The sequence below is a fragment of the Salmo salar genome, chromosome 06 (genome assembly GCF_965601325.2).
Source record: "Salmo salar chromosome 06, fSalSal1, whole genome shotgun sequence".
NCBI lineage: Eukaryota > Metazoa > Chordata > Actinopteri > Salmoniformes > Salmonidae > Salmo > Salmo salar.
In genome coordinates, this window is record NC_138296.1 from 38,547,337 (window position 1) to 38,689,908 (window position 142,572).

The 142,572-nt window shown below is 42.8% G+C and overlaps 7 protein-coding genes across 23 annotated transcripts in view; 2 read left to right on the forward strand and 5 right to left on the reverse strand.

Moving 5' to 3' along the window:
* Nucleotides 1–8,534: 8,534 nt before the first annotated feature.
* LOC106607146 (transmembrane protein 184B) lies at nucleotides 8,535–24,188 on the reverse strand. Of its 2 annotated transcripts, XM_014203774.3 has the most exons (10): nucleotides 23,734–24,188; nucleotides 21,187–21,423; nucleotides 19,926–20,091; nucleotides 14,692–14,782; nucleotides 14,407–14,482; nucleotides 14,224–14,315; nucleotides 13,678–13,847; nucleotides 13,322–13,516; nucleotides 12,830–12,856; nucleotides 8,535–12,404 (listed from the first exon to the last, which is right to left on the reverse strand). In XM_014203774.3, the coding sequence occupies exons 2-10, from the start codon at nucleotides 21,421–21,423 to the stop codon at nucleotides 12,178–12,180; spliced, it is 1,281 nt and encodes a 426-aa protein (XP_014059249.1). In that variant the 5' UTR covers nucleotides 23,734–24,188; the 3' UTR covers nucleotides 8,535–12,177. The 2 variants fall into 2 exon arrangements, with proteins under 2 accessions (XP_014059249.1, XP_014059250.1); XM_014203775.3 differs by lacking the exon at nucleotides 12,830–12,856 and having other exon boundaries at nucleotides 23,734–24,186.
* A 153-nt stretch (nucleotides 24,189–24,341) lies between these two features.
* On the reverse strand, nucleotides 24,342–34,429 carry kc1e (Casein kinase I). 3 transcript variants are annotated; one of them, NM_001140384.1, is made up of 12 exons: nucleotides 34,167–34,326; nucleotides 31,618–31,708; nucleotides 30,864–30,974; nucleotides 30,422–30,570; nucleotides 29,787–30,015; nucleotides 29,405–29,575; nucleotides 29,093–29,241; nucleotides 28,262–28,451; nucleotides 27,702–27,841; nucleotides 27,315–27,381; nucleotides 26,329–27,187; nucleotides 24,342–26,004 (listed from the first exon to the last, which is right to left on the reverse strand). In NM_001140384.1, the coding sequence occupies exons 2-10, from the start codon at nucleotides 31,691–31,693 to the stop codon at nucleotides 27,349–27,351; spliced, it is 1,248 nt and encodes a 415-aa protein (NP_001133856.1). In that variant the 5' UTR covers nucleotides 31,694–31,708; nucleotides 34,167–34,326; the 3' UTR covers nucleotides 24,342–26,004; nucleotides 26,329–27,187; nucleotides 27,315–27,348. The 3 variants fall into 3 exon arrangements, with proteins under 3 accessions (NP_001133856.1, XP_045575407.1, XP_014059196.1); XM_045719451.2 differs by having other exon boundaries at nucleotides 24,982–27,187; nucleotides 34,169–34,429; XM_014203721.3 differs by having other exon boundaries at nucleotides 24,982–27,187; nucleotides 34,034–34,429.
* Nucleotides 34,430–35,677: 1,248 nt separating this feature from the next.
* LOC106607147 (trinucleotide repeat-containing gene 6B protein) lies at nucleotides 35,678–60,589 on the reverse strand. 4 transcript variants are annotated; one of them, XM_014203778.3, is made up of 21 exons: nucleotides 60,475–60,589; nucleotides 58,147–58,234; nucleotides 57,849–57,870; nucleotides 55,843–56,202; nucleotides 51,569–54,268; nucleotides 51,327–51,482; nucleotides 51,046–51,230; nucleotides 50,856–50,918; nucleotides 45,414–45,572; nucleotides 45,030–45,164; nucleotides 44,633–44,776; nucleotides 44,322–44,420; nucleotides 43,932–44,127; nucleotides 43,474–43,626; nucleotides 43,178–43,345; nucleotides 42,917–43,060; nucleotides 38,957–39,049; nucleotides 38,597–38,812; nucleotides 38,334–38,404; nucleotides 37,757–37,896; nucleotides 35,678–37,420 (listed from the first exon to the last, which is right to left on the reverse strand). In XM_014203778.3, the coding sequence occupies exons 2-21, from the start codon at nucleotides 58,201–58,203 to the stop codon at nucleotides 36,898–36,900; spliced, it is 5,784 nt and encodes a 1,927-aa protein (XP_014059253.1). In that variant the 5' UTR covers nucleotides 58,204–58,234; nucleotides 60,475–60,589; the 3' UTR covers nucleotides 35,678–36,897. The 4 variants fall into 4 exon arrangements, 3 of the variants coding, with proteins under 3 accessions (XP_014059253.1, XP_014059252.1, XP_082832662.1); XM_014203777.3 differs by lacking the exon at nucleotides 60,475–60,589 and adding an exon at nucleotides 59,815–60,125; XR_014392664.1 differs by lacking the exons at nucleotides 35,678–37,420; nucleotides 37,757–37,896; nucleotides 38,334–38,404; ... (1 more) ...; nucleotides 38,957–39,049; nucleotides 60,475–60,589 and adding exons at nucleotides 40,148–41,953; nucleotides 42,269–42,377; nucleotides 59,815–60,127.
* Nucleotides 60,590–61,785: 1,196 nt separating this feature from the next.
* On the reverse strand, nucleotides 61,786–74,218 carry LOC106607148 (caspase recruitment domain-containing protein 10). 2 transcript variants are annotated; one of them, XM_014203779.3, is made up of 24 exons: nucleotides 74,021–74,218; nucleotides 71,050–71,292; nucleotides 70,401–70,538; nucleotides 70,122–70,308; nucleotides 69,664–69,802; nucleotides 69,268–69,456; nucleotides 69,041–69,160; nucleotides 68,727–68,852; nucleotides 68,218–68,388; nucleotides 67,920–68,018; nucleotides 67,312–67,348; nucleotides 66,632–66,669; nucleotides 66,269–66,357; nucleotides 66,019–66,065; nucleotides 65,780–65,900; nucleotides 65,454–65,631; nucleotides 65,231–65,354; nucleotides 64,810–65,050; nucleotides 64,519–64,585; nucleotides 63,690–63,792; nucleotides 63,426–63,584; nucleotides 63,109–63,221; nucleotides 62,368–62,483; nucleotides 61,786–62,222 (listed from the first exon to the last, which is right to left on the reverse strand). In XM_014203779.3, the coding sequence occupies exons 1-24, from the start codon at nucleotides 74,025–74,027 to the stop codon at nucleotides 62,015–62,017; spliced, it is 3,060 nt and encodes a 1,019-aa protein (XP_014059254.1). In that variant the 5' UTR covers nucleotides 74,028–74,218; the 3' UTR covers nucleotides 61,786–62,014. The 2 variants fall into 2 exon arrangements, 1 of the variants encoding a protein (XP_014059254.1); XR_006770223.2 differs by having other exon boundaries at nucleotides 62,145–62,222; nucleotides 63,109–63,265.
* Nucleotides 74,219–94,701: 20,483 nt separating this feature from the next.
* LOC106607149 (cdc42 effector protein 1) lies at nucleotides 94,702–109,514 on the forward strand. 4 transcript variants are annotated; one of them, XM_082976544.1, is made up of 4 exons: nucleotides 97,009–98,002; nucleotides 102,110–103,486; nucleotides 104,409–104,881; nucleotides 105,990–109,514. In XM_082976544.1, the coding sequence occupies exons 3-4, from the start codon at nucleotides 104,428–104,430 to the stop codon at nucleotides 106,634–106,636; spliced, it is 1,101 nt and encodes a 366-aa protein (XP_082832670.1). In that variant the 5' UTR covers nucleotides 97,009–98,002; nucleotides 102,110–103,486; nucleotides 104,409–104,427; the 3' UTR covers nucleotides 106,637–109,514. The 4 variants fall into 4 exon arrangements, with proteins under 4 accessions (XP_014059258.1, XP_082832670.1, XP_082832669.1 ...); XM_082976543.1 differs by having other exon boundaries at nucleotides 97,011–98,002; nucleotides 102,110–102,669; nucleotides 103,321–104,881; XM_014203785.3 differs by having other exon boundaries at nucleotides 97,011–98,002; nucleotides 102,110–102,616; nucleotides 103,321–104,881.
* A 1,034-nt stretch (nucleotides 109,515–110,548) lies between these two features.
* LOC106607151 (interferon-induced very large GTPase 1) overlaps nucleotides 110,549–142,572 on the forward strand; it is a 32,930-nt gene continuing 906 nt past the window's right edge. Inside the window, exons 1-8 of one of the 6 annotated variants that reach the window (XR_014392665.1) lie at nucleotides 110,549–110,671; nucleotides 111,847–111,955; nucleotides 122,079–122,232; nucleotides 124,649–124,821; nucleotides 125,013–125,139; nucleotides 125,314–125,985; nucleotides 140,930–140,999; nucleotides 142,566–142,572. The exon at nucleotides 142,566–142,572 is cut by the window's right edge and continues 83 nt beyond it. Coding sequence is in view for 5 of the 6 variants with exons in the window: in XM_045720437.2 (XP_045576393.2) it covers nucleotides 133,228–138,027 (4,800 nt within the window). In the remaining variant the exon portion in view is untranslated. Of the gene's footprint in view, nucleotides 110,672–111,364; nucleotides 111,455–111,846; nucleotides 111,956–122,078; nucleotides 122,233–124,648; nucleotides 124,822–125,012; nucleotides 125,140–125,313; nucleotides 125,986–133,137; nucleotides 138,410–140,929; nucleotides 141,000–142,565 lie in introns of those variants that run through there. The other 5 variants (XM_082976537.1, XM_082976539.1, XM_045720437.2 and 2 more) reach the window with 5 other exon arrangements.
* The window catches only part of LOC106607152 (galectin-9-like), a 4,622-nt gene continuing 710 nt past the window's right edge, over nucleotides 138,661–142,572 (reverse strand). For both annotated transcript variants that reach the window (XR_014392666.1, XM_082976546.1), the window contains 3 exons: nucleotides 139,769–139,931; nucleotides 139,204–139,375; nucleotides 138,661–138,926 (listed from right to left, as the gene is read on the reverse strand). Coding sequence is in view for 1 of the 2 variants with exons in the window: in XM_082976546.1 (XP_082832672.1) it covers nucleotides 138,864–138,926; nucleotides 139,204–139,375; nucleotides 139,769–139,931 (398 nt within the window). In the remaining variant the exon portion in view is untranslated. The remainder of the gene's footprint in view (nucleotides 138,927–139,203; nucleotides 139,376–139,768; nucleotides 139,932–142,572) is intronic.

The following is a 142,572-nucleotide window of genomic DNA, read 5'->3' on the forward strand; positions in this document are numbered from 1 at the left end:
TGAGCGGAAGACACACAATCATCACGAGTCCACTTTGAGTTACTTTCACCGATTTCAAGTCCCCAACCTCTTCTCCACCCAACTAGACACCACATATGGATCAGCCAGAAGGCAAGGATCCATTCTCTCAAGATCTCACTTCCACTAGGCCAGAATACCCTTTACCATCATCGGACGAGGCTAGAACTTGCCGGTCTTCACTGCACCTGCTACCGCAGGTAATTCATCCTCATTTTAGTCAGGTTCAATGTCTTAGCTACCGGAGTATGTTTTTAGTTTTTATACTTGACGCCAATCTTCCTCACCACACCGCTTCCCTCTTCTCAGCTCTTTTCCATCTTCCTCGCTGTCCACTTCCACATCTCCATGCTCTTTCCTTTCCTTCATCCGCTGTAGTAGCAAACTGTTCAAATGATTCTTAAACTCCATCCTGGGGTTTTTCTGAAGAGGACTATAGACTACAACATTTGGGGTTTCATACTGGGGTTTTTTCAACAACCTTCCTTGCTGGTGATCATACTAGACCAGCTCCATCTCTGCTTGATCTGCTGGGCACCTCCTTGGCCAGGGAGGTGACCAAGAACCCAATGACCATTCTGACATAACTAGTTCCTTGGCTGAGATAGGAGAACCTGTCAAGACAACTGTCTCTACAGCACTTCACCAATCTGGACTTTATTGGAGAGTGGCCAGATGGAAGCCACTCCTGAGAAAAAGGCAAATTACAGCACACCTGGAGTTTGCAAAAAGGTACGTGAAAGACTGACAACATAAGGAAAAAGATTCTGTGGTCTGACGAGACAAAACATTTACTTTTTGGTCTGAATGCAAAGCGGGGAGCCCAGCCAACAGAGAATTGCAGTAGTCTAGATGGGAGATTACAAGATTCCTGGATTAGGACCTGCGCTGCTTCCTGTGTAAGGATAGGTTGTACTCTACGGATGTTGTAGAGCATGAACCTGCAGGAGCGAGTCAATGTTTTCAGAGAATGACAGGGTGTTGTCCAGGGTCACGCCAATGTTCTTTGCACTCTGGGAGAGGGACACTGTGGAGTTGTCAACGTGATGGAGAGGTCTTGGAGTGGGCAGGCCTTCCCTGGGAGAAAGAGAAGCTCAGTTTTGTCGAGGTTGAAATCAACTGTAAAATTGATTTAAATTAATTTAGCTATTTTAAAAGATTGGCTTGCATGTTCTTGTTTGCTTGTACAAATAGTCAAATACAGTGTTACAAGATGGCCTATTCTCAACCACAAGGGCCTTGGACTGTACAAAATGCAATAGCCCTCTGCTATCTCTGCCATTCCTCATGCCCTGCCTTATTCCCCTCTTCATACTTTTCCCTTAAACCCTCATGACTCCAATCACAGCAGATTTTGCAAAATATGTACGCTCTTTTGCATCACTACCCAACTCAACTGCTGTCTTTTCCATTAGTTTGGATATTGCATCTTTTTTCCTTCATCATATCCCTCCTGTTCCCCTTCCCATAGCCTACCTTATCATCCCTCTTAAATCCCTCTAGTTTCCCATCCTTCTCTCCTTTCTGATACTCTTCTTATATCCCAACATTTTACCCTCCTCCTCTCCCTTCATAAACCCTTCCTTCTCCCCCATCTTAATTCCATGCCCTGCCTCATCCTATCCTTTCCTCCCTTCTTATACACCTCTCCATCTCTAGCTTTTGCAATCTCTTTCTCCAGTGGGGCACAATTATTTTTTTTTGCTTTCTTTCTTGCTTCTCTCTCACTCTCCATATTCAGGTCTTTTATCTAATTTTTCATGCATTTATTTTACAGGCAAAACTTTGCTCTTTCTCCTCTTTCTTTGTTTTCCTCATCAAACATCTGTTCTTTGAGCTCCTCTTCAAACTTTATTTTCTTCTCATTCTGTCTCTTAGCTTCAGTATCTCCTGTTCTGTCTTTTTGAATTCCGCCCCCTTTTCTCTCTCTCTCTCTGATTTCTCTCACTTTACCTCCTTCTGAATGGTTTCTTTCAACTTAGCAATTTCTGCCTCTTGTTTTTGTATCAACTCCTTCTCTTTTTATATTTTCCTTCCTCTCCTTCAGTATTTTAGGGCTGCCTGTACTTTATGGAACATCTTATTGGTGTAGCAACTCCCTCCATTCACTTTCACCATGATGTTTATCTTACCCAGGAGCTCTGTGACCTGAGCGTGGTGTCTATCATTGTTGTTAAGTAAATGGTACACTACATGACCAAAGGTATGTAGACACCTGCTCGTCGAAAATCTCATTCCAAAATCATGGTCATTAATATGGAGTTGGTCCCCCCTTTGCTGCTATAATATCCTCCACTCTTCTTGGAAAGCTTTCCACTAGATGTTGGAACATTGCTGTGGGGACTTGCGTCCATTCAGCCACAAGAGCATTGGTGAGGTCGGGCACTGATGTTGGGCGATTAGGCCTGGCTCGCAGTCGGCATTCTAATTCATCCCAAAAGTGTTCGATGGGGTTGAGGTGAGGGCTCTGTGCAGGCCAGTCAAGTTCTTCCACACCGATTTCGACAAACCATTTCTGTATGGACCTCGTTTTGTGTACGGGGCCATTGTCATACTGAAACAGGAAAGGGTCCATACTAGCTGAAGATTATGAGATAGCTGTGGCAGAAATATTGGTAATGTTATGTCTCTTTATGTAGCAATTTGTCAACTGAATTATAATAGGATGAGCCATTATTAGGGGAGTCATGCAAGCTTATGACAAGTCTTACAGTCCATTTTAACCTCATCATAATGATACAATATGGTTAATTAAATGTTTGCCTCTTATACAGTATATACACAGCAATGTATTTTTGACAAACTAAGTTGATAATGATGCTGATGAATATTATCAATCACTGTATTGCCATGTATTGATAGCCTTCCTTCATAGACCCCAGATGCGCGCGACTTTTGTCTGCAGTAAGAAATCCATCGCTATCTGTGCCCATTCAACAAAGCCTAGATAAAAAAATGTATTACTTCTAAACAAAATATATTTTGGGGGGTCTCATACGCTTACAATTTGGTTGTGATCTTTGAGAAATAACTATTTTGGATGCAGCATTTTTTTATCTAGAATAGTAATGCTCATTTACATAATAGGCTGTAGCAAATGCTAGCAAAAAATACATTTTACTGTTTGAAGTTGAAGTGTTTTTGAAGTATAATGCAGTTGATTTGCGATGATGACACACACAATATATTAAGCAGGACATTCATACGAGCCTTAAAATCCAATTATAATCTAAAAGTAGTGTGAAATGCACTCATAAACAACATGTAAATAGAGGCGTTTTTTTCTGGCGTTTTATAAGAACTTCCCCGTCTTTTGACACCAACTTGCATCGCCCTCGTGCGGCAATGTTTGCTAACACATAAAGGGGTCTATTGTATCAGAATGATCAAAATGTATCAGTGCTTGTAGCCCCGTACTTTGTGCTTGCCATTCCATATAGACATTAAAATACTTACGAAAATATATAATAGGTCCAAATTAATGTATTTTTGACATCTATTTACCTGTTGTTTTGAACTTCTCCAGAGATCTGATAGTCACCCTCATGTTCTCAATCTCTGTGTTACAGTAATGGGATAGATGTACAGATGTAAGATCTTAATTTTAAAAGGTTTAAAAAGGCTTCTGAAGTTTGTAATTTCCACTTTGCAATGTCAGATTTGATTTTCCTCTTATGAAAAATGTATTGACTCTTAGAAAAATCATTCACATTTCCTGTTGCTGAAGGATTCTTTTCCTGCTGTAGCAAACTGGCTAAAATGTAAGATCCTACATCTGTACATGCAAGTACGTACTAGTCCTATAGCATCTATCTGTGTTCCCTATCGTTTTCTCTACAGCCTGAAGCAGAACTGGCACCTCTGAGCTATGGTTTAACTCATGATATCGCCCTCTGCATTTTTGGATTGTCTCCTGACTGCTCTCTTCTTCATATTTTCTCTTGGCTCTGTGTTTGGTTTTGTGCTTCAACACAACCATAAAGTCATTGACCTTTGAACTCAGTATATTCTGGATAGTCTCTTAATTTATTTCGTCTTCATCAGTGAGTTGAGCCTGTTGAGGTGCTCCATACAGAGCAGGCAGCTCCACCAGAGTGACTACACGTCTATCTACCTTTCCCTGTCTCTTCATACACACTGAGCAGGAGGTTCACTCTGGGCTGGACTTTGTCTGACCCAGTTGGCTGTGTAGAAGTCTTCCAAGCTCCTCTTTTCCCATACAGCACCAAGTTCACTATTGCAGACATTGGGAAGAGAAGATAATCAGATCATATTTCTAATTTACACGCTTCATTTGGATTACTTTATAAGCTACTGAAACATAACTAAGGGTATCAAATAAATATTGCTCAGACAGTCTTAGAGATTGTAGGCCCTTTTTAATAAATTGTTGGTAACCACTATTGAAGTAAATTTCCACTGAGCGAATCTGCTGGGTTTGAATGGTAAACTTCTTAAGTTAGCTGCTCTCTAGAATGCAGATGTCACAGGAGTTGTTGAATGGAGACCAAGGCGCAGCGTGGATAGTGCTCATTCTTTGTATTTAATGAAATCACTTTAACAACAAAAACGACCAACAACAGTCCCGTCAGGTACTCTAGACTAAACGGAAACAACTACCCACAAAAACAAAGGAAAAACAAGCTGCCTAAGTATGGCTTCCAATCAGAGACAACGATAGACACCTGCCTCTGATTGGAAACCATACCCGGCCAAATCATAGAAAACAAAACATAGAATGCCCACCCACCAATCACACCCTGGCCTAGCTAAACAGAGAAAACACAGCTCCCCTAGGTCAGAGCGTGACAGTACCCCCGCCCCAAAGGTGCGGACTCCCGGCCGCAAACCTGAACCTATTGGGGAGGGTCCGGGTGGGCATCTATAAATGGCGGCAGCTCTGGTTTGGGGCGTAGCCCCCACACCGCCCGCTGATCCCCCCGCTTCTGTGTCGCCGGAGGAACCAGACTGTGGATCAGCGCCGGAGGCTCTGAACTGCCGACCGCCGCTGAAGTCTCCGGGCTGCGGGCCGTCGCTGGAGACTCCGGGCTGCGGGCCGTCGCTGGAGACTCCGGGCTGCGGACCGTCGCTGGAGACTCCGGGCTGCGGGCCGTCGCTGGAGACTCCGGGCTGCGGGCCGTCGCTGGAGACTCCGGGCTGCGGGCCGTCGCTGGAGGCCCCGGGCTGAGGAGCGCCGCTGGAGGCCCCGGGCTGAGGAGCGCCGCTGGAGGCCCCGGGCTGAGGAGCGTCGCTGGAGGCTCCGGGATGCCCGGGATAGTGGGGCGCATTGGAGGAAGAGTGCGCGGAGCAGGCACCGGACGTACTGGGCCATGGAGGCTTACTGGAGGTCTGGCGCTTAGGGCTAGCACAACCCGTCCTGGCTCGATGCTGGCTCTAGCCCGGCAAGGGCAGAGCGCTGGCACAGGACGAACTGGGCTGTGCTGGGGCATGAGGGGTACCGTGCGTGGAGCAGGCGTAGGATATACTGGGCCATGGAGGCTCACTGGAGGTCTGGCGCTTACGGCTAGCACAACCCGTCCTGGCTCGATGCTGACTCTAGCCCGGCAAGGGCGGAGCGCTGGCACAGGACGAACTGGGCTGTGCTGGGGAATGCGGGGTACCGTGCGTGGAACAGGCGTAGGATAACCTGGGCCGAAGAGACGCACTGGAGACCAGATACGTTGAGCCGGTGCACTTCTCCCTGGCTGTCGGCCAACTCGAGCACGACAACGGTGAGGAGCTTGCACCGAGCGCACCGGGCTGTGAGTACGCACTGGCGACACAGTGCGTATCACCGCATAACACGGTGCTTGCTAATGTCACTCGCTCCCCACGGTAAGCATGGGGAGTTGGCTCAGGTCTTAACCTCGCCTTCGCCAATCCACCTGTGTGCCCCACTCCCAATTTTTTTTTGCCACTGCCTCTCGGCCTCCTGTTGCTTGCCTTGTCGTTCCTCCCAGTATCGTCGTTCCGCCTTCGCTGCCTCTATCTCCCATTGCGGACGGCGATACTCCCCAGGCCTTGTCCAGGGTCCTGCCCCATCTAGGATCTCCTCCCAGGTCCACTCCTCTGAGCCATACTGCTTGGTCCCGCTCCTCCTCCTGGAGAGTGCACGCTGCTTGGTCTTCTTGTGGTGGGTAGTTCTGTCACAGGCGTCGTTGAATGGAGACCAAGGCGCAGCGTGGATAGTGCTCATTCTTTGTATTTAATGAAATCACTTTAACAACAAAACAACAAAAACGACCAACAACAGTCCCGTCAGGTACTCTAGACTAAACGGAAACAACTACCCACAAAAACAAACGAAAAACAGGCTGCCTAAGTATGGCTTCCAATCAGAGACAACGATAGACACCTGCCTCTGATTGGAAACCATACCCGGCCAAATCATAGAAAACAAAACATAGAATGCCCACCCACCTATCACACCCTGGCCTAGCTAAACAGAGAAAACACAGCTCTCCGAGGTGAGAGCATGACAGCAGATCTAGTTATGATAATACCAAAGACTTGTGCTGCAGTAAATTAGGTAATCTACATTGTCCTGAATGTACTGTATAAATACTTTAAAATGTATCTGTATAGCCTACTTACTGCTGGGGGGGATCCAATTCCATGCTCTTGGATTGTTTGTGTATTTTCAAAGTTCCCTCTGTTAACAAAAGGCATGAGTTAAATAAATCATTATGTGTAAAAACATTATTTTTTTTTTAAATACAATATGAACAATCAAGACACCATAGCAATCACAGGAGGTTGGTGGCACCTTCATTCGGGAGGACAGCTCATAATAATGGCTAGAATGGAGTGAATGAAATGTCATCAAACACATGAAAACCACGTATTTGATACTATTCCGCTCCAGCCATTACCACGAGCCTGTCCTCCCCAATTAAGGTGCCACCAACCTTCTGTGATTGCTATGGCTGACTCATGCCTGATGTCCACTGCATATGAATGCATAATGATTGTACAACTTCATCTATAAATAGTGCTGCTCAGTCCTTTGGCCCAAAAGTCAGTAAATATTCCACTATCAAATTTTCTAAGTATTTTTCCAAGATTTGAATCAACACAGCGGACATGCTTATCTTAGATCAGTGGCATTCTTTCCTGTCATTACATTCTTTGTCTTCCCCTTTTGATTCTCAGTAACAACTTTCTTAGTATCATCTTCTCTGCCTGGTGTATTGGTACAGTATCTTATGTGTTTTCGTTGTAGGTATGATATCCTCATTTGTTGTCAGTCACCATCTTTGCTGTTCTACACTCCTTGGTGAGACAGTGCTTCACAAAGTAGGTGCGGCCATAGTATCCTTTTATCTCTCTATTGGTATGTTTTATAAAATGTCACTTGCTGCTTTTTGGAGACTTACTGACGATGTCCCCTCTTGTGGGGTGTATATGACACATTTAAAAGGTTTGGTTAGTGTTTTTCCAACAAGGATATAATAGTCATAGCTATGAAGAATAGTTTAATAGCAGCCCTACTCTAGTCCAGGGGTTATGCGGATGAGGTACTGCAGGCCAGATCAAAAAGATAAAAAAAATATATGGGCCTGAGCACGCCCCATCCTCAAAATCAGAAAATTTTGCAGTGGAGCAGGTCGATGGCTTTTAAGTTCTTCGGGATTCAAATTGCTAAGGACTTAAAATGGTCCACACACACGTGCACAGTCGTGAAGAAGGATCGACAGCACATCTTCCCCCTTAGGAGGTTGAAAAAGTTTAGCATGGGCCCTGAAATCCTCAAAACGTTCTACAGCTGCTCTATTGAGAGCATCTTGACTGGCTGCATCACTGCTTGGTATGGCAAGCAGTGAACAGCTTCTATCCCCCAAGCCATAAGACAGCTAAATAGCTAACAAAATGGCTGGTCAGACACAGATCTGAATTGACCATTGTATTTATTAAACATTTTGCACTGTCTCTATGCACACTCACGCACCAAAACACAGAACATGCACACACTTTTATACTGACTCTACACACACTTACATACAATCTTCATTTACGCTTGCTACTCTGTTTATCATAGATACTGATGCCTGGTCACGGTATCCCTGTGTATACAATATCTACCTCTATCACTACAGTATCCCTGTACATTGTAAATATGGTATTGGCACTGACCTTGTATATAATTTCTTACTTTCTCGTGTTCTTATTTCTATTTCTCGTGTTTTTGTTCTACCCTGTTACTTTTAGTACTACATTGATACTGATTACTGCATTATTGGGTTTAGAGCTTGCAAGAAAGGCATTTCACTGTACTTGTGCACGTGACAAAACTTGAAACTTGGCGTCTAAACAGAACAACTATATTTCCTGGTAGCATCATACATCTCTGAACCAGAAGACTTTAGCTTTTCTGCATAGGGAAGTGACCAGCTCCTAAAAGTGGCACTTTAAGCTTTTTATGCAGCCAACCTAAAATGAACAAATGCAATATCAATCAATCCCACTGACTCTCCTCTCACTCTGTAGTCACTCAACACAAGGACCAAATGAAAACATTCCATTTTATCTGTCTTTTTATTTTGCGGTTGTTTAAACACCACAAATTGCATCAGAATCTATAAAGCAGAATAATACCAATATACAAATGAACACAAAAGTATGAAACAAAATAATATAAGGAATATGGAGCAAAGATGATACAGAAGTAAGCATTCTGTGCTTTATCATTATTATACCCACCAATAAACATATTCCATTATCTAGTTCATCTTTATATACAATATCCTGTCTTTTCAGAAATAATATACTAATTTCAATCAAACGACACAGCATAGGGCACATCATTAAAACAATCACTTAAGTGTATGTAGCCTATACTTAACATTCAAACCAATGAAATATACAGTACCAGTCAAAAGTTTGGACACACCTACTCATTCCAGGGTTTTTCATTATTTTTACTATTTTCTACATTGTATAATAATAGAGAAGACATCAAAACAAATGAAATAACACATACGGAATCATGTAGTACCCAAAAAAGTGTTAAACAAATCAAAATATAGCCACCCTTTGTCTTGACAGCTTTGCACACTCTTGGCATTCTCTCAACCAGCTTCATGAGGTAGTCACCTGGAATGCATTTCAATTAACAGGTGTGCCTTGTTAAGTTAATTTGTGGAATGTATTTCCTTCTTTAATGTGTTTGAGCCAATCAGTTGTGTTGTGACAAGGTAGGGGTGGTATACAGAAGATATTTGGTAAAAGACCCAAGTCCATATTATGGCAAGAACAGCTCGAATAAGCAAAGAGAAATTACAGTCCATCATTACTTTAAGACATGGTCAGCCTATCCAGAAAATGTCAAGAACTTTGAAAGTTTCTTCAAGTGCAGTCGCAAAAACCATCAAGCGCTATGATGAAACTGGCTCTCATGAGGACCGCCACAGGAAAGGAAAACCAAGAGTTACCTCTGCTGCAGAAGATAAATTCATTGGAGTTACCAGCCTCAGAAATTGCAGCCCAAATAAATGTAACAGACACATCAACATCAACTGTTCAGAGGAGACTGCGTGAATCAGGCCTTCATGGTCGATTTACTGCAAAGAAACCACTAAAGGACACCAATAAGAAGAAGAGACTTGCTTGGGCCAAGAAACACGAGCAATGGACCTTAGACTGGTGGAAATCTGTCCTTTGGTCGATGACTCAATTTGAGATTTTTTGGTTCCAACCGCCGTGTCTTTGTGAGACGCAGAGCAGGTGAATGGATTGATCTCCGTATGTGTGGTTCCAACCGCGAAGCATGGAGGAGGTGTGGGGGTGCTTTGCTGGTGACACGGTCAGTGATTTATTTAGAATTCAAGGCACACTTAACCAGCATGGCTACCACAGCATTCTGCATCGATACGCCATCCCATCTGGTTTGGGCTTAGTGGGACTATCATTTGTTTTTAAACAGGACAATGACCCAACACACCTCCAGGCTGTGTAAGGGCTAATTGACCAAGAAGGAGAGTGATGGTGTGCTGCATCAGACGACCTGGTCTCCACAATCACCCGACCTCAACCCAATTGAGATGGTTTGGGATGATTTGGACCGCAAAGTGAAGGAAAAGCAGCCAACAAGTGCTCAGCATATGTGGGAAATCCTTCAAGCATTCCAGGTGAAGCTGGTTGAGAGAATGCCAAGAGTGTGCAAAGCTGTCATCAAGGCAAAAGGTGGCTACTTTGAGAAATCTAAAATATATATTATATTTAGATTTGTATAACTTTTTTTTGGTTACTACATGATTCCATATGTGTTATTTCAGAGTTTTGATGTCTTCACTATTATTCTACAATGTAGAAAATGATAAAAATAAAGAAAAACCCTGGAATGAGTAGGTGTGTCCAAACTTTTCACTAGTACTGTATTTAGTGGACCCTGTAGACCAGGATTTTTTAACCCGAAGTGGACCCTGGGCATGTGAGAGATGGGTCGTGAGTTATGAGAATACATCTATAATAACACACTATTTCTTCTGAATTTGGGTCGTTAGAGGAAGATTTGAGTCACTGGAGGACGGTAAAATGTCTAATTTGGGTTTCAAGATAAATGTTTAAGAACCCCTGCTGTAGAAAAGCACTTCACTCAGGTATTCAAATATGGGTAGTGTTCCTATTTACATTTTCTGTAAAACTGCAGCTTTGGAAATGACAGTTCAGTGAGAGGGTTTTTTTATGAGTAAAACGTTTCAAAATTATCTGTTTGTATGTTGTATTCAGCAAAAAGACCTCTCAAAGGAAAAAAATCTATGAGGCTAGTGACACTGAGCAGCAACATAGCAACCCTAACAAGACAAGAAAACAGCAATGATAAAGAAAGCAGGTATATTCAGGCATAACTGACCTATATTAATGCTGAAGATATACATAGGCAAGGCTTGGCTATGTATTCAAATAAACTATTTCTGCTCAACAAGCTCCTCCCAGAGGCTGGGCTGGAAATCTCTCTGCCTCTTGCCACCAGGGGGAAGAATTGCTTGGTCCCCATACCCTTGACAACTTTACCGAGTTTCTAAACCCAGATGTGCAACATTGAAGTCTTCCAGGAACACTTGCGAAACAGACCAGGCTGAGGTTTGAGATGAGAACAGTGAAATTATTTTATTTTTTTCTCAATCTAAAGACACAACATAGATTCGAGCCAATGTCTTAAGTAGTTGAACATGTTATTACTCCAACCTCGTCAAAGTGACAAACTGATACGTTTTCATTTTCGTCCAAAAAACATTATCAATAGACATCCTTTGATGAGACAGTTCGGCGCGATATGACCTTCAGACCAACGTGATGGTAAAACATGCCTGATCTGTGCCGCACATAATGCCCCAAGTACGGGATTCTAATCCTGTCTGCTGCGGCCGGGTCCAGCTCTGCTAAGAAGCCCATTCCTCTTTAATCTGAAATCCGCACCAAACCTCTGTCAACAGCTGTTCCCTCAATACGTCACCAACAACAACCATAACATTCCTGGGAGACACCCCAAATGACCCCCAAAACCCCCCAATTATATTATCCTCACTGTACCTTCCTGTTCCTGCCAACACACACTAACACACATCATATAATAATAACCTCCCTTCATAATAGATTAGTTTAAAATGAGAAGAATACCATCAGGTCAATAAACATCAAAATATTCAGTGATTTCAGGGTCCCTTAGTGTCTTATCCAAGTCACTCTGAAATCTTAAGTTAGAGAGGGTCCTGCTGACTAAGCGGGATCTCCCTCTATTTGGCAACATTTCAGCAAGAAGCAGAGCTGGCAGGAGGGTGAGGGGGGATGCTGTATAATTGACAATATTTCAATGGCACTGATGTCAATGGCATGCAGGTTGGTGAGTGTTTCTCTGTGTGGTAGGCCTTTTGTAGTGTTAACACACAGCCTGAAGACACCTGGGAATGGTCTATGCACGTATGTGTGTGTATCTGTATTGATCCATATTGGCAGTGGTATGTGGCAATGGACCTCTATGTAGTAGGTTGCTTGTATTGTCAATAAAGACTGAGAATATGAGTACTATGTTCATGTACGCAATGAAGTGGATCAGCCAAAGGACTCAAGCCTGTCGATTTGGTACGGCACTATAGTAGAGTCCATAAAGCCCCTCCTGTCTCCCCCCCAGTAGTACCACCGGTCGGTGTGTAGAGGGGCTCAGAACTCATCGTCGGAGCTGAGCAGCAGGGTCTTCTCGTTGTCGCGGGTGCTGAGGTTGCTGTGGCTGCGAGACACCGGCGCCCCTCCACGCTGCTCAAGGGTGGACTGCTGTGTGTACTGCTGGTAGGCCGGGGAGAAGTTGTGGATGGCGTCCTGCACCATGTCTCCGGGGTTCATGGTCTCCTTCAGACTGCTGGAGATGCTCTTCATTGGGGCGCAGCGACCTGCCGGGAGAGGATGGAAATAGAGGGAGGATAAGGGATAATGGAAGGAAGAGTGGAACCCTACAGTGAGCAACCTGAATGCCATAAGTAAACAAAATGGAGGATCACATAATACTACTGAACCAAAAAGACAGCAACAGGCAGTGGAGCTCCTAGTGCATTGCAAGGGGTGAGTGAACTCATACACAACACAAAATAATACATTGAAAAAAGCAGTACATACTGTACAATAATGGCAATACAAATGTATGACAGCACTGAGGATGCTCAAAATAAATTGTTTGTACAAAATAAAGCTCTATATATCTCAGAAACAGTTAAAAATAATAGAATAACAAAATATGAGCACATCACAGAAATGGAGTCAACCAGAAAGCACTGTGGCAGTGAGAAGCCAAACACAGCTGAGCTAGTGGTAGACCTACCGTACTGTCCATAAATAGGAAAGGACCCTTATAGTGCAGCACAAAGAGAGACAGGTAAAGAGAGAGAGGAGGGACATAAGAAAATATAAAAGGATGAATATTGAACAATAAAAAAAGAGATGGGTGAGAGAACAGAACAGGAGAATAAGGAAGAGATGGAAGATAAATGAGAGGAGAAAAAGGGATTCAACAAAAGAAAAATAGTGTAAAAACCGAGAGAGTGGACAGGACAGAGAGGGAGAACAAAAGAGAGGAAGAAATATTTAGAGACAGAGGGAGCAGGTCAGTGGAACAAAGTCCCTGAAATAGACTTGAAGAGCAACCATGGAGAACCAGTGTCCTGAATCCTCACTGAACACAGTTCCAGAAACATAAGCAACTGCTTGTGTCAGGAATACACACTAATATGCTAGTGATGACTTGATTTCTTTTTACTTAAACAATTACAGTTTTATCTCTCATCTGCATGGATAGTTCCTTCTGTATCCTTACCGTAGGAGTCCAGCCTCTTGTCCATGTAGACCTTGTAGGTGAAGGCGTGGCGCAGGGCCACAGCGGCAAAGAACATCTCAATGCAGATGATAAAGTTCTGGTAGCCGGCGGCGACCGTGCCCTCCCCCACTGACACTTCGGGAGAGTTGATTTTAGGGATGGCTCCACACTTCTCCAGGATGGCCAGCAGCATACCTTATCCCCCAGAGAGAGAGGGAGAGAGAAATCGAGGAAGGAGGATAAGAGTACTGTCAAATCCCATTGTGTGTATTATCTGGGAGAGAGGGTCGGCACACTTGGATGCAGCATTATCTATGATACATTGTGTGTGTGTGTCGATCGAGAGGTTTCCTTACCCTGCCAGAAAGAGAGGAAGATGACAGACTTGACCATGAGGAACTTGAGCATGGGGCTGTAGGGGACCAGCAGGTTGCGGGTGGCGAAGTAGAAGAGAAAGAGGGCGTAGAGAGACAGGCTGACAGAGAAGTTATAGATGATGGTCACATACAGGTACCCACTGGCCACACTGGAGAGAGAGAGAGAGAGAGAGGCACAGCCAGCTATCAGAACAGTGTCAACACATAGAGATGTCTTAGCACAGTCTTGTCTTAGAGATTAAGTAATATAATTCCTACTCTGAGATGCTTGACAACTACAACCCTGACATTTCGGTGAAAACAGATTTATAGCCAGAAGAGTGTAAATGTAAAAATCATCTGTGAGAACAAACAAATAACATTTAAACTGTTCATACAGAAAAGTACAGACTAGTAAAGACATTATAGACAAACATGAATCCTCTGTGGCTTTTGAAACAATTCACTTTGAGGTCAACACAGGTTAAGCAAATACTCTGATATAGTATAGAGTAGAATGAGTGAGTGTCCCATAGCCCTACGTACTTGAAGTCTCCGTCTCTGTACTTCCCAAAGGCCTGCAGGATGACCGTGATCATGGCCATCAAAGGCTTCACCACACAGAACTGTAGAGTGGCCTGAGAGAGAATATGTAATTCTGTAACAACTCTGTGTTCATATGTGAGGGTTTCTCACAAGTAATGTGTGAGAAGAAGGCTTTCACTATACCTGTTTGCAGAATCGGAGGAACCCAATGGAGTAAGTCCTTCCCCAGAGACAGCAGGTGCCGTACACACAGCTGGACCTGTAGACAGCCAAGACACAAGCATTTGGTAGTCTGTGTTCTCAAGATCCAAATGGCATGAAGAGGCTCAAACCATACAATAAAGTATTGATATACATTACTATTCTGCAGTTGTGGGATGTTTGAATGACATTCTTGGATTGTACATGAATTGTCTTTTTTCTATTTTTATAAGAGAGGACAAAGAGTAATAATAGAAAGAGACTCACTCAATGGGCTTTCCTCTGATCTCAGCCATGATGGCGCTCTCCCCTCCAAGGTACTCATAACACAGGCTGAGGAAGTTGTAGATCACAAACGCTACAGAGGAAACACACACAAACACATGTAAGCCGTGTCAGAGAGTTGAGAGAATATGAGGGTAGTTGCCACTATGCAACTACAGCAGTCTTTCGGGTTAACCCAGCAAAGCTTTCATATCCAAAATCAATCTGTCTGTCTGTGTGTATTTGGTCTGTTTGGACTCTGGGCATCCCTTGAGAACCCAGAAACATTTATGAGAAAGAACACTAACACACACAGAAGTAAACATGTTCTATCTAGAGGCATTGGCCATATTCCTCTCTACAGTATTAAGGCCTTGGTCCCTATTTCCCACGATGTTCCTCTCTACAGTATTAAGGCCTTGGTCCCTATTTCCCACGATGTTCCTCTCTACAGTATTAAGGCCTTGGTCCCCATTTCCCACGATGTTCCTCTCTACAGTATTAAGGCCTTGGTCCCTATTTCCCACGATGTTCCTCTCTACAGTATTAAGGCCTTGGTCCCTATTTCCCACGATGTTCCTCTCTACAGTATTAAGGCCTTGGTCCCCATTTCCCACGATGTTCCTCTCTACAGTATTAAGGCCTTGGTCCCTATTTCCCACGAGCAGGACACTGATGTGCTGTGTCAGTGCATGGGCCAGTGCAGAAAGCAAAACAAGATGAGAGACTGAGTCATTGTCCCCAATGGCCTCTGGCTAAACCGCCCTCCATTCTAGCTTGGATCAACATCGTTCTGTCCCCATGTGTGCACACAAAGCTACCCTCCCCCACTGTGTGTGTGTGTGTGTGTGTGTGTGTGTGTGTGTGTGTGTGACGTGTATTCCAGAGATTCCCACATATTGATATCCATCCAGCTGAATGTTTAGTCCAAAACGATTCAGTTACCATCCTATTTAACAACACATGCACAGTACTGGTATAATCTAATACGCGCCTGTTTATTTGAATCCATTCATTAGCATAAATTATTTAGCTAAGAGATTTGAATGGTTCATAGAGATTTCAATTGATTTGGAAATTAAATAAATTGTTTCAAATGAACAGAGCACAGTTGTCAGACTGAATCACTTCCAGTTCATCGGGGCAGAAGAGGCACTAGGACTTCTCTCTGTCTCTCCTTTGGCTGTGAACACTGTTATTGGTGTCATTGACTGGGAGGAATGTGGTTTCAGCTGCTGTCCCTGGTGTTCAGTCCATGCTAATTTCAGGGTGGTGAAGCAACTACAGGACGAATCAATCCTGAAGCTTAGCTGCTCTTTCTCTTGTTCTGGCATTGGAAACTCCAGCCATAAAGGACCCCTGCCTATTCCATTTGCTTTCCTTGTATATTGTATTTGCACACATATCGCTGCATAGAGGTCTGAGTAGACAATAATGGGAATCCCAGTGGCATCCTTATGGTAATGACTCCTGCTATTCGAATGTTTGCAAGCATGCATGTATAAATACACAACATCTCTCTGTGTGTGTGTGTGTGTGTGAGAGTGAGAGTGAGAGAGAGAGAGAGAGAGTGTGTGTGTGTGTGTAACTTTGACAGCACTGAGGCCCTCTATATTCAGCAGTGTGGAGCCCTGGGGCCACAGCTGCTGCCCGTGCGGTGTGCCATGTGCTGGCAGGGAGAGCCCACTGTGTGCAGCCTGGCTGAGCTGTCAGCTCCCCTGCCGTCAATCCATGCACTCTCAGCACTCACACACATCATACAGTACACACACATACACACAGTATTCTCTCACGCATCGTAGACTCACACAACTCTTTGACACAAGGTAGACAAAATGTGCAGCGCAAAACACTCGTTCATGCATTGAGCACACCTTCGCACTGAGATCCCTTTTTCCCCACAGACATAGGGTTGTACATTGTACGTACAATAGAGTTTGTCAGGAATAATTTGATGGCAGAGACAGGTAAGCAAGGGGCACACCTGTCTGTATTATGTAACCCATGTAACAAAATGCTAATGCCAATTTCTGTTGATGTTACTTCTGTTGAGATACAGCCGGCTGATACAGAACAGCCAGACAATTTATCTGTTCATAAGTGAGTGGTTTCTAAAACTCTTCTCAAGGCTTCAGTCGTTTGCATACTGTTGCTAGGGAACAGGCTTCCCCTCCCCAGCAATCCCAGCAGGCCTTGGAAACAACAAGAGAACAAAGATGGCCACTCTCGTAAAGGCAGAGAGACCGCAAAGGCCATCTGTCACTAGGGACAGAACAGATTCCCACACACTCGATACTACGGACCAGGGGTTGGAACCGGTTCAGAGAACAGAACTAAAAACCGGAAAAGAACTACATTTTTCTAGGAACAAAATCAGAACCAGGAACGAAAGTGATCTATTCTTCTCCGGAACAGAACCATTATTTTAAAAGCATGGGGACCGTTTAATAATGTCCCGGGCATTTCCATTTTTTTTTAAGTCCCACATAATAAACAAAGCGCCTATGCAAAGCCCTCCCTCTGTCAATCAGAAACTTCTTCCAGTGTCGTCCTTCTAGAGGTGTGCCGAGTAGTCGGACAAAACGAGTATAGTAACAGATATCTGCAATTTTTTGGAAAGGACTTGATCAGAGTATTTTTTGTAATTATCTTTCTCATGTCAGTCAAGTGAGGTGCTGCATGGTCTAAATAACTCAACTGGCCAGTTTGCCTGTCTTTAAAGAAAAGGACAGGCTGTACATTGATCCTGCTACTCTGATTGGATAGAGTGAAGCTGTATTTCTCTGTCCACTTGCTTCATAATTTCACCCGATCACGTTCACTTCTCTGTTTCGGTCTGATCATTCTGACTGCTGCTGCCTCCTGTTAGCCTGCTACTATGATAAATCAAATGGCAAAGGCGTTTGGTATCAAGCTATCAATGTGCATAATATATAACAATCGGGGCGAGGGTAGGGGAAAAAGATTAAAAATGGAGTCCTATATCTCCTTCTCTAACTTTAAGCATCAGCTGTCAGAGCAGCTTACCGATCACTGTACCTGTACACAACCAATCTGTAAATAGCAAACCCAACTACCTCATCCCCATATTGTTATCTTGCTCTTCTGCACCCCAGTATCTCTACTTGCATATCATCATCTGCACATCTATCACTCCAGTGTTAATGCTAAATTGTAATTATTTCGCCTATATGGCCTATTTATTGCCTTACCTCCCTAATCTTCTACATTTGCACACACTGTACATAGATTTTTCTATTGTGTTATTGACTGTATGTTTGTTTATGTGTAACTTTGTGTTGTTTTTGTCGCACTGCTTTGCTTTAACTTGGCCAGGTAGCAGTTGTAAATGAGAACTTGTTCTCAACTGGCCTACCTGGTTAAATAAAGGTAAAATAAAAAATGCTGACGTGCATTCTGATTGATAGCAAACTTGTCTGGCCGCTACAAATTGAGGACACACAGACACACCGCTCCTAATCTGCAACTTGTTTGGTCTGTAAACGTGCAGGGAGATAAGTAGATGTTGGCAAAATACCGAAGCATATTAAAACCTCTATGTTTTCCCCGATCACTAGTATCATCCGATCTGACTATCAACTGTCAATTTATGGATACAAATACGAGTATGGCCATGTCGGCCCAAACATACTGCCTGCCAGCTGAAAATGTTTGCCAGTGTGCGTGTAGACTACCTGCCCCTCCCCTCTGAAGCATAGCTGTAGCCTACTGACGTTACAAGTATGATTCAGAAGATTGGGAGAGATATTTTGAATTAGAGAAGAATGGATTAACTTTTTCATTGTTAGTTAGGGATACTATAGTTATCAAATTTCACATTGGATTTATTAACTACAAAAAGGTAAGACGTGTTTTTAATTCTGGTGCCGCTCAGTACACACAAGCTTGTTAGCTAGCTCTAAGCCAACTCTGAAGTTCAAAGAAATAAAAGTTCCTCTTTAGAAGCTGCTCCTCCGTTGTTACAATTCTGTGGGCTTAATTCAGATAATGCATGTCATCACAAGATGCTCAGTGCTTCTAGCCAAGTCTCTACCCACCCACAAAATGTCAGTTGCACCTCGTGTCCTACACTTGTCTTTCCATCACGCATGTAAACAGCTCTCTGAGCTATAGCTTGCCCGTTCCATAGAAAGCTGCTCTATCCATACTGCATACTTGGTGAAGTAATTTAATGTTGAGTTAGATGTAAAAAAATATATATATATTTCAGAGGTTTAAAAAGGAACGATTTAAACCTGTCATCTTTTGGGGTCGAACCGGTTCAGAACTTTATTTTGCAGGTTGAAAAAGTGGAATGGAATGAAAAAAAAAATGTTTCTATTCAGAACAAAACGATTGTAAAATGATTTTGTTTCCAACTCCTGCTACGGGACACAAAACAAGTGCACATGCAAAAACACAATCATCGAACGTATGTCTACCGAAAATGTGTTGAGTACTTGTGCATCTCCGATGGAGTAGAACGTACGTGTGTGATATTACTTAAAAAAAACACAGAACATGTAATAGCACAGAAGAAAGATTTCGGCCTTAACAGTGTACTGCAAACAATGGAATGCACCTGTGCTTAGCGCAAATACATTTTTCCATTGCAACATCAAACCATAGACCAGCAGGATGAGCAACAGACCACAAACCATGTCTATCACAGCTCTATTTGAATGTAAAAGAACAAAAATATAAACACAACATGCAACAATTTCAAAGATTTTACTGAGTTCCAGTTCATTTAAGGAAATCAGTCAACTGAAATAAATTAGGCCCTAATCTATGACTGTTGGTTACAGATACCTTTAAAACAACGGGCCTCAGGGTCTCGTCACGGTGTCTCTGTGCATTCAAATTGCCATCGATAAAATGCAATTGGGTTCGTTGTCCATAGCTTATGCCTGCCCATACCATAACCCCACCACCACCATGGAGCACTGTTTACATCAGCAAACCGCTCGCCCCCACACACGTGTTCTGTGGTTGCGAGGCTGGTTGGGTATACTGCTAAATTCTCTAAAACAACATAGGAGACGGCTTATGGTAGAGAACTGAACATTCAACTCTCTAGCAACAGCTGTGGTGGACATTCCTCCAGTCACCATGCCAATTGCAAGCACAGTATCTCTTCTCTCTAAAACAAATATACTTGTATGTATTTTATGTTTCTCAAGGTATTCTATTCAGGTAAGAGTCATACACCATTGATAGGGTTGGAAGGTTCTCACCTTCGTAGCAGTCGCGGACCGTGTCAAAGTAGACGTAGTACTCTTCGTTAGTGAAGAAGAGGAGGCTGAGCCACGAGTCAAAGGCGTAGATGGGAACGATGAAGAGGATGCGAACTATGTGCCTCTGCTCATTGGGAGAGCTGTAGTAGCGCAGGTGCATGTAGATCTGTCAAAGGGAGAAAGATCGGGAAAGATACATAGACGAGAAAGAGAAGGACAGAGTGAAGAGGGCATCATTTAATCTCAGCTCCTAAAGGACCTGGCTAGATTATAATGTACTTCATTGTAGGAGAACAATTTAAAAACTTTAAACGTGACAGTTAAATAGACAATGAAGTGAAAGGAGGGTAATTGTGTTTGAATATTCAACAGCTTCCTTCTCCCTGAGAGGGACCACAGCTCTGTCAACGTGAGCTAGCTAAAAATGGGCTAGCTGAAACAAGTGTCTCATGAAATCAATGTGTTTTCACTAGGGCTCAGTGACTGTGACTGTGGTCCTGCCCATATCCTGGGGAGACCAGTCGACATCGTGCGTGTGTGTGTGTGATGAGTGGACCTGTGTTGTGTTTTTCCATTCGGATGAGCAGGCTCTGTCATCAGTACCTTTTGTCTACTTCATCCTGTCCCAGGTTCCCACTTACACAATGCTACACCTATCACCTTTCCTGGCCTGGGCACACACACCTTTGGTAAAATAACAAACAGTAGGGCGCTCGCACACAGAGAGCACCGTACCCAGCTTTGTTGCTAGGCAACAGCCCCGCTCTCTGATGTCATTGCAGAGCTAGGTACACCTGTTGTCAGAGCGACGGCTCATCTTTAACCCTTTGTGTGAGCAGCAGCACACAATGGAGAGGAATCATTAACCTGGGCCTTTCAGTAGCTCTGAACCTACAGGAGGTTAGTGGTCTGCAGGAAACATGACTACATATTTGAAGACCTGCCACAACTACTTTATCATGGCTGAACAGCCTGAGCTGTTCCAGAGTGCATAATCAACCTGGACCTGGCAGGCGTGAGGAATCTGAAGGGATGCCTTGATATGCTTCTGCAGTTACTATCTGCAATTTGATTTGTGCATACTGAGATTACTACTGTAGGCACTAGGCATCCATCTTATGCAGCAGTGAGACCACACTAACATATGATTTGAGTACACACAGTTGAAGCATATGTTAGATGCAGCATGCAGAAAAACATAGGAGTGTGTGTGTGTGTATGTATGTATGTGTGTGTGAGAAAGAGTTCGCTAGCCCCTTACCTGGTGGCAGGTTATTAGCAGGGCTGTCCAGACAAAGAACCCTGACACGGTCTGGGCAGTGGAGGTCATGAGGAAGTATGGTTCCTCAGGGGTCACCAGGGGGGTGTCTGGCACCCAGGAGGCGTTGGAGCCCAACGGGGCCGCTGTGGTCGGGGACCCTGGGGCCATATCGGCTGGGGAGTCATTTTCCATTCGATCTGACAGGGGCATGCCACGTCTCCACAGCTCCTCCATCATCTGGAGGGAGACAACAGGGGGATATGGTGGGTTTTGGGTTTTCCGGATATTCACAATCACATTAACAGAAGTAACTAAATATGTAGAAAAGGTGGAGCTACATTAAGGAACAGTGTGCCTCCCAAGGGACCAAAACCCTAGTTTCTTTCAAGGTTATCGAGCACATTATACACATGGATGGTTGTCTCGGGCATACCAATAAAAACCTACTACTTTATTCAATTGAACAATTAAAGCTGAAACTAACATCCTAGTGGACAGAGAAAATCTAAATAAGATAAGGAGAGGAGAGAAAAAGAGGGGAACCAGAAGGAGCTGAGTGAGGGGGAGAGAGAGAGAGGAACCAGAAGGAGCTGAGTGAGGGGGAGAGAGAGAGAGAGAGAGGAACCAGAAGGAGCTGAGTGAGAGAGAGAGAGAGAGAGAGAGAGAGAGAGAGAGAGGAACCAGAAGGAGCTGAGTGAGAGAGAGAGAGAGAGAGAGAGAGAGAGGAACCAGAAGGAGCTGAGTGAGAGAGAGAGAGAGAGAGAGAGAGAGAGAGAGAGAGAGAGAGAGAGAGAGAGAGAGAGGAACCAGAAGGAGCTGAGTGAGAGAGAGAGAGAGAGGAACCAGAAGGAGCTGAGTGAGAGAGAGAGAGAGAGAGAGAGAGGAACCAGAAGGAGCTGAGTGAGAGAGAGAGAGAGAGAGAGAGAGGAACCAGAAGGAGCTGAGTGAGGGAGAGAGAGGGGAACCAGAAGCAGCTGAGCGAGGGGAACCAGAAGAAGCTGAGTGAGGGAGAGGGGGACGGAAGTTGAGAGAGAACACAGGGACAGAGTGAATCAGTCAGACAGAGCGAATTGGTGTGACATGGGCTCAGGGCCCACTGACCCAAATTCTCCTTCTCCTCCTGGTTTGAGAGCAGGGGTGAGCATAGGAGAGCCACAAATACACAAAATAAATCTCTATGGAGCACACTGAAGGACAGACTGGGTATATCAGTGCCAGTGGGACATATAGCTAATGAGAGAAATGTATTGAATGACAGAAAAATTGTCAACATTTATGATGTTGGTTTGAGTCTTTTAGCCGTCAGCAGCACATGATCAATTCTCAAAGTCAGCAAGGTGACAGACCCCTATTGCTCATTAGGTCTGTAATACTGATGTATTGCAGAGTAGCCAGATAGCAGTTTTCTAATGGGAAACTGTAGGCTAAGTGGTCATTAGAAAGATGGACAGATTCTCCACACCCTTGTTCTCAATCCTGTCATTAGTGATGCTCACTAGGTAATGTGATTGCTAGATTATCAGTCTGGAGTCCAATGATGGCAATAACCTAATCATTCAGAATAAAACTACTGATTTAAAAAAAGGGGATTCAATTAATATACATGGCTAAATATAGGCAGGCCGTGGCCATGGGTGACTCAAGCTGCTGGACGAAGCCTGCTGTATGCATTACATTTGAGGGGACAGTTACATTTGAGTGTCACACTCGTTTCCCTCAAGTTGGGTTTCTCAAGTAACTATTGGTTTGTGATAAGCATAGACTATTGACTGATGACTATTGAGGTTGAATATCAGCAATATGTAGGCCTATTCTGTATAGGCCTAGAGAATGAATGCCTATTAGGTTTATAATGTGATTTTCCCATGACACAAATGCTTAATTATTCAAGAAAAAGGGAAAGGGTTGAGACAGTAGTAAAGAATGAAAGTATTGGTCAATATCGATGGCTTCTAAAAACAGCAAGCATGTTATATTTATAAGGTATACATACTGCTGTTCAGTCGTAATTGAGAGCCATGTCTGGTGCATTTCGTTTGGTTCAAAGACCAGATAATTCATATAGACACGACAGGGGAGACTCCATCAATCCCTGCTGACTGAACCTGAGGGTGTATTTCATGCCATCTATTGTACTTTGACCTAAATCCTATCAGTCATTCAACATCGGCTTTTTGACATTGATGCCAAAATAAAACGAGATACATTTCTGCAGTTTTCCTCTCCAGATATACTAAAGGCATAACATACTAAGGAGAATATAGGGCGTTGTAGTGAGAATAAATGAATAACATAATTTCCATGCGGACTTCAATAAAAAAAAACATTAAAACAACAGCAGCTGCCTATTTTCATATGAGAAGAAAAGGCAACCAAAACCTCTTTATGGATGATTTCATTATGAAAATGGTCATTGTACTACAAAGTAAAAACAGGAGCTGAAATTACAGCTGTGTCATCAAGCGAAAGCTACATTCATCGTTCGTTTGTAAACAGTTTCTTTCCATCGATTCCGAACACAAAAACACAGCGCGAACGGTGGCTTACCTGCTCTGCTGCAGTTGTTTGATTTGTGTACACACTGCGGCTGTTTAAATCCAAGCATAAATGTATCCTAAATACGTTATTAGCTACGACAGACACACATTCATAAAATAATAATTCATACTAAATTAAAATTACTACAATATAACGTCAAGTGAGCAACCAATTTAAACCATGTTTACAGTTGTATCTAGCTCGCTAGCTAACGTTAGCATAGCTAGTTAGGTAGCTGCTCGCAAACTCTTCAAAGCCTAGGCAAATAAAAACTTTTGTCTGTACTAATAGTCCATCTCATGTAGAAAAACTTTATTCAGTCACTATCATTTCAAAATAGCATTATCGGGGAACGCTCGTGAATTCGGCTCCGTTATTGCCCTGTATCTCTCCTAGAGATTCACTACGCTAAGATTTTACAGTAGCAGAATAGCGAAACTCCTCCACCGTTCCTACTTTCACGCAGGCGCAGTAGCTTCATCGCCTTGAGCCACTTTCCCATGATGTAACTCGTATATGCCAGCTGGTCTTGCATTGTTGTACAAACCCACATTTCTAATATTTGTGTATGAAGAATTTACCAGGTAGTATGAAGTTAATTCCCTTCAGTAGCTTTGTTTTCATTCGAATAATATTACATATTTTATTGTAAATACATACGTCTTAATGAAATAAAAAACACAATTACTTGCTCGCTCCAAAATAACTTGTCACAAAACATTTGGATAATAGTTTCCCCATTTTAAAGTTAATTTCTTTCACATACAAATCAAGGGGCAACCAAGCTTTCTTCCATTCAATTTCAGTAATATATCCGTTCCAGAAGAATTGAACTTAAATATTTATTAAAATCTATAGAATTAGTCAATGACAAGAACAACATTTTCTTACATAATTTCCCAAATGTAAACCCTGATCCTTTTAAAAATGTATCTGCAAATGGAATGTAAAATATTCATTATTCCTGACATCTTCATGTATTCAAGTGTAGTGACTTATTTTTCAATCTGTAAACATACAATAAAGTATGTACTGAGTTGTCTCATTACTGTAATGAATTTAATTTGAATTTTGAAGAAAAGCATTTTCAGACCCAGTCACTCCTCCATAGTCCCCTGAAATGGTCCTATTTTAGATAATTACATGTAATTTCCCCAAATGCAGTGTACACTTACAAAAAAAACCCAAAAAACAACAGTACACAAGTGCATAGAACTGAAGTAGAATAGAGCCATTTCAACAAATTACTAAAAAGAGTGGAAGTTTTATTTTTTATTAGGTCATAAAATATACACAAATACTGTTGTAAATAAAGTTAAAGTGTGTTAAAGAACTGTACAAGATATCAGTACACAATACATAAAGTGTATACTCCCCATAACCTGACCAGCGCCATCCCTCCCCGTAGTTACATTGCCACTGGGTCACACTGGCTTGCCAAAGGGACACGTCGCAAACACAGGTCATTAACAGAATCTGTGACATCACTGTGACTGCATCCGAGTCCCAGTTATCATCAATGACATCAAGGGTGCTGGTAAATGACATCCAGGGACCTCTTATTTTGCAATAGAAGGCGCCAATGACGTCAACCCCTGTCAGCATCCCCTTTTTCAAGAGTGCATTTTTTGTTTTTAAAGGAAAAGTAGACAGCCCTATATCAGGTCCTTGGTGGAGAACATGGACAGCCTCCAGGAAAGGCTTTGAACAGAGTGATGGGGAGAAGTGTGACAAATTCTCAACAGGCTATGAACAAACTGCTGGTAATAAAATAAACGGGACAAAAAGAGGAAAAACAAAGTGCAATACTTCAAGAGTTTCCTCATACACAAGAGAAACAAAATTGAGTTTCAAAAAAATAACAGTGAGATGGACAATCTGAAATAATAAGGCATGAGTAATGTATAGCCTGCAGTTTGTCCCCAGCAGCCCTGTGATCTTAACAGGAGACCTATGGAATTCTGAGAGTCCATGCACCAGACCTACACTTCTGACACACACACACACACACACACACGACCCAGTTAGCGATGTAAAAGTTTCTAAAATCCCTCCCAATTTAGTACTTAATATTTTCAAAAATTCTGATCCCCAGCCACAATTTATGCATTTAGTATGGATTTTTCTACATTACACCTTAAACAACCAGCCACATTTTGGCTTTACACAGAAATAAAAAAAATATTTACAGTGAAGTAAAAATTTTTTTATTAAAATGCCATTCCACTTCATGCACCCCCCCCTTCAATCAAGTACAGAGCTCATCCATTCCCATCAGACCTACAAAAAGAAAAGCATAAAAATAAAATGTAAAAGTTGATGTTAAGAACAATCATGAACATCATAGCCACCATCATTTGCCAACTTGTTCATCGCAGTCTCTGGTCAAATACATTAAGAAAAGTTGTGATTCTCCCATGTCTTAAGAGTGCTGCACAGTCTTAAAATAAGCTTTGACCTTACCAACCTACCAAATATTATGACCAAAGAACACAAATCAAAAAGGAGACCAAAGTGGGAGAAAAAGGGAGGATAAAAAAAAACAAGTGTGGATGAGGTGGTGAATAAATGAGAGCAGGAGAAGGGTAGAAAATGCATGTTTACCTCAATCATTGTGTGAGGTGTTGGCTTTTGGGCAACATCAGTTCCAAAGAGGGCTAAAGTAGAGAATTAGCAATTCAGTAAGAGGTAAAGTAGGGGTAAAGAACCCAACACTATTTCTACACCATTACAGCTAATAATCACTTGCTCTTCCTTTCTCATGGCTTCATCTACCACCCACCCATCTCTCAATCTTTCTCACCATTCCTTCTCTTCAGCTGCATCTTTCCTTTCCGAATTGAAACATCAAATAAAGAAACTAAAATTGCCCAAGCCTCAACAATACCCCCACCAAATGAATATGATCTATTCACAGTAAATCATACCAATGGAGTACAGCCCCTTACTATTCTATAGATGAATTGGTTAAAACATACATGGGCACATTTTGTGTGTGTGTGTGTGTGTGGTCTTTGCAGTGTAAACAGAAATGGCTAAATCCACACAAGCCCAAATTTCGAGTTGACCTTTTCTTGGTTTGGAACACGTTTGTGCTGGAACTATATTTGGCAAAGGAGCACCTGCTTGGCTTTGTGGACCCCCAAATCAGTCTTCTACCTCTGCCAGCCGCCCAGAAAATAGTGGGGGAGGGACAAAGGTGTGTGGCAGGGGGTGCATGATCCAAGCTACCATGGGGTAAATAGGTCAGTGGAGAAGAGGGTGTTATTCACTATCTTATCCTCGTACTATTATAGGCCAGGTTTATCCCATCAAAGTTAAGGTGGAGGGGAGAAATTCCTGCAGTCCTTGACCAACTCATCGGTTTATGATTCTCTGTCCTTTCCTCCAAGATCCACTTATTTGTCCAATTGGCAAAAATTCACAAAAGAAACAAAATTGGGACAAAGGATCTCTTGAAGCCCTGCAATGGAAGATTGCGTATTTAGTCAGATGTGTAGATAGGTGATAAATAACAAAAAAACACTATCTGACAAACTAGGTACATTTAAGTCCTGTGTGTGTCAACTTAGGTAAAGAGACATCCTCACCTGTCAGTATCCAGTGCATGTGGAGCGGAAGGTTTCACTTCCCCAGGTGCTCAAATGGCATGCTGACCTGCAGAGAGAAGAGGGGAGAGAACAAATGACTCAGAAAATTGGAGTGCAAATGAGAGGGGGCGAACGAGTGCCGCAACTGTGGCACAATATAAAAATAATAAATCAACCCACTGCATGCTACATAATATAGAAGCTAAACACTAATAGGAAGTTCTCTGAAACGTTGACAAGAAATGTAATCTTGTTCTGGAAGGGTGGACATTTTTCCAGTTGATACTCCCCCTCAAAAAGTTGGTCGTAGGAGTTGGCCTCAGGTGCATGGCACCTACCTGGGTTTTAGGGTTTGTGATGACGTATGATGCGGTAGCGTTAGCGTACCTGCGATGTGGAAATTCGGGATTGGTCAAGACGGGCTGTGAGGTCAGAGGATGACACGTTTGCGGGTGCTCCTCGGTGGAGCCGCATGCTCACCTTCCGCTCACGCTCAGCGCGAGAGATAGCCCGCGGCGACGTGTTCCCTGAAAGAGGAAGAATACAAGGGAGGAAGCCATTTAGAAATAGAACTATTGACTTTGCAAACCGTCATTTCTGTCAATGTGTTTACAAAAGTATTTATCTATATCAAAAGCTACTTCATTGTCCCCCGCGATGAAATCGGGGAGTGGTCTGCGGCTTGGTCTCCGTTCGTTCGTAAATTAGTCACCCGCAATCTGACAGCACTGGGACGATTTTGACGAAACTTGGATGAATGATGTCTTGCCATAGAGATCCGGCATTTACAAAATTACACTGATTGGCAGAAGGAGGGAGCTATAGTAATTAACTGAAATGTGTTAGGCGCACACACACACTCTCTCTCCTCTTTTTGGATAATTTCCTAAATGTTTCTATTCCATTCAACTATAGCTCTAGTTAAAAGAGCACAGGTGTGTCCTCACCAGACTGCTGCACCCGTGCGGCGGGGTTAGAGATGGCCTGCTCAGGTCCATTCCTAACTCTGTTGACGGCTGGTGGGTTTGGCCCTGGCGGGAGACCTCGTGCAGCAGATCCCCGAGGGCCTCCTACGATACGCTCGTCCCTTTCGTCAGCTCCCCTCCTCTCACCGTCTTCTGCTGTCCTACTGGCACCCTGAGAGGAGACCACACAGGTTACAGCAAACCCATACCTCTACATAGAACTACATCCAAATCTTTCAGAATCATTCTGGTTATGTGGACACACTGGATAGTGTATACCTTTTTTTTTTTTTTTTTTTTGTCATTTAGCAGACACTCTTATCCAGAGCGACTTACAGTAGTGAATGCATACATTTCATGCATTTTTTTTGTTGTTGTACTGGCCCCCCGTGGGAATCGAACCCACAACCCTGGCGTTGCACACACCATGCTGGCGTTGCAAACACCATGCTCTACCAACTGAGCCACAGGGTATACCACTGCTTTACAAGCCTGTTTTTGGAGAGCTACCCTCCTGTAGGTTTTCGATCCAACCAGTTGTAACTAACCGGATTCAGCTTATCAACTAGCTAATTATTAGAAATCAGGTGTGCAAGATTAGGGTTGGAGTGAAAACCTACAGGACAGTAGCTCTCCAGGAACAGGGTTGGAGTGAAAACCTACAGGACGGTAGCTCTCCAGGAACAGGGTTGGAGTGAAAACCTACAGGACAGTATCTCTCCAGGAACAGGGTTGGAGAGCCCTGGTATAGACAGACAGAATGTAGCACTTAGTTCCTTGTAAAGAATAAGAGCTTTGGTGTGGCAAACTCACAAATTTGAGCATGTTCCAGTCGAATACGTAGTCATAGGAGAAGCCTTGTCTGTGGAACAGATTCCTGAAGAGTTGCCGAAGGTATGAGTAGTCTGGCTTGTCGTCAAAGCGCAGCGAGCGGCAGAAATTCAGGTAGGTGGAGAACTCGGCTGCAGACAAGCAATGCCAATAAAAAGGGAAGGTTGAGCAAAAACCCAGGATTGAGAGACTGTGGTATATGCAAACATTTGTTATGACACAATGGGGAAGGAAAATAGTCCACACACATTGATACAAATGTCACAGCCCAGACAGATACTAGCAGTCACTTACAGGGGTATCCTTTGCAGAGCACCTCGATGGGGGTGGACATTTTTTTCTCGCTGATGCGTTCGTACTTTTGCCTCTTTGTGGCGGCTTTCAGGCCTTGCCAGGGCAGAGAGCCCAGGTTGAAGTACATGAGGACATATCCCAGAGACTCCAGGTCGTCACGCCGAGACTGCTCTGAAGAACGGGAGACAGGTTTGAATGATTTGCTATTTACGACATAGACAGGATCGAGTGGTATCAAAATATCTAAGCTAAGGACAAGGGGACAATAGTCACTACATCTCAACACTAGGCATGAGCATGGAAGGGTAAAATGAAATCACATTCATAAAGACATTTAGATATTTCAGCCAAACAGGAGGAGGTGATTTATAAAGTCCCTTACCGATGCCCAGGTGGGTGTTGATGGATGCGTAGCGTGCAGTGCCCGTCAGGTTCTTGTTCTCCCTGTAGGGGATGTGCTGGTGTGTGCGGGCGTCTCTGTACTTCTTGGCCAGGCCAAAGTCGATGATGTACACCAGGTTGCCCTTCTTCCCCAGCCCCATGAGGAAGTTGTCGGGCTTGACGTCGCGATGGATGAAGTTCTTGGAGTGGATGTACTCGATGCGACTGATCTGGAGAGGACAGAGGGGGATTCAGAAGAAAAGGAGAAGCGAGACAACAGAAAGCTCTGCTGGCATGGTCTGTAAAAGCCTTGAAACCTTCTTATAAGCAAACCGTAATTTAAACCCTCCAACAGCCAATGCCTTTCGGGGGCACAACATTGGTAAAAACAGAAACAATAAGTAACAGAACAAATCTGAGCAAAAGGAAGAACAATGAGGAGGACAGGAAGTGGAGAAAGGACAGCCAAAGACCATAGAAGAGTAATACGACTACACAGCAAAGTTAAGAGAAAAAGGGTGACACAGCAGCACAAGCAAAGTTAGGACAGCAGACAGAGTTAGAGGTGAAGGGTATAGAGGACAAACAGTACAATGAACGTTGAGGGGAAAAGATGACACCATAAGAGTTCTGTACCATCTGGTCTGCCAGCAGTAGCACCGTTTTGAGGCTGAACTTGCGGGAACAGAAGTTGAAGAGGTCTTCCAGACTGGGGCCCAGGAGCTCCATCACCATGACGTTGTAGTCTCCCTCTGCCCCGCACCACTTTATCGAGGGAATCCCCACTGTTAGGCAGGCACAAAGAAGTAGCTTTTAGTGTACATCTAACCATAGTTACTTGCGCATACATCTTTTTACGGCTAATGTCATACAACAACAACTTCAGCAAAAGAGTGTTTCAGTGCTCAACACATTTGTGGTGAACATGATTCTGAAATAAAATAAATGCAATAAATGGGTACATTTGACCATTTATGATACAGTCACTACTTACTGATCCCAATACACTCAGACGTGTCAATATGGCATTTACTAATGTTCCTTCTCAGTCACACCCCCCCCCCCCCATTCTCCTCACCTCCTCCCTGCATCATCTTGTAGAACTTGCTCTCGATGTGCAGCTGTGGGTGTTTGGTCTTCACACATTCCAGCTTAATGGCCACCTCCTCGCCCGTGGCAATGTTGGCACCTGAGGAAGCGCACACACACACACACACACACACACACACACACACACACACACACACACACACACACACACACACACACACACACACACACACACACACACACACACACACACACACACACACACACACACACACACACACACACACACACACACACACACACACACACACACACACATATACACATTAGGGCTAGACTCAGGAGCAACTTGTGAACCATGAACATGGAAAGAAACTCCGGTTGAACACCCAGGGAGTGGAAAGCAACTCCGGTTGAACACCCAGGGAGTGGAAAGAAACTCCGGTTGAACACCCAGGGAGTGGAAAGAAACTCCGGTTGAACACCCAGGGAGTGGAAAGAAACTCCGGTTGAACACCCAGGGAGTGGAAAGAAACTCCGGTTGAACACCCAGGGAGTGGAAAGAAACTCCGGTTGAACACCCAGGGAGTGGAAAGAAACTCCGGTTGAACACCCAGGGAGTGGAAAGAAAATCCGGTTGAACACCCAGGGAGTGGAAAGGCTAAGGCTAAGGGGAGGAAAAAAGACAATACGGGGACTAGGCCAGTAGACAGAGACAAATGGAGAAAAGGACAAGGAAGAAGAGAAATGCCAACAGAGGGAGATGGAGCACTTCCACTTACCAAGGTAAATGTCTCCAAAGGACCCACTCCCTATTTTCCGTCCCAGTCGGTACTTGTTCCCCACTCTCAGATCCATGGTGTTGAAGGTTCACTATGGACACAGAAGACAAGAAGAGGCCAAGATGTTACGAGGCAACCATGACCATACAGTCTTATATTGTACACTTGGCATAGGCTAATTTGCTAATTAAAATAAACAAATGATACAAATACAACATAATTCACTAGACCTCGAATCGAAGGCAAACTTTGACTAACGGAACATTTCTTCCTGAACCAGCGGTAGGCCGTCTTACAATGGTCACTTTGCACATTCCAATAAAGGATGGCCATTAACTGCAAACAACTAAATGAATTGAGTGAGTGTGTAGCTTGAGCGGGTTGATTAGCAGACAGCTGTCTGGGTTCCAGCGATCGGCTACACGATTACATTTGTAGGGCTGCTGAGGAGAGGTGGTACAGAGAAAGTGGGAAATACAGAGGGAAATATGGAAGATGAGGCCTGAAAGAGAGACAAGAGTAAGAAAAACAACATATCTTCCTGGAAGGGCGCGGGAGAGCTCCCCAGAGTCAGCTGGGGCCTGGATAGTAGAAATTGGCAGACACGAGGGAGGGAAGGAAGTGAGTCTTCTGAGCCAAAATGCACATGACACAGGAGTAGGATCATCACTTATTTAGCACCCTCAACCACGCCATATTCTGCAGCCACTGCAAAGGCGCTGCTGCGTGGGCTGTATGTGTGTCAAAGCCCAGAAACGACTCTGTGCAATGAACTTTAGAGCAAGACCTGGAGAAGGATGAGGCATCATTTATAGAGCGCCACACCAATTTAGGTGGCCTAAGAAAAGCTTTTTCTATCTCTCAGTTGACAATGTAGTACATACAGATGGGAAGCATGATTCAGTCAGTTCTCATTAATAAACTACTACAGAGCTTTTCATTGTATGTGTATGACCTTGTCATGTTTTTCCTATGATTAGGCCTAGGCCATTCTACAACACAAGCCACATTATACCTCACCATGATTACAGGTCTACTTCCTCTCAACATAATACTTTGGAAATGCAAGTAGCTCATGACAGAGCAGAACGAGGAAGAACGAGAAGAAACATTCTCAGTCAACCTCAGTTTGTGGGTAATGGGCATACCAATTCGGGAATGGAAAAAAAAGTCATCAATTGCGTAGGACTAGTTGTGCATATTTAAACTACCAAGGGGGACCAAATATCTTTCCGGAAATGATTCCAAAGAATGGGCATGAGGTTCTCTCCATTGCCTGTGGTGTTGTCAGAAGAGGCATCAGCTGACTAGGTGACAGACAGAAATACAGATGTGATGGTAGTAGATGGATTAGGGTTAATAAAGGGTTAGGTTTCATTACAACAGAGCGTTCCAACTGTAGAGACCCAGCTCAGGCCTAACATTAATCAGGGCCTATGTATTAAACACCATAGATGAATTGCTTTGTCGGGAATAGTGACATTGCTTTATATCACACATTGCTCCGTGCATGACATTCAGCTATGTAATACTGTCAACTATAGTGTGTCACAGTGCAGAAAATCCCAATGGTCTACCGCTGGATATTCAGTTTGTAACATGGGACTTGTGATAATTATTTAGCGGTTGATTAATCCTACTGGGTCATGTGAGGTTTTATCAATAGATCACAGTTCAGAGCCAGACTCTATATTTTGGTAGGAAACGATCAGGACCTGGTAACTACAGTGTAAACCGTACACTCCGGCACCATGTATTGCAATATTCAACCATTACCACTATTCCCATGAAACCCTACAGAGTATTTACTGACTTGAATCATTTCATCAGTGTGGGCCTGTAACCTACATAGAATTACAATGCGTTCTCTTTAAGAGAAATTCTGTCTTAACAAAAAGCTAGGAGGATTTCACAACCACATGAAGAGAGGCTGCCTACATAATGCCAGTCTATTTCACCTAGTGTTAACGTATTAGCTAGGTACGGCAACGTGAAATGTAACATTTGTATGGACAAAATCCTTTTATGGATTGGAGTATCATCAACCCAACTAAACATCTTCTCACGTCACCTTTTAGAAAGCTGTTGGTAACAATCAAAAGGGAAGTATCTCAACTAGGTTGAATAGTTGTGACATTTACGATCACTCAAAAGTCGAACTGGTTACAATAATAATAACAACAACTACCGTACACTTCAAACAAAAGGTTGCTACTGTGACAATACCAACTGACCGTATACAGCAGTGGTTGTGCCTAGCTAGTAAGTAGCCTGAGAATACGCTTGCCGCTACAACCATGTACCAGTCATTCACACCATTTTAAATGCCTTCAAGCTTCACAAATAGTTGACAGTGTATACGATCATGTAACATTTTGACTTTATTCTAGCCGCACCCTTACACTGGGGTACCTACCCTATGGTCTCCAGTGATAGCCATCTCTATTCGCCCCTCCCCCTCTGCGACGCTCTGAATACAAGACTCCGGTTCGGTCGAATCAAGTTCCCTGTCCCCCCTGGTTTCGTCGGTTCCCCAGTACACTACTCACACGATATTAGGTTTATTCGAGAGGTGGTTCAGTGGCGGTGCTGATCCGAAGGATGTCAGTCAGACTGGGCCCCGGGCAGCGAAGGATGGGAACGGATTCTGGTGGCTCTCATACCCCAATTTTCCTTTTGCATCGGCTGTACTCCCTGTTGATAGTCCCTGTGAAGCTTCAATACGAATGGCCGTCTCTATCAGAGTTCTGTCTCCCCCTCTCGTTATTTGCAACGCACCATTGACAACATCGATGATGTCAGAAGCACCCGGATTGCCTTAAAGAAATAGAACAGCTACAACTGTAGACATTCTTAAATGTTACACATTTGAGGAATAGGCAGCCTCAGAAAATAGATGTAACTGAATTCGTGAAAATAGGCTGCATTTACACAGGTAGCCCAATTCTGATATTTTTTCTCTCACTAATTGGTCTTTTGACCAATCAGATCAGCGCTGAAAAAGAGCTGATATGAAAAGATTAGTGTAAAGATCAGAATTGGGCTGCTTGTGTAAACACAACCATAGAGAGTTGGCTTTTGTTCAGTTATTCAGAGAATAGGTATTTGCAGGATGATTAGATTCTTATGAACATTGTCATGAAGGATAATAGAGTGAAGACAAGAGCCATCATAACAAATAGCAATGGTTCTGGTTTAGAGATAGTGAAGATTCCATCCAGACATTAGTCCTCATGCACATTACCAAAGGGTTCTCCATAGTCCTGCACCGTGGAGTTTGGACACAAGCAGTAGAAGTGAAATAACAGCGGAGGTCCCCATAAAGTACCTCTGGACCCTGATGGTTTTGCACAGTGATGGGCAACTGGCAGCCCCCCCTTTCGTGGAACTCAGTTGGGGTCTCAATTTGGTGTTGAAAGTCAGAATAGTAGAACACAAGGTGAAATTTCAAAATTTGCTTGTGCATCAACAGTTTTTTCTTGTTACGTCAGTCACTCAATTAGCCCAATTAATCAGCTAACATTTTTTAGATTGGTAAATTAGTCTAGCCAGCCATCTAAACTTCTAGTAATCATGGTCAAATTACCGACCGGGGGTTCCCCATTGATTTTGTTAATCACTCTCACTCATATTCAAAACTACAAACATTTCTCTCCACCCTATGGCAAAATTAGTAGAATTGCAGGAAATGTTCTAAAATGACTGCATGTGTGGCTATGGATGTCGGTATTCAGTCCCGCAACCCACGAGTTCAGATTTTTTGTGGCCCCCACACCCACCAAAGTGGCCCATCTCTGGTTTTTCACATACAGGATTTAATACTCAATACTGTCATACTAATTGCACCGCAAATGATAGATCGCTGGAGAAGCGCATGCTTCTTACAGGCTGTGGCTTGTACAGTAAATAGGATTGGTTAAGATGGCAGAGCAGATGGACACCGGATTATTTGAGTGCATGTGACGTGGACACAGGAACCCGTGTGTGAACGGTGTTGGGACACCTGAGGATAAGAGGCCATTCTGTATAGATGGACAATTCTCAATGACCACAAGACAAGTAGAAGCCAATACTTTCATCTTTATTTTTAATCTTGTTCTTTTTGTTTAAATAAATTTCTTTGTAAAATCTCAAAACGAAACACTGAACAGGAGTGTTAAAGCCTGTCTTAATTTAAAACGATACACAACAAAACATATAAACGCACGGTAACTCTTTTCTGTGTCTTGTAAACAACCCCCCACCACTCCACAGTTTGATAAGATTTGGCATGTCCTTTTTTCAATACATATGCCTTCAGCTCTTTGTCATTAAAATTTTTATTTTTATTATTGCAGTTCGGACAATAAAAAAGACAGTCTGCAAAAAAAATATTAAATTAAGAAAAAAAAAGCATTAGTGCCAATGTTCTTGAACAGTCAGCAGTATACCGAATGCACTCAAAACATATTTTTAGACCTTCTGTAAGCAGCCTCGCACACTAATCATGACAGGCAGTAACATGCACACTACATTATCCTCACATTCACACAGGGGTTTATCACTTGGTCTCATTCTCACTCATACACACACTGAGTATTCCACACACAGTATCCCACTCTCTGAGAAATGCAATGTTGCCTCATACTGCCAGAGTTTCAACAATTATCATAGTAACAGTAACAAACGTGATTGAGAGAAAAACAACAGTAGGAGGTCAGCATTTGAAAGGAACAATTACATTTCAGTATTCCACTGTTCAAAATAAAAACCACCATACAAAACAGAAACTAACATACACAATAAGATACAGTTCTGTCATCAATCAGAGCAGTGTGTTTGCACGTGTTTTGATTCAGTCTCCATAAGGGACATGAATGGAAACTGCAGGTTGTCCTGCATCACGTAGTTTTCCTATATGACGCGAGTAATGCTGTTACAGTGCCCATCTGTCCGAAGGCTAGTTTGTATTTGGTGTGTGCATGTGTATGTAAGTCTGTCATCAAATCACCTACTAAGCACAATGCAATCCAGCCAGTCTCTCAGACCGACAGACTTTAACTTCAGGTTCAAGTCTAGCAGTTGAAATCTTCATCTGTGGAAAAAGGCCTTACACATCTAACAGTCCCTGCATTTGTTTATATAATAGCTTAAGTCTGGCCATGAGAATGTGTGTAAGCATGTCTCACATTTCTGCTTGTGTGTTTACGTGGTTATATTTAGTCATTTATATATGTATTTGTGTGTGTTTCCCAGTGTATGTCATGTCAGTGTGTCTAAATATATACTTATGTGAAGGTGTCAGATGGAGTCAGCCCCTCCTCCCAGCAGGTCACCAGGCAACAGGGCAGCTGGGCTGCCCATTTGGTGCCTGTCCTCCATTTGGGGTGCACCCCACAAGCTGCTGCTGGAGTAACCTGGGGTCACACCACCCCAGAGCCCAGACCTCCCTGCCTCTACCCGTCCCACCCCTTTCCCAGCCCCGTTGGCGCTCCACTGAGCAAAAATACCAAGCCCAGGACCTTGGGCTGAGGTGGCCTCTGGAGAGCTGCCCGTACCATCCAAAGTTTGCCAGCCGGAAGGCCCCACACTACCCAGAACCCCTCCTGCCCCGCTGTTTCCTGCTCCTATTGCTGCTCGTTCACTCCCCGGGGAGCCCCCGCCGCTGTTGCCCATGGCTGTGCGCGTTCCTGACGAGCCCTGGGCTGCCCCTGCCGCTGGGCTGGCCCCCTCCGCACCTCCAACCTGGGAATGTGCAAAATAGCGAGCCACTTCCTCCTCACTCACAAACTCCGCCAGGATTGTGGTGTTCCCCAGAACACACCTGGAGAAAACAAAATAGGGCAGTGTCCTTTAGTAAAACAGGAAGTAGAACATTTACTAACTGAATGGTCATCAGGCTCTGATTCAGCATTATAATCTGAAGTCTTGTTTTAAAAAGAAAGCTCTGTGTGCGTAAATGAAAAAAAAAAAAATGCTCAAGATTGCAATAAAATATATTAATCATTGCAATGAAATAAATCGAGCAATTACTGCTTTTTAAAACATGCTGCATGGAGCTAACATTAGGGCAAATTTGTAAATCTTTCATTACAGGCGTTTGGCATTACACTAGGCAGCAGCCCGGTGTTTGTTAGTGTGTAGAGGGGTAGTAGCCTACATGTGCAGTGCACCCTGAGCCTTGGCTGCTTCCTGACGTGTGCTGTAGCGAATCAGGGCGCTGCCCTGGGTCAGGCCGAGGTGAAAGGTCAGCAGGGGGCCGTGCTGCATACAGATAGTCCGTAGTGTGGAACCGTCGATCTGTAGGGGAACAGAAAACGTAGTGGGATACCCGTGTGTCTGTGGTGGGCAAGTGTGAGACTGTAAAAGGGCGGGCAGTAGAATTAAACATTTCCCCATTCTGTTTTTCCCTTAGCAGCCCTTTCATGCCAACGCCATTCATGCAATCCTTAATTGATTCAATGGATCAGCCAACCTCACAATCCAATTACACTTGGGTCACGCATGACACCGGCTCATTTGCATAGAATACACCGAAGGAGAATGCTGATGAACAAGAAATTCACACCCACCCCTCTCAATGGCCATTTTATTTAACAGCTGTGATAAATTCCACTTCGATGATGGGTCAGAAAACATAAAATTCCAAATCACCCACAACATAATCCCTAGCCCCCCCCATCCTTCTGCTCATTGGTGCTAGTGCCAACATCTTAATCAATTCTCTCCGTCTGTACCTGAGGGGTGAGGTTGCTGAGCAATAGCCAGCAGCTGCCTCTGGAGGCCACACCATCACTCCACGCTGAGCCTACGGAGGAGAGAAAGAGGGCAGTCAGAAACAAAGGATAGCCTTTCAATCTTTTTTCTGTTGTAAAGCCGGTATCTAATAAATATCTTACTACAATGAGTTCTGAAAACCCAACAGCTATAAATGGTTTCGTATGAAGTTGGCCAGTAAACAGTTAATCACTACAGGGTTGATCCAGATATATAATATTACCTGTCCCAAATCTTGAATCCTGACTGCCCCCGCCCTCTCCCCAGCCCCTGGCCAAACGCGGGGCTCCGCTGCCCCATGGGGATGTCGAGGCCTGTTTCTGACTGGTCAGTCCAGGAGGGGGGCGTGGCAGCTGGGAACTGACGCGACTGGTCTTCCACGGCTTATTGTGTCCGATGGGCTCTGGGGGCCAGCTGGGTTTGTACTCCGAGTACTTTGCTGAGAAAACAAGCACAACTTTAAACACATGACCAAGATCATAGATCATTTCAATATATCATCAATTTACAGAGCGTTGGTTAGCAGCTCATTCTCTTAAATATTAGACTTTAAAGTTGTTCATATATTAGAGAATGTCACTACCTGTGCTGTGTGCATTGCCAAGGGGGCTGTCTGAGGCACTGTAGGGCCAGGCACCTGGTGAAGGCAGCAAGGTGTTGAGGGAGGGGTTTGGCCCTGCAACAGAGATGGGATGCGCTCAAGAAATACTGCAATACAACATATGGTGTGCCTAGGGCTGTGACAGTCATGAAACTTTGTCAGCTGGTGACTTACAATCAAGTAACTGTCGGTCTCACAGTAATTGACCGTTAATTAACAAACACATTTAGCATCTCCTGGCTTCCACACACAGCCTACAAGCCACCGCTGTGCACATTCCTGACGAGCCCTGGGCCGCCCCTGTGCCTGGGCTGCCCCCCTCCGCACCTCTAACCTGGGAATGTGCGAAATAGCAAGCCACTTCCTCCTCACTCACAAACTCCGCCAGGATTGTGGTGTTCCCCAGAACACAAGGGAAACATAGCTATTTTCAATAAATTATCAATTTACAGAGCTTTGGTTAGCAGCTCAGTCTCAACTATTGGACTAGACCTTAAGTTGTTCATATTAGAGAATTCCGCTACCTGTGCTGTTGCATCCCCAGTTGTGGGATGCAACAGATCCCAAATTAATACAACCACCAATATCAAAACTTTTTTTACACAATGTGGCTGACGCAACAGATCAGAAGGTTTAGCTTAAAAATGTTGATAAACGATTAGGCTATTTCTTCACATTATAAGCACAGCAATGCGCACATGGTAGTAGGCTATAAGCGCACATGTTCCATTAGTGGAAAACACCATTATTAAAAGTCACCGTGAGTGCAATTATGCATGTAATGCTTTTATTATAAAAAAGGTGCATTTTTAGGGTGAAACTTATCTTCCCCAAACTTGAAACTCACTCGCTGCTCATGTATGCTATTAAGGCTCTACACCCCTTATAAAACTGATGAATGTGCTTAATTTTAAGAAGTTATTTGGCCATTTTAGTTGTGATACAAACATTAAAACATTTTCACAAATATCATTTATCATTCACAAGTGACAGGCTAATATTGCCACAAGGGTTGCACATTTTGGGGAATATATGCAAATTAATATTAATACCATTTAAATGTATATTTTTTGCATTGGATATATTTACCATATCATATGTTGACAGAAACAAACATTTTACCTTATAAGTAGACAATTGCAAATGATTAAATCCTTCCAATAGAAAAAAACATTTGTTACAAGTTGAAGTTTAATTCAATGAATTGACTCTTCACATGGGATGAACAACAAAAAGGGAATCGAATGATCCATCGCATCTCCCAAAAACATTTTCAACATACATCTGTAAAATGATATAGTCTAGAAACTAAAGCATTGGTTGTCTTCCTCAGAGGCTTCCATGTCTTCTCCCTGGACATCCTCAATGTCCACCACCTCTTGAACATCAGACTGAGGCCTCACTGTCACTTTCCAACCTTGTTGAGGATGGCTCATTGTCAGGCTCAAAAAGCCTCAAATTTGCCCACATGGCCACCAATTTTTCAACCCTTGTATTGGTCAGCCTGTTGCGTGCTTTGGTGTGTGTTCCCAATCAAGGACCAGTTGCGCTGAGGCGGCTGATGTTGGTGGGATTTGGAGGATGATGGAGGCAACATGAAAAAGAGCCTCAGATCCACAAAGTCCCTTCCACCAGGTGGCTGATGAGATATGTTGGCACGACTGCCATATTGCATCTCCATCCCAAAGCCCTTGCATGGAAGTGTACTTCACCAGACTGCCAAGAACCTTGTCCTCCCTCCAGGCCAAGGAGGCGAGACACGGTAGTGATGACACCATAGGCCTTGTTGATCTCTGCACCAGACAATGCTCTTGCCAGCATACTTGGGCTCCAACATGTACACTGCAGTGTGTATGGGCTTCTGGCAGAAGTCTTAACACTTTTTGATCCATTTCAGAACTGCAGTTTCCTCTGCTTGGAGAAACAGTGAAGTGGGCAGGGCAGTAGCCATTTCTTCTCATACATCTGCACGCAGAGTCTCAACGTCAGACAGGATGGCATTGTCTCCCTCAATCCGTGCAATGGCTACTGCTATAGGTTTCAGGAGTTTCAGGCTGCTTACCACTCTCCCAAAAAACATCATCCAGGAGGATTCGTTTCCAAATGACGCGGTATGTAAGCAGTTGTTTCTTAGTTTCTCTCTCTTGTAGAGTGTATCCATTGTTTTCAGTGCCATGATGTCCTTGAGGAGCAGATTCAATGTATGAGCAGCACAGCCAATGTGTGTGATGTGAGGGTAGGACTTCTCCACTTTAGACCAAGCAGCCTTCATGCTTGCAGCATTGTCTGTCACCAGTGCAAATACCTTCTGTGGTCCAAGGTCATTGATGACTGCCTTCAGCTCATCTGCAATGTAGAGATCGGTGTGTGTTGCCCCTTGGTGTGTGTTGCCCCAGAATACTGATTGAGAGGTGGCGATGACGTAGTTAATTATTCCATGCCCACGAACAGTCGACCACCCATCAGAGATGATTGCAATACAGTCTGCTTTCTCTATGATTTGCTTGACCTTCACTTGAACTCTGCATCCAGAAAATGAGTAGATAAAGCATGTCTGGTTGGAGAGGTGCATGCTGGGTGAAGAACATTCAGAAATCTCTTCAAATACACATTGCCTGTGAGCATCAGAGGTGAACCAGTTGCATACACAGCTCAAGCAAGACATTCATCAGCATTTCTCCGACTACGTTCCTCCATTGAGTCAAAAATCTTCTGATTCCAGGAGGACCATGAGCTGTTGCTATCGATAAGGTATCCGATTCATCATTTTCATCTCGAAATGAAGTAGAGGTACTTTTGTCAGAGGTTGCTTGTTGTGAGCGCTGAGGGAACTTTGTGCACTTGGCCAGATGATTCTGCATCTTTGTTGCATTCTTCACATATGATTTGGCACAGTACTTGCAAATGTACACAGCTTTTCCTTCTACATTAGTTGTAGTGAAATGTCTCCACACATGAGATAGTGCCCGTGGAATTTTCCTGTAAAGATAAGAAAACGTTAAAAAAAAATACAATTCCATGTACAGATAAATAGTTAAGCAGTTAGATTAAACAACTCCTTCCTAAGATAAATGTTTAACAAAAAAATAAAACATGTATGGAAACAGGTGAATTAACACTCCTCAGTTAGCAGGCTCAAGCAAACTAAAACCCACATGGTAGAAAAAACTAACTAGCAGAAATTGTTAACAAGTTAGAAATGATTTAAACTTGTTTCTGTAGGCTACTATTTACAAAAAAACATGTATGTCAGAAAATATATTCACCCCATCCAGTATTGTAATCAAAACTTACCAGAAAGCATGTAGTCCTTGGCTCAGACAGTGTAGTAGTGTGGGCTCAACAGCATCTCATTAGTGTGCAAGATCTTGAGAATCAGCTGTACATGTAATGGAAGAATGCACTGCACATGGAAGAATGTGCATGCAGAGGGTTGCAATTCCATTGAATTGGGGATAGTTTAACCAAAATATGCCACAAGACCTAGAATTGCCTTAAATGTAACCTACAAAAAATGGTTCACTGTTTAAGCTAACTTTTTTTGATGAATTTAAGCAAAATTTCCCAAATTCCAGGGCTCAACTTCCCATGGTAAATTTCCAGACATTTACCAACCCTTTGCAACCCTACTTGTCACCCATCAGACTATTCTTGATTTAATCTTGTCTTTACATGTACCAAATAATATATATTTGTGAAATTTGTTTTGATTTAGAACAGACCACTGTCGTGCACCTGTACCAAAACAGGGGCAGCGGGATTTTTTTAATGTCATCTATGCACTTAAATATCGAATGGAGGATGCTTTTCCCACCAGGCAGTTTGACTGCCTTCGTGACCGCCAGTGTAGCAGTAATACGGTCACGGCAACAGCCCAAGGTGTGCCAATAAGTATTGAATGAGATTAAACCTATACAAAAGCAGTGATTAAACAGTGAGTACCTGTGTTGTCTCGCAGTAACTGGTGGTCAGAGTCACTGAGGCTGGAGGGTCCATGGGAGCCCAGAACACTGCCAGGGGTCATGTAAGGGTCAGACTCCGGGTCGGCACTCTGGATGCCTTTCCAGGGCACTCCAGGCTGGAACTCTGTCACCACAGAAACGACTACTGAGCTTGGCAATAGACATTTTTTGGAACTGCAATGTTTCATATGTCCATTTCAAAATTGTGCATTAGGCACTTGGGGTACTGAAAGCAACTTACCTGGGGGCCAGCTGGATGTCCCAGTCATGGTGCCCATCTTGCTTCCAGGGGTACGGTGCCAGCTGTCAGAAGGGCCCTGAGGGGGCATTCCCAAATCATCAACCCCGAGCAACTCATACTGTGAATATGGGGAGCCCTCTCGAACTTTCATGGCCATGGGTAAAGGACCTGCAATAGCACACGACAAAAACAGATATACAAATAATTTGTCAGTTTGACATGGCATTTCCTTTTATGGCTTTATATTGGTATGATTATTCATGTCATTTGCTAGACATTGGATTTTAATGACTCACCATTCTTGTGATGGGCTGTATCTGGGGGAGAGGGGGCCGGAGAGTGACCCTCCATCATCCATTTGAAGCGGGACTGCTGCCCTCCTCCATCCTTCACCCCCCCCACCATGGAGCCCAGCTCCAGCCCAGACAGGTTGCCTCCAGGAGCAAGCCCTGAGATACCGGGAAAAACATGGTCAGATGGTGCAGTCATGAGCAAATATGATGGCTGTGTTGATAAAACTTGGGCCAGCGTAATCCCCCTGAAATCAAACATCACGGAATAGCTGCTAGGGGATTTAAATGAAAGACTTTCGTCATGGCAACGGTGATATACGAGCTACTGTTTACACAAATTAGTTGGATATGATTTAGTAATGGTTTGCCTTTGACGTCATACTGAGTAGACTGCTCTAAACTGACAGATTGGACTGAGATGTGTTAGAGATAATAACAAAGACCAAACCTAAGCAACTTACCAGAGTACATCCCCTGTGTTTTGGCATGAAGATCTGACAAGGGCCCACCCATACCAGGGTGGGGCATCGAGTCTGCCAACGGCTGTTTTGGTGCCCCTCCAAGAGATGGGGACAGTTTGGAGCTCCCACTGCCTCCGCCTACCACTCCCTGTTGTTGCTGTCTCTGTTGTTGCAGAATAGCCATGATTCTAGCCAGCTATGGAGACATGGGGTAAGAGAAAAGATTGAAAACTATGTACATAAACCAAACATTGCATCAAGAGACTAAAGACAAGCTGGCTAGAAAGCTACTACATGCCGAAAGTCTAGAACAACTATTGCATCTAATATTTAAATTAGTCTGGACTGCTATAGTGATAAGGCACTACACTACTATGGGACGTTCAGTACCTGCTGTGGATCAGGCTGCTGGCGTATAGACTGGGGCAACTTCCTCTGGTTCTGCAGGAGCTGCTGCTGCTGTTGCTGCTGCAGAAGGAGCTGACAAGCCTGGGGGGGTATGGAGTTGGCAGGCACAAAGTAGTTTTACTATTCGATTCCACTGAGGGAGCCAGTATAGTAGCAGTTTTACTGTGGCAATTACTTGATATACTTGATATCCAATCAATACAAGATTATTAGAATTACTGAGCAAATTTGAAAACTGTGATGAATGGTTCAGACGGCCTGAACCACAACTTCGAGGCAGAGACGATATTTACCAGGTGGAACTGCTGCACATGGGGGTAAATGTTACTAAGTACTGCAAGTTGCTGTGGGGAGAGCTGAGGTGGGAACACCCCTCCTCCGACTCCTCCAACACTGCTGCCAGGAGAGGGTATCTGCTTTAGCATGGGGCCCGGCACCTGTGAGGTAAAATAAAATAAAAATGAAGCATCACCATGTGTATTAGCACTGTGGACACTGGAGAAAGAAAAATGCTCTCTTGGATATAGAATGTAGAGTTTTGTTATACAACATGGCCAATATTCCAAAATGGTAATCTAAAGACAAGATAGAAAATATGTTATTGAATGCTAGAGCACCTGCTCATACCCAACGTGGAACAACTTTCTAAATAAACACTAATATTCATGAGATTCAACACAGGTAACGTACCTGCGCAGACAAGAACTGATGAGGGACTTGTCCACGTAACCCTTGGGAGGGGTTCATGGGATGCATCCCAGGCTGGTGCATTCCCCGAGACTGAGGATTCCCACCGCTGCCACCAAATAAACCATGACCACCCATCTGGAACGATGGATATACAGAAAAGTAGTTAAATATGAAATTATAAAAAGGAAAAGTGAGAGCTGCTAAAAAGGAAAATATCTATAAAGTTAGTTGACAAAAAAAGCTAGCTGATGTTAGCTGGCTAGCTAATGATAGCGTCAACATATCTAGCCTCCTTCACCTAGGCCAATCGACGGCTCATGCAAACATTGTTTAGCATAGCTTCAAGTACACCTTGAACCCTTTTGACAGGAGTATGACTCTTACCTTGTCACTGTAAGGCCCCATGTCTCCAGGACCCATGTCTTTGGAACTGGGCATACGGTAGCCGCCTCCACCTCTTCCTCCTCTCCGCATTTCACCGCTGTAGTCATTCATCCCTCTCTTATCTCCTTCCAATTTTTTATCAAGACTCAAGTCCTCGCCCTATTAAAAAGAGTAGGACGCTTGTTCTTACTCAAAGTAAGTGTGATCAAAGACTTAGTAACTTAGTTGTCACGATCTGGTTAACCATCACTACAAACACTTATGTTTTAGCATTCATTAACTTAAGGATATCTTCAGAACTATCCATTTCTCAACATCTTGAGAACTGATGCTACTTAGCCAGTTCCAGTTGGCTAACGTTAGCTACTAGCCATGCTAGCATGTAATTACATTCCAAATCATGGTGAGACACTATGTGCATCCACAAATAATAAACCATATAAATTCATGCAAAAAACTGCAACACCTCTACTCCTGTGTGTTTGGTGGAGTATGGGAACCGTGCGCACATCTACTGTATGCAGTGCTCATTTCACCCCTTAGGACTTCGATGGCTTAGTAAACCAGTGGAAGGCAGGATTCGGAATGAAACCAGGTGTGCCGAGCGTTATTTGTGAAGACTGCAGGCTCTATTTCAGGGTTCCCCAACTGGTGGCCTTATTTGGGTCAAGTTCTGGCATGCAAAAATAACAAAATTAGCTGGCTTGCTAAGACACCAGTATATGCAGTTAACATTATTTGATAACTAGTTAGATGTCATTATGTATTTCCAAAACTTTGGTTTACTTTAATGTAGCTGTAAGATAGGTGTTGACAGCAACTGGCTGACTCAAACAGCGCTAACAAAATGTTCCCTCTAAGCTGCACGCATGCCACACAGATCCCCGGGACTGCCGCGCAGAAATATCAGCCCACAGAGAGATGCACAAGATTGAACTTCACTGCTCTAGAAAGTTGAGTGGTCACCAACTGGTCAATCATGATCGACCGGTTAATCGTGTAGGCATTGCTAGTCGATGGCCAAATTAAAACCTAACGATAAAGCATTGTGTTCCTATTTTTACCACTGTTGCCGGAAAGCGCACCCTGATTCAGCTGCCCTGTGCGCCAGGTAGGAGAACTGTTGCCATTTTTAACCGTTTTATTTGTCTTAAGGCAAAATCTCTGCCTTCCTGGTGGGCCCAGAGAGCAAATCAAGTGCACTATAGGTCTACCACTGGCCAATCGGGTGGCTCATATAACCGTGTCTGCAGTAACGTAGCAGGTATAACAGGAAGCTACAGCAAAGTTGATACCGAGTTTTCAAAACCATGACGAGACCCAACGAATACAGCAAAGATATAATTTTTTTTATGAGTGGGTTCAAGTTTAACTCAGCGCTGTCAACACTTTGTATTCAATACTTTTAAAAGCCATAAAATTAGCATTCTTCCCATTTCCACTCAGTGCTACAACATGCACTGCAGCAGTAACGAATGAGTAGGAAAGTATATATAGACTTGCGTTATTATTAGCGGCTTGGGTCGTTTTAATAGAGGAATATTTCACTTTCTCTGTTCATAGGAGTAACATTAATTTGTGCAATAATGCGGTGTCATCAGCTAGAAGACTCCTTTTTTGGTCAGTGGAGGAAAGGGAGAACGGAGGGATGTTAAGAGGCTGTATGCTGCTACCTCCCTCCGCTGAGACTGACCATCAAATGCCGACCCCATAAGAACAGAAAAATAAAAAGCTAATTATTTAAATGTACGCTCACGCAGCTATGTCTCACAAGTAATACAACAATGGATCTACTACCAGTGTGATCATATAGCCTACCTCAAATTTTTTTAAATTAATATTTTAAAATGGCCCAAACAAAAATGCTTTGGCAGGTCAATTCAAGCAAAGTAAATATGTGGTGATAACGTATTGGGCCTAAAGCTTACTGCACAAACCTGATAGCTACAGTACTGTTTTTACTAGTTAATGTTGCATAGGTTATGTTTTAAGTCAGGTAAAAAAAAAAATTCTGAGCAGTAGATCTCAGGTTGCATTTTGACTCAGAAAAGGTTGGTGACCACTGTTGTAGTTTTCCCTGTTAACACTATCAACGTTTCCCTTTACTGTGGTAATTGTGATCGAATCAACGCAATATTATCCACGTTCAATGCAACATACCGAAACAAAACTAACTATGCAAGAGATTTTTATGTAGGCAGAACGCATCGGAGTAGAATACTATTGCATTGACACTCACAACTCAGCCAGGGGCAGCATAAACAAATCAGAGCTGCAGTAGCTCTATATGCAAATAGACCATTGCCATATATGGATCTGTGCCATTTACTTTGAACTGGACTGTGTTTACGGCATGAGCGGTCATGAGTAGATGGGGTTGTTTTGAGATCAAAGCGAGAGCTGCATGTAGCTATGTGCACATTTTGCTCATATTTTTTTATCCTTTATTTAACTAGGCAAGTCAGTTAAGAACAAATGCTTAATAACAATGACGGCTTACCCCGGCCAAACCCCCCTATGGGACTCGCAATCACGTCTGGATGTGATACAGCCTGGATTCAAACCAGGGACTGTGTAGTGAAGCCTCTTGCACTGAGATTAAGTGCCTTAGACCGCTGGGCCACTCGGGAGCTCCTTTGCTAGTTACTAAGTTATTAGCCCAGTTATAGGTCATTTGTAGTCAGTAATAGGGGAGTGATTGCTTCCTACAAGAGAACAAAACCTGTACATTTCTAGACACCTTTGAAAGACGAGTCAGGTACAGACCTTTTTTGTCTTAAAGGGGCAGTGTTGTATTTTGAGTCAGGCTTGAATAAGATAAGTAGCCAATAGGCAGAGGGCTTGCATTATTGGGAATAGACTGGCTTGCCGGGTCCTCCAAATTAAAACCTGTTGGGGCTTGGGGGCAGTATTTGCACGGCCGGATAAAAAAGAACCCGATTTAATCTGGTTACTACTCCTGCCCAGTAACTAGAATATGCATATAATTAGTAGATTTGGGTAGAAAACACTCTAAAGTTTCTAAAACTGTTTGAATGGTGTCTGTGAGTATAACAGAAATCATATGGCAGGCCAAAACCTGAGAAGATTCCATGCAGGAAGTGGAAATCTGATTTGTGGAATCACCTTCAACACTTTGCCTATGAAACACACCGTGAGTTAGGATTCATTTAGCATTCCTAAGGCTTCCACTAGATGTCAACAGTCTTTACAAAGTGGTTTGAGTCTTCTCCGGTAGAAACTGACCGAAAGGGAGGCCTGGAAAGTTGGTCATGGGGGAGGGCCATTACTACTATGACGCAGGCGCCCATGGGTACCCTTTTGTTCCGAAACGTTTAGTAAGACAATGCAATCGTCCGCCTTGAATATTATTGAAGCTCTGATTGAAAAAGGCCCTAAAGATTTATGTTATACAACGTTTGACATGTTTGAACGAAAGTAAATATATATTTTTTGCACATTCGTGACGACAAGTCCCACGCGCCTCGTACATTATGAGTAGCCTTCGGAACGCGCTAACAAGAAGGAGCTATTGGGACATAAATTATTAACTTTTTCGAACAAAACTACATTTGTTGTGGACCTGGGATTCCTGGAAGTGTCTTCTGATGAAGATAATCAAAGGTAAGGGAATATTTACAATAGTATATTTGATTTTAGATGGTTCCAAGATGGCGCTAACCTGTATCGCTTAGCCTATTTTTCTGAGCATAGCACCTCGTTTATTGCAAAGTGTGATTTCCCAGTAAAGTTATTTTTAAAATCTGGCAATGCGGTTGCATTCACGAGATGTTAACCTGTTATGGCTAGGGGGCAGTATTTTCACAGCCGGATAAAAAAACATACCCGATTAATCTGATTATTACTCCTGCCCAGAAACTAGAATATGCATATAATTATTAGCTTTGGATAGAAAACACTCCAAAGTTTCTAAAACTGTTTGAATGGTGTCTGTGAGTATAACAGAACTCATTTGGCAGGCCAAAACCTGAGAAGATTCCATGCAGGAAGTGCCCTGTCTGACAATTTCTTGCCCTTCTTGATTATCTCTATCCATTACAGAGGATCTCTGCTGTTACGTGACACTTCCTACGGCTCCCATAGGCTCTCAGAAGGCGGCAAAAAGCTGAATCGTGGCTTTGCAGGCTCTGGTTGAAAAAAAGTAGCGCGTTTGGATAGTGGCTGGTCACAGTACTGTGAGACTCAGGCGCGTGCCCACGTCAACCCCATGCTTTGTTTTCTTTCGTCTGTTTACCTAAACGCAGATTCCCGGTCGGAATATTATCGCTTTTTTTACGAGAAAAATGGCATAAAAATTGATTTTAAACAGCGGTTGACATGCTTCGAAGTACGGTAATGGAATATTTAGAAATCTTTTGTCACGAATTGCGCCATGCTCGTGACCCTTATTTACACTTCGGATAGTGTCTTGAACGCATGAACAAAACGCCGCTATTTGGATATAACGATGGATTATTTTGGACCAAACCAACATTTGTTATTGAAGTACCAGTCCTGGGAGTGCATTCTGACGAAGACAACAAAGGTAATCAAACTTTTGTAATAGTAAATCGGAGTTTGGTCAGGGCTAAACTTGGTCGGTGTCTAAATGGCTAGCCGTGATGGCTGGGCTATCTACTGAGAATATTGCAAAATGTGCTTTCACCGAAAAGCTATTTTAAAAATCGGACATATCAAGTGCATAGAGGAGTTCTGTATCTATAATTCTTAAAATAATTGTTATGTTTTTTTGTGAACGTTTATCGTGAGTAATTTAGTAAATTCACCGGATGTTTGCGGGGGGTATGCTAGTTCTGAACGTCACGCGCCGATGTAAAATGCTGTTTTTATATATAAATATGAACTTTATCGAACAAAAAAATGCATGTATTGTGTAACATGATGTCCTAGGAGTGTCATCTGATGAAGATTGTCAAAGGTTAGTGCTGCATTTAGCTGTGTTTTGGGTATTTGTGATGCATGCTAGTTGCTTTGAAAATGTCAGTGTGATTATTTTTGGCTGGGTACTCTCCTAACATAATCTAATGTTTTGCTTTTGCTGTAAAGCCTTTTTGAAATCGGACAACGTGGTTCGATTCAGGAGAGGTGTATCTATAAAATGGCGTAAAATAGTCATATGTTTGAGAAATTTAAGTTATAGCATTTATGAGGTATTTGTATTTCGCGCGACGCGATTCCACTGGCTGTCCCAGGTTCCCAGACAGGTTAAGTAACACCCCGCAAATGTTTTTTCCAGCATTCTGATCAGTTCTATGTAATAACTCAAAAAATGAAAAGTGAGGTGTAACTTTGTATTGGGACTTTTGATGAGTATTCTAATGCAAATCCATGTTATATGTGGTTACGTTTATGCTAACTACCCTTCAACAGAAAATGCATCGTCACCATCCTTTCTTCCGAGACATAATTAATAGGGCTTACCATGAGTCCCATATTTTGGAATTGTCGTGTCATTGGGTTCATCCAGTTGTCTCCACCTCCACCCTTTAGGGAACAAACGCACAAACATGCAATGTAGCTAAACATAATCCCTCAGAAAGATGTCTTTCATAGTTCCACAGATTAGGATATTAAAACAAAATTGAGCAAGCAGACCCTAATCACAACATACCTTGAAGTTGCCCCTCTTTCCCCCGGGGCCTTGCCCCCAGCCACCAGAGTTGTAGTTGCTGCTGGTCTGTGAGCCTGTGCTGTTCCAAACTCCACCAACGTCCTCCTCATCATCCCAACTGGAGTGTCGAGAGGCTGTAACTGGGCCCTCTCCTTTGCCCCAGCTCTCTTGCACTGACTTTGAGCCTATGGGACATGCAAAAAGGGGTCATGCAATGTCCTAAGGAGTAACAACCCAACAGCACATTTGCCTTACGATGAAAACTCCTTTAAGTGTCTTACCAGATTTAGATGAGGGGTTTCCCCAACCAGCAGCTTTGCTTGAGTTATCTGGGTCTCCCCAGCCAGATGGTGCATCAGAGGTCTGCCCCCAGGAAGCGGTACCATTATCCACAGATTGTCCAACGAGGTTGCCACCCCCTCCCCACATACCTGGGCCTGGTAATACAGAGAAGACCATATTAAAGAATCTCCCAGAAATGCAAGTTGTTGGCCTTTGAAGGAATAAGTCGGGCATAGCTTACCCATTCCAGGTGCATTGCCAGGGTTTGAGTCATGGTTAGCTGGGATCGCAGGCTGTCTCCTTGGTGGTGGCTGTTGTACAGATGTAGGTGGTCCCTGTTGAGTTTGGCCTTGAAGTGGCGGTGGCGGACCAGAGGGGGCACTATTTTTGTCCCACAGGTTCACATTCTTGCTGTTGTAGCAGGTGGGATCGCCCCAGGCTGAAGTGCCATCGTCAATCTCCATCTTGCGGCTAATGGACTGAGGGGAGGGCTCCTCCCACCCGCTGGGCTCAGGAGCCTCAGCAGGCCCAACGGGGATCTGAGGGATGGGGCCAGCAGTCCAGCCCGAGCTTTGGTTCTGATTCTGGGTGGGAGGACCTCCTGACCTGCCCAAGCCTCCTGGTGGCTGTTGGGTCTGTGATTGGTGTTGCTGTTGATTTGGGGCTTTCAGTGTTGCCGCTTGGCTGTTTGGTATCTGTGCTGAATGCGGCTTCATGCACCAGTCCTGGTGCGGTTTGCCGCCCATGTCACCTCCACTTCCCCAACTCCTCTGTGGGCCTCCCTCATCTATGTTACCCCAAGATCCCTTGCCCGTGTTGCCTCCACCTCTGCCCCTCCCTTCCCCCCAGCCTCCACTGACTGTCTTGGGTTCACGCTGCACCCAGTTGCCTCCCCCTCTTTGTCCCCATCCACCTCCCTCCCTACCCAGCTCTTTCCAACCCCCTGCAGTCGCCTTCTCCTCCTGACCACCTCCCCAGCCACCCCCTCTTCCACCACCCTGTTCTCCAAAATCTCTCCAGTTACTTCCTCCGCCCCCTCTGCGGTCTCTCCCCTCCTGCTCCTCACTGCCCCAGCCTTTGCCATGGCTCTCTGAAGTACCGACGTCACCCCAGGCTCCACTCGTCTTTCCCTGGCTGCCATCAATATCTTCCACTGGCGTCCTGGAGGCAGCAGAATTCCGCATGTTGGATGGTGGAGCACAATTTGACTCGTCATCCCAGCCACCCTTTGATGGTACAGGGCCAGGACCAGTGTTCATAGTAGGTATGTGGGCCCCAGCAGATGGATCAGTAGTCATTGTGCTGTTGCTTGCGGGGTAAGTAGAAGACCGGCCAGTAGAATTAACGGCTTGGGATGGAAATGCAGGGGAACTGCTTCCCTCATTTTGACTGGCTGCTCCTATATCCAGGTCCCAGGCCACATTCTGCTGTACCTGGGTCTGCCCCCATCCGGTGTTGGACAGCACCCTGGGATCCAGGTCCGACCCGCTGAGCATGCTTTGTAAGGCCACTTCAGGGTTGGGGGGTGGGTTGCTGGAGCGGTGGCGGGAATGCTCCTGGTGCCGATTGTGACTCCCAGCCCTGGACCCTCCTCCACTGGAGCATGAGGGGCCTCCACTTCCTCTGCCACATTGACCTGCCCATTCCCCCACAGCATCAACCCCTTTCTGATTGTCCCAAGCTGTTGTCATAGAAGCAAATGTTGGTGAGGCAGACTCCTGGGATATGCCACCGCCACCACCACCACCTCCGCTACCTCCACTGCTGCTGCTGCTCTCGCCTCCACCGCTACTTCCTATAGCTGGGTTGCTGGAACCCCTGACACCTGTCGACCCCTGTGTACCGCCCCAACCCTCCTCTGTAGCCCCATCCCATGCTCCCTGAGATACCACTGGGGTATTTGAGCTAACATTTCCCCTGACCCATTCCTCATTTACTGCTAACCCAGCTTTCTCACCTTGGCTGCCGAAGCCCCACACGTTGGCCTCCTCCCCCTGAGCTGCATCTCCCCCTAATCTGTCCCACCCGTCAGTCTTAGAGGCACCTGTGTTGAGGTTAGAGGGGGGAGGCAAGGCTCTCCATGAAGAGGAAGAGGTTGTGGAGGAGGATGACGAGGCAGAGAGATTCCCGCTCCCTCCAACAACCCCACTGTCCACAAGGTCTCTGCCTCCTTGATTTGGTCCTTCTCCAAGCTCCAGCCCCAAGCCTCCCCAGTCCCCATGGAGATGCGCTCCATCCCTGGCAGGCATTTCATGGAGTTGGTGCTGATGGCTAGCTTGATTCACAGAGGAGAGTGGATGAGTATGGGTGGTACTGGCAGAGAAGGATGTTGTGATGGATGAGGGCACAGCTTCAGTGGTAGCTGCACCAACCCCTGTCGTTCCATCCTGCACAAGGGCAGGCCAGGCTGAAGGGTTGGCATTAGGGTTGAAGTTGGCACCAGGAATTCCACTGTTCACACTAAGAGGGCTCTCCTGAGCCCCAGGAAGAAAGGAGACTTTGGAATTGTTGAGCACTAGCCCCTCTGTTGTTGCTGCTGCAGCCACTCCAATTCCAGGCTGACTGGAAGAGCCCCACACGACACCAGACAGGACACATTCAGTGAGTGACGAGGGGGAAGAGTGGGGTGGGGAGGGACTGTCTGAACTCCCAACTCCTCCTGCCCTCAGATGCTGTTGGGTGCATTTGTCAGTCCGTGAGGCACTGCTGTTGTTGGGGCCATCCAGCTCTGCTCCCTCAGTAACCACTCTATCCCCACCCACGATGCTGGGCCACTCTTCAAGGTCACTCCCATCCACTATCACCTTCTCCCAGCCCTGAGAAGGGGGCTGGCCGCCAGAGCCCACCCCCCATGTGGAATTTGCATAAGTTGAAGAAGCAGCGACTGAAGATGAGGGTGAGGCGTGGGGGGGTGAAGGAGAAGGTGACCCCAGATTGGGATCTGTAGATAATGAGCAAATATACTTTGTTAACTTGAGGACCGTGTTAACCTGTTAGGGCTAGGGGGCAGCATTTGCACGTCTGGACAAAAAAAATGTACCCGATTTAATCTGGTTACTAATCCTACCCAGTAACTAGAATATGCATATACTTATTATATATGGATAGAAAACACTCTAAAGTTTCTAAAACTGTTTGAATGGTGTCTGTGAGTATAACAGAACTCATTTGGCAGGCAAAACCCTGAGACATTTTCTGACAGGAAGTGGATACCTGATGTGTTGTATTACCTTTAAACCTATCCCATTGAAAAACACAGGGGCTGAGGAATATTTTGGCACTTCCTATTGCTTCCACTAGATGTCACCAGCCTTTACAAAGTGTTTTGAGTCTTCTGGAGGGAGATCTGACCGAACAAGAGCCATGGAACGATGATGTCCCATTAGACACCTGGCGCGCGAGTTCATGTTGGGTACCCTCGTTCCAATACGTTATAAAAGAGTATGCATTCGTCCACCTTGAATATTATTCATGTTCTGGTTAAAAAAGGCCCTAATGATTTATGCTATACAACGTTTGACATGTTTGAACGAACGTAAATATATTTTTTCCCCTCGTTCATGACGAGAAGTCCGGCTGGCTTAGATCATGTGCTAACAAGACGGAGATTTTTGGACATAAATGATGAGCTTTTTTGAACAAAACTACATTCGTTATGGACCTGTGATACCTGGAAGTGACATCTGATGAAGAGAATCAAAGGTAATGGATTATTTACATAGTATTTTAGATCTCCCCAACATGACGTCTAGTCTGTATCGCAACGCGTATTTTTCTGGGCGCAGTGCTCAGATTATTGCAAAGTGTGATTTCCCAGTAAGGTTATTTTTAAATCTGGCAAGTTGATTGCGTTCAAGAGATGTAAATCTATAATTCTTTAAATGACAATATAATATTTTACCAATGTTTTCTAATTTTAATTATTTAATTTGTGACGCTGACTTGACTGCCGGTTATTGGAGGGAAACGATTTCCTCAACATCAATGCCATAGTAAAACGCTGTTTTTGGATATAAATATGAACTTGATAGAACAAAAAATGCATGCATTGTCTAACATAATGTCCTAGGAGTGTCATCTGATGGAGATTGTAAAAGGTTAGTGCATCATTTTAGCTGGTTTTATGGTTTTGGTGACCCTGTCTTTGACTTGACAAAACATTACACACAACTCTTGTAAATGTACTGTCCTAACATACTTTAAATTTATGCTTTCGCCGTAAAACCTTTTTGAAATCGTAAAACGTGGTTAGATTAAGGAGATGTTTATCTTTCAAAGGGTGTAAAATAGTTGTATGTTTGAAAATTTTTAATTTTGACATTTATTTGGATTCAAATTTGCCGCTCTTGAAATGCACCTGCTGTTGATGGAGTGCACCACGGGTGGCACGCTAGCGTCCCACCTAGCCCATAGAGGTTAAGGTTAAAACAGCATGTTAATTACACTTGGACAAATATTCATTTTGCTGCCAACTTCAGATCCAAACCACATCCTTTCATTTCAATGTTGACCCACCTGTGGATCCAGATGTGGTTGCATTGGGGGCATCTCCCTGTGAAAGAGGGGGTGTGTCTCCCCTACCGCTGCCTCCCCCCAGCAGCATGCAGGACAGTGGTGGCTGGCCTCTCTTCAGAAGCACTTTGTGGTCCTGCTGGCAGCGGAATCGTGGGGGCACCTCTCTGGGCATATAGCGCTGAGTTCCGGTGGGGGGCTGTCCGTTGGCCACAGCCGCCCGGTTTGCATTGTTCCCGCCCGGAGGAACAGCGAACCCAGCTGCAGGGCAGGGGGACGATGGTGGAGTGGGGCCAGGGCTGGGAGACACAGAGCCAGGAGTGGCTAGTGACTGTGTGGAGGTGGCCTTGGTTGATTCTGGCACTTAATGAAAATTAAATGAATGAACCACGTCAATAAAGTCAAAGCTGGAATGCATCCTAATGCTATGTAACAATATAAACGTTACTATTTCCTCGCTCATCCTTATCTTGTTTGATGAAAGGAAGGGGTGTTACAGATGTACAGTACCAGTCAAAAGTTAACCCCTGGAATGAGTAGGTGTTTTCTTTATTTTTACATTGTAGAATAACAGTGAAGACATCAAAACTATGAAATAAATACATGGATTCACATATAAAATTATAATTTAATTTTGTTTCTATTTGAGATTCTTCAAAGTAGCCACACTTTGCGCAAAGCTATCATGGCATTCTCTCAACCAGCTTCATGAGGTAGTGACCTGGAATCAATTAATTAAAAGTTAGTTTGTGGAATTTCTTTCCTTCTTAATACATTTGAGCCAATCAGTTATGTTGTGACAAGGTAAGGGTGGTATACAGAAGATAGCCCTATTTGGTAAAAGAACAAGACCAAAGACCAAGAACAGTTCAAATAAGCAAACAGAAATGAAAGTCCACCGTTACTTTAAGACATCGTCAGTCAATACAGAACATTAAGAACATTTAAGTGCAGTCAAAAACCATCAAGCTCTATGATGAAACTGGCTCTCATGAGGACCACCAGAGTTACCTCTGCTGCAGAGAATAAGTTCATTAGAGTTAACTGCACCTCAGATTGCAGTCCAAATAGGAGAATGCGTGAATCAGGCCTTCATGTTCGAATTGCTGCAAAGAAACCGGCGCACAATTGGCCCAGCGTCATCTGGGTTAGGCAGTCATTGTAAATAAGAATGTGTTCTTAACTGACTTGCCTAGTTAAATAAATAAAATATATAAAAACACTACTAAAGGATACCAATAAGAAGAAGAGACTTGCTTGGGCCAAGAAACAAGAGCAATAGACATTAGACCGGTGGAAATCTGTCCTTTGGTTTGGAGTCCAAATTTGAGATTTTTAGTTCCAACCGACGTGACTTCATGAGACGCAGAGTAGGTGAACGTATGATCTCCACATGTGTGGTTCCCACTGTGCAGCATGGAGGTGGTGGTGTGATGGTGCTTTGCTGGTGAAACTGATTTATTTTCGAATTCAAGGTACACTTAACCAGCATGGCTACCAAGGCAATGCGCCATCTCATCTGGTTTGCGCTTAGTGGGACTCTTTTGTTTTTCAACAGGACAATGACCCAAAACACACCAGGCTGTGTAAGGGCTATTTGACCAAGACAGAGAGTGATGGAGTGCTGCATCAGATCACCTGGCCTTGACCCAATTGGGATGAGTTGGGCCGCAGAGTGAAGGAAAAGCAGCCAACAAGTGCTCAGCATATGTGGGAACTCCTTCAAGACTGTTGGAAAAGCATTCCAGGTGAAGCTGGTTGAGAGAATGCCAAGAGTGCGCAAAGCTGTCAGCAAGGCAAAGGGTGGCTACTTTGAAGAATCTAAAATATAAATTATATTGATTTGTTTAACACTGATTGCTACATGATTCCATGAGTTATTTCCGAGTTTTGACATCTTCACAATTATTCTACAATTTAGAAAAATAAATAAAAACCCTTGAATGAGTAGGTGTGTCCAAACTTTTGACTGGTACTGTATATACAGGACTACAACAAAAAAAACATACCTTTGACTTTTTGTTCAGTCACCTGAAAGTATAGAAGACCGTCAGTGCCATGAAACAGCCCACACATTACTGTAATGAATGTCAAGCGCAAATACCACAAGCAACTATGGAGCGCAGGCCAAGTAACTCATTATTGCCGTCACGACTACAACTAAAACACAGCCAGAACAGTGTGGCTCTGACTTTCAATGGGCCATGAAACTGGATCAAACACCAGACAATTCTGTTTTGAGGAACATACCAGAGCACTCTGAATTATGTAGGCCTAATTTCCTGATGAAAAGTGGATATTATATACCTTCTGGGAAGCTTCCCTTTTCTTTTTATCCTCTTTCTTCTTTTTCTTGTCTTCCATGAACTGCTGTTCCCTTTCCTGATTCTCCTATCTGGACACATTTAAATGGATGTGGGCATTGATATTGGGCAACAAGCATCAACATCAAGTTACATACATTTGCTGCGACTTGCCTAAAAACGTTTTATCAACAGTTTATCAAAATGAACTCTTCCACAATTAGTTAATGTTGTCAGAACTATAGTATTAAGCAGACAACCTTGGCAACAGTGTGGTAGCCACCCTGAATTATTCATTTTTCAAGCAAACGATTACAACTCCAAACATGCACACCAACAGAGAGGAAATGTAAGACTGGGCAGTACCTGACTGGTAGATAAGAGAACCCGTTTGCTGGTAGAAATATTTAATTATCACGTAGGTCAAAGCCTAACGAACTAGTAGAGATGGCGAGAAGGTGAGTGTGTGCAGGATAGAGCGAGCTAGTTGGCTAGATGGGTCAGGTATCACGGGGTGGCATTTAGTTTTAGTCCCCCTGTTTGACTCAGCTTTACAAAAGCGCTCCACTGAAAACGCTAGTAAGCTGAAAATGTGGTCTTTTGAGTGCATGTATGGGAAACAGAAACAAAGCAAGTTTGCGCTATGGGAGGCATTTTGGCAATTTGGTCAAGAGCTTGTCCAAATTGCGTAGTAGTAGTCGTCTAATCTGTAAATACAATTTAAGGACGGCAGTCAAGTTAAGCCGCTCAAAATTGTCAGAGGTAAAGAACTAGCTAGCAAGCAATCTAATGTTCGAGTAAAAAAATATATATTTATACTGTGTTATGCTGATCTATACGCGGCATTAAATAAAAACAATTCCAATAATAGCTAACGTTACATTATGCTAGCTAGTGCCACTTAATACAAATCAGCTAGCAGAAGCTTGCCTGGGGGTATCGCTCTGCCGTTTGCCAGGGCCTTTTCCAGCCTCGAGCTCGAGTACAGAGTAGCCCCAATCTGGACACCCGGTGGCGTTGGACTTAAAAAACGAACTTCGCGAGAACCAAGTCACGTAACGACACAAATGTGTGTTAACCTAACTAACTAAATTGTTAAAATAGTATTGACACTAACTAGCTGTAAGATAGCGCTTTCGTGCGAGCGACTTTGACGTCGTTAACTGCTGCTCAAAGGTAAAGTCAAGTAGGGAACACGACGTACAGCTGCCGGTTTGCTAACCAGCTCCCATAACTAAGCTCCATACATAGTTTAAAAAATAAATAAATACAAAATAAATAAAAAACATCCATACATATCGGCTACAGAGATACTGTTGATTAGCTGAGAATTCCGTGCCTATCAAAAATAGTTAATGGCAATGTTAATTGAATTGAGTGTGTTTCTCAAAATTATTCATACATACACACACACACTAAATAATATTGCTTCATAGCATGACTTGTCTGTTCAATCAACTGTCGTTTCTGGACTGATGTGACTGACAAGGCCAAAGAAGCTACGATAAAACTTCAGTGACGTTCTCTATAGCTAACTTAGCTGACTGACGTTAGCTAGCTGTCGCTTATAACGTAACAAGGAAAGAAAAAAACCCAATAGCACACACATTTTACAACATTGTAATGAACAACCTAACGTTACATCGTGTGAAATAATGTTTTAGTTACTCACCTCAGGAATCACAAACATAAAGTACTTTGTGAAATTCTTGCAGACCTAGTTAGCTAAAGCTAGTTTAGCAATCTAACGGTAGTTCAAGGCTAAACCGAATAAGAAATAACATCACCAAAAGGCGAAATGTTAAAAATCGAGAAATTAAATTAACGTATATCCTTTCGTACGAATGTAGTTTAAGCTGTAAACTACACATGCATAACCTCTTGTTGGTTGCAAAGCGCTGTGAGGTCGGTTAGTTTACTATCGGCCATTTTGCTTCTCTGTGCAGCTTGTGTTGTTGACCAGAGGGATGGGGGCTGGATGGATATCTGCACTCTGCAGCAAGGGGGCGTATTCTCTCCCAAGCGTGACGTCATTTACATCCAATTAGCCAGAGTGTTATCAGAGATGACACTTCTCAAGTTTGGTAGAAAAAGTTGTAAGCCAAAGCAACAGTACAGGACCAAAACTAGACAGTGGAAACTGAACAACCTCTGCCATAACTCAGTGAACTTAGATATTGCAAAACAAAAACTCATCAATAACCTAGTCCGTTCTCATCTTTGGTTTACAGTCAGCTCCCGAATGAGATAATGTATAATCAATGCATTCACTCTCTTCTCTTCATCATACCTTTTCCAGAACACAAAGTATTATCTTTATCGTAAGACTGACCTCAAAATACCAGCCTCATTTGACTGCTTATTTATACCCTCTTGTTATGTGATATTTCCTCATGTTGTTGTTTTTCTCTTTTGTTGCCTAGTGGCGTCCGCATGCTTCCCAGACGGAACAGTTCTTGCATATATTATGATGACATTTTGTGACGTTTTTGTTTGTTTTGGGACCTCGGGATGTTTTTTTTCAGCAGTTCGGGCACACCATTTTTTTCTCTCAAGGCAAGCGGAAGTCGGTCGATGAAGTCTACGCCCCCTCGTCGGCGATTGGTCAACAGTAGGGCTACTTCAATGATGTGCTGTCTCAAAGAGAAAAGTATCGCCCTCATCCATATTTATTCCCTTTTTCGTTTTTTTTATTTAACCTTTATTTAACTAGGCAAGTCACTTGAGAAATACTGCACCAAATATCCTAGTCAAATGCAAAATTGCGTGACTAAAATTTCCTTAACAAAAACGTCAACATTAATGAAAAATGTCTTTGAGATATGCGGGGTTCAAAACTGGTAACTCGGAAATCTCCTACTTCCGACTTCAGTCCATTGGAAACAACTGGGAACTCGGAAAAAACGAGCTCCGACGGGAAAAATCGATTTGAACGGTCATCCAACTCGGAATTCCATCTCGTGAACGAGGGGCACTTTCTAGATCTCCGACTTTCCAACCATAGGATCACTGACGTCATGATTTGACCTCGTATTTTTCCGAGTTCCCAGGTGATTTGACCTCGGCATTATTATATCTCTGCGGTATCATCATGCTTTATCCTAAAATGTGGTCTGAGGTGCCGTATGGATGGTGTGACGCGATTGCGGGTCTCCAGAGGCATGCAGAGGTCAAATTGAGTGGAGGTTTGATTGGTTGACAGTAGATGAGAGGGGGGGGGGGGGTCCTAGATATACACAAACGCACTTTCTTGACAACTTCCTTCACAACAGCTCTGGGCTGCTCTGCAAAGCACAACAAATATGTTTGCTCTGACTTCTGCGGAGGCCGCATTGCAATGAATACTGTATGGTCAATGCAGATGACGTATTGACCATGCAGCGCCTTTAAGCTCTCGTTTTTTCCGAGTTTCCAGTTGTCTAGAAAGCAACATTCTAAAGGCCAAAAGTTTTCCTAACCATAAAGCAGTTTATGTACTTTATTTTTAGAATAACTTTCAAAAGCTATTGTATTGTGACTAGTGACCAAAGGCAAATGTAGGCAAACCGCAACTACTAATATTAATGTCTATGGGTGTTAGAAAAGCGCTATACAAATTCCATGTATTATTATAAATTATTCAAGAATTAAAAAAGATGCTCTGTTAACTAATGAAGGTTGTTTAATGCTGATGTTTAGCATAGGTAGACAAGAAATACAACATAAAAACATAAAGACACGTTACTACTAAGGTTTAATTCATCATATGAACATGAAACTTCCTTTTTACTGCGGTAGAACTAGGTTTCTAAATGGGTGTGTGTGAAATGTATCTTTAATTGTATAAAATGTAGCTTAGTAAAACAATAAAATTGGGCGATAAACATTGGGATCTATTGGAGCCTTTCCAACTCAACCCACAGCAGTGCCTTCTGCTGGCTGTGGATGACATTGCGTATGGCGAGAAGCAGATCCTCGGTGCAGCTCCAGGTGCTGGGTTCCAAAGTGTGGTAGAGCAGGGGCAGGGTCTCCAGCTGCTGCTCGTCCGCCTGACACACCTCCTCCATCACGCCATCCTCCCCTCGCCCGGTCAGCAACTTCCTGTCAATGGGGCAAAATAGATAGACTTTGTAACTAGTATTTATAAATTGGATTAGAGAACATACAACTACAAAAATAGAATAACTTATGATCTAAAAGTGTCTTGTAAACACACACAAATACAGATAGTCAGTCAGGCACCTACTTTAGCTTCTTGTGTTTTTTGTTCTTGGGTCGGATATTAATGACGATAGGGTAGACCCCCTGCCTCAGGAGGCCCTCCACACTACTCAAGCCCAGCTCCAACAGACAGTGCTTGTCCTGAGAGACAAGACACAGAAACTGATATGGGAGAGGTAACCCACTGGGTACAGACATCAGTTCAACATCTAGTTTTGATTTACATTAGGTGAAGTTGTCAACTAACATGAATTCAATGTGAAATCAACAAAAAATGTCACCATGTCATTGGATTAAGATAAAATCTTTGATGGAAAAAAAGACAAAATTCCCTTACGTTGATGACTTTTTTCAAATCCAATCAGTTTTTATGTCGATTAAACATCATTACATAACATTTTCTTGTTGAAATATCGTGGAAGCAACATTTTGGGGCTCCCAAGTGGCACAGTGGTCAAAGGCACTGCATCTCAGTGCTAGAGGCGTCACTACAGACCCTGGTTAGATTACAGGCTGTATAACAACCGGCCGTGATCGGGAGTCCCATAGGGTGGTGCACAATTGGCCCAGCGTCGTCCGGGTTAGAGGAGGGTAGGCCATCATTGTAAATAAGAATTTATTTCTGACTGACTTGCCTAGTTAAATAAAGGTTAAATAAAAAATACAAATTGACACAACCAGTTTTTGCCCCATGGGAAGTGTTTTTTTGTATGTGTGAGAGAGAGAAAGAGAGAGAGAGAGAATGAATGAATGAAAGAGTGTATACCTGGCTTATTACATCCTGAATAGACTGCAGACTGATTCCAAGAGCCTGCTCTGGGGTGGAAGCATCTAGCAGGAAAACACTCTTATCATTTCTCTCTGTGGCCTGGATTGGCTCTGAAATACATCACTCCATGAGAAGCGATAGAGAGACAACATATCTACAAGTAATTACTTTAAAACACAGCCGACCATGCAAGAAGGACAACAAGCATGCAACTAGTGCTTCTGAAATTGAGTGTGTAGTGACAGTATGTAAATAACCGTGTGTGTGTGTGTGTGTGTGTGTGTGTGTGTGTGTGTGTGTGTGTGTGTGTGTACCTGGTTGGCAGGTGTTGAAGTCCAGTCCAGACTCTGCTGGCTGAAGCAGTCTCTCTATGAGGCCGCGAGAGAGTAGGGAGGGGGAGAAGATGACAGGCCGTTTGGTCTTGACCTGTATTGGCTGGACCATACTATAAGGAATCAGGTGCTCCTCGTGACCTGAGCAAAGACACACACACACATTTAGGTTCATGCATTTTTATCTTACTATAGTCTTCAAAGGACAAACAAAAATATCAATAAAGTCATATGGGAGGAGCTTACGGTTGCTGAGTGTGTAAAGGACCTGTGGGGTGGAACCAATCCCACGACAGCTGGGGGACACAGCCTTGACCAATCGCACACGCTCAGAGCCCTTCTTGGATACCTACAGTGAGGAATGGAGGAATTAGTAGTCTGGTTACCCTTGGTTACCAGAGATTCACACACAGTATTTATGCTGCAGTAGTTTATGTGTCGGGGGGCTAGGGTCAGTTTGTTACATCTGGAGTATTTCTCTTGTCTTATCCGGTGTCCTGTGTGAATTTAAATGTGCTCTCTCTAATTCTCTCTTTCTCTCTTTCTTTCTTTCTCTCGGAGGACCTGAGCCCTAGGACCATGCCTCAGGACTACCTGGCATGATGACTCCTTGCTGTCCCCAGTCCACCTGGCCGTGCTGCTGCTCCAGTTTCAACTGTTCTGCCTGCGGCTATGGAACCCTGACCTGTTCACCGGACGTGCTTGTTGCACCCTCGACAACTACTATGATTATTATTATTTGACCATGCTGGTCATTTATGAACATTTTAACATTTTAACATCTTGACCATGTTCTGTTATGATATCCACCCGGCACTGCAAGAAGAGGACTGGCCACCCCTCATAGCCTGGTTCCTCTCTAGGTTTCTTCCTAGGTTTTTGGCCTTTCTAGGGAGTTTTTCCTAGGGAATTTTTCCTAGCCACCGTGCTTCTTTCACATGCATTGCTTGCTGTTTGGGGTTTTAGGCTGGGTTTCTGTACAGCACTTTGAGATATCAGCTGATGTACGAAGGGCTATATAAATACATTTGATTTGATTTGATTTTGATTTGAGTAGGGACAAGAGGAGACTTACTTTCTTCTTGAAATCATTCTGCTCCAGGGCTATGGTACGTAACCTCACCAATAACAGCTGCTGGGCTCTGAGATAGAGAAAGATTTAGGGGATACACATTTATCACTACGTGTCCCATGCAGTCTGTGAGTGCAGTCTAACAAAGCTAAACATTTGCACAACTGTCTCTTATAGATTAATGGAACGTTTAATCTTCTTCTCATGCTTATTAAAATGTCTTACATTATATAACCCGTTCATTTGAACTCTGTCACAAAGGTATTATTACAGTACATGGCACCTCTCCCTTACCGGTTGTAATTGGGCATGACCCCCGCCTGCAGGGGCTTGGCTGTGCGGGGGTTCACCAGGGTGCAGCGCCACTGGTACTTCCCATTGTAACGGGTGTCAGTGACGTGTATTATGTCATCACAGCGTACCCCCAGACAGGGCAGGTCGCTATGAGGGTCCAGGTCCAGGTTGACACGCACGTAGAAGGAGTCAGCACCGTAGAAGGTAGGAGAAGGGAGCTGGGAACATAACTTGGAGTAGGCTGAGAAGAGGAAAAGGGGTGGGCAGTTAGTTACACACACTCTATTCTTTTATCTTGTTTTGTTCTATAAACAGTCTGACGCCTGGATAAAGGCCAAGACCATACACTATAAAGGTGTACTGTACTGAAAAAGCACATCAGTCAAGGAAAACAACTGTAAAAGCTGTCTCAGAACTTCACCCTCTGTGTTGGTCTGGTGTTTGAGAGAAGAGGGCTCTGTCCACCACTGCAGAGAGAAGTGGGCCACCTCTCCAGTGCACTGGCCCATCAGCACACTGCCCCCACCAAACAGAACCTTCTCCAGCTGGGCAGGGAGGAGAGTGACAGTTATACTCAGGCCTGTGTGGCTGTTTTTCTACTATCTGTTTGCCTGTCCATCTGTCTGTATGCCTCTGTTTCTCACCTCCAGTAACTCACTGCCCTCCTTCAGACCACACTGCTCAGCAGGAGAACCAGCTCTGACGCTGCTAACAAAGATGCCTGTGCGGTTGCCCCCAATGATGGTGATGTCATCTGCCAGGCAGCCTCTTCCTCTTTTGGGCATGGTGGGGGGACTAGGTACGGGGGACAGGGGCTTGAAACTGAAAGAGGAAGTGGAAAGAGAGATGGTAATTGCACTTATCAGTATACAGTTAAGATTATATCTCACACCATAATGGGTTAGCAAGTGTACCTACACTACGTTGGATTAGCTGCCCTGATGTAGGCAGCAAAGAGATGGAGACATACCCGAGACTGCTGTAGTTGGGTTTATGGGGTGGGACAGGGGGCAGGTTGACGAGGTCAGGGGGGAAGAGGTGAGAATGCAGGGAGCTACAGGAGTTCGACAGGGAGACCTCACTCTGGACTCCTGAAACACAACATAATGAGACATCACTACACACATCTATACTTAGCAGGGGTTACAGGTATTACAGGTTGCTATAGACTTAGACAGACAGGTGGGGATGTACTGAACTGAACCAAACCTGTGAGGTTCTCATTCTCATCACTGCCCCAGGAGTCCAGGTCAAACCTGTAAAGGGATAAGATCACAATAGAGGAGTTTTCATCATAATTTATTTAGTTTTAAATGCATGTACAGCATAACATGGGATTTAAGAGAGTGATATCTCCATATTAGAGAATAATGTAAAAGCTGACTTGCTATGGTATGACCATAAATATCCTCTTAAATTAATAATAACTCTAATTCCTAATTCTATGGGTATGACATACTCTATGTTGACCCTGCGGTTGATGGAGTTCATACAGGGAGGGAAGGGGAAGATGGAGAGCCTGTTAACATCCCTCTCACTGTCCACTGTCTGTAAAACACACAGGACACAAACAAAAAGGGAAATAGACAATGACTAAAGCATCGATGCAGGCCCACAATTTAAACCTATTCATTGTCTCCTTGACAACTTGAAAAAGTTGATTAATTATTCAGCAATCCACATATACTGTGTGTATTCACAGCTAAACTGTTCAGTGAGAAAAATACATTTGTTAATATAATACAGATGAATACTAGATGAGACATGATGCTTTGATATGTTGGAATATCACAAAGTGTTGTGGAGTAATTCAACAACTCACTGGTGTCAAGAGATTGTCCTCTGAGTTTGAGCGGGAACCTGCAGACAAAATAATGTATTTAGAAGTCCAAGCCTATCCTCTCTCATCAAAGTTGTCAAAAAAAAAAAAACATTTGTTTTGGCCATGCCTATTTCTATCATGTCTTATTCAAACAGTAGTTCAAATACAAGGTTTATCCTTCATCAGCTACAGTGATGTAAAAATGTTGAATAAATAAAGCAAACATGAAAAAAGAGGGATTAACTCAGGAATGCTCTTTTCTTCAATGCTATCCTTGCAAAACCTGAATCCCCTAATCCAGTTGTCCCCAACCTTTTTCCGTTACTGTACCACAAAGTATATTTTGCTCTGCCCAGAGTACCCTTGAAGTACCCCCTCGTGTGCATTTACCAGTAAGCCTATGGTCTGGTGAGTCTTCTCAAGTACCCCCTATGGATAGGTCCTAGTACACCTGGTTGGGAAACACTGCATTCATCTCAACTCTACCCCCTGTATATAGCCTCGCTATTGTTATTTTACTGCTGCTCTTTAATTATTTGTTACTTTTATTTCTTATTTTTGTTGGTATTTTTCTTAAAATTGCATTGTTAGTTAAGTCAGAATGTCACTGTAAGGTCCGTTGTATTCGGTGCATGTGACAAATAACATTGGATTTGATTTGAATTGAAATATAGGCTTACCTTCGGAGTGGTCATGGGTTTGGCCTGTAGAGGGAGACTGTGACACAGAAATGAAAACAGAGACGTCATCAACATCTGTTCACTGAAAGGTATCCTACAGGTACCAACATGCTGACAGTTACACAAATTCCTCTCTGGCAACATCAATTCAATTCAATTCAAGGAGCTTTATTGGCATGGGAAACATATGTTAACATTGCCAAAGCAAGTGAAGTAGGTAAAAAACAAAAGTGAAAGAAAAAATACATAAAACATCATATCTCTAACTCCATGCAAAACAACAATGTGACCTAATTAGCACACATGAGTTGCTTCACCCTGATCTAAAAAATAATATTCTCTGTAGGTAGACCATGAATAACCATGCCAAGTAAAATGATCATTATTGTTATGGGGATCAGCTCAATGGTACCTACTTAAGTACAACTCTGTGAATGAGTCAAATGAAAAGACAGGTTGGACAGCCACATTGCCACACTCTTCAAGGAATATTTATTACATGATTATGAAGAGATAAATGTTGTGGCTGCTGTTGATGGTAACACTATAATGTTGCTAATATTCTAGCTGCTGCCAATGAAGATGATAAGATGGCGATGAACCCTGACCTTGCAGAGCAGCTGGTGAGTGCCGTTGGGCAGAGGGCTGAGGTCTAGGGAGCAGCAGGGCCCGTAGCACTGGTCCTCGCTGCACAGAGACAGGTGAGACTAGGAGAGGGACAGAGAGATAATCACATTAGAAGAGTACAGGAGAAGGCTAACAGGTCCACACTGTAATTTGATTATCATATTTTTGTGAGTGTGTGAAACTGTATGTCTGACAGAATAGGGAAACACACTTGTGTTGTGCAAGTATAATCAAAAGTGTGTACACAGTATGTGTGTACACACAGTAGCTGAGACTCACACAGTGCAAACAGGGGGAACTCTGCTCCCTGCTCCTGTCCTTCTCTTTCTCCAGCTCTCTTTGCTGCTGCTCTAGATTGGCCTGAAGCTCTGCGATGCGTTTACGTAGGCGGTTCTTGTCCAATAGGCAGTCAGTATACTCCAACTGCAGGCTGTCTCGACTGCGCAGAGCCTGAAGGATTTACAGTATCAGAAGGAGAGAACGTGCCAAAGAGATGAGTTATGAGGAGACAGACAGACACTGAGTGGGGGAGATACTGAGTAGTGGAAACACCTGCGTGACTAGACAAAAATGATGTATTACGGTGAGTAATGGGACAACTATGTAGAGAAAGGCCTTATATTATCCAGCAAAAAGGCCTCAAACTCAACACTCCGACCTCAACATTCCTCTGTGCATGTGCATTCAGTGTCCAAACAGCCATGAACTATTTAAACCAACAGAAACAAAAACCTTACCACACATTGATTCGTTGATTCTAACCCATATCCCTACTCAGACCTACTGACCTGGTCCCTCTCCTTCTCCAGCTCCATAATCTGGTTGAAGTAGGATATGCTCCTTTTCTGTTCTGTCTCCCAGTCCAGCTGGAGAGTCCTCACCTTCAGCTGCAGCTGCTCACACTGAGACTCCAGCTTCACAACACAACACACCATACCATCAAAGACAGAATAATACAATTGTGTTGATATACAAGAGGCATGTTTTAACACTTTATGAAACCTTAACAAAGACAACTTGAAAAACTATCATCAGCTCAGTGACTTCTGAGAGTAAATTTACGGGACAGAATGGCGTGAATAGGCTCTTTCTCTGCTCTCACCTTGTCCCTGAAATCCTCAGAGCTCTCCAGCTCTCCTTGTAGTCTGGCGATGTTGCCACACAGCTCGTGTCTCTGCTCTGCTGCCTCACTGCGGTCCTGCTTCAGGATGTCCAACAGAGCCTGAGGTGAAAACGGAACAACACAAGAGTTAGAGCAGCACTGTCGGAGCGGGAAAACATCACAAACTCACAGGGTGAATCAGATTCCCTCTGAGTGGTGGCTCTCACCTGTGTTTCAATGTGACCTGACTTGTGAATGTCAATGTGCTGTAGTGGCTTCTCACTCTTCTCCGGAACAGCGGGGGTGCCGTTCGTGCGATGGGCGACACTACTGTTCCTTCTGACTGGCGCCGTAGAGGCAGGGCTACTGTCAGTCTGTTTCTCTGCCTCCATCAGTCTGGTCTTCAGCTGCTCCATCTGTAGAAAAGGTTGAGTAAGAATATTACAAGGGAATCCTACCAGGGAAAAGGCTTCCTATAAAGGCATGTCCCAACAGCTCTTTAAAATAAATGTATACCCTCCATCCACCCTTTTATCTTTCACCAGCTGCTTTCTTCTGTCCCAGTCACCTTCCCTCTCCTTCAACAACCCATCAGACCCTTTGTCCCCCTCTCCTCTCTATACCTGTTCCAGTAGCTCTCTCTCACGTGCGGAGGCCTTGGCCTGATCCTCCAGGGCACGAGAGTATTTCACAGCCTGTTCCAGGTGTCTGTCCTTCAGCCGGCCCAGCTCCCTGCAGCCTGCCTCCCAGTCCTGACGCAGCCTGTGGGAGACACATTCAGCCAGCTCTCAGTACACTGGACATAGAAACTGTACATCCCTATTAAAGAAATGTATGACAGCCATGGACCATGGCTCATCATGAATGTAGTTTATGTATATCATTCTCGATGTTTCAAATTCCGGTCTGAATACTGTCATTCACCTTGGGTGTAGTGCACATTGTTGGGCCCTGTGGATAACAACCAGATGTTTGTGTGGTTTTACCTGTGAAGGTCAATGAATCAAACTTTAATGCTTCTCATACTGTCATTTGTCTCACAGTTATTTAAGCCCTGTATGTGTGGTTCCGTGTGGTGTACCTCTCCATCTGCAGCCGGTCATGTCGTAGGTCCAGTGTCTTGCGTTCAGCCCGGCTGCGCTCCTCCTCGGCCACACGGCAACGCTGAGACAGGCGGCGCTCACACACGCGGCTCCCCCGCAGCTGCTCCCTCAGCTTACGCACCTCGAGCAGCAGGAACTGAGTCAGGCCCTCTGGACCCTCCTCATCTGGGGGGGACACAGCAGTGGAGGTAAATGGGGGATGGGGGAACACTGGTCATACAGGAGTGGAAGGGGGATATTTGAGGACAAATCCTTACCCAAGATGATGGAGCAGCGCTGGGTGGGCTGTTGTCCAGTGAGCTGAGTGTATTGCTCGGGGTGGTAGAACTCCAAAGACTCCATGAAGGCCTGCAGGCCACGCTGGCCCCGCCCATGCAGGATGTCAATCAAACGTCCTGATTAACAGTTATGACATCATTAAAGTTTATAAGATGAGGACGACAATACATCCTGAAGATGGAGACACTGTAAGTACTGTACTGACACAAGTGTGAAAGCTGCTCATGTTCCAGGTCATTTTTTGTCACCTCTCTAACCTCATCTCTCTGTTTCTTCCTCTCTCCCTGTCTTTTTCACTCCCCATCTGTCTACCTCCTCCTTTATCTCCCCCTCTCCTTTACCTAGCTAGTGGCCAACCCTTCATTCCTTTCATCATGATCTCCTGCCTCGTTACTCATACCCGTCTCCCCTCCCTCTGTCTCTCACTCCCCTCTTGCTATCCTTCCTAACCACCTTTTTCTCACACGGCACAAACCCCTACTTACCTCATTCTCTCCGACCTACCCCTTCTCTCCCTGCCTCCTCTCACTTACCTTTTACACTCTTCTCATTCCCTTCCATAATTTTTCTCTCATTCTCCCTCTCTTTTTCGCTCCCACCAATTCCCTCTACCTCCCTCTCTCTCACCAGCCTTGCTGATACGTAGTGGGTACTGGGTGGAGTTGAGGACCTCATCCTCATCCTGCTCGTCGATGACCTTGCACTGCCTCAGGTAGGGGGTGAGCTTGGCTGGGTTCAGGATGCGGGTCAGCTTGTGCCTCACCCCCTCCACCCGGTCCCACAGCTCCTCACAGCACTCCTCAGAGAACGGGGACACCGGCCGCCCCTCTTCTTGTCCCGTGTCATAATCCTTCACCAATACTGTGATGCCTGGTACAGAGGAAGCAAGTTAATACAAGACTGGTTTGAAAGAGGAGCCAAAGTTATTCTGTGTTATAAAGAGAACAGGCTCAAACTATGTTCATAATACAGTTTTTGGCCATTGTCTGCTGCATTGTGAGAAGGAGCAGAAGGATTTACTTTTCTGGCTGCGCTCCAATGAAAGCTGGAGGGGATTATTTCACATTTAACATACATTACAGAACATTCGGAAAGTATTCAGACCCCTTGACTTTTTCCACATTTTGTTACGTTACAGCCTTATTCTAAAATGTATTAAGTAATTTGTTTCCTCATCCATCTACACACAATACCCCACAATGTGAAAACAGGTTTTGGAAATGTTTGCTAAAAAACAGAAATACCTTATTTACGTAAGTATTCAGACCCTTTGCTATGATACGTGAAATTGAGCTCAGGTGCATCCTGAGATGTTTCTACAACTTGATTCTACAACTTGAGTCCACCTGTGGTAAATTCAATTGATTGGACATGATTTGTAAAGAAACACCTGACTATATATAAGGTCCCACAGTTGACAGTACATGTTAGAGCAAAAACCAAGCCATGACGTCGAAGGAATTGTCCGTAGAGTTCCGAGATAGGATTATGTCGAGGCACAGATCTGGGGAAGGGTACCAAAAATATTCTGTAGCATTGAAGGTCCCCAAGAACAAAGTGGCCTCCATCATTCTTAAATGGAAAAATTCTGGAACCACCAAGACTCTTCCTGGAGCTGGCCGCACGGCCAAATTGAGCAATTGGGGGAGAAGGGCCTTGGTCAGGTAGGTGACCAAGAACCCGATTGTCACTCTGACAGCGCTCCAGAGGTCCTCTGTGGAGATGGGAGAACCTTCCAGAAGGACAATCATCTCTGCGGCACTCCACCAATCAGGCATTTATGGTAGAGTGGCCAGATGGAAGCCACTCCTCAGTAAAAGGCATATGACAGCCCGCTTGGAGTATGCCAAACGGCACCTAAAGGACTCTGACCATGAGAAACTAGGTTCTCTGGTTTAATGAAACCAAGATTGAACTCTTTGGCATGAATGCCAAGTGTCACGCCAGGAGGAAACCTGGCAACATCCCTACGGTGAAGCACAGTGGTGGCAGTATCATGCTGTGGGGATGTTTTTCAGCAGCAGGGAATGGAAGACTAGTCAGGATCGAGAGAAAGATGAACGGAGCAAAGTACAGAGAGATCCTTGATGAAAACCTGCTCCAGAGTACTCAGGACCTCAGACTGGGTTGAAGGTTCATTTTCCAACAGGACAACGACCCCAAGCACACAGCCAAGACAACGCAGGAGTGGCTTCGTGACAAGTCTCCACCCAGAGCCCAGACTTGAACCCCATCGAACATCTCTGGAAAGATCTGAAAATAGCTGTGCAGTGACGCTCCCCATCCAACCTGACAGAGCTTGAGAGGATCTGCAGAGAAGACTGGGAGAAATTCCCCAAATACAGCTGTGCCAAGCTTGTAGTGTCATACCAAGAAGACTTGAGGATGTAATCACTGCCAAATGTGCTTCAACAAAGTACTGAGTAAAGGGTCTGAATACTTATGGAAGTGTGATAGTTCAGTTTTTTTTTGTATACATTTGCAAAATATTCTAAGAACCTGTTTTTGCTTTGTCATTATGGGGTATTGTGTAGATTGATGGGGAAAAAACGATTTAATCAATTTTAGAATAAGGCTATAATGTAACAAAATGTTGAAAAAGTCAAGGGGTCTGAATACTTTCCGAATGCACTGTATACCAGGATGTAGGATTAACTTCTAGTACTATGAACACATTTGATGGTGCATTATCTGCACCAGTGATTTACTCAGATTTCTCCTGGTGTTGCACAAGGTTGGTTGGTGGGTCGTAAACAATGATAGGGAGGACATTCAATCTGTCTCAGAGCTCAAGAATGCAAACACTGGTGTGATTCATATCACACACTTAAAAACCTACTGCGATAGCAGACAAAGACCTCCTCAACTACTTAGGAGCAGTTGTGCCAACTCCCTGGACTAAGAAAAAACTTGTTCAATTGAGACTCTCGACACGTTTAGTTGTACAGATCAGGGACCCATGATCTAATTCCGTTACCATAATTCCATTACCGGGTGTAAATCCCCTTCCCTTACTGTAATTCAATAACCAAAATAGATTTTTTCCAATTTAAGGTGCCGTGTCATAGCTGACAGCCCATTTTTCTGCAGAACTCTGAAGCCACGTAATATATGTTTTAAAGTGAACTATTCAGAGACAATGAGGGGGTAAGTGCTCCATAACCACGCCCGCCTCGCGAACAGACAGACAGGTCGAAACACATCTGTGTCCTGTGGAATCTTTTCCTGTCATCTCTCTTTTGCCCATGCAGACTACTCATGTAGTCAATAGAAAACAGATATCGTGAGACCCTTTTTATCAAGAACAACTTTTTCCAAGAGCAGTGTCAACATCTCAAAATAAAAATAAACACCCCTCAGACTACTTGGCAATATGAATATTTACTACATTATTTGAAAGGAGCTTACAATACCAAAAATAACTGTGACTGACAAGACAATAAGGAGGGTGAAGTGTCATTCAGTGCCACAACTTTTCACCACCGATTTAGTCATCTAACTTTATCTGAAAAAGTCAGGTAAGAAATTCTGTAATATCATCTGTAAAAGAAATTTAGAAAATAAACATGACAAGAAGAAATCTTAATTTCCAACTTACCACTCATTGTCAAGGATTGATCGTGTTGTAAGCAAACTCCTCAGACAGATATTCCACTTTTCATTTTGATCAATCATAAAAGGATGAATGAGTACATAGAAACGTAAACTACTATTCCACTATGGCTATGCTATTTCGTTGAGAAGCTGGTTGTGTTGTACCTGGGACGCAGTATCACACTCCTCCCCAATTTTGCAGTCCCTCCTCCTCACAATTGCTTGCACATACCATATTCCACCAATCAGCAATTGTTCACAACTGTCCTGATCATTCCAGATGACCAAACCAGGATAAGTTTCCAACAACCGGATGTATCCGGTTTTCAGGGATACAGCTAATTCAACATAAGCTTCATTTTCTGCTGAAAACCGGATGTGGTACTCCTCTCAGGCATTTTCTTTTAAGCCTACTACTTTAGGTTATAGCCAGGTCAACCCAAATACTGTATCTCCAGTTAACCCAAGGGCGAAATCTTCTGTTTGAAAATTGAGAAAGCGGAGGAGTTTGACCGTTTTCATGCCCAAAGTTGACCGTTAAAGCTAATTTCCTGCAATAAAGTGTTCTTGGTCTTTGGAAATAGATATTCCTGTGCACACAGTGTATGGTTAACTTTAAACAAATGTTGTTAAAAAGGAAAGCCTACCATAGTTCAAATGTAACCAGCCATCATTAGGCTAGAGGACAACTTCCATTTCAACTGGCCATACAGATCTAAGATCATGAAGATCAGTTATTTTCACTGTTCAACTTTTAGAGTTTACTCCCTTCAACGCAATTAGGTATTAAAGCTGCTTTTGAAGAGGGGCTTGAGAAGGGCTTTTCCACAAGGTGGAGCAATCCACCCACTGCTTTACAAAGTTGCTCAGTTTAATTTCTCTTTCTTTCTTTCGTCAATATCTTTGGAAGTTCCATTGCTCACACCAATAACACCAGCTGTTTTTATTACATATTTGGATTAATTCTGTTGAATATATAGGACCGTTTTGTCCTATGTTATATTTTGTTAGATAGCTATACCCTGGGGCTCTTGCCCAGCAAATGACTCACCCTGGCCTGGTCCACTGACTGGTCTCTCTTTTACTACAAAATCTTGAATCATGATGAAAACCTATTTCCTAAAACTGCTGTAGCTGTCTACAATAGAGGGAACACGCCTTACATACACAATGACACATCATTTCATTTCAATATTATGTAATTGCTTTTGAAGCAATGAGATTTAGAAAAGCCCACTTATTGCATACAGTTAAGACTAATAGTGGGTTTAATGTGAGACAGGAAATATGGGGTGCTTGACAAACGAATGTGTCTTTCTCTTGACACACTGAAAGGAAATGTCAAGCTACCCTCGGTCCCTGGGCCTCCCCTGAATAAACAAGCAGACCAGTGTCTCAGAGCTGCTGGACTGAAGAAGGGCCTACAGCACAGAAGCCAAAGCAGTGGGGCCTACAAACAAAAAAACATAAATTACTTTGTTTTTAGATATTCATAGGCGCCTTAATGTTCAGAAATAGATGTTTGAAACCACTTCAGCACGTCCTCTCCCCCCTCCCCATCTCTCTTTCATTCTCATATTTTCTCAAAGCCCTCCCCTGCTTCTCACATTCAGAAGAACTATGGCCACAGGCCAGGCCCAGAGGGGACATCGTTCTTGTCATTTCTGAGGTGACAGAAACAGAGAGGGCATTGAGAGAGCCCCAGAGCCCATTGCTGCAGTGTTGGAATGTGTTGTCCCAGTTCAACACAACCACACTGGCCTTCACCCAGTAGACCCACGGCCCCATCTCTGACTCGACCCTCACTGTCGGCTCTGCTGCAGCAGAATCAACCCTTTGTCCACACAAAGAATGTGTCTTTCCTCACTTTTGGGGGGAAAACAGAGAATGAAAGAGTAAATTCTAATCTTGCTCTGCAATTTATTCTCCTCTAATTGTTCCCATATGATGTAGAAGAGATTATGCATGTTACTGATTTAGATTCAGATCAACACAAAAGATGCAACATCACCAAGGAGGATCCAGAGTGTCAGAGTGTTAGGAATGTTTTATTTAAACAAAAAGAAGTTAGAGGAAAAACAAAGAAGAGAGAAAAATAGGGTGCATCTATACAGAGACAAAATTACTCAGCCCATCAGAGGAGGCTCTCTTTGGGCATTATGCACTGTTTTCAAAAGTTGGAGGGGCTCTCTTTCAATGGATTCACCCTGAGTGATTTGTGATTCAAGTAAGTCAGCTGGGTAGTGACGTCTTTCAAAAGCCAATAACTCTCAGATAGAGGCTGATGATGAGGGCAGGGCCCACTGTGATGGTCAGGTGTCTCAGCAGCCGCTCACTCCAGTCCAGATAACACAACAGCTTCTAGCATTCTGACTGTCGCCAAGCTCAGTCAGTCAGAAAAATAATGATTTCCTGGAGACACAGTGACTGCTCCTCAAAAAACCGCCAATGCACTTCACTAAGGCATGCGTGCCTAACTGTGGAAGCACTGAGAGTAAACAGGAAAGGAGCAGGAGTTTCTCAAGATCCCGCGCTGCCCCCCCCCCCCCCCCCCCCCCTGCATGTCTAGATGTCTATATAAAGTTGGAGTGAGAGAACACAGCACTGTGAAATAACTTAGTACTCTCACTTAACCCACATTATTTCCTAAGTCCTATAATTAGTAACAATTATAGTCTGTATAGTTTTTTTATGATTGGACAGGTCTTATAAGCTCAGAGGAAACAGGATGTTTGCTGAGTGGTGAGTGACTGTCACTGGCAGCTTCTTTGTTTTGCTTTGTCAACGGCTGCTCAGCCAGCAATTACAAAACACAGATATACTTCACACAAATAAGTTCAGTCCACTTTCTTGGCAACAAGTTCAAACCCTGTGGTGAATTTTTTTTTTTAAATACAGGGTTACACACTTAGAAAATAGGTTTCCTCAAGGATTATTTGGTAAGGGTTTGTGCCCTTTAATGGTTATTTGCAGTTCAGAAAAGGGTTTGTTCATCTTTTTGTGATAATTAAAATGTAGGGGTGGCAGTTCATTCGAATATTTTGGGGTGTGGTTTTACCGTGAGTGAGAGTGTCATTCCAGTTGATCTAACCTGTTGTGTTATGTTTTTACATGTTAATTATGACTGTGGCCAGTGACGGTGTCTTGTGAAAGACTCACGTATGGCCTTGTGTCAATTGAGAACTGTTGACTAAATCAGTTCTCAATTCTCCCCTCAGGGACCCCTCGGTGTTCCAGAGCTGGCATGCCTGATCCAACTTGTCAAATAACACAATAATAACACCTATGGAATTGTAGCAATATAACATGCCTAACCAAAATAAAAATAAAACTTGCATGGTTATCCAAAAGGTTCTTTGTCGAACCTCTGAGATTGAGAAAGGTTCTTTATATAACTATTCTCCATAAAGGTTCTATAAAGAACCATTAAAAAGGGTTCTATCTAGCACCAAAAAGGGTTATAACCATAGCGAAACTCTTTTTGGTGCTATATATGAGTATGGTTCTTTATAGAACCTTAAAAAAAGGTTCTAGATAGCACCAAAAAGGGATCCGCTATGGTTAAAAGCCAAATAACCCTTATTTTGCACTATATATATATTTATATATACTGCTCAAAAAAATAAAGGGAACACTTAAACAACACAATGTAACTCCAAGTCAATCACACTTCTGTGAAATCAAACTGTCCACTTAGGAAGCGACACTGATTGACAATAAATTTCACATGCTGTTGTGCAAATGGAATAGACAACAGGTGGAAATTATAGGCAATTAGCAAGACACCCCCAATAAAGGAGTGGTTCTGCAGGTGGGGACCACAGACCACTTCTCAGTTCCTATGCTTCCTGGCTGATGTTTTGGTCACTTTTGAATGCTGGCGGTGCTTTCACTCTAGTGGTAGCATGAGACGGAGTCTACAACCCACACAAGTGGCTCAGGTAGTGCAGCTCATCCAGGATGGCACATCAATGCGAGCTGTGGCAAGAAGGTTTGCTGTGTCTGTCAGCGTAGTGTCCAGAGCATGGAGGCGCTACCAGGAGACAGGCCAGTACATCAGGAGACGTGGAGGAGGCCGTAGGAGGGCAACAACCCAGCAGCAGGACCGCTACCTCCGCCTTTGTGCAAGGAGGAGCACTGCCAGAGCCCTGCAAAATGACCTCCGGCAGGCCACAAATGTGCATGTGTCTGCTCAAATGGTCAGAAACAGACTCCATGAGGGTGGTATGACGGCCCGACGTCCACAGGTGGGGGTTGTGCTTACAGCCCAACACCGTGCAGGACGTTTGGCATTTGCCAGAGAACACCAAGATTGGCAAATTCGCCACTGGCGCCCTGTGTTCTTCACAGATGAAAGCAGGTTCACACTCAGCACATGTGACAGACGTGACAGTCTGGAGACGCCGTGGAGAACGTTCTGCTGCCTGCAACATCCTCCAGCATGACCGGTTTGGCGGTGGGTCAGTCATGGTGTGGGGTGGCATTTCTTTGGGGGGCCGCACAGCCCTCCATGTGCTCGCCAGAGGTAGCCTGACTGCCATTAGGTACCGAGATGAGATCCTCAGACCCCTTGTGAGACCATATGCTGGTGCGGTTGGCCCTGGGTTCCTCCTAATGCAAGACAATGCTAGACCTCATGTGGCTGGAGTGTGTCAGCAGTTCCTGCAAGAGGAAGGCATTGATGCTATGGACTGGCCCGCCCGTTCCCCAGACCTGAATCCAATTGAGCACATCTGGGACATCATGTCTCGCTCCATCCACCAACGCCACGTTGCACCACAGACTGTCCAGGAGTTGGCGGATGCTTTAGTCCAGGTCTGGGAGGAGATCCATCAGGAGACCATCCGCCACCTCATCAGGAGCATGCCCAGGCGTTGTAGGGAGGTCATACAGGCACGTGGAGGCCACACACACTACTGAGCCTCATTTTGGCTTGTTTTAAGGACATTACATCAAAGTTGGATCAGCCTGTAGTGTGGTTTTCCACTTTAATATTGAGTGTGACTCCAAATCCAGACCTCCATGGGTTGATAAATTGGATTTCCATTGATTATTTTTGTGTGATTTTGTTGTCAGCACATTCAACTATGTAAAGAAAAAAGTATTTAATAAGATTATTTATTTCATTCAGATCTAGGATGTGTTGTTTAAGTGTTCCCTTTATTTTTTTGAGCAGTATATTTCAATTGGCAGCTGTCAGCTTCTTAATAGTGCTTTGGTGATTGACCAGTTCATTCAAACACTGTTCTAAAGGAGCCAGTGTTCTTATGGAAGTTCTATGACCTATACACACACACACAAAAAAATATATACAACTACTCAAAAAAATTAAGGGAACACTAAAATAACATATCCTAGATCTGAATGAATGAAATAATCTTATTAAATACTTTTATCTTTACATAGTTGAATGTGCTGACAACAAAATCACACAAAAATAATCAATGGAAATCCAATTTATCAACCCATGGAGGTCTGGATTTGGAGTCACACTCAAAATTAAAGTGGAAAACCACACTACAGGCTGATCCAACTTTGATGTAATGTCATTAAAACAAGTCAAAATGAGGCTCAGTATTGTGTGTGGCCTCCACGTGCCTGTATGACCTCCCTACAACGCCCGGGCATGCTCCTGATGAGGTGGCGGATGGTCTCCTGAGGGATCTCCTCCCAGACCTGGACTAAAGCATCCGCCAACTCCTGGACAGTCTGTGGTGCAACGTGGCGTTGGTGGATGGAGCGAGACATGATGTCCCAGATGTGCTCAATTGGATTCAGGTCTGGGGAACGGGTGGGCCAGTCCATAGCATCAATGCCTTCCTCTTGCAGGAACTGCTGACACACTCCAGCCACATGAGGTATAGCATTGTCTTGCATTAGGAGGAACCCAGGGCCAACCGCACCAGCATATGGTCTCACAAGGGGTCTGAGGATCTCATCTCGGTACCTAATGGCAGTCAGGCTACCTCTGGCGAGCACATGGAGGGCTGTGCGGCCCCCCAAAGAAATGCCACCCCACTCCATGACTGACCCACCGCCAAACCGGTCATGCTGGAGGATGTTGCAGGCAGCAGAACGTTCTCCACGGCGTCTCCAGACTGTCACGTCTGTCACATGTGCTGAGTGTGAACCTGCTTTAATCTGTGAAGAACACAGGGCGCCAGTGGCGAATTTGCCAATCTTGGTGTTCTCTGGCAAATGCCAAACGTCCTGCACGGTGTTGGGCTGTAAGCACAACCCCCACCTGTGGACGTCGGGCCCTCATACCACCCTCATGGAGTCTGTTTCTGACCGTTTGAGCAGACACATGCACATTTGTGGCCTGCCGGAGGTCATTTTGCAGGGCTCTGGCAGTGCTCCTCCTTGCACAAAGGCGGAGGTAGCGGTCCTGCTGCTGGGTTGTTGCCCTCCTACGGCCTCCTCCACGTCTCCTGATGTACTGGCCTGTCTCCTGGTAGCGCCTCCATGCTCTGGACACTACTCTGACAGACACAGCAAACCTTCTTGCCACAGCTCGCATTGATGTGCCATCCTGGATGAGCTGCACTACCTGAGCCACTTGTGTGGGTTGTAGACTCCGTCTCATGCTACCACTAGAGTGAAAGCACCGCCAGCATTCAAAAGTGACCAAAACATCAGCCAGGAAGCATAGGAACTGAGAAGTGGTCTGTGGTCCCCACCTGCAGAACCACTCCTTTATTGGGGGTGTCTTGCTAATTGCCTATAATTTCCACCTGTTGTCTATTCCATTTGCACAACAGCATGTGAAATGTAGTGTCAATCAGTGTTGCTTCCTAAGTGGACAGTTTGATTTCACAGAAGTGTGATTGACTTGGAGTTACATTGTGTTGTTTAAGTGTTCCCTTTATTTTTTTGAGCAGTGTATAAAGGCCACAGATCAGAGACTTTGAGACAGCCAATGTCAAATTGTTTAACAACCAAAAATGGATGAAAGGATACAATTAATCTAAAACATTTCAGTGAAGACCAAAGGTAATCTGAACAATGTTTTTAATGTATATGTCCCACTACTGGCAACAAAGACAGCTGTGCACTATGTGCAGAAACCCACCTCAAGGTGAAATGTCTTTCTGCTGTGTGTGCGCATGTGTCTATGTATGTCTGAGTGTGTGTGTGTTACCTAAACAGTGTCTGTTCCTCAATGCTCCAGACATCAGAGGTCATACTCCAACTCCACTGTCTACATGTGTTGTGAATGGCCAGTTTTAGGATTGACGATTATCATCACAAATGTTAATCAGTGTTAATGAGATGAGCTGGTCAATATGGATATACAGTATGAGACTTACCACTAAAGAGTAAAATAATAAATTGTGATCTGGGAACATACTGCACTTCAAATTGACAGAGAGAGAAGATCAACTTCTATCACTCTCCTTCCATGGTTCTCCTCACTATAAATGAATTTTTCAGTCATAAAAACCATCCAACACCATTAAACTCAGCCCATTGTGTTTTGTAGATCTAGTAACCATTCCAGGACATTCCCTCTCTGCTAACCAAGGAACACTATACTGGGATCTGGGCACAGAGCCATGGGTAGCAGAGCAGCCACATCCACAGACCTGCCTGTGTTTTCCATCAGGCCCTGTGCAGCGCAGGACGCAGACTGTAACATAAAGCCCAGTTAAAAATTTAGCATATTAGCATTAGTTGTTCAGTTTGTATAGTTATAGAATTTGCGCAGGGGTCACGGGTTGAAATTCAATACCTTATTTGTCTTAATAACTCACTTACTCACACTTAGAGACACACCTACAAGAAAACAACCCTCTACCCAAAATGTACACACCTTGCACATGCACACAAATGCACCACCCAACATCACCTTATTCAATATTACCCTCATGCCAGCCATATCTTTATCACTTCCTTTCCAAAAACATGTGGTTATCATTAACCTTTAAATTATAGAATGTATGTAGCATGCATGGCTATCTAAATGTAAGCACTGCCACACATATGAACTGCATTTATAGACAGCTTTGTTGACCACTCAGACTTTATGAAACGTTTAGATTTTAGAATGTGCCTTTTCTAACCGCATGTTTAGTGTTGTGTTAAATGGGTTTAGGCACATTTGAGAAAAAGCACACAAATAGAAATGGAAAGTTGTGGCAAGGCCAAATACAATAAATACTGACATTTTTCTCTTTCCTATAAGAGGGACTCCCAGTAACGTTGAAAATGGAACAGCAATACTTGGCCGACCAGTTACAGTCGCATCTGAAATTATTGGCACATTTGATAAAGATGAGCAAAAAAAGACTATATAATAAATAATACAAGAAGGATTACTTAATCCTATCCCAGGTATTCCTTAAAGAGGTGGGGTTTCAGGTGTCTCCGGAAGGTGGTGATTGACTCCACTGTCCTGGCGTCGTGAGGGAGCTTGTTCCACCATTGGGGTGCCAGAGCAGCGAACAGTTTTGAGTGGGCTGAGCGGGAACTGTGCTTCCGCAGAGGTAGGGGGGCCAGCAGGCCAGAGGTGGATGAACGCAGTGCCCTTGTTTGGGTGTAGGGACTGATCAGAGCCTGAAGGTACGGAGGTGCCGTTCCCCTCACAGCTCCGTAGGCAAGCACCATGGTCTTGTAGCAGAAGTCCCCAGGACTTTCCTGCATATGCCTCCTTCTTTGGCGTGGCCAAAGAGCTTTGTTTTCATCTCATCTGGCCATAGCACCCAGTTCCAATACAAGTACCAATGCTGTTTAGAAAACTACAGTTGTTCACATTTGTGTGCGTGTGTGTGTCAATAAAGGCTTTTTATGGCAACCCTTCCAAATAGCCTATTGGCATGGAGGTGGCGTCTAATTATAGATTTGGAGACTTGGTGACCCCAAAATGCGACCAAATTCTGTAATTCTCCAACTGTGGCTATTGGACATTTCTTTCCCTCCTTTCCCTCTCTTCCTCACTGTGCATGGGGACAATATACACTTGGGTCCAATACCAGGCAAGTTCACCACTGTTCCAGTAGTTTTAAACATAATTGTTGCCCTAATTGTGGTAAGCGGTATACAGTGGCTTCAGAAAGTATTCATACCCCTTGACTTATTCCACATTTTGTTGTGTTACAGTCTGAATACCCCATAATGACAAAGTTAACATATTTTTGGGCATTTTAGCAAATTTATAAAAAATGAAATAGAGAAATCTCATTTGCATAAGTATTCATACCCCTGAGTCAATACATGTAGAATCATATTTGGCAGCCATTACAGCTGTTAGTCTTTCTGGCTAAGTCTCTAAGACCTTTGCACACCTGGATTGCACAATATTTGCACATTATTCTTTTAAAAATTCTTCAAGCTCTGTCAAGTTGGTTGTTGATCATTGCTAGACAGCCATTTTCAAGTCTTGCCATAGATTTTCAAGACAATTTAAGTCAAAACTGTAACTAGGCCACTCAGGAACATTCAATGTCGTCTTGGTAAGCAACTCCAGTGTATATTTCGCCTTGTGTTTTAGGTTATTATCCTGCTGAAAGGGGAATTTGTCTCACAGTGTCTGTTGGAAAGGAGACTCAACCAGGTTTTCCTCTAGGATTTTGCCTGTGATTAGCTCTATTCTGTTTTGTTTTATCAAAAAAATCTCCCTAGTCCTTGCCGATGACAAGCATACCCATAACATGATGCAGCCAGAGTAGTACTCAGTGATGTGTTGTGTTGGATTTGCCCCAAACATAATACTTTGTATTCAGGACATGAAGTTAATTTCCTTGCCACATTTTTTTGCAGTTTTACTTTAGAGCCTTATTGCAAACATGATGCATGTTTTGGAATATTTTTTATTCTGTACAGGCTTCCTTCTTTTCACTCAGTCATTTAGGTTCGTATTGTGGTGTAACTACAATGATGTTGATCCATCCACAGTTTTCTCCTATCACAGCCATTAAACACTGTAACTGCTTTCAAGTCACCATTGGCCTCATGGTAAAAGCCTTGAGCAGTTTCCTTCCTCTCCGCAACTGAGTTAGGAAGGACACCTGTTTCTTTGTAGTGACTAAGTGTATTGATACACCATCCAAAGTGTAATTAATAACTTCACCATGCTCAAAGGGATATTCAATATACATGTTTTTACTCATCTACCAATAGGTGCTCTTCTTTGCAAGGCATTGGAAAACCTCCCTGGTCTTTGTGGTTGAATCTGTGCTTGAAATTCATTGCTTGACTGAGGGATCTTACAGATAATTGTATGTGTGGGGTACAGAGATGAGGTAGTCATTCAAAAATCATGTTAAACACTATTATTGCACACAGAGTGAGTCCATACAACTTATTACATGACTTGTTAAGCACATTTTTATTCCTGAACTTATTTAGGCTTAACATAACAAAGGTGTTGAATACTTACTGACTCAAGACATTTCAGCTTTTCATTTTTATCAATTTGTAAACATTTCTAAAAACATAATTCCACTTTGACATTACGGGGTATTGTGTGTAGGCCAGTGACACAAAATCTCAATTTAATCAATTTTAAATTCAGGCTGTAACACAACAAAATGTGGAAAAAGTAAAGGGGTGTGAATACTTTCTAAAGGCACAGTATTTTTTTGTACCCATTGCCTGGTTTATGAAAGTCAACGACCATTTGTCTCTTTTCATTTGTGAGTTCTTTGCCTTTCCTAATGGTGATGGATGACAAATGGATTTTACATGCATGTTACCTCATTTTTATACCCCAATGAAAAAGGATGCCATGAAATGCCACTATACCGAGTGCCACTATACACTATACAGTTCCTTAAACTGAGATTAATTTTAAAAAGTAGAATGTTAATGCAGATAAAATGTTGTTTTATCTACATTAACATAGGCAAGACCACAATATTTGCATATGGAGCAGCAAGAGGAATTGCCCTGCCCTACCTTAAGGCTATGCTCAAACCCTACATCCCAACCCGCCACCTCTGGTCTCTTTGTCCTCCCACCTGAGCAATTGCATTAGTATAAAATTATATATATATATATATATATATATATATATATATATATATATATATATATATATATATATATATATATATATATATATATATATATATATATATGGAGCATACAATATATGTCACGTCCTGACCAGTATAAGGGGTTATTTGTTATTTTAGTTTGGTCAGGACGTGGCAGGGGGTGTTTGTTTCATGTGATTTGGGCTAGGTATTTAGGTAGAGGGGTATTTGTTTTATATGGTTCGGGGTGTGTGTGTACTTAGAAGGGTGTTGTATTTATGTGTTCCAGGGTTTTTGGTTTATGTTCTTGTTTTGTATTCTAGGTTTTCTATGTTGTGTATTTCTTTGTTTGCCTGGTGTGGCTCTCAATCAGGAACAGCTGTACATCGTTGTTTCTGATTGAGAGTCATACTTAAGGAGCTTGTTTTCCACCTGTCCCTTTGTTGGTAGTTATTTTTGCATTGCTTTTAGTATAGCCTGCGAAACTGTCATTCTGTCGCTTTCTTGTTTTTTTTGTGTTCACGTTTTAATAAAATAATGATGAGCACGCAACCCGCTGCGCCTTGGTCTAATCTCTTCGACTACCGTGACAGAACTACCCACCAACCACGGACCAAGCAGCGGGGTAAGGAGCAGGAGGAAGAAGGATGGACATGGGCGGAGATGAGGATGAGCATTTCCAGGGCTATGGAGGAGTTAAGGGAGCCCGAGAGGCAGCCCCAATAATTATTTTGGGGGGGGGCACACGGGTAGTTTGGCTGGGCGAGGATTGAGCCCCAAGCCAAATCCCCGTGCCTTTTTTAGGCGACATATGACTGGACAGGTCCCGTGCTTAGGGGTGGTGCGTACTGTGGCGAGGCCAGGTATTTTCAGGCCGGTGTGCACAGTGCCAGCGCCCCGCATTTGCCAGGGGGAAGTGGGCACCCAGCCAGTATGAGCGGTGCCAGTTCTGCGCTCGAGACCACCAGTGCACCTCTACGGTCCAGTGTTTCCTGCTCCTCGCACTAGCTTTGAAGTGTGTGTCTCGAGTCTGATACCTCCAGCACCAGCACCACGCAATAGGCTTCCAGTGCATCAGCCCAGTCCAGTATGTCCTGTTCCCGCTCCTCGCACTAGCCTTGAAGTGCGTATCTCCAGTCTGGTACCTCCACTACCAGCCCCACGCATCAGGCTTCCAGTGCGTCAGCCCAGTCCAACTCGGCCTGTTCCGGCTCCCCGCACTAGCCCTGAGGTGCGTGTCTCCAGGCTGGTACCTCCACTACCAGCCCCACGCATCAGGCTTCCAGTGCGTCAGCCCAGTCTCGAGCTTCTGAAGACAGTGCCCTGTCCAGAGTGTCCGACGACAGTGCCCCGTCCAGAGTGTCCGACGACAGTGCCCCGTCCAGAGTGTCCGACGACAGTGCCCCGTCCAGAGTGTCCGGCGACAGTGCCCCGTCCAGAGTGTCCGGCGACAGTGCCCCGTCCAGAGTGTCCGGCGACAGTGCCCCGTCCAGAGTATCCGGCAACAGTGTGCAGTCCGGAACCGAGTGAGACGGCCTACAGTCCGGGACCGAGTGAGACGGCCTACAGTCCGGGACCGAGTGAGACGGCCTACAGTCCGGGACCGAGTGACACGGCCTACAGTCCGGGACCGAGTGACACGGCCTACAGTCCGGGACCGAGTGACACGGCCTACAGTCCGGGACCGAGTGACACGGCCTACAGTCCGGGACCGAGTGAGACGGCCTACAGTCCGGAACCGAGTGAGACGGCCTACAGTCCGGGACCGAGTGAGACGGCCTACAGTCCGGAACCGAGTGAGACGGCCTACAGTCCGGGACCGAGTGAGACGGCCTACAGTCCGGGACCGAGTGAGACGGCCTACAGTCCGGAACCGAGTGAGACGGCCTACAGTCCGGAACCGAGTGAGTCGGCCTACAGTCTGGAGCTCCCAGAGGACAGTCCAGGGTCTGTAGTGACTGGCCTTCGGCAAAGGTATTCAGTGGGGGTGGACTAGTCAGGGAGGGGACTAAGACCTGAGCCTGAGCCACCTCCACTGTAGGAGGTTTGGGGAGGGGGGGGGTGTATGCACGAGTGCCGTCAGTGATGGCAGCCACCCTCCCTTTAGTTTAGGGGTTTATTTTGGGGTTGTTGTCAGGTGCATACGTGGTCTGCACCTTTGGGGGGGGGGGGGGTACTGTCACGTCCTGACCAGTATAAGGGGTTATTTGTTATTTTAGTTTGGTCAGGACGTGGCAGGGGGTGTTTGTTTCATGTGGTTTGGGCTAGGTATTTAGGTAGAGGGGTATTTGTTTTATATGGTTCAGGGTGTGTGTGTACTTAGAAGGGTGTTGTATTTATGTGTTCCGGGGTTTTTGGTTTATGTTCTTGTTTTGTATTCTAGGTTGTCTATGTTGTGTATTTCTTTGTTTGCCTAGTGTGGCTCTCAATCAGGAACATCGTTGTTTCTGATTGAGAGTCATACTTAAGGAGCTTGTTTTCCTCCTGTCCCTTTGTGGGTAGTTATTTTTGCATTGCTGTTAGTATAGCCTGCGAAACTGTCATTCTGTCGCTTCTTTGTTTTCTTGTTTTTTTCGCGTTCACGTTTTAATAAAATAATGATGAGCACGCAACCCGCTGCACCTTGGTCTAATCTCTTCGACTACCGTGACAATATAGCTCAGTATTTGTATTATTTATTTTATATAGTCTTTTTCTGCTCATCTTTATTGGGGGGGGGGGGCAGGCAGGCAGGCAGGCAATCTCTTTATCAGAGATAATATGCCAATGAGTGTGTGTCTGTTACTGTGTGTGAGCACGGGCATTCACACACCTTTGCACGTGCGTATTAGAGAAGCCAGACATAGAAATGTCTTCGAGTGGTCTAGACCCTCAGTCACAGGTCAACAGTTAAAGGTCACATAGGGACATTTTTCACAACTCTTGGCGTCAAACATCTCCCTCCTCACATCGCCTTGGCCCAAGAGATTCCCTCTAAATCTGGAATAAAGTCAACAAACCAGCACAGAAGTGTCATCTCTCATTAGGATCATAACAATGGGAAGAGTGTGGTGGGGACGGGATGGGAGGTTGCAGGGTAACAGCAGGATATGCTGTTGTATTAGTGGTGTGTGCATTTTATCTGTTATAATTAGGTGAGTGACACTATTTAGGAATTGTGTTTGTACGTTAATGTTTTAGACATATTTTCATACTTCAGTATACTGTGTAGGGGAATGTCTCACACAATGAACCACAGTGCACTAATGCATCCAGCACAATGGTTGAAGGACTGTTTTGATGTGTGCGTGTCTGGACCATGAATGTGTGCATGTTGAGGAGCACAATGGGCTGTTTCATACAATGGACTGTCTCGACCAGACGTCCAAATATAGAGAAAGGGAGAGGGTATTAACCCCTGTGTCTCTTTGACTCACCCATCACTCAAATTGGAAGATTCCACTCCACTATTGTTCACTCTTTTCAACTGGGTTCTCTTTTCAACTGACCCCGTCCGTACAATCCCCCCCCCCCCCCCCCCCCTCTTCTTCCACCTTTGACTGGTGAAACCTGGTTCTCTAGTTTCTGTGGTGTGTCAGTAAAACATACACTACCGTTCAAAAGTTTGGGGTCACTTAGAAATGTCCTTGTTTTTGAAAGAAATGCACATTTTGTCCATTAAAATAACCTCAAATTGATTCGAAATACGGTATAGACATTGTTAATGTTGTAAATGACTATTGTAGCTGGAAATGGCTGTTTTTTAATGGAATATCTACATAGGCGTACAGAGGCCCATTATCAGCAACCATCACTCCTGTGTTCAAATGCCACATTGTGTTAGTTGTGTAATCCAAGATTTTAATTTTAAAAGGCTACTTGATCATTAGAAAACCCTTTTGCAACCCTTCTGCCTTGAAGGCCAGCATCCCGGAGTCGCCTCTTCCCTGTTGACATTGAGACTGGTGTTTTGCGGGTACTATTTAATGAAGCTGCCAAGTTGAGGACTTGTGAGGCGTCTGTTTCTCAAACTAGACACTAATGTACTTGTCCTCTTGCTCAGTTGTGCACCGGGGCCTCCCACTCCTCTTTCTATTCTGGTTAGAGACAGTTTGCACTGTTCTGTGAAGGGAGTAGTACACAGCGTTGTACGAGATCTTCAGTTTCTTGGCAATTTCTCGCATTGAATAGCCTTCATTTCTCAGAACAAGAATAGAATGATAGTTTCAAAAGAAACTCTGGCCCCTTTGAGCCTGTAATCGAACCCACAAATGCTGATGCTCCAGATACTCAACTAGTCTAAAGAAGGCCAGTTTTTAGCTGTGCTAACATAATTGGAATAGGGTTTTCTAATGATCAATTAGCCTTTTAAAATGATAAACTTGGATTAGCTAACACAACGTGCCATTGGAACACAGGAGTGATGGTTTCTGATAATGGGCTTCTGTACGCCTATGCAGATATTCCATAACAAAATCAGCCGTTTACAGCTACAATAGTCATTTACAACATTAACAATGTCTACACTGTATTTCTGATCAATTTGATGTTTTGTTAATGGATAAAAAATGTGCTTTTCTTTCAAAAACAAGGATATTTCTAAGTGACAAAATAACAAAATGACAGCCAACAGTTCCGTCAGGTTAACAAACTAAACAGAAAGCAACTACCCACAAAAACTAAAGGAAAAAAGGCTGCCTAGTTATGGCTTCCAATCAGAGACAACGATAGACAGCTGCCTCCGATTGGAAACCATACCTGGCCAAAACATAGAAATACAAACATAGAATGCCCACCCTCTATCACACCCTGACCTAACTAAACACAGAGAAAAACAGCTCTCTAGGTCAGAGTGTGACACTCATACTATAAGTGCATATGAGACTATTTACCTTTGATAGAGAATATGTCTTTGAAGAAGTTATAACTTTTAGAATCCCCCTGTTTGGTTCTTTGAGGAGCCCTGACTACAAGATATGCCTAAATTATGGCTGAAGACGTACTGGAAGAAGGAAAAGTAGTGGAAGGGGAAGGATTTCAGGATAACTTGAGGGCTCGATACTGTGCCAGATCATCTGTCAAGTCATGTTCAGTGTATCATCTGACCCCGGAGACACACAGGGCTATATATAGCCTGGCTCGTAAAAACAAAGAGGTGAATTTCAGAGTCTCACAGCCTCTCAGTGTGTGTGAGTGAATTTTTCAATGTGTGTCTCTGCATGAGTCTGAGTATATGTGTATTTGTGCGCACTCAAGTCAGTCTTCCTGTTTTAGCCTGACAGAAGCGGTGGCTGGACAGCACAATGATCCATTGTCTCTGGGCCATGCATGGCATCCTGACCGGTCAGAATTCACCGGTCAGGTGAAAAACAAAGGGTGGAGACTTTGACCCACAGTTCCTAAGTATGTACCCCCTAACCCAACCTTTCCATACATGACTATTTCAACCACAGACACACACATGTACACACACACACACATTTGTTTTACTATCCTTGTGGGGACCAAACAATTGATTCCCTTTCACAAGTATATTTTCCCTAACCCCTAAACATAACCCTAAACCGTACCCTTAACCCTAACCCCTAACACTAAACCTAACCCTAACCCTAAACCTAACCCTTAACCTTAACCTTAACCTTAACCTTAACCCCTAAAACTAAACTTAACCCTAAACCTAAGACTTTACACTAACCCTAATTCTAACCTTAATTCTAAACTTAACCCTAACCCCTGAGCCTAAAATAGTCTTGTTCTTTATGGGGACCGGCAAAATGCCCCTACAGTTTTCTTTGTTTTACTATCCTTGTGAGGACTTCTGGTCCCCACAAATATAGTAAAACCAAACACACACACTCATGCACACACACTGTCTCTGTCTGGATGGGAGTCAAACTGAGGAGATCCTCTTCCTCCTACACAAAGAGGACAAATAAATCTGAAGAGGAAATGAATGTGACATAGTGAATGGGTTCATATACGCTAGTACTAGGAACCTTCGGTATACCAGAGACCAATTGAGTCTGTCAGAGCTATGATCCCCCTCTTCCTATTTTACCACAGACCATGCAATGCCATCCCATCCACAGTGTGGTTATGGCAGAGCGGTAGCTGCATAAATCTCAGACCCTGCAGGGAAACCCTTGACTCTGGGTCCGAAGAGATGCTGCCCCAATGGCTCCACCATGGTCTCCCTGAATCCCCCTCGTACATCCCTCCCCTCCCCTCCCTGGCTGTCCCCTACGTTCCAGGAGAACATCTGGGTTTCATAAGGGATTCTGACTCCAGCCCTGCTCTCCACAGCTCTCCTAATGCACTTTAATAGCACGCCTGGCAAGGCAGCCCTGGATGAGTGGCAGAGGAAAATACAGAAATTAACCATTTGTATTTGAAACATATGTTGATGTATTTTTCCATATCCCACCAGCTTTGTACTGTACGTTTGATTGACTGTTCTAGATACAGGTTAGTGGCTAGTTTTAGTAAGGGCTGAAGAGGCTTTGAACAGACCAGTAGGGGACTGGAAAGCAAGCATAGACCCACATTATGCCCCCTGCCCTTGACCATGCTGCTCTTGGCCCATGCTGTACTACAGTATATTATTGGGATTGTTTTGTTTGGCCGGCTAAAGAGATGGTCGATGCAACATAGTTCAAAACTGTTTTCATTCTGGTGATCACACACAAATAATTCATCTTAACTGAGGGATGAGGTCTGTGGAGTGGTGACTGATGCATACTGGTCTGCCACTTCGATTTATCCTCTGGGTGCAGTGGATAGATGATTGTATGAACATAGTGCAGCATCAGCACAACTATTAAAGACTTTATTAAAGATAACCCACTAGACATAGACGTCAGTTCAAAGTTAAGTTTTGATTAACATTTAATTAAATTGTCATCTAATGTGAATTCAACGTGATATCAACAGAAATGTTAAATATGTCATTGGATTTAGGATAAAAGTTTAAGGAAAAAAGACAAACGTTACCAAAATGTCTTTGCGTTTTTTACTTTTTGCAAATACAATCAGTTTTATCTGTTTTCCATGTTGATTCAACGTCATTGCATTGAATTTTGTTGAAATTATGTGGAAACAATGTTGATTCAACCAGTTTGCGCCTAGTGGGAAAGCACTTTTTAATGTCCACAAGTATTTTGATGTACCTGCAACAGTGAGCACTCAATTGGAATGATGTGTGGTAGAAAAGAGCAATACAGCATCACACATTGAACAGTAACTTTAGTATGACAAGCCAAATTAAGTCAGAGTAGTTGTTCCTATTACAATCAACTAACAAAATGTTCATATCTTACAATTTAGTGTATTTCTACTGTAGTAAAACCATATACAGTAAGCTACTGAAAGTGTTTCTTGGCAGCCTGTAAAAACTGTGTGAAAGTCATTTCCTGAGGAGAAATCCTTTTTCTGTCTGAGAGACTTCTCATCCTGTTTTACTAGCCCTCCTTCCCCTCTACCTCCCTCACTTTGCTCCTCTCATGCATACCCAAGGCCTCCCCTCCTCCTTGCTCTATCGTCCTTCATCTTTTTCTCTCCACGTCTCTATGTCCGTCTATCCTCTTTTTATGCATGTCTCTTGGCTCTTCTTGTTTCTCTATCATCTTTTTCTCCCTCTCCCTCCCTTGTTTCCCTCATTTTATTTAGCTCATGTGGCTCCCCTTAAAAGAAATGGAACACTGGTTGACAGAATTCCAAGCTTTCTTTTGGATGTGAAATTTCTGCTCAGCTCCAGCTCTCTCTCTCTCTTTCTGTCTGTGTGACTGGCATGGGTCCAGCTCTAAACCTCCTCTAGTTTCAATCTAAAATGACTAAATCTCAATAGGAAAACAACAACAGTGTCAGCCTGAGGCCAACAAAGCAAATCACTCTTACAAACAGAGATACTCAACACTGTATACATTCCCATGTGTGAGTGCTGTGTACGCAGCGGCGACTGTGGGTGTATATGACTACAAGAGGATCCTATAATAATAAGCAGTTGTGACTGTTCCCAGGCCAGTGTGTGTTGTGTGTGTGTGTGTGTGTGTGTGTGTGTGTGTGTGTGTGTGTGTGTGTGTGTGTGTGTGTGTGTGTGTGTGTGTGTGTGTGTGTGTGTGTGTGTGTGTGTGTGTGTGTGTGTGTGTGTGTGTGTGTGTGTGTGTGTGTGTGTGTGTGTGTGTGTCTGTGTGCGTGTATATTTTATCAGCCTATGAAAGTGAAAAGCCCCCCTGTCTCTGAACTCGGCAGATTCCCGTCTTAACCTTAGAGCTTCTGGTGTGAAGAGGGCCTGCTGTTCCCAGGCTGCATCTGTACTCTCTACATCAGGGTGTCAGATGACATCACATTGCTCATTTGTCACCAGCAATCTCCTTCAATCCCTTCGATTCTAGAGTCTGTCACACTTCAGGTGGTTTGTTTAGGTGATGCATGCAAATGTACACTCATCTCATTACTGTAAATCATGACAAGACAACTGGTATTGCATAGATACCTCATCAAAACATATTTTGCACAGTAAAACAAATTGGCACAGAACTCACGTACAATTGAAAGGGAACACAAACAAGCACGCACACACATTCCCACACCCAAAAGCCGCCAGTGGAGCTTAAAAATATTTTATCCCCTAAGTGGTCACAAAGGAGCCATCAGTCCTTTTCAACTCCTCTCTCATTCCCACTGTGTAAACAGTGTGTGTGTGTCTGTGTGTGTGAGTGAGTGCGATTGTGAACTGTGGAGATCACACTCCATTAGTACCCAGCCACTGTAGGCTACTCTGAGGCAGATCTAATGGGCCACAACATCACACAGAGTGTATGAAGAAAACCATAGATGTATGGATAAATGACTAAACAAAAGGAGTCCAAGAGAAAAGCACTTCCTAAAACAGGAAAAGGAAGGAATAGATAGAAATGCAAAAGGAATGCATAGACATGCAGACCAAGACCCTTTATTCTGTATAATTTGACTGATCTATGTATCCATTTACCATGTGTTACTACTGTATGTGTTATGCATTATTAAACTTGACTGACCCTTGACTGACTTCAGTTGCTTCTGTAAGTGGTTGATTGGATTCTGGCTTGCTGACTGGTTTATGAGTGAAGTGGGTCAAGTGGGAGCACCGATATCATCATGAGGGATCAGGACCTGAAGACCATGGGGACAGAAACATCACAGCCACCAAAAACTACACAGAATCAGTTAGACCTCGCTCTGTGACAGTCAAGTCTTTAAAACAGTCAACAACTTTAAAACAACAGTGCTGTATGTGCCAATGCCTCAACCAGCATACAGGGCATCCCATAAAAACAGTCCTACAAGTTTGCCAGAATTTGCCACTATACAAAGATATCCTGGGTGATTCTGAACATCCCAATGATGTGGATATTGTTTGTTCTCATCCTCAGATCATCAGTTCATATTTTACTTCAACTTTACACCGAGGCTTCTGGGGTTCGTGGATGTGCCTGTGGTTTCACTGACGCCCACTTCAGGAAGGCCTGGCAGCTGGAGAACTGAACAAATAGAGACTAATGGCAGGAGAGGCTTTCATAGTTGCCTGGGAAATAAGTGATCAGTGGAGAAATCCATTTCCCATGAAGGGGAATGTGCCGGAACCTCAGAAGCCAATAGGGAGGGATGGAGAGAGGGAGGGAGAGGAGGAGGAGTGGGTGTAAAGGATGGATTTGTGGGGCTGATGAGGTCAGACAGACTTCTGTAAATGTATGAGGACTACCAGGTCCTGTTGATAACAGCTGCAGAACCTCAGTATGTCTAATTCTGAATGAGAGCATGGAGGGGAGAGCATGGAGGGGAGAGCATGGAGGGGAGAGCATGGAGGGGAGCGCATGGAGGAGAGAGCATGAGAAAAGGTGATTAAAAAGGTGAGGATTAGAGAGTTGAGAGGGTACAAAAAGAGAGGAGAGCGATGGAAAAGGGCAAATAGTGTGTGAGGAATTAATTCTATGTATGAGAAAGTGTGAGAGGGAGAAAGAGTAAAATGTCATCTTGCCTTCCTTTAGGTCCAGGGTCCAAAACTGTCATGCTCTTTTTTGTTGAAGAACCGGCATACTCAGCCCAAGACTGTTTTCCTTGGGACAGAGTGGAGTGGGCAATTGTGAGGGAGAAAAAATAAGGAAAAGAGGGAGAGAGGGAGGGAGGGAGCTGACTGAGAGAGGGTTGTATGAGCAAGGGAAATCAAGGTTCCAAACTATGCCTCATTGTTCTGGTCTCAGAGTGTCTTTGGTGTCTGACATCCTTACACCCCCTCTTCTTTCTGCCTTCTAACTTCAGCCCAGTGGTATGTGGTTTTGTGTTTTGGGGACAGACATGAAATGCAGCACATTGACCCCCAGATACTCCAGAGCTGCCTGCCTTCCTGCTGATTGCCTGCTGGTTTGAGAAACAGCCAACAGCCCAGGTCATCAGGGCTCAAGGAGTTTTACAAGATTAGCCCAATCACTAACCACTTTGGAATTTGGAAACTATTTGCTGACACATCAAGGCTTTGTCGATTCTTGGGCATTCCTGACGAGGCTGTATCCTTTTGGAGTGTCCAGCAGTCCATTCCCCCACCCACCCCCTTAACCCCCTCCATCAAACTCCCTGTTCCAAGCTCTTGCTGGCTGGGATGGATGGCAATACTATGTAGACTTCAAGACCTACAATCTAGGGAAAAAAGGGTTCCAAAATGGTTCTTCGGCTGTCCCCATAGGAGAACCCTTCTTGGTTCCAGGAAGAACCCTTTTTGGTTCCATGTAGAACCCTTTTGGATTACATGTAGAAACCTCTGTGTAAAGGGTTCTACATGGAACCCAAAAGTGTTCTACCTGGAACCAAAAGGGTTCTACCTGGAACCAAAAGGGTTCTTCAAAGGATTCTCGTATGGGGACAGTCAAATAACCATTTTAGGTTCTAGATAGCACCTTTTTTCAAGAGTGTATAAATAATTAGTGGCACGTTTTTGTATTGGCCTAAAAAATATCCTAACATCAGGAACTAAAATAAAGAGGACATATCAACTGAATTGAAAGCCAGAGTTGATTAACAACCACATTGTATTTGTTAATGAGAAAAGAACATACAATTAATTTATTAATCATAAAAGTGTTTGCTGCTGCAACAGTATAGTCGTGGCCAAAAGTTTTGAGAATGACACAAATATTAATTTCCACAAAGTTTGCTGCTTCAGTGTCTTTAGATATTTTTGTCAGATGTTACTATGGAATACTGAAGTATAATTACAAGCATTTCATAAGTGTCAAAGGCTTTTATTGACGATTACATGAAGTTGATGCAAAGAGTCAATATTTGCAGTGTAGACCCTTCTTTTTCAAGACCTCTGCAATCCGCCCTGGCATGCTGTCAATTAACTTCTGGGCCACATCCTGACTGATGGCAGGATAATGATCAATGCTTGGAGTTTGTCAGAATTTGTGGGTTTTTGTTTGTCCACCCGCCTCTTGAGGATAGACCACAAATTCTCAATGGGATTAAGGTCTGGGGAGTTTCCTGGCCATGGACCCAAAATATCAATGTTTTGTCCACTTAGTTATCACTTTTGCCTTATGGCAAGGTGCTCCATCATGCTGGAAAAGGCATTGTTCGTCACCAAACTGTTCCTGGATGGTTGGGAGAAGTTGCGCTCGGAGGATGTGTTGGTACCATTCTTTATTCATGGATGTGTTCTTAGGCAAAATTGTGAGTGAGCCCACTCCCTTGGCTGAGAAGCAACCCCACACATGAATGGTCTCAGGATGCTTTACTGTTGGCATGACACAGGACTGATGCTAGCGCTCACCTTGTCTTCCCCGGACAAGCTTTTTTCCGGATGCCCCAAACAATCGGAAAGGGGATTCATTAGAGAAAATGACTTTACCCCAGTCCTCAGCAGTCCAATCCCTGTACCTTCTGCAGAATATCAGTCTGTCCCTAATGTTTTTCCTGGAGAGAAGTGGCTTCTTTGCTGCCCTTTTTGACACCAGGCAATCCTCCAAAAGTCTTCGCCTCACTGTGCGTGCAGATGCACTCACACCTGCCTGCTGCCATTCCTGAGCAAGCTCTGTACTGGTGGTGCCCCGATCCCGCAGCTGAATCAACTTTAGGAGACGGTCCTGGCGCTTGCTGGACTTTCTTGGGTGCCCTGAAGCCTTCTTCACAACAATTGAACTGTTCTCCTTGAAGTTCTTGATGATCCGATAAATGGTTGATTTAGGTGCAATCCTACTGGCAGCAATATCCTTGCCTGTGAAGCCCTTTTTGTGCAAAGCAATGATGACGGCACGTGTTTCCTTGCAGGTAACCATCGTTGACAGAGGAAGCACAATGATTCCAAGCACCACCCTCCTTTTGAAGCTTCCAGTCTGTTATTCAAACTCAATCGGCATGACAAAGTGATCTCCAGCCTTGTCCTCGTCAACACTCACACCTGTGTTAACAAGAGAATCACTGACATGATGTCAGCTGGTACTTTTGTGGCAGGGCTGAAATGCAGTGGAAATGTTTTTGGGGGATTCAGTGAATTTGCATGGCAAAGAGGGACTTTGCAATTAATTGCAATTCATCTGATCACTCTTCATAACATTCTGGAGTATATGCAAATTGTCATCATACAAACTGAGGCAGCAGACTTTGTGAAAATTAATATTTGTGTCATTCTCAAAACTTTTGTCCACGACTGTACAGCGATTAGTGTGCATAAATGTTACAATACTTCCAAGTCCTCTCACCATTTTTTTCTTACGGTGAACGTTTGTTGAAGGCGTCATTCAAATCCTGATTTGACAACTGTTTTGTCGCTCACGTTCCTGCGGCGCAGCCCTGTATCTCCTTCCCATCTTCCAGCGAAACAATTTCTAAGCAGCATCGCAACACCTCTGCAAAGCACATTATGGACTTTACTGGAAACATTTTAATACATCGAAACATATCAAAGAAGACAAGGGTGGCACACACTGAAAATACAATTTCTATGTACCTTTTCCCTTCATAGCTTATGGAGCGAAAGCGAACTTTCAGTGGATTTTATGGTAAGTTTACATCGGAAAAAAATGATTACATAGTCTATACTTCGTATGGAAATTACTTTATTCACATATCTTTATCCTAACTGCTGATACATTATTATTGTAGGCTACTGCATAAATAAACAGTAAAGTAAAGACAAATTGAAACAATTAGTTTTCAATTTACAGTTGCTGATGGTGGGGGCAATATATCACGTTGATCAGTCCCTTAAATTTTGTATCAAATCTGTAACGTTGTATAGTAATTTTCTACATCGAGACGAGGTAGACTGTCGGATATTCTAGACAGGAGTTGGGATCGGTTGTGTGCCTGGAGCGCATAATTGTGCGTAGAGAGAGAGAGCTGACAGTGGCGCATGGCTGGGGACAGTGGGACCAGTGCACAAGGTGACAGTGAATGTTCTCAGTCCAGTTACCAAAATATCATTAGAAATTCACATTGTTACTGTGTTTCAGTGATTATAATTTCAAGTAGGCTACAGGAAGGTAGGCTAATTATTTTGGAAAGTCTGAGACCATCATCTCTTATGCATGAATGTTTTATTGTGAGTGTCTGTGGGCGCGCTCGTGAGTGCGCTCGTGCGCGCGGCTGTGTCACCAACAAGGACATGTGTGTGTTTGTTTTTTTGATATTTTCTTTCTCTAATCCCATTTCTGGCCCCTTACATACTTACATTCTCAACATCCCTAGGTCCATACTGTAGAATGAACCTAAAACCAGACCACTTATCTTGGCTGCATGTACATTGTTTATGAAACTGTAGATCAGGATTAACTTACAAAATGAGGTCAGAGTTGATTAACATTGATTAATTTCTTCTGAATGCGTGCACCCCTACATCAGGAAATGACTACCCATTGCCAGTATTCAGCATGATGTGTAAATAGAACAAGAGTAACCAAAATCCTAATTCATTGTCCTGTAACGCTTTGAATATGTAATTCTAAATCAATGTTCTCTCATATAAATTCTAGGGGTTAATTATTTCACAAACAGGTGTCTTAAAACCTCTGCGGCTTTCAATTGGACCCCAAGAAACCCAGTACTTCGAAACAGTGAAATCAATTGGCCACTGCTGGTGTGTCATGGCACAACTGTACTGAGATCCTGCCAGCATCACAGGCCAGTGAATAGTGAGGCTTACCTCACACAATCACTCTGCTAGTAACTGATCTGAGAGCAGCAAGAAGGGAGCAGCAGCAAAACACTTATCATAAGAGGCTCCCTTATTGCGACATTTCTGATGGTATTTCTGTAAATGGGCTCTACTAATGTTTGCTATGTGGAAGTTTAGAGAGCAAACACTCTCTGGTCTGGTGGTCTAACATGCTATTGAAATGGAATAGGGATGTATTTACACTCCACTGTTGTTCTGACTTATTGCCCTTCTGTTGTGTTAACATACAGTAAGTATGGTCAAGAAGACACTGGTTAATGATGAGAGAGAGTGCTGGGAAATGAACATCTTTGGAGATTTATTTGAGCATTAGGCAATGCAATGTTGAAATGTTGCAAGGTACTGCATCAAGGGAATTATGGGGAGGGAGGACTATGTGTACACACACACACACACACACACACACACACACACACACACACACACACACACACACACACACACACACACACACACACACACACACACACACACACACACACACACACACACACACACACACACCACACCACACCACACCACTAGGGGACCTGGCAGACTTTCTATAGCCACGTCGCAAAAGTAGATCCTCGTAAACTAAGTGACAGTATTTGGAGTCATGCGTCTTAACCCACAGCCTGGTGATGCAATGCTCTAAAGCAGGGATCATCAACTAGACTCTGCTGTGGGACGATTTTTTTCTTGAGCAGATGTATATTTTTAGACTAAAACAAAATCATTTCAAACATTGCTTACATTTGTATATGATCACGTGTCTCTTTATAATGCGTGGGAATACAGATTTCCAAAATTAAAATCACTTGGAGCTGATTTCCTCCTTTTTTTATGTCCAACAATTATTATTTTTCATAAATCTTGGAGGGCAAATAAAACCAACCACGCCCGCGGGCCACAAGTTGGGGAACCCTGCTCTAAAGGGACCAGGACTCTCCAGTGGAAGCATCCTCAGAGCTGACCCACTGTGGCAGAACCATCCCAGTGCAGAGCTCAGTTCTGCAATTTGCGGGCTTTGTGGTACCAGCTGTTCCTCTGAAGACTTAAACCCATTTACTGGGCAAGCAGGAGGACACAGAGAGGGGAAAGAAGAAAAGAAAGAAAGAAAGAATGAAAGAGAGAGGCAAGGAAAGAGTGACGAGAGAGCAAAAAGAGTATAGGGAGACAGAGAATGAAAAATTGACAAGAAAGGGATATTAAAAGTGTTTCCATTCAGAGCTTTAGGTCCTTTATTTGACGGCCATAATGAAGCGCGTCCGGCTGTCTTCCCCTCACCCACTGCTCCCATTAGAGTTTCAGATCGCCGTCCCCTCCCTCCCTCCCTCCCTCCATAGTTTAAATACAATCAGACAGGCTGCCCTCGCCAGCCTTGCAGCATAACTCATCTTGTTTACGGATGTGCGCCGGTACAATTAAATAATAAATATAATGTTTAGCAGAGCCATGCATCTCCCTGTGCGTCTTTAACCAGTCCATGTACTGTATAAAGAGCCTGCAGTGGATTCCTGGTCTGCAGTATAGGGTTTATGAGCACAGAGGCATCTAAAAGCTCACAGAAAGTTGTGGAATTACTGATAAAGAGAGAGAGAGATGGGACCGTGTAAAATGTCAGGGTAGTGGAAGGAGGGAGCCATTTAGTGTGCGATTAGGGGAGATTGCAGAGGTGCTATAAGAGACAGAGACACCCACTGTGAACGATAGGAGTGGCAATTAGCCAGGGACAGGCATCCCTTACAACAGATTGGTTTTGACACAACAGGCAACCAGCCAGCAGCGACCGTCCCTCCTCCCTGCCACTCGCACGCTACCGTCACAGACGGCTAATCAGCCTCTTAATTGAATTGCAGCTAATCGTTCATGAGAAGACGAAACAGTACAGGCGCCGTCGACAAACATCCTCAGTCCTCCTTCCCCCTTTCCTTCCCCCACTATCCTAAGCCTGAGTAGCAGCAGCCTCAGGTGCCTCTACTCTAACCCCTGTACTCCAAATGAGACACCACGTCACACTGACAGGCCATGACACTAATCCTCAGAGACGCTGCGGAGCAGTCAGCCAAAGCCACATGGGGCTAAGTTAGGTGTTCACTTCCTCAGCATTTAGGACAAACATGACAGACTAGAGTAGACCTACATAAACATGGCTACAGTCCTGAAGTGCCTTAAATACAGTTAGTGGTGTAAAATTAGATGTACATTGTAACTCTAGAATACAGAATTATGTTAATTCCGCATTCTTCCTAGGGTGTCAGTTTAGTTAAGAAGGTTTGAGACAGACCTGACAATTAAACAATTAAGATTCTGTAAAGCAGAACTAGATTCAGCCGCGGACTGATTTTGTTCTTGAGCGGATGGTCAGGGGGCCGGAACATAATTACTAATCATTTTTAGACTGCAAATTGACTGCAAGAAGCCTAAAAATATATAACGTTTGACCAAAACATAATCACATTACATTTTTATTAAATCACACATCTCTCTATTGTACATGGGAATACTTTGGGACAGATTTCCAAAATCACTTGGAGCAAATTTTCTGGTGTTTTTACAGTCTTTTATGCTTTTATTTTTGCTCAGGAGGACAAATAAAATCACCTGACCTGCGGACCGGAAGTTGGGGAAACCTTCTGTAAAGACCTCTGAGAGAACTGGTCTTGTTGAAATGGATATATTGCATTTGGAGTCTGGCAATGACATACAAGGCTCTCTAAAATGTGTTGTGGTGCTCTCTTATTTTGGAAAACAACTCACATACCAAAAAAAACAAACATTTTATGACCTGTTGGCCGTTAGAAGTGACTCATGAGCCAAAACTGGGTGAAAAGAAGCATTCCCAAAATAAGTCAATCTAGATGTTCAGCAACCGGACACATTTATGTGACCCCATTTATGTGTCCTATTAATGGTTGCCTTTTCTCTAACTCTGTAACTCTCTGTGAAGTCTTCTCCAGGCAGCCCTGACGTGGTCTCAATGAAGAAAGAGAGAGGAGCCACTTACCAGTATCTCAAAACACTATCTGGATTGTGGGAGGCAGAGAACGAGAGAGGAGAGGGAGGAATGGAGAGAGGGATTAGAAGCTAATCCAGGACACGGCCAATCCCAGAGGAGCTCCTTTTCTTCCAAGACGCAGACAAAACAGTCGCACGGATTACTGCACTTTAGTGTATTGCCTTTTTTAAAAAAAAAGCATTATCCCTTTTGTATGGTGTTTCATTGCCCCTAAATGCCTGGTGTCCCGGGCCTGTGGTAAATTTCCTGAACTCTACAACAAAGGATAAAAGAAGACAACAGTCCCGGTGAGAGGGGAGCGAAGTGACAGGATGTCCCATGGACTGTGTGGTGCCACACGCAGATAAAGCGCTTTAGTGGAGACGACATGTGTGAACGGACCCCCTGCTCTTTCTGCTGGGTCTCAGAGGGACTGAAAGCTGACCACCCCTGTGGACGGTACATTCAAGATCAAACTTCTATGAGGGAATACTAAAACGACTGAGTGACTAGTGAGTGACAGGTTGGAGATATTTTCGTTGTTGATTACAGGGGACTATAAGGTGAGGTTGCTTTCAAAGCAGGATTACAAATTAGTTTCTGGAAACACTTAATGTATCTGAAGGGAAGAAGGACTTGATTGAGGAGACTTGCGGCAGCCTAGAAACCTCCATCATTAACTGGAAGGATCTGAGTTGTCAGTTAAGTGATTAAGTATCAAGTGAGTGTTTTGGTATTTGAGTGCAGTGTGTTCATGTGTGTAGGTGCATTAGAGAAGATTATTAGCTGACAATCAAAGGTGTCAGCCTATTGAGTCAATCCTCAATAAGCCATATCTAAAGTGACCTGGTTGGTGAGAGAGTTGTTGTCTTGGTGTTGTCTTGGTGTTGAAGCCTGTAGTGGTGAGAAGAGAAAGCACTGGGTGAGAGTGAAGTGGTAAATAAAGGGTGTTTTAAAGCTGACATAATCCCATTACAGTTCCTTAACAAGTTATTTATAATCTCCAACAAGTTTATTGGACAGAGCACACAGGGCCAAGCAGCTTAAACATAACCACTTTCAGATGTATAACACAGCCTAACTCCTATCTACTGTACTGTGCCAAGTTGCAAAGGAATTTTAACTAGGTTTACAGAAAACATAAATATTTCTTCTCATTTTAGGAGGATCTCGTAAACCTCTGGCAAGCTGATTGGTGTCTAGACGGGTGGGATGTTGGTTAACTGTTTGTTAACAAGACCTTGGATGGTTTTCACAGAAAGGGGTCTCTAAGTAACACTGCTGGCTGTCCAGCCTTGACAGAAGACATTGGTGCTCATTTTAAAGGAGGTAGGTATAGACTTCAGTTTGGACTGATCCTAAAAAGAGAAGAACAAGAATATTATTTTTGTAAAGCCTCATTGCTTAACTTTGAGAGGGAAGTTTAAGGACCTGTATATTTTTGTTGCTGAAGGGAAAGGTGCATTTAAATGACCTAATTATAGAAATTGTTGTGCACGTCTAAGATTGATTTAGCTCTAGAAACGTTCACAGGTATGAGCTTGCCAACAGAGAGAGCATGGTAGTTATATTGTTAGTGTTCACAAGCAGAAACACAAGTTCAAAATAACAGTCAGGCACTACTTCAATCCACAAAGAGTGAAATGTATTTTGTCTGACAAAATATGAGCATCTCTTAGTATTCTCTCTCTTTCACTGCACAAATACTGGATGAGTTATCTTTAACTGTCAGTATATATTTGGAGCTGCAAGTGGATATATTTTCTGAATTGACATTCAAAAACCCACCGTCTGGGAAAAGACCAGTGGATCCCAAGCTCAGACCACATAGGCTGTGGTTATTCCAGAATCCCTGGGATGTGTCATTCCTCCTCTTTTTATTCCTCATGACTAAAAGCTGCTGGGAAGGAGGACAGGATTTCTTTGAGGCTGGAGTCATTCTAAAGCACAGAATTGGCCCTGAGAGAGAAAGCTTTGAATGTTGACTGACTCCATAGATAACCATCATTCAACTGAAAACTTCAGTGGGACTTCCTACAGCCAAACTGCAGGTTTACGCTCAATGAATAGCTGGCACTTGCTGCCGTGTGGAGAATGTATTCCACACACTTTCTCAGCACATACTTTGTGTTTTTCTTTTTTTTAAAGATCCAGAAAGTTGTTTAAGTGTCTTTTAACACTCATTTTACATTGGAAAAGTTGACTGATTTCTTACTGGATTTTTAATCCCCCTGATTAATTATATTTAAAGGGTAGTCATCTCTGCTACCATGAGTCTGGGAAAACTGCCAGGGATTAAAGGCCTAGCGTCGGGCTCTCAGGGGAAAAGGCGCTTTAAGAGCGAACTCTCCGTGGACATGATCAGCCCACCGCTCCCAGATTTTCGCCACACCATGCACGTGGGCCGCGGCGGCGATGTGTTCGGAGACACCTCCTTCCTTAGCAACCATGGGGGCAAAGGGGAACCAGCGAGCCCCGATTCACCCACCAGCAGCACGAAGACCACCCGCTTCTTCTCCCGCACCCTGAGGCATGTACGCAGGTCCCCTGTGCCCCGTGCCAGGATCGGTTCCCGTGACCTTTCACCCCCACCGCCTCCTGTCTCACCCATCATCAAGAACGCCATCTCACTGCCCCAGCTGAACATTGACATGCCCAACGGCTACCAGAGGGTGCTGTTCCCCAGCTCAGTGAGCTCCCCAGATACCTCCCTCTACAGCTACGGTAAGAACATCTGTAATGGGGAAAAGGACATATTGCACACACACACACACACACATGCACATGCATGCGCACACACACAGGTTGCAATTTCCTCTTCTCAAACCTCCAAACAGTCAACAAACAGATAATTGTTTTCTGAGTCATCTGCAATTACCTTGGTTACACCTGCATGCAATTACGCCTATAAACACAAACAAACATAGCTGGGGAGAGAAAGATACCGAGAGGGCATTTCCTGTCATCTTTTGTGTTTGTGTGCTGCTTGACTGCATCGCATAAACCCAACACTCATCATCTCCCTTTTAAATCACTGCTGGTACAGCGAAACTGTAGTGTGTGTGTGTGTGTGTGTGTGTGTGTGTGTGTGTGTGTTCAGGGGTAGGGGTTTTAGAACAGTATGTGGGATGTCTGGAATTCCCCCCAGCCACTGGAATAGTTACCCAACTCAGATGGAATGTACCCAAATAAAGAGCACCAACAGAGGGCACAGAGAGCTAGATGACCTGGGGGATTAACAGGTTAACTCACACTATATCACCTCTTACTGTGATGTACATGTTCATTTGTATATTCTGGTCATTTCTTTAGCTCTTCTTTCTTTCCTCTCCTGTCCCATTTTCCTCTCATTCCTTTTCTACTCTCCACGTCATCAACTGTTTTTAACTTTAAGTTCCTTTCTCTTTCCCACTCTGTTATCCCCTTTATATGCCTTTCTGGGTCCTTCTCTCACCTCTCTTTCAGTAGTGGCTGAGAACTGTCCACTAGGCATTAAACCAAGCCCCCCCCCCCCATCCCCCACCCAGGGAGCATTCAGAACCAGTGAAGTCATGGCACCGTGGAATGTGTGTGTGGGTTGGGCTGGTGCTCTGAAACGACTAAACACCTTGCTTGTTTTAGACTGTCACCCTCTGGCCAATGAGGCAAACTGCAAGGCTACCTGACATTATTTTCAATGCACTTCTTTGAAAGTTGGTTTCTCTGTCTAATGAAAGTAATTGGATATTATACTGTAGATGCATTAATAGAATCAACAATGGCCTTTTTCAAGGCATGAACTGTTCTAAAAATGTATTGCATTTTAATATGTTTGTCTCCTTCCTGTCTGCAGGTCTGCAGTCTGGTTTCGTAACACTACCCCGCCACTCCCGCCTTGATAAACAGCTGCAGGACGGCACCGGACTGTTCGCTCAGGACTATCACTGTGGCTCGCTCCCTGACAACGACGGCTTCGCGCTAACGCGCTCCGACTCCTTCACCTCGTTCACAGTGGACCTTGGCCCCTCTCTCATGAGTGAGGTTCTGGGCATGATTGACAGCCCCAGTTGCCTCAGTATGCCCAATCACAGCTGGGAGTTGGGGGAAGAGGAGGAAGAGGAGGAGCAGAGCTCTGTGTTTGAGCTGGCTGTGCAGAGCCCCATGCTAAGCTCATCAAACCCTTCCATGTCAAGCACTCCGCTCAAAGTGAATGTGAACAACAGGGGGCGCTCTTGCAGCTCAGAGTGGGCAGAGGGAGAGGAGGAGGATGAGAGGTCTCTTAAGACGCCAGACGCATCTATGCGGTCTCCTACACAGGTAGAACCAGTTATGGAAGCTGAGAGGTTCCAGAGGGCAGCTGATGTGCTGGCGCGTCACTACGGGGGAGGCTCCTTCTCCAGGAGTCATCGCAGCGATTCTGCCTCCTCCTCCTCCTCCTCCCCCCTCAGCCAGCCTAAAGCCCCTTACGCCTTCCCTGAGGAAGAGGAGATCAAAGTCTGAAACATTTACCAAATGTCTATCATTGTGAGGAGAAGAACCCTTTTGATCATTAGACTACTTACTGGGTGACCTTGGTTCTGAATCCTTGCACTCAAGACCTTCAGAGGGATCCATGTTTTTCAATAAACCTTTTACATGAATGATTTGAATTGAAAAGCTCCTCCTCATAATGATAAGAGCTCTCATCTACCATCTAACAACTGGATCAATACTGTCTCTTGTTCAGTTCTAGAGAAGCTTGTGTAGAGTTTCTCAGACATGATCTGACAGCAACATTGAACAGAGTATACAGTGGGGAGAACAAGTATTTGATACACTGCCGATTTTGCAGGTTTTCCCACTTACAAGTCTGTAATTTTTATCATAGGTACACTTCAACTGTGAGAGACGGAATCTAAAAAAAATCCAGAAAATCACATTGTATGATTTTTAAGTAAGTAATTTGCATTGTATTGCATGACATAAGTATTTGATACATCAGAAAAGCAGAACTTAATAATATTTGGTACAAAAACCTTTGTTTGCAATTACAGAGATCATACGTTTCCTGTAGTTCTTGACCAGGTTTGCACACACTGCAGCAGGGATTTTGGCCCACTCCTCCATACAGACCTTCTCCAGATCCTTCAGGTTTCGGGGCTGTCGCTGGGCAATATGGACTTTCAGCTCCCTCCAAAGATTTTCTATTGGGTTCAGGTCTGGAGACTCGCTAGGCCACTCCAGGACCTTGAGATGCTTCTTACGGAGCCACTCCTTAGTTGCCCTGGCTGTGTGTTTCGGGTCGTTGTCATGCAGGAAGACCCAGCCACGACCCATCTTCAATGCTCTTACTGTGGGAAGGAGGTTGTTGGCCAAGATCTCGCGATACATGGCCCCATCCATCCTCCCCTCAATACGGTGCAGTCGTCCTGTCCCCTTTGCAGAAAAGCATCCCCAAAGAATGATGTTTCCACCTCCAAGCTTCACGGTTGGGATGGTGTTCTTGGGGTTGTACTCATCCTTCTTCTTCCTCCAAACACGGCGAGTGGAGTTTAGACCAAAAAGCTCTATTTGTGTCTCATCAGACCACATTACCTTCTCCCATTCCTCCTCTGGATCATCCAGATGGTCATTGGCAAACTTCAGACGGGCCTGGACATGCGCTGGCTTGAGCAGGGGGACCTTGCGTGCGCTGCAGGATTTTAATCCATGACGGCATAGTGTGTTACTAATGGTTTTCTTTGAGACTGTGGTCCCAGCTCTCTTCAGGTCATTGACCAGGTCCTGCCGTATAGTTCTGGGCTGATCCCTCACCTTCCTCATGATCATTGATGCCCCACGAGGTGAGATCTTGCATGGAGCCCCAGACCGAGGGTGATTGACCGTCATCTTGAACTTCTTCCATTTTCTAATAATTGCGCCAACAGTTGTTGCCTTCTCACCAAGCTGCTTGCCTATTGTCCTGTAGCCCATCCCAGCCTTGTACAGGTCTACAATTGTATCTCTGATGTCCTTACACAGCTCTCTGGTCTTGGCCATTGTGGAGAGGTTGGAGTCTGTTTGATTGAGTGTGTAGACAGGTGTCTTTTATACAGGTAACGAGTTCAAACAGGTGCAGTTAATACAGGTAATGAGTGGAGAACAGGAGGGCTTCTTAAAGAAAAACTAACAGGTCTGTGAGAGCCGGAATTCTTACTGGTTGGTAGGTGATCAAATACTTATGTCATGCAATAAAATGCAAATGAATTACTTAAAAATCATACAATGTGATTTTCTGGATTCCGTCTCTCACAGTTGAAGTGTACCTATGATAAAAATGACAGACCTCTACATGCTTGTAAGTAGGAAAACCTGCAAAATCGGCAGTGTATCAAATACTTGTTCTCCCCACTGTATATAAAAAACAACCCTTAAAACATGACAGGTTTCATTATATCTTCATAAGAAATATACCTTATACTAAGCAGATTCCATTAAACTGTCATTCAATTCTGGGATGGAACAATCTCTTGATATCGTGCAAGTCTGTGCTATAGCAGCTGCAGTACAACAGTCACACTAGACGCCGTACAACAACCAGAAAGGAGCCAAGGTTGTGTCTGTTAAAACCACTCATAGTGGTCATTCACAGACATGCCACATGGATGTAAGGAACATAATACGTTTTATTTTTAGAAGACAAAGGTAGGATTTCCAGCCTAATGGCACACTCCTTCTGTGGAAAGGATTGAAAAGGGAGATAAAACATGACTATCTGCAAAACTATTTGTAACAGTATGTGGATACTAAAGGGACAATACATTTTGTTTTGTTTGATTTTGTTTCTATCCACCTGACCTAAATTGACATATCTTCAGTGACAAAATCATCTCAGTTAGACCTAACACAAAGCCAGTTTCATAAATGATCATTTCCTGAGAAAAGTTTGATAGGAATAAAGCTTTTCTCACTAATATCTGGAATAATATCTGAGATTGCACTGCATGCTAAGGTTGAAATGAAGGGCGTGCCCTGTAAAATGTATAAAACTCATTTGGGATACACAGCCCTATAATCGTTTAAACCTATAGCTGCCTTACAGTGATAGTTATTGTCAAGTACTTTTTCCAAGTATGTTTGTTCACGGTGTTATGTTCATACATGTGACTATAATTTCTTTTTAAATAACAAGGAAACAAATGCATTGTCATACATGAAGGTAATCAAATGAAGTTGAATATTAGCTATGTTCATAAGACTACAGGCACTCTACTTAAAATGACCAGTACAGACTTGTATGTGATGTCACATATGAATACAGTATGTATACGGAACAAAATACGATTGTATAATTTTATCCATTTACCAGTAGCTGTCATAGCAGTCATATTCTTAACAATAAATACAGTTTTTTAATAAACATTGGTTCTGTCCTTTTTGACACATTGAGTGGATAAAGAAAATATACAGAAACAAGCAACAGTGATTTTCAAACAGGAATGGATATTCACTATAGACCAGGGGTAACTTGATTCAGCCGTGGGACAATTTATTTCTGAGTGAATAGGGACTGGAACATAATGATAATAATTTGTACACTGCAAATTGACCACAAGTAAGACCAGACAGATATTGTATTTGGAAATAACATAATAATTTCCTACCATACATTGAGACACTATCACGTGTCTCTCTACTTATTCAAGGGAATACTTGGGAACAGATCTAGATTAACATCATAGTTTGTCCTAAAAACTACATTAGACATACAAAGAACGCAATACTATATTGTCCCTTCATTCAGATGTAGAAGCTAAACACTCAAATTCCACTGTCTGAGATCCCAATGACTAAGAATGAGGACTCCATGGCACCTGTTGTATAGGACTGGGCAGAACTGATTTAAGTTCAGAGCAGAGACACTGCATCTCTTCCTCTCTCTCTGTCAACTACTTCCTGCACACACACACCTGAGGTTATCTTGGTGCCGGTAAGATGACATTCCACAATAGCATTCACAGACAAGCACATATATAAACACAAATGCACTTTTACATCCACCACAGCCACACACAATGCTATGCAGTTTCTCGGAGCAAACAAAACTCATTATCCTTGTAAACTTGCTTTATAAAGGCTAGTCACTGAGAAAAAACTCTGTCTTCATCATGTGATAGGGTGGGGGTATGCATTCTCAAAGGTCTATATAACTTTTAAATGAGGTCAAATTTATACTGCATTACACAATTAATGAGTTTTGTTTCCCCACCACTTCAATAAAGGATTTTGGAAACTTTGCACTTCATTTTTAATTTACATTCACGTAAAATATATAATTTTATGAATTTCTTATAATATGTTTGCCTTGCGATAAACAGTATTAGTTACAGTGTACTGATTGCTAACCAAACTGTATTGCCATCTCAAATGTCTTAAGTTTCATTTACACATTGTCATGTGATTTCCAGGAAATTAGGCTTTGAAAGATACTGAAGGCCTTATAAAAACCCTGTGGACAAAAGGTTCACTTCAGTCTACATTATGAACAAACAACAAATGGATATCACTTTGCAAACTGTAAGTAACCTTTATAATTTATGTTTGTTTATGTTGCACCTCATGGTAACTGTAGTATGGCAGTGTAAGTAGTATAATACAGTGTAAGTAGTATAAAATCAAACACTTTAAAATAAAACATTTAATCAAAACCAATTAGATTGTGTACTATCAGGTAAATAATGACAACAGGGACCATGTAGTGTATAATAATTAACAGGGTTGCATAAAAACAAAACATTCTAATGTAAAGATGAATTTACATAGATGTGGCGAAACAGACTTAAAAAAAAACGAATCCTTTCCTTTATATATATATATATATATTTGTTTTATTTGTTATGTTTATTTGTGTGTTTGTAAATATGTCATACCAAATGACATAAAGTCAAGCTCAAATTTGACACTGTAAAGATTCACATAATTGTTCTATTTAAACCAATCATGTTATCTATTATGGAGCTAATGTCAATGTTCAAGCAAACCAATTACAAAACCCAATGGTACTTTGTGATGTATCTTGAAAAGTGTTTGTCCACAGACCTGGAGGGAAGCTAAAGTAATTCCGCTACCCAAAAATGTTAACGCTCCCTTTGCTGGCTCTAACAGCCGCCCAATCAGCTTGCTGCCAGTTCTAGCAAACTTATAGAAAAGATTGTGTTTGACCAGATACAATGATATTTCTCTGTGAATAATTTAACAAATGACTTTCAGCACACCTATAGGGAAGGACACTCAACATGTACTGCACTGACACTGGTACTCTATAGAGCAATGACTACATGAAATTCTCTTCCACCTCAGGTAACTCAGGCAAGCAATAAAATATAACAAAACAGATTAAACAACATCTCAGGGAACAACGCAGACTGTGAAGAGATACACACACACACACACACACTCTACACACACATTATTCTTAGCATTATTCATTTATTTCTTTATTTTCTTTCTTCTTTTTTGTAATAGTCGTATTGTTCTTTCGTCAGTGTCCTTAGATTACATGAACAGAATGTGTAAATTCTACTAAATCTGCTGATACAGTAGAATTGTATTATTTACTATTAACCAAACTGTTTTCAAGTAAGTGCTGCTTTATATAGTAAAATACTAACAAAGGTTTTGTTTTGATGTAAGGTAACTGAAGTGAATATAATAATATACAACTGATTGATTTTTCTTAATTTTTTTTGCAGTGACTATTAGCAGCTAATAATGGAGACTGGAGAAAATAAGGAAATGGAGACAAAGAGTGAAGACGCACTGGATCCGTCGTCTGAGTGTACATGTCAAGCAGAAGAACATGTGAGTAACTGAGGAACATCATGTTGGGAACAGCAAGACAGAGAGTGTCAGGAATTGACTCTCAAATAAATCAGGAAAATTATCATTAAAACAGAGACAAAGAGACAAGCATTCTACTGGGCACATCATTTCAATGTGGACAATTGGGAAATATTTGGCTTAGACGTTAATCAATGACAGGGGACAACAGGGTAACCTAGCAGTTTAGAGCATTGGGCCAGTAACCGAAAGCTTGCTGGTTTGAATCTCTGAGCCGACTAGATGATAAATCTGTCGATGTGCCCTTGAGCAAGGCACTTAACCTTAATTGTTGCTCTGGATAAGAGTGTCTGCTATCTATGTAAAATGTAATTACAACCTATAATCACCCACTCAAAAAGACAGCCAAATATTTGTTGATTTCCCAATGTGTTATCACTATGCTTTCACTCCTCTAAAAGCACAACTAAATTCCAATGGAAAACAATGTCAGATTTTTGGTTTAGTTGTCACCTAAATGGGTCATCACTGCGCTTCCAACCATTTAACCTGTTAGGGCTAGGGGGCAGTATTGACACGGCTGGATAAAAAAACATACCCGATTTAATCTGGTTACCACTCCTACCCAGTAACTAGAATATGCATATACTTATTACATATGGATAGAAAACACCCTAAATTTTCTAAAACTGTTTGAATGGTGTCTGTGAGTATAACAGAACTCATTTGGCAGGCAAAACCCTGAGACATTTTCTGACAGGAAGTGGATACCTGATGTGTTGTATTGCCTTTAAACCTATCCCATTGAAAAACACAGGGGCTGAGGAATATTTTGGCACTTCCTATTGCTTCCACTAGATGTCACCAGCCTTTACAAAGTGTTTTGAGTCTTCTGGAGGGAGATCTGACCGAACAAGAGCCATGGAACGATGATGTCCCATTAGACACCTGGCGCGCGAGTTCATGTTGGGTACCCTCGTTCCAATACGTTATAAAAGAGTATGCATTCGTCCACCTTGAATATTATTCATGTTCTGGTTAAAAAAGGCCCTAATGATTTATGCTATACAACGTTTGACATGTTTGAACGAACGTAAATATATTTTTTCCCCTCGTTCATGACGAGAAGTCCGGCTGGCTTAGATCATGTGCTAACAAGACGGAGATTTTTGGACATAAATGATGAGCTTTTTTGAACAAAACTACATTCGTTATGGACCTGTGATACCTGGAAGTGACATCTGATGAAGAGAATCAAAGGTAATGGATTATTTACATAGTATTTTCGATTTTAGATCTCCCCAACATGACGTCTAGTCTGTATCGCAACGCGTATTTTTCTGGGCGCAGTGCTCAGATTATTGCAAAGTGTGATTTCCCAGTAAGGTTATTTTTAAATCTGGCAAGTTGATTGCGTTCAAGAGATGTAAATCTATAATTCTTTAAATGACAATATAATATTTTACCAATGTTTTCTAATTTTAATTATTTAATTTGTGACGCTGACTTGACTGCCGGTTATTGGAGGGAAACGATTTCCTCAACATCAATGCCATAGTAAAACGCTGTTTTTGGATATAAATATGAACTTGATAGAACTAAAAATGCATGCATTGTCTAACATAATGTCCTAGGAGTGTCATCTGATGGAGATTGTAAAAGGTTAGTGCATCATTTTAGCTGGTTTTATGGTTTTGGTGACCCTGTCTTTGAATTGACAAAACATTACACACAACTCTTGTAAATGTACTGTCCTAACATACTCTAAATTTATGCTTTCGCCGTAAAACCTTTTTGAAATCGTAAAACGTGGTTAGATTAAGGAGATGTTTATCTTTCAAAGGGTGTAAAATAGTTGTATGTTTGAAAAATTTGAATTTTGACATTTATTTGGATTCAAATTTGCCGCTCTTGAAATGCACCTGCTGTTGATGGAGTGCACCACGGGTGGCACGCTAGCGTCCCACCTAGCCCATAGAGGTTAAAAGCAAAACAATGTTCCAATGGGAAAACAATATCTGATATTTTGTTTATAGAACAACAGAATGTGTTATCACTGTGCTGCATCTAATAGCAAAACCAAATAACCTAAATTGTGGTTAAGATTGCATTAAAAGTACATGCTGTTCAAAATTCTGCCGTGTCCCGGATTTACGTTTACTATGTTACGTCTAGTCTATGAGACCAGACTTTAACATCAGAGCAATTGAGAAGATCTCCATAGATCTGCGACCTTCGCATGCCATCTTGAACATGCAAGCTTTCTAGGATCACATAAGAAGACATTTATAATTACAGTAAATTCCATAAGAAATTTCCAAAAACAATATGAAAGTATTGAATTTGCCAAATCAGGATGTTTTGTCCATTTGCCATGTACGATCATAGGAAGTCGGCTTCCAAACCCAAAAGTCAGTGAACCATGTCCAAATGGCATTTATACTGCCCAAATGATATATAGCCCCATGTTAAGCCATGAATCAACCTAGATGGTCTATTTGTCATGTATGATGAGGGAGAAGTGGGACTCTGTTGTTTTTAAATTATTTTTTGAAAAATGTCCAAAATGACCAAGGGCGCCCCCTATTGGATGGGCACGGGTGGGGGGGTGCTCCCTACCCAACCTTAGACCCATTGCTCCCCCCTAAAGGCATTAGAAACCATTTTTAAAATGTGCTTCTGATAACCCATTCCAATCACCTGGGGCACATTGACTGGCCCGATGAACTCGGGATGGCCGGGAAGTGACTGTGGAACCTCTCCATTGCTCATTGTGTTGATTTCATCATGTACATTTGGTGATGTTTTTTCACTGTTGAATCATATTGCAAAGACGCGTTACATTTGCAATATGTTTCAATGGGCATTTAGCATCACGAATTTGGCATGTTCAAAAATACTGCAGAAATGCATAATCAACTGGCCCGATGAACTCGGGATGGCCGGGAAGTGACTGTGGTTCCTCTCCATGGCTCGCTGTGTTAACCTGTTGGGGATAGGGGGCAGTATTTGCACGGCCGGATAAAAAACGTACCGATTTAATCTGGTTACTACTCCTGCCCAGTAACTAGAATATGCATATAATTATTGGCTTTGGATAGAAAACACCCTAAAGTTTCTAAAACTGTTTGAATGGTGTCTGTGAGTATAACAGAACTCATATGGCAGGCAAAAACCTGAGAAGATTCCTTACATGAAGTGGCCTGTCTGACAAGTTCTTGTTCTTCTTGGCTCTGTTTATTGAAAACTGAGGATCTTTGCTGTAACGTGACACTTCCTACGGCTCCCATAGGCTCTCAGAACCCGGGAAAAAGCTGAATGGTGTAATTCCAGCCTCTGGCTGAAAAACATTAGCGCGTTTGGATAGTGGCCGGTCAGAGTACCATCAGACTGAGGCTCGTGCACGAGTCGACCCCATGTTTTATTTTCTTTCGTCTTTGAACGTAAACACGCTTTCCCGTCCATGGGAACCCTTTTGTTCCAAAATGTTTAGTAAGACAATGCAATCGTCCGCCTTGACTATTATTGAAGCGCTGGTTGAAAAAGGCCCTAAAGATTTATGTTATACAACGTTTGACATGTTTGAACGAACGTAAATATATTTTTTTTGCACATTCGTGACGACAAGTCCAGCGCGCCTCGTACATTATGAGTAGCCTTCGGAACGCGCTAACAAGAAGGAACTATTGGGACATAAATTATTAACCTTTTCGAACAAAACTACATTTGTTGTGGACCTGGGATTCCTGGAAGTGCCTTCTGATGAAGATAATCAAAGCTAAGGGAATATTTACAATAGTATATTTGATTTTAGATGGTTCCAAGATGGCGCTAACATGTATCGCCTAGCCTATTTGTCTGAGCATACCACGTCGTTTATTGCAAAGTGTGATTTCCCAGTAAAGTTATTTTTAAATCTGGCAATGCGGTTGCATTCACGAGATGTTAATCTATAATTCTTTGAATGACAATATTACATTTTAACAATGTTTTCGAATAGTAATTTTGTAAATTGTAGCGCTGATTCATTGAGGGAAAATATTTTCTGAACGTCACGCGCCGATGTAAAATGCTGTTTTTATATATAAATATGAACTTTATTGAACAAAAAATAAATGTATTGTGTAACATGATGTCCTAGGAGTGTCATCTGATGAAGATTGTCAAAGGTTAGTGCTGCATTTAGCTGTGTTTTGGGTATTTGTGATGCATGCTAGTTGCTTTGAAAATGGCAGTGTGATTTTTTTTGGCAGGATACTCTCCTAACATAATCTAATGTTTTGCTTTTGCTGTAAAGCCTTTTTGAAATTGGACAACGTGGTTCGATTCAGGAGAGGTGTATCTATAAAATGGTGTAAAATAGTCATATGTTTGAGAAATTGAAGTTATAGCATTTATGAGGTATTTGTATTTCGCGCGACGCGATTCCACTGGCTGTTGACTAGGGTGGGACGCAAGCGTCCCACGTTCTCAGACAGGTTAAACCATAAAAAAACATAAAACACGTAGTTACGTTCTAGCTGCGGGTCCAGCTCTGACATTATGTGTAACCCTATGTAAGGTGACCCCGAATCCCGAGTTTCGGCTCGATAGGTCATTCGGTGCCCGAGCAACAACCTTAATTGGTGCTGAAAATCCACTTTTTTTCGGGCGTTGCTACGGGGTCCTTGAATGAGCTATCGGACAGAAACGTTGGGGTCCGTCTCTATGGGCCGAGGCGGTTTCAATGCACCTAGTCTTGCGGCTGTGGGACATTTCTAAATGTCGCCATTTTCGTGATGTTAAAATGAATTGAAAATATTGCAAATATACGAGGCTGTTTCTCGGTCTGAGAACCATCTAGAGCCACATAACTTACCGTGCACTATCGACTTGAGCTCTAGAACAGGTTTCTAAAGTTTCAGAGCTCTGACGGTTCTTTGACAGTTTGAACAAAAGTAACTATTGCGGGCACTGTGTGTCTCTAGGCCCCACACTGTGTTTCTCCATCATTGCTGTGTGTGTGTGTATTATTTTTTCTTGCAAATCTGATGGGATAAATGACTGATTTACAGTTCATGAGGGTTACCTAGTCACACATATGAAGTTTTTAAATGATCTGAATTTTTTAACCCTTCGAAACAGCCCCTGTGACCCATATTTAAGGCACTTCCGGTTGGCACAGGAAGCTATAAGTTTACACATATACTGATTGGGGTATGCTCTTACATAATCCTGAGTTTAAAGTCTCTATGTTAAGAATTGACTTATCCACACAGGGTTGAATGCAGTGCTTTTCACAATCTGCAGGCTGGTTATATCAAAACACCTTTAGTGTGTTTTTAACAACTTCCGGTTGCTCCAGGAAGCTTAGAATCGACACAGGTAGACCTCATAGTGGCCTGATGGATAGTCATCAAAGACAGGTTCATAAGACATTCATAACCCACATAGGCTTCAGGTTGAATTTAGGGGAATAGGCAATGTATTCCTATGGGGAGAAAAGTCATTGCAAACTGTTTGATGTTAACACCTTCTTTTCACTGCTAAGGGTTAATGCCACATGGTCAAGGTTAGGCTTGCACAGATCGGGAGGACCTCGGGAACATACCTGAGGTCGAATTGTGCTTCTAACCCTAACGGTTCTCTCGCTGTCACCCAAAAGCACTTGAAATTTAGAGCCAGGCTTAATTTTGGGCCTACTTTTTCTCACGGTCGCTGCGCTTAGACCGAGCGAGCTACGATCAAGCGGGGCGTCTTGTTGAACTCAGCATAGCCTAGAGATAATGGTAATGTCATTGCAGGCTCTGTGTGTCTTTAAGCACCGCACTTTGTCACTCCATCCTTGCTGTGAGTGTGTGCCTGTGTGTGTGTGTGTGTGTGTGTGTGTGTGTGTGTGTGTGTGTGTGTGTGAGTGAGAGTTTTTTCTTTGACATCTGTTGGGATAAATGACTGATTTACAGTTCATTTACAGTTCCCATCCGGGTTCAGCCAACAGGGGGCACACCCACCCCCTCTAATAAAACTGAATGTTGATAGGCTGTTAACTTCCTCTCAGGAGGTGAGTCACTTAGCCTTTCAACTAATTTCAAATGATAGGATGCTTATTTAAAACACTTTCTCTACATTTCAAGATAGCAGTTAGTTCATTTTGAGCATATCAAAGACAGCTGCAACTTTATCTTATTAACTTTCAAACCATTTTTTTTCACAATCTGCAGATTGGTTATATAGAAACACCTTTAGGGTGTTTTTAACAACTTCCGGTTGGCACAGGAAGCTATAAGTAAACACATGTTCTTATTGGGGTATGCTCTTACATAATCCTGAATTTAAAGACTTTATGTTAATAATTGACTGATTTACACAGGGTTGAATTGAGTGATTTTCACAATCTCCAGCGTGGTTATATCAAAACAGCTTTAGGGTGAATTTAACCACTTTTGGTTGCTCCAGGAAGCTTAGAATCGACACAGGTAGACCTCATAGTGGCCTGATGGTATGTCATCGAAGACAGGTTCATAAGGCATTCATAACCCACATAGGCTTCAGGTTGAATTTGGGACAATGTATTCCTATGGGAGACATGTCATTGTAATCTGTGAGATTAAAAAAAACATGTTTTTACTATTAAATGCTAATGCCACACGGTCAAGGTTAGGCTTGCACAGATCGGGAGGACCTCAGGAACATTCCTGTGGTCGAATTGTCCTTCTAACCCTAACGGTTCTCTCGCTGTCACCCAAAAGCACTTGAAACTTAGGGCCAGGCTTCATTTTGGGCCTACTTTTTTTCACGGTTGCTGCTCTCAGAGCAAGCTACGGTCAAGCGGGGCGTCTCGTTGAACTCGGCACGGCCTAGAGACTATGATGATGCCATTTTTAGTGTTGATTTCAAAATGCCATTTTGGTGATGGTACATCCCTGTTCAAACATATTGCAAATGTAACAAAGTCACTTAGCAGGTCATTGTCCATCAGTCAATTAGATATCATTCTGACACTAAACGGATACCATCTGACACCAAATCCACTTTTTCCAACTCGTTTAGAAGCCAACTATCACATATATCAGAGCAGGCCAATAATTCACAGCGCCTTCTGTTTAAAGCATAATAAAAACATAAAACACGTAGTTAAGTTCTAGCTGCGGTTTATTTGCATACTTAACTTACCGGGAAAGAGAATGATCGCATGGGAGGATCGGGTACGTTCCAAGTTGCCTTTTTTGTTGAAGTCATGATGCGCGTTTGTGTTGTAGGACAAATTACACAGAATCTGCACAGAATAAGAATATACATTCAAACTGCCTGGAAAAGCTTTTCTTAGATTCATTTAATTTGATATTCTTATATAAATTGAACAACACAGAAAGTAACCTCCCCTGCAGCCGATTGTGTTGACGTGCTGGAACGCGCTCCGCATTACATTGGGTTGAAGTTGCAGTACAGTACTGATCTTGGGTCAGTTTTCCGTTATTTTCTTGTACGACTTGGGGAGAGAAAGCAACATCACCCGCAAGGGTTTTGATCGGCCAACATGTTTTCTGACTGCAATGAGCACAACACCCAAAAATATTAAGTGAAATCAAGCATAGAAAACAGTATTTGCCATTGATAATGTATTTAAATGTTCCCTGGCAAAGATCCCAAAGAGTGCCATTACTTGGAGTAATCTCTGAACGGTTTCAAAATGCCTACCTGTTGAATATCATCTTGTCTGGAGCAAATAAATGTATCGGAAGAGTGGAGTGGAAGATTAAATACATTTCTTTCAATGCCTTCTGATTACAAGTGCACCAGTATCCAAAGTATTAAGCGAAATCAAGCACAGAAAACAGCATTGGCATTAATAAAACAAATTTTCCCACGAATTAAGTCGCACGTAAATGTGCGTCTTTTCGCAAAAATTAGGTTCAGAAAGTCTAAAACAGTGCATATAGGCATAAAACGACACGTTTTAAAACAGGGTTAAACAAAGACAACATTTATGTATATTCATAACGTTGAATTAGCCATTAAGAAGAACAAAAATGAAATATAAACTATCGCGTCTATATGGTTGTTGCAAAGGCTTGTGTGTAGCCTACTGGTTAAATTAGTGTCTTTTCGCACGAATTAAGCCACACAAAAACACACAAAAACGCACTAAATTTGCTGAAATACATTATGTGCATATATGCACGAATTGATTGTGAGACTGTGTTGCAGCGAGCGCAGCCATTACACTTGTAGTTTCCATCCAGTAGAGGCGTTGTTTTGGGGTGGTAAATCAGAGTTTAACAATTGTGCTCTGAGATTTCTGCCCCGCGAGAATATGTCCAAAAACACATTACCGATCTTAGTGTGCCAAAGTTTGTGAACAATTCCCCTTAATTTGTTCAGAGCACTTTGAATAGCAGGTAGTAAGAATGCTTCTTTTTTTTAAATTCATTTTTAATCTGACCATTTTTGTACCCGCTGTCCTTGAATTTTCTTTGCATCTCAGCCATATTTCTGTCGAAATCTGATTATTTTGTTTGCAAATGATTTTGATTCGACAGAATTGCCTGTAGGGAAAACTGTTTTTCAAGGGAAGCTGGTGACAGCTATCAGCCCTCAACAAACCGTTACGATCAGTAGGTTTCCTGTATATATCAGTGTATAGAACATTATCCTCATGTAACCGATGTGAAATGGCTAGTTAGTTAGCGGTGGTCCGCGCTAATAGCATTTCAATCAGTGACGTCACTCGCTCTGAGACCTGAAGTGGTTGTTCCCCTTGCGTTGCAAGGGCCGTGGCTTTTGTGGCGCGATGGGTAACGATGCGTCGTGGGTGTCAGTTGTTGATGTGTGCAAGGGTCCCTGGTTCGAGCCCAGGTTGGGGCGAAGAGAGGGACGGAACCTACACTGTTACACTCACACAACCAGAAGATCAAGGAAACGGATTTGACGAGTGACAGATTGCATAGTAAATCTCAGGTGCTCAGAACAAGAGTTAAGAAAAGCCTGGAATGCCTGGAGCTGTTTTGCATCACCCCTCCATAGAACAAAAATATCATAAATGAACCGTTTCCATATAATAATGTTAGGCAATACATATTTTTTGAGAGTATTGAGTACTGTTTCACATACAAATTAACATAGTTAGGAGCCATAGGTGATCCCATAGCAGTACCCTTCGTCTGAATAAAGAAATCATTTAGAAACATGAAATAGTTTCTAAACGTGTGTGTACTATTTCAGTAAATGTTATAACGCATGCCCTGGAAGGTTAGGGTCACGTTGCAGAAGAAAATGTTTCATGGCTTCAATACCGCCCTCGTGTGGAATATTCGTGTATAACGACTCAACATCAAAAGTAACAAAGTATTCACAGGGAGAGAATCAAGAGATTCAATAATAGAGATCATACTGCTGGTGTCCTTTACAAAGGAGGGGAGCTGTTCTGAGACCATACTGCTGGTGTCCTTTACAAAGGAGGGGAGCTGTTCTGCCAGTGGTCTAATAAAAAAAATAAAAAGTTGATAAAGGGACCGTTACTGCATCAAAGCCGCTACAATAGGACGGACGCCCTGGAGGTTTTGTAACATTCTTGTGTAATTTCAGCAAAATAGCCCAAAAGTCGTGTTATTTTGTGGTGATTTGACCAGAACCTAAATACTCATCTAGGACAGTGAAGATAGTGTTCTGAAATTGGGAAGTGGGGTCACTGCTAGGTCACTGCTAGGCATCCCTCCTGGACTTGCCCTGGCAGGCCACAGCTAAAGACTGTGAGAAACTTGCTAGCAAACGTTTGTGCTATGAAACTAAATATATACTGCACGCTGACCCACAAAACCTATTTTCTAGATTCATGATAGTGTTAGACAAAGCAAGGAAAGTGAACATCAAAACATGATGTAGTTTCATTGGGATTTGCAGCTGTTGTTGGTAGTTAATGAATCTGCTAGCTTCTGAAATAACTGACTCATCTTTTCAATATGTTATTAATATTTGCGCAGACCTATGCAGAATTTGCATGACAAGGGCGTTCCCATTTTTTTCAAACCTTGGGTCTGAAGTAAATGTAATCTGATCACTACCTTTTAATTTACACAGTAACTTTAACAAAATACTTGTATAAATGTTTGTACTCAAATGATGTAATCCAGATATGTATTTTGATACTCCCATGATACATCCACAGCAACTATTTCTACAGTTGGAGCCTGAGGCCCTTGACATCACAGACATTGAGAGTCAACACAGCGACCAACAGGATGACAAGACAACTAAGACTGATGAAGGAAAGACAGACATCACAACAATTTCTTCTAATTTCCCACAAAGCAGTAAGATAGGTGAGAGCGTTTTAGTCAACCATCATTTAATTCTCACAGTATAACTTTGATTTAGAGATACTCACTTCTCTCAATTGCTCTTGTTATTATGCACTATATTTTTGCGACACAACTGATAATTGCATTGATTGGTAACGTTGATTCTGTTGGCACTATTTTCAGCTGGTGCCAAGGCGGTTATTGTCAAACACACGTTAGTTAGTAATTTTGGCTTGTAAAAACTGTCACTCTGGCATTTTCCATCTTTTGCACCAGGTCTGGCAATTTACCTGTCTAACATCAGCTCGTTTGCACTGGGGTGGGAGGGGTGGCAATATCTGAGGTGTGTCCTTAAAATGTGCGCCAAAGTGCCAATTTCAAGAAGCGCAGGTGGGGACTTTTGAGAACCACTAAAATCAGCTCTTTTTGCAAACGCAGATGATTACAGCATGGATTTTGTCAGCGGTGGCCATGGCGCAATGCCCATGAAAATATATATTTTTTTGTACATCTTAATCACCAAAGCTTTATTAAACCATGTTTGTGAGCAGCAAAACAGTGAGCGAACGTTCCCTTTTTATCTATGTATTGGACATTCTTTTAGCCAGTTCCTGTTATTATTTTGGATGTGTGTAAAACCCCCTCCATGGACATGTGTCCATATGCCCATCATGGATCGAGAGATGCGATGATGCCGGTGACCCTAGTATTTAGAAACGTTTAAGTTATTTTCCTGTACAATTTCTTGTTTTACGTTTCATTTAATTCAAAATCAAGCCATCAATAGGCTATCCTACTACAACGAAGTCTGGTTCTTCTGCGTCGGTGCATATTTTTTTTTATCCTGGCCATGCATAAGCCAAGCAGCCTATCAATAAGAGGTTTTAAACGTGTCTACTCATCAGAGTGCCTTGAAATATTTTGGAGGTTTTTGCCCGCATGCTTTTGTATAATTCACAATTCACATACTGTACCTGGGCCGCTCCACCAATTCAATTCAGTTTTAACATTGTCATAACATGATCAACATGTTCAACTTAATGAAAAAACTAGGTTTTCCATCTCAAGAGGTTATCCCCTTGTGACAGGGAGAATGTAAGCTTGTTGTGTGCAACAGGGGGTGGCAATTGAATGTAAACTTAATATATATTTTTTTGTTAAAACATTTCTAGCCTGTCTATCAATGGGTAAAGTTATGCTCGACATGCTCTGTTTGACCACAAAACACCAGAACATTTCCAAAAAGAGTAGGACCAATTCACCTGCTTTTACACTAGGATTTCTTTTGAAAAAAAGGTATATTTAAAAAGGAACAATTTCACCATATTAAAATGAGAGTTCAGTTCCCGTAACAGGGACGTAAATTAATCACTAATCACATGAAATAAATAATAATATTCAGAAATGACTTTGTCAAAGCAACAAATAGCTAGGGCTTTACAATGAAAACTTTGAGAAATGTTGGGATTAAGTGGATTAAAATCTTAGAAATCACAGAGGGTGCACGGTGGGACATGTAAAATGCTGAATTTTGGCACTTTAGCAAATCTCTATTAACATTTAAAAAAATCTGATTTATTGAATTCTCCATGTGGTCTATATGAAAGGGCACTTCATTTAATATAAACGCCTTATAAAATGCAATATTAGTGCCCAATTTCTACTTAAAATGTCAAAGCATTATGGCACTTTTTGTAGAACGACCCACCTACATACTTCATTTTGCGTGTTCAAATATCCATCCCCATTTTCAAAGAGCGCGTCTCGTCTGATTACCAAAGACGCGCTCCTTCAAACTTATTTTAATTATTCAGTCCCATATCAATGGCAAAATGATCTTGCCTATTGAGAACGTGCCTCGCACATGAAATACAATTAATAAGAGCCTTTTTATTTCGGGAGAAGTGCGACTGTGATGTGTAAAGACATATAGACCTACATTTTGAAGCCAACTAGAACAATGTGGATTGAAAATAACATATTTAGCAAAACTGGATGCATTTTATTGTTGCTATTATTCGTTACTGTATGCTATTTAATAATTGTATCAATCCACAATATTGCGTTCCTTCCAGACGAATTGGAGTTGATTATAATGCAAAGACTGTTAATAATCTACACAATTTGAGACAACCGCATGCAGTATAACGCCATGAAGAACGTTGATTGGCCTGTGAGTGGTCAAGCTCTTGTCACACCTACAACTTATTTATTCATCCAAACCCTGCCCTTTTGCGCCACCGCCAGCTATTGCGCCCATTATTCCCGCTGTAAAAATAACTGAAATATTTCTGCCACACCCACAACTTGACAGCACTGCGTGGTTGCACTAAGATTTAATATTGTGTTAGATTTGTTAAAATAGAGCCAAGTGAATATTAAATCTTGAAGTGTCCTAACAAAAAACAACTCTCCTGTCTCTGTCTATACCTAACAGACATTGAAAACGAAAGTGATGATTTGGTGGATCCTTGTGATTAAAGTTTAATACCCACTTGCACAATTCCTTCGGCTCATCAAGATCAAGATACCATGGTTCATCTGGATCACTTTACTGACCCCCACATTTCAATCAACATGGATAATGTTGGCACAGTGAGCAAAAAATCTGTAAGAAATAGTTCAACAGCAGTGTTTATGCTATTGTTAAACAATTGGGGGGTCATTGAAATGTTCAGTATAAGTGATATTACATTTCCTGTACAAGTTAGGTTAAGCCTCTTTCAAGAATACTTGGCAATTTGGACCAACATCTCTCAGTAGTTAGAGCTTGTGTTAAAGCACTGCAACTATTTCTACAGTTGGAGGCTGAGGCCTTTGACATCACAGACATTAAGAGTCAACGCAGCGACCAACAGGATAACAAGACAACCAAGACTGATGAAGAAAAGAAAGAAATCACAACGTCTTCTAATTTCGCACAAAGTAGTAAGAAATTTACATTTTAGTAATTTAGTAGATGCTCTTATCCAGAGCAACTTACAATTAGAAGTAAGACAGGTGAGATTGTTTTAGTCAACCATCATGTCATAGCATTGTACGTGATTTACAGCTACTAACTTACAGTATGTACATTTAATTGTTCTTATAATTATTTTTCAGTGACACCTGTTCTGACAATTGCATTGATTGGTGGCACTGATTCTATGGAGATTGAATCTGGAAATCTCCTTCTTGGTCAAGATGATCTACCAGCAGCAGAACTCTCACAGATAGCACCCAAGATGTATGATCTACCAGCAGCAGAACTCTCACAGATAGCACCCAGGATGTATGATTTGTCCGGTCGTTGTGTCTCTGTCATCAACATGCTGGGCTTGCAGAGTTCTGAACTTACCCAGGAGAATTACATAGGTCCACTTGTGCATAAGCAGGGTATCAATGCTGTCCTCTTACTTCTACCATTGGGTCAGCATATTGATGAATTCAAAATGGGAGTGGGATGGCTGGAAAGAATGCTTGGAGAGGGAGCCCTTGCCTTTACAATAATCGTCTTCACCCACAAGAATGACCAAGACTTTGGGTTGGGTGATATAAAGGACAACAATGATCTGATGGATCTCATAGAAATGTGTGGAAATAGGTATCTCACCTGCAAAAAGAGTATGAATGATCCAACCGAGATTTCAACATTACTTGAACAGATAGACCTCATGGTGTCTGAAAATGATCTATGCTGCTACACAGGAGAAATGTATGATGAAGAGATCAGGAAACGGCAACTGAAAACAGATTGGGGTGACCGATCACAAAGCGAGGAGAAAACTGCATCAGGTAAGTCCTGTAGGAGGATTTTCCCCATCTTGACATGTGGCTCCGTCTACACACACTTACCCCGATCGTTGACGATACCCAAAAACTGTTTTCCGGTCTATATCTTGCATATTAAGATAGGCAGAGTGCGAATTATACCGTGACATTCGAGGGGGGGGGGTCTATTTTTTTCAATAGACCTCCTATGTGTGCACGCGCTTGAGTGGGCCTGCTTTTTTATTGGCCTAATAGTAAGTACATGTCATTTATGGGTAAAACATGTTTTATTACCTTTTAATTTGGCATGAACACATCCAGTTAGGATGTTTTCATCTTATTGTCAAACAAATAACTTCAAAAAGTCGGCTACCTGCACATGTTCATCCACTCCAAAAGAATTCCAGTACCAAACAGTGCACTGTGCACTCACACCATTTGATGAATGGAAAGAGACATCTGTTACAAACACCAAAAACTGTAATGACATTTGGGGATTGTCATTGACCACGTTTACATGCAAATCAAATCAAATCAAGCTTTAAACAGCACATTTCATAAATGGAATGAAACGCAATGTGCTTTACAGGAAAAAACAAATAAAAAAACGTTGAAAATAAAAGCTGAAATATTTACTACACAACAAGCATAAGATAAAAAACAAAAGAATGACACTAACTGAACAACTAAAAAGCACCCGAAGGAAAAGCAAAGCTAATTAAGATCTATTTTAAATATGTTCACAGTTTCAGCCCCCCTCATGTTCTCTGACAGGCTATTCCAGAGGCTGGGGGCATAATAACTAAAGGCTGCCTCTCCATGCCTCTTGGTCCTAGGCTTTGGGATAGTTGAAAGGCCACTGCCAGAGGACCTGAGGGACCTACTGGGCACATAACTTAAAAGCATATCTGACATGTATTGGGGTGAACTATCGTGGATTGATTTAAAAACCAAGAGAAGAATCTTAAAATGAATTATAAAACTCACAGGCAGCCAGTGCAGAGACCTTAAAACCGGTGTAATGTGCACTCTCTGTCTGGTCTTGGTCAGTACCCATGCTGCAGCATTCTGTATGTTTTGTAGTTGACCAATGGCTTTCTTGGGTAGACCAGACAGGAGAGCATTACAGTAGTCAAGCCTGCTTGTAATAAAAGCATGGATGAGTCTCTCTGTATCAGCCTGAGAGAGAAACGGCCGCACCTTGGCAATGTTCCTCAGGTGGTAAAAAGCTATTTTGGTCACATTCCTAATGTGTGACTCAAAATGTAGTCCAGAATTGAAAATAACACCAAGGTTTTTTACCTGGTGTTTTATCTTTATTGCCTGTGAATTCAAATGTGCGGCTAGATTCTCTCTCTGTGCTTTGGGTCCAACAATAAGAACCTTCGTCTTTAACTGGAGGAAGTTATGAGCCAATCAAGTATTTAAATCACTAATACAGTCTAATCATTTTTCAGTGGATCTAAAATCCTCTGGTGACACAGAAATGTAAAGTTGTGTATCGTCTGCGTAGCAGTGAAAATCAATGCTGTGCTTTCTGATAACGCTGCCAAGGGGTAACATATATAAACTGAACAGTACCGGACCCAAAATCGAAACTTGTGGAACGCCACATGTGATATGTATTTTCTCTGAGTTATGTTCACCAAGGGTTACAAAAAACTCTTGACCGGTTAAATAGGTCTAAAACCAATTCTGTCTGTCCAGAAGGACATCATGGTCAACAGTGTCGAATGCAGCACCTAAATCTAAGAGTACAAGGACAGAGAGCTGTTTGGCATTTGTGTTGGCTCTATAATCATTTACTACCTTAACTAAGACTGTCTCTGTGTTGGCTCTATAATCATTTACTACCTTAACGAAGGCTGTCTCTGTGCTGGGCACGATAACCAGATTGGATTTTTTTTTAAATGCTGTTGGCACTTAAAAAATAATTTAGCTGTTTGATCACCAATTTCTCCAGAATTTTGCTTAAGAATGGAAGGTTGGAGATTGGCCAAACATTGCTAAAAGCTGAAGAATCTAGATTACTTTTCTTCAGAAGGGCTTTCACCATAGCAGTTTTTAGTGCACACCAATATCCCATTATTATTCGGGATACTTAAGTATTCTGTTTTTGAGTTGAGGCATATAAACATCATATCCCGTTTACAATAACCCAAAAAACTTGTATCCCGGTTATGAGAAACCTGGATAAGATACCTGGGATATGCTAATCTTAGACGGAATACTGTGGCATGTAAACATCTTATCCCGTTTACTGTTGTTTTTCACGGTCTGTGCAGGCTCAGTTTCACATATCATGGGTGTTGTGTGATGTTTTCACCCGATTGTCAAACAAATCACTTCAAAAAGTAGGTTTGATCCACCGTAATCATTTCATAATCATTTATTTTGCTGATTCTCATACTGGACCGCTTATAATTTCTGACATTTGGTAGGCCATATAAAAAATGTAGACATTTGGTAGGCCATTTGTTTGTCAACAAGTTGCAGCTTCTCTTCTGTCATAACTTGCTGCTCCAGAAGATTAAATAAAGTAGTGCTCACCGGAATAATGTCTTACAGAGATAGAATGAATGCATTTGTAATCTACAGTATCTAGTTAACACCGGTAAAGTTGTCCATTTCATTTAGGGACCGGGGAGAAAACACAATAACTCCAAAACTGTGGAAAGATAGGTCCTGTGCAAAATGTCCAAATGTCATCAGTTGACAGGTTTTAAGCTGAGAAAAGGATGAAACCCATTTATGATAAGACTTCAGTTGGTCTTGGATGCACATTTTATGTGGTTGAAATACTGTCTGCTTGTACAACAGTGTCAAAGATAACATATTACACGCACATTTGCATTTTCTCAGGAGATGCTGAAAGAAATAATATTTCTCCACTCCTGTTCCGAGACAATTACATCTTTTTGTATTAGTTTAATGCAAGAGATGCATCATTTTGCAGGAGTTAATATTATATTATACAACATGTGAGAGGTTTTAGGCCTACTGTCACTGTCCATATTTCAGTTACTATTCCATTTAACCTATATGAACTTATATGAGGAATATTCTGTTTATTCATGGGTACAGTGATACTCGTGAGTGGGATATCAAAGGTGCAAAGCTTATCCCAAATAAGACCTTAAGCTACTACCTTGAGCTACTATCCGGAATACATGTTTGCATGTAAACGTGGTCAGTGAATCTACTCTTGTAGCCTGAAATAATTCATGCCTCTTGCAGACAAAATTACCTTTTTTTGTAGAAAGAAAGGTTGGGACACCTGAAACGGGGCTGAAATAAGGGACTGTCCAGGGATGACAAGTGCAGCCACATGGGGAAAAAACATTTTTAAACCATGACACAGAGTTGGGGGAGTTGGTTAATTTGGAATAAGCTTTTATTTTAATATTTAGCACTATAGCAGTACAAATTGCATTTTAAACAAAAAGAAGAATGGTTAAATTAGCATTATTTAGAGATGCCTTTGAAACAGTAAATATCAATTCGATCTTACCAAAACTATCAATAAGAATAACGTAGTAGATTGAGATTGTTTAGAGTTTTAGTTTTAACATCTTAGTGTTGTGTGTTTTGCAGAATATGGCCATTCTGACATAAAAAATGTAATAACTAAAAATAATACATATGTACCAAAAAACAAATCTGGGGGAATCAACTAGTCTGCCTAGACTAGTCTGCCAGGGGTGTCAAACTAATTCCATTGAGGGCCTAGTGTCTGCAGGTTTTTGGTTTTTCCATTCATTAAACCCTAGACAACCATCAATCAAGTACAAGGGAATGAGTTTGACACCTGTGCCATAGACAGATTGTTTGTCTCCCACATTAAAAATGTTCCGACATACCAATCTGCACAGATACGAACATCAGTTTGGTAATGGACGAACAGGAATTCCAGCTGTCTTATGTACCTGCCTTATCTGCTTGTTGCCCTGGTGTAAACATCCCCACCAGACACAAAATTGGTAGCTAGATAGATTGAGATCACATAAAATGTTTTCAATCTGTAACTCGCAAGTGAGTAGTTTGACAGCTAACATTACAGTGCCTTCAGAAAGTAATCACACCACTTGATATTTTGTTGTGTTACAGCCTGAATTTAAAATGGATTAAATTGAAATTGTGTGTCACTGGCCTACACACAATACCCCATAATGTCAAAGTGTAATTATGTTTTTAGAAATGTTCAGTCACTAAGTATTCAACCCCTTTGTTATGGCAAGCCTAAATAAGTTCAGGAGTAAAAATGTCCTTAACAAGTTACATAATAACTTGCATGGACTCACTCTGTGCGCAATAATAGTGTTTAACATGATTTTTGAATGACTACCCCATCTCTGTACTGCACACATACAATTATCTGTAAAGTCCCTTAATCGAGCAAAGAATTTCAAGCACAGATTCAACCACAAAGACCAGGGAGATTTTCCAATGCCTCGCAAAGCAGACATTGAATATCCCTTTGAGCATGGTGAAGTTAGTAATTACACTTTGGATGGTGTATCAATACACCCAGTTGCCAGAGAGGAAGGAAATCGCTCAGGGATTTCACCATGAGGCCAATGAGTTTAATGGCTGTAATAGAAGAAAACAGAGGATGGATCAACAATATTGTAGTTACTACACAATACTAACCTAAATGAAGCCTGTAGAGAATACAAATATTCCAAACATGCATCCTGTTTGCAATAAGGCACTAAAGTAAAACTGCAAAAAATGTGTCAAAGAAATTAACTTTATGTCCTGAATACAAAGCGTTATGTTTGGGGAAAATCCCACACATCACTGAGCACCACTCTTCATATTTTCAAGCATGGTAGTGGCTGCATGATGTTATGGGTATGCTGGTCATCGGTAAGGACTAGGGAGTGTGTCGGGATAAAAAGAAACAGAATTGAGCTAAGCACACGCAAAATCCTAGAGGAAAACCTGGTTCAGTCTGCTTTCCAACAGACTCTGAGAGACAAATTCTCCTTTCAGCAGGAAAATAACTTAAAACACAAGGCCAAATATACACTGGAGTTGCTTACCAAGACAACATTGAATGTTCCCGAGTGGTCCAGTTACAGATTTGATTTAAATCGGCTTGAAAATCTATGGCAAGACTTGAAAATGTCTGTCTAGCTATGATCAACAGCCAACTTGACAGAGCGTTAAGAATTTTAAAAAGTATAATGTGAAAATATTTTACAATCCAGGTGTGTAAAGTTCTTAGAGATTTACCCAGAATGACTCACAGCTGTAGTCGCTGCCAAAGGTGTTTCTAACATGTATCGACTCAGGGGGTTGAATATTTATGTAATCAAGATATATTAGTGTTTCATTTTTTTATACAGTACCAATCAAAAGTTTGAACACACCTACTCATTCAAGGGTTTTTCTTTATTTTTACTATTTTCTACATTGTAGAATAATAGTGAAGATATCAAAACTATGAAATAACACATATGGAATTATGTAGGAACCCAAAAAGTGTTAAACAAATCAAAATATATTTTATATTTGAGATTCTTCAAAGTAGCCACACTTTGCCTTGATGACAGCTTTGCACGCTCTTGGCACTCTCTCAACCAGCTTAATGAGAAAGGCTTTTCCAATAGTCTTGATGGAGTTCCTACATATGCTGAGCACTTGTTGGCTGCTTTTCCTTCAGTCTGCGTTCCAACTCATCCCAAACCATCTCAATTGGGTTGAGGTCAGGTGATTGTGGAGGACAGGTCATCTGATGCAGCACTCAATCACTCTCCTTGTTCAAATAGCTCTTACACAGCCTGGAGGTGTGTTGGGTCACTGTCCTGTTGAAAACAAATGATAGTCCCACTAAGCACAAACCAGATGGGATGGTGTACCGCAGCAGAATTCTGTGGTAGCCATGCTGGTTAAGTGTGCCTTGAATTCTAAATAAATCACTGACAATGTCACCAGCGAAGCACCCCCACATCATCACACCTCCTCCTCTATGCTTCACGGTTTGAACTACACATGTGGAGAACATCCGTTCACCTACTCTGCGTCTCACAAAGACACGGCGGTTGGAACCAAAAATCTCACATTTGGACCAAAGGACAGATTTCCACCAGTCTAATGTCCGTTGCTCGTGTTTCTTGACCTAAGCAAGTCTCTTCTTCTTATTGTTACTTGAACTCTGAAGCATTTATTTGGGCTGTAATTTCTGAGGCTGCTAACTCTAATGAACGTATTCTCTGCAGCAGAGGTAACTCTGGGTCTTCCTTTCCTGTGGGGGACCTCATGAGAGCCAGTTTCATCATAACTCTTGATGGTATTTGGACTGCACTTGAAGAAACCTTCAAAGTTCTTGAAATGTTCCAGATTGACTGACCTTCATGTCTTAAAGTAATGATGGATTGTCGTTTCTCTTTGCTTATTAGAGCTGTTCTTGCCATAATATGCACTTGGTCTTTTACCAAATAGGGCTATCTTCTGTATACCACACCTACCTTGTCACAACACAACTGATTGGCTCAAACGCATTAAGAAGGAAAGAAATTCCACAAATTAACTTAACAAGGCACACCTGTTAATTGAAATGCATTCCAGGTGACTACCTCATGAAGCTGGTTGAGAGAATGCCAAGAGTGTGCAAAGCTGTCATTAAGGCAAAGGGTGGCTATTTTGAAGAATCTCTCAAATATAAAACATATTTTGATTTGTTTAACACTTTTTTGGTTACTACATGATTCCATATGTGTTATTTCGATGTCTTCACTATTCTACAATGTAAAAAAATAGTAAAAATAAAGAAAAACCCTTGAATTTTTTATCAGCCAAGCCCAGGTAAAAGGTTGTAATGGCTTCCAAAAGTGCTTCCACCAATTATTACTCTAGGGTGTGAAGACATACGCAATCAAGACATCTTTGGTTTTTTATTTGTAATAAATTGACACTATTCTTTCATTTTTCTTTCACTTTGAAAATGTGGAGTAGATTGTGTAGATCGGTAAGGGGAAAAAATCTAATTTAATCCCTTTTTAGATAACATTTTAAGGCTGCAAAATGTGAGACTGCAAGGGGTGTGTAGACTTTCACTGGAGACTGTATCTCTTAAATATCACTCTGCGTCACTCTTAAGTATGTGTGTTGATAGTACGGCAGATGTTTTGACTTACTAAGCTATTAAAATGTGTTTGGTTAACGTTAAAGGGAGAAGAAAAGATACTTGAGGAAATCGACAGGAGTTTAATTGAAAAAAACATCCCAGAAAATATACAACTAGCAAAAATAGAAGAGCTCATGTGTAGACTTCACCTTCAAGATAAATATGAAGATAAGTTGACAACTGCAGACTTCCTGAACATTGGCTCTTCTGCTCAACATCAACACGAACCCCAAACAGAGAACAAACTTGCTCATACTTTCCTACAAAGGTTGTTGATGCTGGACTACAGAGCCAGGTACATTCCTGTAAGAGATGAGAATAGTGAGATGCATGACACAAATGACAACAGAAATGATAATGCAGAAACAGAAGAAAGTGCCTTTGATGCCCTTTTCAACAAGACCACAGTCTCTGGTGATATAAAGAGGAACACGCATGTTCACCCAATGGACGTCCAGATGGCAGTGTTTCACTGTTCAGACAGTTTCCTTCGGCAGTTCATGGTCACAAAGCTGTCCTTGTGTCAGTATGCCTTGCCTTTGCTTGTGCCAAACCCCTTCACCGAAGAGATTGAATGCCCTTTGTGGACATTTCGACAAATCAGAAAAACCTGGAAGTCCACTAATGACTCTAATATGCTCACCAGCCAAAGTATGCCTATTTACAAGGCAGAAACACCAATGGTGTCATTCTTTAGGCTTGGTTCTGTGTCCTCATCAAAATCCCAGCTGATGAGCAACTTGATCAACCAACGTCACAGCACATTCTTCCACAGACACTGTCCAGGAAGCAATAAAACCTGCCTCCTAATGGATGGGGTGGTAGAGATTGCATGGTATTGTCCTGCTGGGAAGCCCAATGATATTTTCACTGACTGTGTTGCATTCTGTAATCTCCATGGTGACGCAATTGCGAAAGAAATTCAGCGTGACAAACTGATTGAAAAAGCCTCAGTCAATGTTATCCTTTTACCAAGTCTTGGAAAAGGCGACAAAAGTATGGCAATCGTGCAGGAGCTGTTCAAGTCTTCTAAACCTCTGATATGTCTGCTCACTGAAGAGGATTCTGTTGCAACTGAAATTAAAAAGGGAAAGTACAAAATGGGTTTGAGAGACAGAAATCAGTCAGATGTGTCTGAGGAACTAAAAAGGATCATTAGAAATAATTTGTCAAGACCATGTTGCTCCTTCAAACTTGAGGACATGGCAGAGTACTCAGGGTTTAGGGTAGATGAGGATGATGAAGATTGCCAAGTAGGGAAGACTAATGCTCTGCAGATAACGGATCTGCTTAAGGAAATGGAACTGTCCAAGATCAAAGAAAAATTTCTTCCATGTCAAGGAAGGCTGTGGCATGATTGGTGTCAAAGAAATAAAGACCTTTATCGTCTCCAAGGGAATCTAGAGATGGAAAGAAGTAAAATACAACATGAAATGATGCAAATTCGACACCATCAACATAAAGTTGCCTTTACTGAACTCATGCAGATGTTTATCACAAGTCTACGATCTCTGGGAGAAAAAGAAAAATCATATTTCCTCAAGTGGGTAGGGATACTACTGGATGACCTGTCCTCGGATGAGCTCTCAGACCTTCATCACAAATATGATGAAAAGTGGTCCGAGGTCCTGGCTTTGAAAAAGAAGCATGATAAATCAGAGCAACTGAAAATGAGACGAATGGAGCTGGAAAAAATATCAGGAAAGCTACAAGCAGCAACCTTCGGATTTGAACACATCCTAAGGGAAATGGGACAGATCTATGAAGCCCATGCATCTGTGGCCAGGCAAAGCAAAAGAGAAAGTGAGGTGACCGTGTCTTACCTTCCAGAGCTTGCGGCAGAACTTATGATATCGGGACACCCAGTGGAACTAATGGATGGTGACGCAGCTCATGTGCCACTGATGTGGATTAATGGGGTTTTAGATGAAGTTATCAAGAAACTAGGACATCAGAAAGTCTTTGTTTTGTCCATTTTGGGAATCCAGAGCACTGGGAAATCTACAATGCTGAATGCAATGTTTGGACTGCAATTCGCAGTAAGTGCTGGAAGGTGTACCAGAGGTGCTTTCATGCAGCTGGTGAAAGTGACCGAGGAGATGAAAGATGACTTTAGGTTTGATTATGTTCTTGTTGTTGACACTGAGGGACTTCGAGCTTTAGAGTTGGCAGGAAAGGAAACAGTGCACCATGACAATGAACTTGCAACATTTGTCATTGGCCTTGGAAACATGACCATGATCAACATATTTGGAGAGAATCCTGCTGAGATGCAAGACATCATTCAGATAGCTGTTCAGGCCTTCATGAGGATGAAGAAAGTTAATTTGTCTCCAAGTTGTGTGTTTGTGCACCAGAATGTTGGAGACATCATGGCTGGAGAGAAAAACATGGAGGGAAAGAGGCGCTTACAGGACAAACTAGACGAGATGACCCAGTTAGCTGCCAAAGAAGAGGACAGTAATGCAGAGTGTTTCAGCGATGTCATTGCATTTGACATACAAAGAGATGTGAAATACTTTTCCCAGCTGTGGGAGGGCAGCCCACCCATGGCCCCACCAAACCCATGCTACAGTGAGAATGTCCAGGAGCTAAGGAAAACAATCCTCTCTAAAACATCAAAGTCTTTTGGCATGACATTATCACAGTTCAAAAGCAGTATCCAAGACCTTTGGAATGCACTGCTGAATGAAAACTTTGTGTTCAGCTTCAAAAACACACTAGAAATTGCAGTTTACAGAAAACTTGAGATTCAGTATGGAAAATGGATCTGGGCTCTCAGGAGTGCCATGCTAAGCATTGAAAATCAACTGCACAATCGAATCGAAAATGGAAAACTTCACAGGGTTGAGAGACATTACCTTGTTGAAGAAATGAGAAAGACTCGTGAAGAAGTGGACAAATCAATGGAAAAGTACTTTGATGAACACAGAGATAAAGAAATGCTGATTCAGTGGCGAGGGAGATTTCAAACGAAAATGTGTGAGCTTCATGATGAACTTGTGAAGGGAGCAAAAAGAAAGTTAGAGGAGGTTATTCATCAAAGGGATGCGCGCATAAAGCTGGATGACAAGAAGACACAGTATGAAAACAAGCTCTTCCAAAAGAGCAAAGAACTTGCCTCAAAACTGAAGGACAAGGCAAAGGATGAAAAACAACTTGAGAATGAATTCAATACTCTTTGGGGAGTGTGGGTTGCTGAGTTGACCAATGATACACCTTCCATTATGGACATAAACATATTGGATGATGTGACTTGTATCCTTGGAGAGATCGGTAATGAATCGTCTCTTGTTCATGATCGGAAAAGTTGCGGAATGTACCATAAGATTTGTACCTTGGGGAGTTATTCGAACTATGCAATTGTATCCAAGCACCAAGATCTTTTTAACGACGATCAGCACTCAAAAAATGCTCAAAGGAAGCCAAACAATGACCAATTGCAGAAAAATAATGTGTGGGGTGCTTTTAAGAGTTTTTGGGGGTTTAAGTCTCCAGAGAACAAGACAATTGACCACATTGGTCCAAGCAACATTCTAACATACACAGATCAGGAATTGATAAGAGCATTCACCAATGATGTTGTCAAACAAAGCCAGAAGATAATTGAGACAGAGCCCATAGAAAAGATGGGATACAATGACAGTTACATGCAAGAAATAGCAACTCATGTCAAAGAAAGCGTGAAGGAATTTGAATCGAAGACAAGAAAATATGCATTCAAAAAGGAGTTTACGATTGATCTTTCACTTCATGTGTGTGAGCTTGCAGGAAGTAAGTTAGCAGATTCCCATAGCAAATTCAGAAGCAACAATGATGCCCTTACTTACCTGGAGCAGAAGAGGCCACAGTACGACAAGATTTTCAAGAGATACTGCAAAGGTTCCTCATCTGCAGCTGTGCTTGGTGAGTTAATTTGCAACACACTGAAAGAATCGATTGTACAGGCGGTCTATGACCAGACGGCCATTGACTTGGCTGGAGAAATGCAATTAAGTCACCCACCATTCAGTGGAAACAGGTCTAACATGGAGAAACACATCCTGATATCACTGGCGGAGAAGGAGAACTTTGACAAGTTCATGACCTACATTCACAACCCAAGGGAACACTTTGAGAAATGTATTAGAGAGGATGTAGAGAAATATATGCTCACAGAAAGGTCCAAAGTCCTTGCCTTGATTGAAGGGAACATAACAGTTAAAGAGCAGCGTGTGAGCCATGCAGTGCATACAGCAACAAATACAGTCAAAAACAAGAATGGAGACACCAACATGTGGCTTAGAGAGCTTTCCAGTGCTCTAAAAGATGAGCTGAAATTTGCTGAAAAGCATTTCAGTGATTTCTGTGACATAACCGACTTTGACTTCCTCGAAGAAGAGGTAAGGGAAGGTCTTGCCAACAGAATCATGGAGATCAACAGAAGCCTCAGCAACGTGTCACTCCTGGACATGAAGCAGTTCAGGGAGAGGCCAGATGAGATTCTGATCAAACATTTTTGTGATTGCTGCTGGGTACAGTGTCCCTTCTGTAAAGCCATCTGTACAAACACCATGGAGGGGCACAAACCAAATGATCACTATGTCCCTTTTCATCGCCCTAAAGGAATCAATGGATACCACTTCAGAAACACAGTAGAATTTTGTATAGATTTTTGTACAACTTCAGTAACAAGTAATGGCCGGTTTTACCCCTCCCATGAATCAGAGGATATATATCTTTTCAAAGAATACAGAAAAGCTGGCCCAAGATTTGCTGTTTGGAGCATCACACCAGACCTCTCTGAACTTCCGTACTGGAAGTGGTTTGTTTGTCGATTTCAAGAAGATCTGGAAAGGTATTATGACAAAAAATTCCAGGGCAGAGGTGAAATTCCAGATGACTGGAGGAAGTTCACAAAACAGCAAGCTATTGAAAGCTTAAAGAAAATCTAAGGGGAGCTCAAATAGTAAAAACATACAGACATGATGGCACAAGCATGATATTGTAAACATGTTGACATTGTAAACATGAACATAGTCAGAAACTGAAAAACCTCTTGGCAATGTGCCCTTGAGCAATGTACAATAAATCACCGCTTTTATTATTCTAATCAGCTAGGCCTATTACACGTCTTATTTTGATTCAATCATTTAACTCAATCTGATAGACTAACAGGAAAAAGCCTAGTTTTTGGCCTCATTTTGGGATCAAAAATGTATATGCAGATGTTTTGAGTGTGAACAATTTATCACATTTCCTGTCAAGTGATAAATCCTTGTACTATTGTATTGTATTACCGTAAGCAAATACTCAATAAACGCTCCGAAATTATGACATATTGTTTGCTCTTTCTCACCAGTATAATTCAATATTGACTCCAATATTTCACCTGGCCAAGATGTGGGTGCAACACTTTTTGTAGTAGTAGTAGTAAAGGAATCAAAATGATTGACAAATAGTACCATTACCTCATCCTCATATTACCCTTGTGTTTAGTGTACATGCGATTGTGAATATTATTGCAAGAAATATACCGTACTATGGGGAAAAAAAGATAAACAATGATAGACTGTGGTCAACCCAGATACATATTTAATATGTCCAACAGTTCACTAATACATATATTACAACAATGATTTGATAAATGTCATTGCTCCTGTCCTAACCCATTGATCTAACTAAATCACCCCTCATATATTGGGGACTAGTAGATTTTGAAAGAAGTAAGTTTGAGGTCTCCTTTGATACGAATGTAGGTAATGACGTCTAGGCCTTCACGATTGGGGAACTAGATCTCCTGTCCATCAGGCATCTCCACTTCAAACATGTCGCCCATCAGCTTCAGCACAATCTTGAGAGGGAGAAACCCCGTTTGTTTACATCATTAGTGTTGCAGCACATTCACCCTTACACCCACATGGCCAATTGCAACGAACAAGCTGGACTAAGCACTGTGCAGTGTATTAGCGTTAGTTTCCTTAAAACAATACTAGTGGTAGATTACATGGATATAGGCCCTAATTGTTTCTGTTATATTGAACACCTGAAACACTATGCCCAAGATTCTCCATTTGTCTAGTCAGGACCAAACCCCCCTCCCTCCATATTTTCAACCTCCATTTTCACACCTTGAATGTAGAACTCCTTTGGAGGAGATTGTGGATCACTCTCTTCTCATCACCCCAGCAGCCGGCAATCTTTGAGTTGCACACGAGCACAGTACCATCAGTGTCATCATTGAAGCGTGGGTTAAAGTGCAGTGCCAGGTCATCTTCATCACAGCCCAGGTCGATCTGGAACCTGGATATATAATACATATAATACATGTCTGTCTAACATGAATTGATTTCACACATACAGTATACCAAAACAAAACCATTCTCTGGTCTGTCCTCCTCTTTTGAACAATAATTTGTGAAACTGGTAGTTTATTTATTTTTTTATGCATAAATTAATATTATGGGTCCCTCTGTGTGATATAAACACAAAAACAATTAAATGCAGCTCCCGGGTGGCACAGTGGTCTAAGACACTGCATCTCAGTGCAAGAGGCGTCACTGCATCACATCCGGCTGTGATTGGGAGTCCCATAGGGCGGCGCACAATTGGGCCGGGTTTGGCTGGGGTAGGCCGTCATTGTAAATAAGAATTTGTTCTTTCTGACTTGTGTATTTATTTATTTTTTAAATGTACCTCTGAAACTCTTGTTTATGTAGCTGTGTAGGCATGGGTTTGGTCTCATGAGTAGAAGGTAATGACGTTGGCAGTGACATCACTAAGATATATGACTGCAGGCATATATAGGGGTTAAGGTAAGGGTGGGACGTCCCAAGGTCCAGGATAGCGCTGACCATCTCTATGGGGAGAAGGGAAAAAGAATCAATGACAGTTTCCGCCAAATTCCCGGAAGTGACGAGACATGTAAACAGAATCTTCTTTTTGACAGATAAATAACCCGTGAAGTGGTCCGAAGAAATACAAAATAATCTAAAATAAAATGTACATTTAAAGAAACATTCCCCAGGGGCATGAGATAAACGTTTGTGTTATGATAACAACGCGCGTGTCATCAACTGTGTCGGAGGTAAATAGCTGGCCAGTGGCCACCTTTCTTTTTTTATCATGCTCATTTGCAATACACCTACTGCTGACAGCTGCCAACATTAGGTAGCCTAGGTAGCAAGTAAGCTAACCATTATTTAGGGAGGTAGCTTGCCAGTTTTTTTGTTGTTGCTTTCTTTACAAAAGTACGTTTGACTTTTGCGACAACATAACCTCCCGAGTGGCGCAGTGGACCAAGGCACTGCATCGCAGTGCTAGAGGCGTCACTACAGACCCTGGTTCGATTCCAGGCTGTATCACAACTGGCTGTGATTGGGAGTCCCATAGGGCGGCGTACAATTGTCCCAGCGTTGTCCGGGTTAGGGTTTGGACAGGGTAGGCCGTCATTGTAAATAAGAACTTGTTCTTAACTGACTTGCCTGGTTAAATAAAAGCCTAGCTAGACTTGAACCAGGACCGACTAGCTGTGCTTGAGGAGACGAGGATCTCGTCATATTCATCGTCAACTAAAGCCCAGGTACTGGTTCAAGCTAGGCTCAGCTATCTACCAGCTGTGTTGGCTTCATCATTAACTGACAGCAGCTAGTGAATTCCCATTTATTTCCAGCAAATAAAGGAAAGCTTTCAAGTTATTTGTTGCCCACATGTTCAGTTACTGTGTCAGCATTGGCAACCTTAACCAGTGATGGAATTTTGTGTGAGGTAACTAGTTAACTTATTCTTTTTATGTCTTTATAGACATAGCTACTGCTTGACTAAGATTAATCAATTCCATTCTTGTTTTCCTCTTAGCCAGATTATATAGGATAAACAGTCCTGGAATGTTCACAGACATGGACTATGAGTTGGATGAGGACAAACTGTAAGTAAATATGATTTGCATCCTTTTCATGTTCTACATGTAAAAAAAAGTGAAAACAGGTTTTTAGAAATGTTTGCAAATGTATTTATAAAAAAACAAAACAGAAATACCTTATTTACAAGTATTCAGACCCTTTGCCATGAGACTCGAAATTGAGATCAGATACATCTTGTTTCCAGTGATCATCCTTGAGATGTTTCTACAACTTGATTGTCTACCTGTGGTAAATCCAATTGACATAATTTGGAAAGGCACACACTTGTCTATATAAGGTCCCACAGTTGACAGTGCATGGCTGAGCAAAAACCAAGCCATGAGGTTGAAGGAATTGTCCGTAGAGCTTCGAGACAGGATTGTGTCAAGACAGAGATCTGGGGAAGGGTACCATAAATATTCTGCAGCATTGAAGGTCCCCAAGAACAGTAGCCTCCATCATGCTTATATGGAAGAAGTTTGGAACCACCAAGACTCTTCCTAGAGCTGGCTGCCTGGCCAAACTGACCAAGAACCCGACGGTCACTCTGACAGAGCTCCAGAGTTCCTCTGTGGAGATGGGAGAACCTTCCAGAAGGACAACCATCTCTGCAGCACTTCACCAATCAGGCTTTTATGCTAGAGTGGCTTGACTGAAGCCATTCCTCCAGTAAAAGGCACATGACAGTCCACTTGGAGTTTGCCAAAAGGCACCTAAAGGACTCTGACCATGAGAAACAAGATTCTCTAGTCTGATGAAACCAATATTGAACACCTTGGCCTGAATGCCAAGCATCACATCTGGGGGGAACCAGGCACCGCTCATCACCTGGCCAATACCATCCCTACGGTGAAGCATGGTGGTGTCAGCATCATGCTTTGGGGATGTTGTTCAGTAGCAGGGACTGGGAGACTAGTCAGGATCAAGGGAAAGATGAACGGAGCAAAGTACAGAGAGGTCCTTGATGAAAACCTGCTCTAGAGCGCTCAGGACCACCGACTCGAGCAAAGGTTCACATTGACAAAAATGACCCAAAGCACACAGCCAAGACAACGCAGGAGTGGCTGCGGGACAAGTCTCTGAATGTCCTTGAGGGGCCCAGCCAGAGCCCGGACTTGAACCTGATCAAACATCTCTGGAGAGACCTAAAAATAGCTGTGCAGCGACACTCCCCATCCAACCTGATAGAGCTTGAGGGGATCTACAGACTAGAATGGGAGAAACTCCCCAAATACAGGTGTGCCAAGCTAGTAGCGTCATACCCAAGAAGACTTGAGGCTGTAATCACTGCTAAAGGTGCTTCATCAAAGTACTGAGTAAAAGGTCTGAATACTTATGTAAATGTAATATTTTCAGGTGGGGGGGGGGGGGTTATTATACATTTGCCAAAATTTCTAATAACCTGTTTCAGCTTTGCCATTATGGGGGTATTGTGTGCAGATTGATGAAGGTAAAAAAGTGAAGGGGTCTGACTACTTTCCAATTGCACTGTACATCTCATCTAATTGGCTTTGACAGCGCTTGCTTTCCCAAATCATATTGTAGACACTAGACAGAATGTATTGAAAGAATCTCCAATTATTCTTCAACAGGGGGATC

What these genes read in the sequence shown, in the direction of transcription:
- kc1e (NM_001140384.1), bottom strand. Translation starts at nt 31,693, where the DNA reads ATGGATCTGAGAGTGGGGAACAAGTACCGACTGGGACGGAAAATAGGG. An exon ending in CTTTGGAGACATTTACCTTG is followed by an intron (nt 30,975 to 31,617) that starts GTAAGTGGAAGT and finishes GCGCTTCCTCAG; the next exon opens with GTGCCAACATTGCCACGGGC. An exon ending in GCTCTGCAAAGGATACCCCT is followed by an intron (nt 29,242 to 29,404) that starts GTAAGTGACTGC and finishes GCTTGTCTGCAG; the next exon opens with CCGAGTTCTCCACCTACCTG.
- LOC106607146 (XM_014203774.3), bottom strand. Translation starts at nt 21,423, where the DNA reads ATGATGGAGGAGCTGTGGAGACGTGGCATGCCCCTGTCAGATCGAATG. An exon ending in TGCTAATAACCTGCCACCAG is followed by an intron (nt 20,092 to 21,186) that starts GTAAGGGGCTAG and finishes TCCCTTTGACAG; the next exon opens with ATCTACATGCACCTGCGCTA. An exon ending in TCCTCCGATTCTGCAAACAG is followed by an intron (nt 14,316 to 14,406) that starts GTATAGTGAAAG and finishes ATTCTCTCTCAG; the next exon opens with GCCACTCTACAGTTCTGTGT.
- LOC106607147 (XM_014203778.3), bottom strand. Translation starts at nt 58,203, where the DNA reads ATGGAAGACAAGAAAAAGAAGAAAGAGGATAAAAAGAAAAGGGAAGCT. An exon ending in TGGCAATGCACCTGGAATGG is followed by an intron (nt 51,483 to 51,568) that starts GTAAGCTATGCC and finishes CTGTATTACCAG; the next exon opens with GCCCAGGTATGTGGGGAGGG. An exon ending in GGATTCAAGATTTGGGACAG is followed by an intron (nt 38,405 to 38,596) that starts GTAATATTATAT and finishes TCTCCTCCGTAG; the next exon opens with GCTCAGCGTGGAGTGATGGT.
- LOC106607149 (XM_014203783.3), top strand. Translation starts at nt 104,428, where the DNA reads ATGAGTCTGGGAAAACTGCCAGGGATTAAAGGCCTAGCGTCGGGCTCT. An exon ending in TACCTCCCTCTACAGCTACG is followed by an intron (nt 104,882 to 105,989) that starts GTAAGAACATCT and finishes TCCTGTCTGCAG; the next exon opens with GTCTGCAGTCTGGTTTCGTA.
- LOC106607148 (XM_014203779.3), bottom strand. An exon ending in AGAGAGAGCTACTGGAACAG is followed by an intron (nt 69,457 to 69,663) that starts GTATAGAGAGGA and finishes CCTTTTCTACAG; the next exon opens with ATGGAGCAGCTGAAGACCAG. An exon ending in TTCAGGATGTAATAAGCCAG is followed by an intron (nt 62,484 to 63,108) that starts GTATACACTCTT and finishes CTTGTCTCTCAG; the next exon opens with GACAAGCACTGTCTGTTGGA.